A 144,179-nucleotide genomic window follows, 5' to 3' on the forward strand; every position below is an offset into this window, starting at 1 on the left:
ACTTGCTTGGAACATTTTCTTTGAACTCTTTGTCAGCTAAATCACTCATTTCTGTTTCATTAGGTTGCCTCCCTACCCTGGAGTTTCATTTTATTTCTTCTGGAACATATTCCTCTATCTCCTCATTTTGTCTTTCAATTTTCGTTCCTAAGAATTAGGCAAAACAGCTGCCTCTCCTGGTCCTGAAGGAGTGGCCTTGTAGAATGCCTGCAGCTGGTGGTATTGGGAGTGCTACACCCAAGCTGAGTTTGCAAGGTGGCTGAGGCTGGAGTGGGTGTGTGCCAGGGGCAGTGCCAGGGGACTCAAAACAATGGTGCTCACTGATGCCTCCAATACTGCAGAGGGTTCCAGCAGTTTCCTGTCCATTTGGCAGAAGCTCTCAGTTTAGTAAACAGATTTCCTTAGCGTATAGTCTATGCACCCTTTCAGTTGCTATTCACTGTATTCCAAAGAGGGTAAGTCTGCATTGGACCCCTCAACAATTTCACTCACTACTGCATTAGGGCTGGAATTCCCATGAATGTCATGTCTCTGCCTTTCCTACTGGTTTCTATGTGGTCCTTCTTTGTGCAGCAGTCACTCAATTAGCCCACTGGCACTACTCTAGGGACTTCACTGGTGGCCCAGTGGCTAAGACTCTGCACTCCCAATGTGCGGTGCCTGGGTTCAATCCCTAGTTAGGAAACTAGATCCCACATGCTGCAGCTAAAGATCCCACATGCCGCAACGAATGTCTAAGATCCCGAGTGCCACAGCAAAGACCCAGCACAGCCAACTAAATAAATAAATATGAAAACAAAATAAACAAAAAACACTCCTGTGTATATTTGCATGTTGTCTCAATGTGTCCATGAGAGGAGGTGACATAAGGATCTGTCTACATCACCACCTTCTCTTCTCCTTTGCTCTTAATAGAAAAGGAAAAATGACTGAATTAAGGAGGAATTTCTTTTCTAGGAGGCAAAATAAGAACACCTCTTTAATTCTTTTATGAAAAATCCGTAGACCACTTAAAATATTTTATATTGAATATTTCAGTTACGTTGGAAAGGCTCATAATTCCCAGTGAAAAGTCTTGCAATTAAAATATTTAATTGAAGAAAAAAGGTATCATTTTCCCCTACTGAAATTTAAAGTTAGTTAATTTTTGATTATATAATGTTACCTTGAACTCCCACAAAGACTTACCCTACATTTAAAATATTGTTTTGTACTAAAAATTCTTTTATTCCTAGCTCTCAAATTATAAATAATATATAAGCATTGTTGAAAGTGGTAAAATAAAAAAATGAGTCATTCTTTTTTAATAGTCTGCATGAATAATTATTGGACCAATGGTTCACAGTATATGACCTGCAATTAAATATATTCATTAATTCAATAAAATGGTTATATTTTATATTTGAAAGCCAAATATTAAAGTAATATTATAGCTCCTAATAGAAAATATTCTTCAGTTTTATATATATATTTTTAAATTTTCAAAAATAATTGATTCCTTAGTCCAATAAAAGTACCCTGAATTATTAAATAAATAAAAACATTTAACTCTTTTATGAACTATAATCAATTAACAAAATCATAATCCTCACATAGTCAAATGTTTAAGTACAAGCAAACACATTTCAGATTTTATCTCAGAAACACATCTTATCAAAATGTTAATTTAGAATCCAAAGCTAGATAGTTTCAAAGCAAAAGGCTTTGAAATCAGTTTCATAACTGGTTTATGTTAATTGATATCAATTACTTTTCAAACTTTTTAGGGTATGCTGTTGGCCTTAGAAGTCACCATATGCTTGTTCTCACAGACCCAGGCATGGGATGAATGTGCACTCAAAGAAACTCTTTCTTAAGTGAAGAGTTAACAATGTTGTGCTGGTGAGCCTGTCTATTCAAAGTGTGGCCTCTAAGACAGCAGCAGGAGGCCCATCTGAGACACAGGCACAAAGGGAGAATTCAGACGCTCCAGTCCTACTGAACCAGAATCTGCATTTTGAATGGAGTCCCATTGTTTGGAATGCGCAACATTGGAGAAGCATGCTGAAGCATAGGGCCTTACTTACTGGGAATCTGGATTCATTCTGCCTATTCCAAATCATGGGCTTCCTTTGTGGCTCAGATGATAAAGAATCTGCCTACAATGCAGGAGACCTGCGTTCAATCTCTGGTTGGGAAGATCCCCTGGAGAAGGAAATGGCAACCCACTCCAGGACTCTTGCCTGGAAAATTCCATGGACAGAGGAGTGGAACGAGCTACAGTCCATGGAATCACAAAGAGTCGGATACGACGGTGTGACTAACTTTCATTTTCACTTTGCATACGAAATAATGGTCCACCACTTTGAAATGACTTATAAAGTGCAAATGATGTATAAATATGAATTACTACTATTACCCAGGGTGAAGAGAAGTCATTTTATTGCTATGTCACAAGGCTGCCTTTGGTCTAGCAGAGAAGACTCTTGACTTTGAATCAGAAGACGTGAACTTAATTATTAGCTTTGTAACGTCCCACCTGTTTTATCTCAGTTGTGCTATTAAATTTCCATGACTTTCAAGTTCCCAGTCTGTATAAGTGGAATAATGACATTGCAGGGCTAATGTGAGAACCTACTGAGGCAATAATATGAGATTACTCTGTAAGCTTTACAGTTCTGGACATGTATGCAGTCACTGTGGTTTGGGACACAGGGGACATGGGTTCATTCTACTAAAGGAGGTGGTGACTCTGCACAGGTGTGTTGGCATTTCAGCAGGATCTCCAAGGGAGCTGAGTGTTGTCAAGGGGAGAACCAGAAGGAAACATGTGTTGCTATACAGTGCTAAGAATGTAAAATATGAAATTAAAAACAAATAAGAAAAAAAATTTGAATTTGGGTATTGTTTTTCAGTTGCCAAGTCATGTCTGACTCTTTGCAACCCATTGACTGTAGCACACTAGGCCTCTCTGTCCCTCACCATCTCCCAGAGTTTGCTCAAGATCATATTCAATGAATCAGTGATGCCATCCAACCATCTCATCCTCTGTTACCCACTTCTCCTCCTGCCCTCAATCTTTCCCAGCATCAGGGTCTTTTGTAATGAGTCAACTGTTCCTATCAGGTGGCCAAAGTATTAGAGCTTCAGCTTCAGTATCAGTTCTTCCAAGGAGCATTCAGGGTTGATTTCATTTAAGATTGATTGGTTTGCTCTCCCTGCAGTCCAGGGGATTCTCAGGAGTCTTCTCCAGCAACACAGTCTGAAAGTGTCAATTCTTTGGTGCTTTGCCTTCTCTGCTGTCCAGTTCTCATATCTGTTAAATTTGGGTAGACAGTAGATATCCCTCCAGTGATAATGCTGGATGTATTGTATATTTCATAACACATGTCTCTATGGAAAAGTATGTGTGTGTATCTGTTTGTATCTGTGCATGTGTGCATGAGTGTGTCTGTGTTATAGCATAGTGAATGCAAACTCCAACTATGGAGATAAATTGTTTAAATTCAAATTCTAGCTCTACCATTTATTAGCATGTAACTGTGGGCTGTTAACTTATCTTTTCTGTGTCTTAGTTTTCTTACCTTAAACCTTACATAATAAATAATATTTACTTATAGAGTTGTGGAAAGCATATGAGTTTATACACACAAACTGCTTTTAGTACTGTCTGACAGGGACCCTGGTGGGCCAGTGATTAAGACTCCATATTGCCAATGCAGGAGGCAAAGGGTTCAATCCCTGGTCAGGGAACTAAGATCCCACATCCCATATGATGTGATTAAAAAAAAGATAGCACTATTGAGAAAACAGTATCTGACTACAACCAGCTTAGGGGCTTCCCTAGTGGCTCAGTGGTGAAGAATCTGCCTGCAATGTAGGCGACATGGGTTTGATTCCTGGTTTGGGGAAGATCCCCTGAAGAAGGAAACTGGAACCCACTCCAGGATTCCTTCCTCAGAAATCTCATAAACGGAAGAGATTGACACACTGCAGTACACATGCTCACAGATTCAGACCTGAATTTAGTGACTAAACAACAAGAGCAACATGAACAGGGTAAACCCAAAGGGACTCCAGCTAGTATTACAATAACTATGATATTATTACTGCAATCTTTGCTATTATTATTGTGAATTTACTGCTCTGTAGAAACTCCTTTGCTCAGTGTGAGGCTTTCAGATTCAGAACCATCAAAAGTAACACCTTAAGTCCATCTAAATTGATGTAGCATTTTCGTTCTCCATAACTTGACACCCCCGTTAGCCAAGTTACTCTAGCCCACTGCAGCCTCCTGGCCCAGGCCAGCTGTGCTGGGCACCCCTCATGATACATGTGCCTAAATTCCATGAGAATTACTGCTGCTAACTTTCTTCTCTGGCTCTGCCAAGTCCTTATAAAGTGTGTTTGTCAAGCTTTCTTTGATGTACTTCTGTCAGTTTAGTGTATACACTTCCACGCAATGTTACACGGGAAAGGAAGCCGGGGTGGGGTGGGCAGTTTATTCTGCCCCTTCACTTTACACTTGGTGAATCAGAAGACCAGAGAGAGAGAGAAAGAGCCTTGTCCGAGGTCACAGAGCTAATTAATGGGAGGGATAAATACACTATACAAATGTGCTCAGTCCCAAACCAATGCTCTTTTATACCCCCTTGTCTTGCTTCTGAATTATCATGTGGGCAATAACAATTAAGCATGCCATAACACTAGAGAAGTGTCAGATTTACATCGTTGTGGTTTGTTATCTCTGCCTTGGCAAACACAGTTCTGTTACAAATGTTGGTTTTAAAACCTAGTTTTAACGGTCAGAGTGCGTGGATAGAGAGGATAATGGTACACACATTAGTAATGATAATGGTAGAACTGACTATTATATGGTACCTTAGAGTTCACAAAGGATTGTACATGTATTGATTCTATTGTTTTCTCTTCAGCATAAATAAAAACAAATTTTGGCAGGGAAGCAGGATTCTGGCATACTCCTGTTATCAATGTTGTACAGACCTTTCCTGTTCTTCATGCTCAAGTCATAGCATTTCACCTACATGAAGCTTGTGCTCCTGTCATTGCCTTAGCCAAACAGTTTTTACCTTCAGTTTCATAGCCTCCTTTTAACTAGATTGCTATATAATCCTCACCAGTGGGGGATGGTGTGTGTATTTCTGTGTGTGTGTGTGTGCGTGTGTTGATTTTTCCAACCACTAGGAGCTCCTTCGGAACAAATATCTTGTCTCAGAAATTAGCAGAGTAACATGATACTAAGCAAATAAAGCACTTGTATGCAAATAAATGAGTTTCCCGGGTGTCTCAGTGTTAAAAAAATCTGCCTACCAATGTAGGAGATTTGGGTTTGGTCCCTGGGTCAGGAAAATCCTCTGGAGAAGCCAATGACAACCCACTCCCATATTCTTGCCTGGAAAATCCCATGTCAGAGGAGCCTTGTGGGCTACAGTCCAGGGGCTGCAAAGAGTTGGACATGACTTAGCGACTGAACAACTGCAACAAAGCAAATAAATGCCTATAAATTCGTGGATAGGATAAGGCTCATATAGAATACCTAAGGAAGAAGTTACTATAATGTTGAGAGCCACCCTGGCACTTACAGTTTCGGGTGGTTATCAGAGAGAAATCAGGGATGAACAGAAATTCATGGATATAGTACATCAAATTCACTCTATTGTGAAGGAAAAAAAAAAGGAAATTCAGATAAAAGGTTGATTAATGATTTATATGTATGTGGTGCATTAAGAAACCAGGAACATCTCTGCTTAATGGGTTGTTTTAGGGTTGTAGTATATGCATGTTGATGGCAAGTGAGGCATCTAATTATTAATGGGTTCAAAATATAACTTTTGACTTCCTTTATCACCCTGTCTTCCAAAATTGTCCTTCCTTTAGTCTCCGTAAAGGAATGACTGAAATATCCTTTAGACTTGATTGATCCAGCCAAAACCTAGAAGTTACTGCTGCATGATTTTTTTTTTCCCTTAATCATGACATGATTTCAAAGACCATCATTTACATTTAGAAAATTCACCTGAAATCTGTTCCCTGCTCTCTATCTCCACTAGCCTAGCTCAAACTGTTGACTACCACAATTCTTTTCAAATTAGTGTCATAATTTCATCTTCATTCCTTAAATCTGATCTTTAACTCTTTATATGTGTTTATACCCGTAAAATACCTTTTTACAGCTCTATGAATTTTGGAAAATGCATACAAAATAGTTTCATTGTCCTCCAAAACTCCCTGTAATTTCTCCTTTCTAGTAAATCCTAACCTCTATTCACAGTTTCACTGATTTGCTTTCTGTTCCTCTAAGTTCACATTTTCTGTGCTGTGCTTAGTTGCTCAGTCATGTCCGACTCTGCAACCCCATGCACTATTCAGTCCATGTAATTCTCCAGGCCAGAATACTGGAGTGGGTACCCTTTCCCTTCTCCAGAGATCTTCCCAACATGGGAATTGAACCCAGGTCTCCCACATTGCAGGTGGATTCTTTACCATCTGAGCTACCAGGGAAGCCCTAACAGTTTCTAGGACACCTTATTTTGCTGTGACCCCATGGACTTCAGCACTCCAGGCTCCTCTGTCCTCCACTATCTCCTAGAGTTTGCTCAGATTCATGTTCATTGTGTCAGTGGTGCTATCTAACCATCTCATCCTCTGCTGCTTTCTTCTCCTTTTTTCTTTCTATCTTTCCCAGAACACCTTATGCCTGGCTGCCATGCTATGTCACTTCAGTTGTGTCTGATTCATTGTGACCCTATGGACAATAGCCTGCCAGGCTCCTCTGTCCATGGGGATTCTCCAGGCAAGAATATTGGAGTGGGTTGCCTTGCCTTCCTCCTGGGGATCTTCCCAACCCAGGGATCAAATCTGCGTCTCTTACATCTCCTGCTTTGGCAGGGGGTTCTTCACCACTAGTGCCACCTGGGAAACCCTGGACACCCTATAAGAAGCATCATATTCTCTCACTTAGGAAAATGCGTTTGAGATTCATCCATATTGTTGTGTGAGGTTTGCTCCTTTTGTTGTTGAGTTGTATTCCATTGTAGAGATATATTGTAGTTTGTTGACTCATTCACAAGGTGCAAGACATTTGGGTTGCTTCTGCTTTGGGATGATTATGAATAAAGTTACTATATATGTTCACATACAGGTTTTTGTGTGAACATAGCTTTCAGCTTGTCTTTGTTGATTTTCTAGACATCAGATTGCTTGATCATATGGCATGTATACCTGTGACTTTATAAAAAACTGACAAATTGCTTTCCAGAGTGGATTTAACATTTTTCATGTTTATGAGAACTGAACAACAACAACACAGAGTAATGTAAGAGAAAGCTCCAGTTACTATGCAACTTAACCAGCAAATGACTATTTGGAGATTATATATATGATAATAGTAATTGTTATTAAGCTGCTAAGTTGTGTCCAACACTCTGCAACCCCATGGACTGCAGCACATTGGGCTTCCTGTCCTTCACTATTTCCTGGAGTTTGTTCAAACCTATGCCCATTGAGCCAGTGATGCCATCCAACCATCTCATCCTCTGCTGTCCCCTGCTCCTCCTGCCTTCAGTTTTTCCCAGCATCAGAATCTTCACCAATGAGTTGGCTTTTCATGTTAAGTGCACAAAGTATTGGAGCTTCAGCCTCAGCATCAGTCCTTCCAATGAACATTCAGGGTTAACTTTCTCTAAGATTGACTGGTTTGATCTCCTTGCAGTCCAAGGGACTCTCAAGAGTTTTCTACAACACCACAGTTTGAAAGCCTCAGTTCTTTGGTGTTCGGCCCTCTTCATGGTTCACCTCTCACATCCATACATACCACTGGAAAAGCCATAGCTTCAACCACACAGACCCAGTATGAACTGATATTATGTTATATAAGAGCATATTTTATAATAGTATATGTATTATATACTGTTAAACATTTTTTCATGTACTTATTAATATTTGCCACCTGTATATGATTTTGGTGAAAATCTGTTATATATTCTTCATTGGATATGAGTTTTGCAAATATTATATCCCATTGTATGTCTAGTCTTTTATTCTCTTAGCTGGATCTTTCAAAGAGAAAACATTCTAAAATTTAAGTTAAATATATCTCTTTTTTCCCCTAGATCTGATTCCCATGTTATATCAAAGCTATCTTCACTTAGAGCAAGATCAGAAAGTTTTGTAGTTTTAGGTTTTATATTCAAATCCATAACCAATTTTGAGTTACATATTTGTAAAACATAAAAGATATGGGTCAAAGTATTTTTTGCTGCTGTTATTTTTTCTTTTCAGATGGATGCATATATATTTTTGTAATACTTCAGGCGCTGCATGTTAAAAAGCATGCTTTTTTTTTCTGTTGAACTAGCTCCTCATTTTTGACCAAGAATATCATATATGTGGAGCCTATTTCTGGACTCTACTTCATTGGTCTATTTATTTATCCTTTCCTAGATGTCATACTGTCTTGATTATTGTGTCTTAATAATAAGTATTGAAATTAGGGAGTATTAGTCCTTTAACTTTCTTAATTTTCAAAATCATTTTGATTATTTCAAGCCTTGGACTTCCCATAACTTTATAATAGCTCATTGATAACTTCCAAAAAATCCAGTTGGTATTTAAATTGAGCTTTTCATTAAACCTATGGGTCAGCTTGTGGAAAGATGATATCTTAATGTTGCATCTTCTAATTCATGAACACAATATATCTATGTCTACATTAATCCCTTTTGCCAATGTATTATAATTTTCAATGCACATACTTTGGACACATGTTGTTAGTTTTACCTAAATACTTCATGGTTTTTGATGCTATTTTTAAAATTCCAATTTCTAATATATTTTTCATTTATAAATATAAAATTGATTTCTATATTGACATTATATACTACAAATGTGTTAAATATATTCAGCTTGACAATCTTTTTAATGGAGTCTTTGAGCTTTTTTTCTTTTCAAGAAATAATAAGTAGAGAGAATTTATTTCTTTTTTCCAATTCATATCTTATCCATTTGTATATTTATCTATCAGCCAGCTATTCATCTGATTATCTAATTATTTAGTTATTAGCTTTTATGCAGTCTCAGACCTCCAGTTTGATAATGAATGAGAATGTTAGGAAAAAATATCTTTTCTTGATCTCAATCTTATGAAAGGAGTATTTTCTTTCACCATTGCCTATAAAGTTATTAATGTTCCCTTTTCCTTTTTTTCTTTTGCTAAGAATTTTCAATATAGATGTGGAATTTTGTCAAATGCTTTCTTTGTACTTATTGATTTGATCTTTTTTATTTGTCTGTTAATTTGGTGAATTATATTGCTTGATTTCCAAATGGTGAATCTACTCTTTCTCCTTAACATTAACTGATCATGTTGCTTTCCTTTTTATGATTTTTATCATTTCTCTTATTGATTTGCTAATACTCTGCTCACTGTTTTTACACCTACATTTATAAGAAGTATTGATATGTACTTTTCACGTTTGATTCTAGATCTTTCTGGATTCACAAGATAGATTCAAAATGCGCATATGTTTTATTTTCTGAAAGAGTTTGTATAGTATAGGTGCTATTTCTTTCTTAAATGTTTGGAAGGAACTACTGTTACAGGTGTCTAGGACTCAAGCTTTTTTCCTGAAAATTATTAAAATATGAATTAAAATCTGTTACTAGATATGAGATTATTCCTGTTTTCTCTTTTCAGTGAATTGTGTTTACGTCTTTGTAGAAATGAACTATTTAAAACAAAAAAATTATAGCTATGAAGCTGTATGAAATTATTTCTAAATTTTTATCAATTTAATTTTCAAAGCAACAGCTTTGCTTCCATTGTAATTGTTTCAATTTCTCTGACTTCAATGTAACTGAATTTTTATTATCTTTATCAGTTATCTTATTTTGTCTGGTTTTCATTTTAATTGGCTCATGTCTTTAGAATATATACATAATATTTATATTTTATTTTAGGGGAACTATAAGTACTAATTTAGACTTTTATTTTTATTCTAATAGAAGTATATAATGCTATTAATATAAATTTATCTGTAAGTACTTTAACAATATCTCACCTTATTTTTATTTAATCAAAATATTTTACAAATTCAGTTTTAGTTCCTCTTTTTTAGTATTTTAAAACTTTTTATTTTGTATTGGAGTATAGTCAATTAATAATGTTGTGATAGTTTCAGGTGAACAAATAAGCTTCTTGAGTTACGGGATTTTCAGAAGTATATTTAGTTTTCAAATATTTGTAGGTCTTTAAGGTATCTCTCTGCTAAACTGATTCCAATTTTAATTATTTTAAGATCGTAAGCTGTACTTTAAGAAGTATTTTAGCCTCTAAATTGCTGAGCTTTATTTTATGGCCAAGAAAATGTCCTACCTATCTTGACAAATGTTCTATGTGCACTTAAAAAAGAATGTATCCTGCTGCTGTTGAGTGGAGTACTCTATAAATATTAAATAGATTATATCTGCTATTAGTGTTATGCAGGTGTTCTAAGTCCTTACTGATTTTCTGTCTACTTTTTCTATAGATCATCAAACTGCAATGTTGAAGTCTTCAAGTAAAATTATTGGATTTGCTTATATCTACTTCAGTTCTTGGAGAAGGCAATGGCAACCCACTCCAGTACTCTTGCCTGGAAAATCAGGGTTTACGTCTAACTCTTTTTAGGTGCATACACATTTACAAGTTTTAAGTCTTCTTAGTTTTAAAACTAACTGTCATATCATTATGTAATTTTTTTTTCCTTGCCTGATACTTTTTCTGGTACTGAGTTTGCTTTCTCTGATATTCATATTGCCATCAAGCTTTCTTCTAACTCATGCCTTTTTTAATGGCATGCTCTCTATTGTTTTAAAAAATTCTATCTGTATCTTTAAAGGAAATTTTTATACAGAAAACACATGGTTAGATCTTTCTTTTCTGTACAACCTGTGACTTTCAATCACTGTGTTTGGACCATTAACATTTACTGTGATATTGAAATGATTGAACTTAGATCTGTTGTTTTACTTTTGGCTTTGTTTTTCATTTTTGAGTTTTCCTGCTTTGTTCTCCTTTTCCTGTTCTCCTCTTAATAAGTTGAATTTATATCCTCTGGCATTTTTGCAATACCTTGTTTTAGTTGTTTCTTTATGGATTAAGCTTTTACTGTTAACAGAAAGCTATTATTTTATCATTTCAAGAACAGAAGAGGCCACTAATAGATGGAGAAATATACCATGTTCATGGATTGGAAGAATCAATATAGTGAAAATGAGTATACTACCCAAAGCAATTTACAAATTCAGTGCAATCCCTATCAAGCTACCAGCCATATTTTTCACAAAACTAGAACAAATAATTTCAAGGTTTGTATGGAAATACAAAAAACCTCGAATAGCCAAAGCAATCTTGAGAAAGAAGAATGGAACTGGAGGAATCAACTTTCCTGACTTCAAGCTCTACTACAAAGCCACAGTCATCAAGACAGTATGGTACTGGCACAAAGACAGACATATAGATCAATGGAACAAAATAGAAAGCCCAGAGATAAATCCACACACATATGGACACCTCATCTTTGACAAAGGAGGCAAGAATATATAATGGAATAAAGACAATCTCTTTAACAAGTGGTGCTGGGAAAACTGGTCAACCACTTGTAAAAGAATGAAACTTGATCACTTTCTAACACCGCACACGAAAATAAACTCAAAATGGATTAAAGATCTAAATGTAAGACCAGAAACTATAAAACTCCTAGAGGAGAACATAGGCAAAACACTCTCAGACATAAATCACAGCAGGATCCTCTACGATTCACCTCCCAGAATTCTGGAAATAAAAGCAAAAATAAATAAATGGGATCTAATTAAAATTAAGAGCTTCTGCACAACAAAGGAAAATATAAGCAAGGTGAAAAGACAGCCTTCTGAATGGGAGAAAATAATAGCAAATGAAGCAACTGACAAACAACTAATCTCAAAAATATACAAGCAACTTATGAAACTCAATTCCAGAAAAATAAACGACCCAATCGAAAAATGGGCCAAAGAATTAAATAGACATTTCTCCAAAGAAGACATATGGATGGCTAACAAACACATGAAAAGATGCTTAACATCGCTCATTATTAGAGAAATGCAAATCAAAACCACAATGAGGTACCACTTCACACCAGTCAGAATGTCTGCGATCCAAAAATCTGCAAGCAATAAATGCTGGAGAGGGTGTGGAGAAAAGGGAACCCTCCTACACTGTTGGTGGGAATGCAAACTAGTACAACCACTATGGAAAACAGTGTGGAGATTCCTTAAAAAATTGCAAATAGAACTGCCATATGACCCAGCAATCCCACTGCTGGGCATACACACCGAGGAAACCAGAATTGAAAGAGACACATGTACCCCAATGTTCATCGCAGCACTGTTTACAATAGCCAGGACATGGAAACAACCTAGATGTCCATCAGCAGATGAATGGATAAGCAAGCTTTGGTACATATACACAATGGAGTATTACTCAGCTGTTAAAAAGAATACATTTGAATCAGTTCTGATGAGATGGATGAAACTGGAGCCTATTATATACAGTGAAGTAAGCCAGAAAGAAAAACACCTATACAGTATACAAATACATATATATGGAATTTAGAAAGATGGCAATGATGACCCTGTATGCAAGACAGCAAAAAAGACAGATGTGTATAGCAGACTTTTGGACTCAGAGGGAGAGGGAGAGGGTGGGATGATTTGGGAGAATGGTATTAAAACATGTATACTATCATGTAAGAATCGAATCACCAGTCTATGTCCCACGCAGGATACAGCATGCTTGGGGCTGGTGCACGGGGATGACCCAGAGGGGTGTTGTGGGGAGGGAGGTGGGAGGGGGGGTTCATGTTTGGGATTGCATGTACACCCATGGTGGATTCATGTCAATGTATGGCAAAACCAATACAGTATTGTAAAGCAAAATAAAGTAAAAATAAAAAGTTTAAAAAAAAAAAAAGAAGTTTTAAAACCATGTAAACATGGTTTACCCTCCTTCACTGACATTTATGTTACAATGTCAAGTCTATTGTATTTATATTTAATGCCCCACCAAGCAATATTACCCTTTTTTTCTTTTAACAGTCATGCATATGTTAAAGGATTTCAGAGGATAAAACTTGACTTTAAAATCTACCAGTATATTTACTGCTGACGTTTTTGCCTTTATTTCTGAAACTCCAAATTTCTCTCTGGTACTATTTCCCTTCAATCTAAATAAATTATTTTATTATTTCTTTTAGATCAAGTCTTCTGGAAATTAATTCCCTGAGTTGTCTTTGTCTAAGAATTTCTTTAATTTCTGATCATTTCTGTAGGGTATTTTCACTGAATATGGAATTCTGAGTGAGTGGTTCTTTCCTTTCAGCATTTTACAATGTTACTGCACTCTCTTTTGTCTTCCATAATTTCTGGTAAAATATCTATAGCTTTTGAACCATTGTTTCCTTTCAAGATGTAATGTGTTACAATCTCTAGTTTCTTTAAAAAGCTTAAATATTTTTAATTTTCAAAAGAGTGATTATGATGTATCTAGGCTTTATTTTCTTATAGTTTATTCTCTTCACTACTCACCAAGCCATTGAACCTGCAAATTTATGGCTTTCATGATATTTTGGCAATTTTTGGTTATTAAATATTCAAATAATTTCTGTGCCCTTCTTGTTCTTTCTGGGACTCCAATGACATGGATATACAGCAGTATGGACTGGGTCTGACCTTGGAATACAGCCACAAGAGTAAGAAGAAAGTAAAGGATTTCACCCCTGTACTGCCTACTTTCTAAATTCTCTTCTCCATACTCTTTCTGTTTTACTTTTTAGAATCTTAGAATAGTTGCCTTTTTTTTTTTTGTATTTTATACAGAGTTTTAGTGTAAATATTGGAAGAGATTAGCTATGGTGAATTCAGTCCTTCTTGTCTTGCAATAGAAGTTACAATTTTTCACACAACTGACAGTATCTTTTGAAAAATATATCTTCAGCCATTTCCTGGCTTAAAATATATATATTTAACCTGGAGTATACTGCCATCTTTTAAAAATAAGTCATCTTAGACTCTGAACATCTTTCCAGCTCCAATTTGTACCTAAATCACAACACTGGAATCATACTACCCACCACTTACAATTATTTTATTATTAATTATTTAACTAACTACAACATAATGTTTTCCTGTCTTTGAACTTACCATTCTATTCATATAAACTGCTTTCCTTCCCTTCTTTTCTTAGATTATTAATTTTCATTATTCAGATCTCAAACAAATGTTTCTGGCCACTTAGTCTAAAGTAACTCCTATTTTCCTACACTCCAGCCCAATACATTCTCTATACCATCATTCCTAGAATTCAGAACTCTTATCCCACACTGCATTTATTTAATTTTTTTTGAATATTCATTCCTTATTTTTGTTTCCCCTTAGAGTATAAGTTACCTTGAGACAGTAACTAGTTTTTGTTTTTGTTTTTTTTTCAAACTGCCCAGAGCTGGATGTTTCTCCCATACCTAAAATAGGGTCTGATTCATTGTTGGAACTCAGAAAACAGATACATGAGATAGAGATAGAGAAACTGTGTTCATTGAAAATTTGCTTACCATTTTGTTTGTTTAAGATAGGACTCTCTCATCAGGTACTCTAGGTTGTTTGTATGAAGCAGCAATATTAATTGTGGTTCTCCTGGCTTCCATAATAAAGAATTCTGAATTAAAGGTTTTGTGATTCAAAAGGCCTAAGGTTTGGACCCAAACATTAAGGCTTCTCACATGAAATGATTGATTTGTTGATCCTCATTTGAGAGAATCATTCTAAGTACCACCCAGTTCATGGTAGGGGAGTTCTCCTATATCATGTACAGAATATTTTTCCTATTTTTCCTATTTACCTCATAGCGTGTATATACATTGCATAAATGTTATAGGATTAATTATGTTCCCTCAAAATCTGTATGTTGCAGCTCTAACCTCCAGAAATTAGACAGTGACTGTACATGGAAACAGAGCTTTAAAAGAGGTATTTATGGTTTATAAAGATCATGTAGGGAGACTCTAATCTAGCTGGAGTCCTTATAAGATAAAATTTGAACACACAAAGGGAGACACCAGGGTTTTGTGTGCTCAGAGGGATGCCCATGTGAAAAGATAACACGAGGGTGGCCATTGGCAAGCCCAAGGAAAGAGGGCTCATCTCTGGCATCATGATCTTAAAGTACCTAAAACAGTGAAAAAAATACATTTCTGTCGGTTAATTCACTGTCTGCGGCACTTTGTTATGACAACCATAGCAAGCGAATACAGGTTTTGGTGCTTAGAAGTACAATGCTGTTGTAACGAATACCTAACAATGTGAAACTGGCTTCGGCACTGGGTAACAGTTGGACACCTCAACACTAGTTGAGGTGTATGCTAGAAAAAGTACAAAAGAGATCGTTGGCAGGAAAATGGATCTTAAAATTGATTCTGATGTATTCTCAGACATAAATAGAGAACATGCTATTGGAAACTGGAATAAAGGCAATCCTTGCTATAAAGTAGCAGAACTTGGACAAATTGTATTTGAGCATTTTATGGGAAGTAGGAATTGTAAGTGATATACTTGTATATTTATTTCTAAGCAAAATGTTGAAGGTCTATCCTGGTTTCTCCTTATTGTATCTAAGAATTATGAAATGAGAGAGATAATTGAGTAAAATGTTAAGTGAAACCGAACCATAACATGAAGTTTTGGAAACTTTCAGTCTATTCATATTGCAAGAAACGAAAATATATGTTCTGGAAAGAAGAACAAGAGTATGGCTGGGAAAAAAACTAATTTGTTGAAGAGATTATAGGTGTGACTCATGCATCTAATCAGGCATCTTGGCAGAAGATAATAATAAAGATTGACTTATACCAAAAGAAACCCTGCCAGCCTGAATTTCAGGGGACAGAGATGCTACAAAATGTAGGACAACTGTCAACCTTTTGTGATTCTACAATAGGAGCCAGTAGAGTGATCCACCTGCAAAAATGCTACACTTAAAAAACAACAAGAAGAATTACCCAAGATTTGAGACTATCTCCTTTAAATTTATAGAGGGTGGGATTGCCTGCCCTCTGAAAGCTTCAACTATCCAGAATTGTGAGATGTACATTTCTGTTGTTTAAGCCACCAAGTCTATTTTGCTATGGTATTTTGCTATGGTGATCCTAAAAAGATTAATAGTAATGATTTCAATTGTGTTCTCAAAAAAAAAAAAAAAAAAAGGTCCAAGTCCTAACCTTTCTTACCTGCAAATGTGACCTTGTATGGAAATAGGGCCTTTGCAGACATAATTAAAGCAAGGATCAAGATGAGACCATCCTTAGTCAGAGTGAGTCCTAAGTCAAATGAGAGTGTCTTAATAATAAAAAACAAAAAAAGAAAGAGAGGACACAGTATGATAGTTAATTGAATATGTTGGCTTAACTGAGTCATGGGATGCCCCAGTAACGGTTAGACATTATTCTGAGTATGTCTTGAGGGTGTTTCTGATGAGATTAATATGTGCATGGATAGAATGAGTAAAACAGATTGATTTCCTCTATGTGGATGACCTTCATCCAATCCACTGAAGGACTGACGAGAACAAAACAGAATTCACTCACTTTCCCTGACTGTCTTTGAACTAGGATATCAATCTTTCCCTGTCTTTGGACTCTGAGTCAGACTGGAACTTACACCATCCACTCCCCTGAGTCTCAAATCTTCAGTTTGGATGGAAACTATATCAGTGGCTCTTCTTGGTCTCTAGCTCACCTACTGTAGTTAAGATTTCTCATCTTAGCTAATTCCAGATAGATAGATATAGATAGTTATAATAGATATATAAAGATAGATAGACACATAGATAGATAGATAGACACATAGATAGATAGATATAACTCCTCTTGGATTTGTTTCTTTGGAAAATCAAGACTAATAAGCACAAAAACACATAATGTTTATGTAAAGACTGAGGTGGCAGCAGCAGAGTTTGGAAGTATGAGGCCAGGAGCCAAGGAATGTTGGAACAACCACAATCTGGAACATTAAGGAAGCATTATCACCTAGCACCTTTGGAGGGAGTGTGGCTCTGCTGATACATTGATTTCATACTTCTGGTCTCCAAAATAGCAAGAGAAAAAATAACTGTTGCTTTAAGCCATTCAGTTTCTTGTAATTTGTTATGGCAACCACAGAAAACTAACAGTTTGTCTGAAGTTACACAACTATCCGTGAACATTTCTAGTTTACAGCCTTAGTCTTCTGGACACCCAAAACCTTGCTCTTATCATTACATTATGGTACTTCTCCAGGTTTAGCTTTTGCAACACAAATTTGTGTGGTGATCATGTAGCTTTCTTTGAGACAAAGAGCGTGTACAAAATATTTTACCCTCCTCATCATGTTTACATATTCATTGATTTTTATTATGTATTGATTTATCTTTTATTGAATTATAGTTGATTTACAATGCTAGTTTGGGGTATACTACATAGTGATTCAATATATCTGTAGATTATACTCCATTTAGAGTTACTATAAATATTATTTATATTCCATGTGCTGTACACTGCATCCTCAAATCTTATTTATTTAATGTCTAGTTTGTTGACTTATGTGTGCTGAGAAGTGTGAGTTCCATAAACAAGAGAGGCATGGCCAATGCTCATGGAGTTGCCAATTTAGTAATGAGAACAGATCATAGATAAATGTTTTGATAAACATGTAATCACCAACAAAGATATATACCATAGAGTAAGGGAATAAGGCAGGAAGAACAGTAGAATGTGTGAGACTATGGATGACAAATTTAGACCTACAAGGGAATTTTTCCTGTATTGTCAAGGATTTTAGATTCATGCTTCAGTTCAGAATTAGCCTTTGAATAGAAGTCAGCTTAACCTAATAGTATAAATTGAGATTGGTTTGTGTAGAGGGAGTGCTGGAGGCACAGGTTAGGAGCCATTTATTTTTTATTTTATTGCAGACTAGAAAAAGGCAAGTCAAGTAGCCCACCATTAAAATATCTAGGCATTTCCAGCTGTGAGTTATTTAAATGTGCAGGAGAGCAGCTTAACGACATTTCAGCAGACAGTGTTTCAGGGTGAGAATTTGATATAAGGGAAACCAGAAACACACATTGTCAGAGGCCCTAAGATGCCCTTGGGCTATCCCTGAGGTAGGCAAGGTCTCTCACAGCTTTCAGATCTACCTTCCTCTTGGATGCCAGAGTGATCTTCCTAAAGCAGAAATGTCACCAGATTTCATTAAAATTTCATTAAATTTCATTAAATTTTGATTAAAATTTCTTTGTCCACCCACTGCCTTCCTTTGCCTGACTCAGAAGGAATTTGTGAGCCTATTTTCCTGTTTTCTCTAATTCCATCTCCTGCAGCCTCCCATATCATCATCTTCTCTACAGCAAAGCCAAGGTGTGTATAATCATTCCTTCTAAGTCTCTCCCCATATACACACATCAATCGGTTTCAAGTTTCCTTGTTTTCCTCGCATCCTCTCCACTATTTCTGGCTCCCTTGTCATTCCCAATATTTACTTCCATCATACCCAGTTTCATTATAATTATTTTCTCTGCTCAGACCACAAGATACTCAAGATTTGACTTCATATCTTATCAACTGCTTTTGATAGAAGTAGGGGGAGCAGAAGTGTGTGACTGCTGAAATTTGGGCTTAAGATGCTAAGATTCAGACTTAAGATGCTGAAATTTGAATTTAAATGCATCAAGCCAAGAGCCCCAGCTAACTGCCAGATACTTTTGAGGCCACCCTGAAGCAGTCACTGGAATTCAAGCTCCTGCGTGAGTGCTGCCACAAGAGTGACCCCGGGAATGTCATCAGGGGAACTGATCTTCTGAACCCCCCCTGAACTGCTGAGCCACAAAACTCTGAGAAGGAGCAAAATCATTGTTACTTTAAGCCACTACATTTGGGGCAGTTTATTATGTAGCAGTAATTAAGTGACACAGGACTCTAGGTATTTCAAGCAAAATGGATTCGTTAAAGGACTAGGAAGTTTGTAGGAATCTCCAGGAGGGGCAGAAAAACTGTTGGTATGTACCCAACAGGAAAATGAAGCCAGGGAGAAAGCCCATCATCTTGGAGGACCGAGGTGGCACAAGCTGTCATCATCACCTATTATTTGCCACTGACCACATTTGGAACATCTATTTCTGCTTTACTGAATATGCCAAAGCCTGTACACAAACTATGGAAAATTCAGAAAGAGATGGAATGCAAGACCACCTGACCTGCCTCTTGAGAAACCTGTATGCAGGTCAGGAAGCAACAGTTAGAACTGGGCATTGAACAACAGACTGGTTCCAAATAGGAAAAGAAGTACATCAAGGCTGTATATTGTCACCCTGCTTCTTTAACTTCTATGCAGAGTACATCATGAGAACTGCTGAGCTGGAGGAAGCACAAGCTGGAATCAAGATTGCTGGGAGAAATATTAATAACCTCAGATATGCAGATGACACCACCCTTATGCAGAAAGTGAAGAAGAATTAAAGAGTCTGTTGATGAAAGTAAAAGAGGGAAGTGAAAAAGTTGGCTTAAAGCCCAACTTCAGAAAACTTTAAGATCATGGCATCCAGTCCCATCACTTCATGGCAAATAGATGGGGAAACAGTGGAAACAGTGGCTGACTATTTTGGGGGCTCCAAAATCACCACAGATGGCGATTGCAGCCATGAAATTAGAAGACACTTACTCCTTGGAAGGAAAATTATGAACAACCTAGACAGCATATTAAAAAGCAGAGACATTACTTTGTCAACAAAGGTCAGTCTAGTCAAGGCTATGGATTTTCCTCATGTATGGATGTGAGAATTGGACTATGAAGAAAGCTAAGCCCTGAAAATTTGATGCTTTTGAACTGTGATGTTGAAGAATACTCTTGAGAGTACCTTGGACTGCAAGAGGATCCAACCAGTCGGTCCTAAAGGAGATTAGTCCTGGGTGGTCATTGGAGGAACTGATGTTGAAGCTGAAACTCCAATACTTTGGCCACCTGGTGCAAAGAGCTGACTCATTTGAAAAGACCCTGATGCTGGAAAAGATTGAGGGCAGGAGGAGAAGGGGATGACAGAGGATGAGATGGTTGGATGGCATCACTGACTCAATGGACATGGGTTTGTGTGGATCCTGGGGGTTGGTGATGGACAGGGAGGCCTGGCATGCTGCAGCTTATTGGGTTGCAGAGTCAGACATGACTGAGTGACTGAACTGCACTGAACTAAACATTTGGAAGAGGTGGCGCTAGTGGTCAAGAACTCGTCTGCTAATGCAGGAGGCATAGACATGCGAGTTCCATCTCTGGGTCGTGAAGATCCTCTGTTGGAGGGCATGGCAACCCACTCCAGTGTTCTTGCCTGGAAAATCCCGTATACAAAGGAGCCTGGTGGGCTACAGTCTATAGAATCACAAAGAGCTGGACACAATTCAAGGTACTTAGCATGCCCTCCCGTGAAGAGCTATAGTTACAACTGCCCCTCCAACACTCTGCCCAAAAGGACAGTTTTCCCACTAGTGGAAACTGATTCATGGTGCCCTCTTCCTCTTCATTCCCTTGCATGAGTCATCTGATTAGCTAAATCTACATCACAGTCTGGCATCCTCACAGCAAAGGGATCATGAAAACCCAGTAGTTTTTAGTGTTATTATTATTTTCATTGGCAGTAGTTTCTACTTATTGTAAAACACATCCAAATATCAAGAGGAATTTGTGAAGACTCAGTCAGCCAGCACAAAGTTTTTATTTTAAAGGTGGTTATTTATCATATCCATCTTCATGCTTACTTCGTATGTGGGCTTCAGACTAACTGCACTAGGTTGGAAGACTTCAGAATTTTGTATGCTCTACATTTATTCCTGTACTTTTGTGTGGGATTCCCATTCCTGGATCTGCAGGCCATGTTTGTTGTGTTACTGCCTTCCTGATCTCTGGCAAACTCTGAAAGCCAAAGATACAATAGTTCAACCTGTCACATTAGGACCAAAATTTCAATTTACCTTGCATCAACATGATAACTAATAAAATGTCAACATTTGTACATTTATCTGGGATCATACCAGCAGTGTGTTATTTTACTTCTAAGTGGAGTGACATCCTGAGTGTTCACTGGAAGGACTGATGTTGAAGCTGAAACTCTAATACTTTGGCCACCTGATGCAAAGAGCTGACTCATTTGAAAAGACCCCGATGCTGGGAAAGATTGAAGGCAGGAGGAGAATGGGACAACAGAGGATGAGATGGTTGGATGGCATCACCAACTCAAGGGGCATAAGTTTGGGTAAACTCTGGGAGTTGGTGATGGACAGGGAGGCCTGGTGTGCTGCAGTTCATGGGGTCACAAAGAGTCGGACACGACTGACTGAACTGAACTGAGCTGAACTGAACTGAACTGAAAGTCACTCAGTCATGTCCAGCTCTTTGTGATCCCATGGACTATACCGTCCTTGAAAGTCTCCAGGCCCCAGTACTGGAGTAGGTAGCGGTTCCCTTCCCCAGGGGATATTCCCAACCCAGGGATTGAACCCAGGTCCTCTGCATTGCAGGTGGATTTTTTACCAAATGAACCACAAGGGAAGTTTACTTTGAAGGGTAGTATTTCACAATGATGACTCTCAGACTCTCTAAAACAAGCATCCTGAGGTTTGAATACCAGCTCTTCTCACAGTGTTGTATGACCTGGGGTACGTTATTTAATCTCTCTGGGCTTTTCATTTGTGAATATAGGCTAGCATTAACATCTAATAACATGTTTAATTATATTATCTACATACATAATTACAGTTTACATTACAAATTATGTCATAAATTTACATAGAAAATTACATAAATACATACATTATTTATAAACACAAACACATATCTGAAACAGCATCATATATGCCTTGTAAATACTATGAAAATATTAACCATAAGTTATCCTCATTATTCTCAGTTATTCTCATCAGCCATGATTTTTTAAATTCCTTAGTTTTGAAAATGAGAAAATTAGTAGAGAATACTGATGCATCTATGACTCTGTAGACAAATTATTTACATTGAATCAGTAAGTCTCGCTAGTATGAGCTTTGTGACCAGTTCCCCTCCACATAAACCATACTTTGCTCATAAGAAATCTAATGAGACAAGTAAGTCATGAACTATCATTATTCGTCTAGATCATGATAATCATTCAGTATATTAGCATTAGTACTTATAATTATATTTATATGCATATAGTCTTATTTCTGCTTTATTGACTATGCCAAAGCCTTTGACTGTGTGGATCACAATAAACTGGAAAATTCTGAAAGAGATAAAAATACCAGACCACCTGATCCGCCTCTTGAGAAACCTATATGCAGGTCAGTAAGCAACAGTTAGAACTGGATATGGAACAACAGACTGGTTCCAAATAGGAAAAGGAGTACATCAAGGCTGTATATTGTCACCCTGTTTATTTAACTTCTATGCAGAGTACATCATGAGAAACGCTGGACTGGAAGGAAGAAACACAAGCTGGGATCAAGGATGCCGAGAGAAATATCAATAACCTCAGATATGCAGATGACACCACCCTTATGGCAGAAAGTGAAGAGGAACTAAGAAGCCTCTTGATGAAAATGAAAGAGGAGAGTGAAAAAGTTGGCTTAAAGCTCAACATTCAGAAAACGAAGATCATGGCATCTGGTCCCATCACTTCATGGGAAATAGATGGGGAAACAGTGGAAACAGTGTCAGACTTTATTTTTTGGGGCTCCAAAACCACTGCAGATGGTGACTGCAGCCATGAAATTAAAAGACAGTTACTCCTTGGAAGAAAAGTTATGACCTACCTAGACAGCATATTCAAAAGCAGAGACATTACTTTGCCAACAAAGGTCCATCTAGTCAAGGCTATGGTTTTTCCAGTGGTCATGTATGGGTGTGAAAGTTGGACTGTGAAGAAAGCTGAGTGCTGAAGAATTGATACTTTTGAACTATGGTGTTAGAAAAGACTTTGGATGTCCCTTGGATTACCAGTCCATTCTAAAGGAGAAGTACAACCCTGGGTGTACTTTGGAAGGAATGATGGTAAAGCTGAAGCTCCAGTACTTTGGCCACCTCATGCGAAGAGTTGACTCATTGGAAAAGACTCTGATGCTGGGAGGGATTGGGGGCAGGAAGAAAAGGGGACGACAGAGGATGAGATGGCTGGATGACATCACTGACTCGATGGTCGTGAGTCTGAGTGAACTCCGGGAGATGGTGATGGACAGGGAGGCCTGGCGTGCTGCGATTCATGGGGTCGCAAAGAGTCGGACACGACTGAGCGAGTGAACTGAACTGAGCCTTTTCTTTATTTATAGGGAGTACAAATTGCCAGATCCAATAACAAAGATATGCTGCTGCTGCTTATTAGCTCAGTCATGTCTGACTCTTTGCAATCCTATGGACTGTAGCCCACCAGGATCCTCTGTCCATGGGGATTCTCCAGGCAAGAATACTGGAGTGGGTTGCCATGCCCTCCTCCAGGGGATCTTCCCAACCCAGGGATCAAACCCAGGTGTCTTTTTTGCAGGCAGATTCTTTACCATCAGCCCCTAGGGAAGTCCATATGATGTATCATTTGAAATTAAAGTGAAAGTGTTAGTTGCTCAGTCATGTCTGACTCTTTGTGACCCCATGGACTGTAGCCCACCAGGCTTTTCTGTTCATGAGGTTCTGCAAGCAAGAATGCTGGAGTGGGTTGTCATTTCCTTCTTCAGGGGATCTTCCCCAACCAGGGATTGAACCTCACTCTCCTGCATTGCAGGCAAATTCTTTGCCACCAGGGAAGCCCCGCTGTATCATTTACTCAGCTACAATTTTGTAAAGTAGTCAGGGCATGAACATACATAAACCCATTACACAGATGAGAAAATTGCAATTGAGAAAGTTGAAATGACTTTTGAAAGGTCATGCACCATGTTAATTGTGGTGTTGGTATTATAAAATAATTACTCCTTTTACTCTAAAATTTATACCCCCTTTGTACCCACCAACCTGACTGCAATAAAGTCTTTACTGCAATGTCACAAAAAATTTAAAATCTTATGTCCAATGAATATACACAATCTCTTTTTATAATGTTTGGAACTCAAATGGCATGTGATCTGATCCTATTAAGACTCTGGAACAACCAGCTGAAGGACATGTATATGACAGTAACCCAATGCCAAGATGTTTAAGATCTGGAATAAATCTTACACCAACTGTCATCACACTTTATGGTGTGTCAGAATCACCTGGATGGCCTGTTAAACATACATTCTGGGTCTCCACCTCATGAGATTCTGGTTCAATAAGATTGTATTAATGCCAGAGAATTTGTACTTCTCTCGGGTTCCCAACTGACACCACTGCTGCGAGTTCAGGGGCTATATCATGACAAGCAGTATCTCATAAACACCTAAGCTAGCTCAGTCATTTCTCAAATAAGGCAAGGGGTTGAAACTGGGAAAGACTGTGAAGTTTATCTGGGAAGTGGACTCTGAAGGAGGAATTTGTTTGCAGGCAGCTTGTTAAAAAGTGTTGTCATGAACACCAGCCTTGAGGAGGTAAAAATAAGGGGACAAAACATGGAGAAGTTGAACTATAATGACATGGCAACCAGGTCTTAGCTCAGCCTAGGGAGGGTCTGGAACTGCAGCATAATCTTCATTTGAGGAAAAGGGGTTCATCTTTGCACAGCTCCTCCCTTCTCTATTGACTAGTATTTGGATGTCTTCTGCTTGCCCCACCCATCCTTCCCATCACCAGTGTTGGACTCCAGGCACCCGGGAGAATGGGCCCCTGGGTCCCAGAGCCCTGCTGTCTTTTTCCTGCAGGATACTAGGAATAACACAGGTGCTAGAGTTGGTAGTTCAGACAGGTTGCCTTGTTTGTCTGTATTGTTGTTCAGCCGCTAAGTCATATCTGACCCTTTGTGACCCCCACGGACTATAGTATGCCAGGCTGCCCTGTCCTCCACTATCTCCTAGAGTTTTCCCACACTCGTGTCCGTTGAGTTAGCGATGCCATCCAACCATCTCATCTTCTGTTGCCCCCTTCTCCTCCTGCCCTTAATCTTTCCCAGTGCAGTCTGTGTGTTGTCTATGTGTTAGCTGTTTGAATTGAACTTTGAACAGTAAATCTCTAAACATGATATGATAAAAAAAAAAATAGTCTTAGATTTCTCTAGACTTGAGTTTGAATTATCTCTCTACCATATAAAAGCCTTGTGCCATTGATTCCCTTAATGATTATCTCAGGCCTGTTTCCTGATTTTCCAATAGTGGGTAGTAATAGCAATCATATGCCCTTTCATTTTATTTTGTTATTGTTCAATCACCAAGTCGTGTCCAACTCTTTGCAACCCCATGGACTATAGCATGCCAGCCTTCTCTTCATTTTATTTACTCCCTTATTTATTTATTTGGCTCCATGTTTTGTGAGATCTTAGTTCCACAACCAGGGATTGAGCCTCAGTCCTTGCTAGTGAAAGTGCTGAGTCCTAACCACTGGACTACCAGGGAATTTCCTATTTACCCTTTTAAAAGGGAGCAGGCTTTAACATGTGTTTAATAATCAAAGATGCTATGTAAATGGTCATATTGGTTCTTTAATCATTATCTCTTGCTATGTAACTAATCATCTCAACTTTAACGGTTCCAGAGGTGAGCATTTATTACTTTGCAGTTTCTGGATATCGAGAAACCTGGAGAAGGTAAACTGATGATTTTCGACTCAGGGTCTCTGATGTGGTTGCAGTCAAGATGTTTACATGGTTTCCAGTCATCTGAAGACTGAACTGGGCTGGAGGTCCCAAGATGTCCCACTCACATGTCTGTTGTTAGGAGGCCTCAGTTCTCACCATATGAGCAACAGTGCTGTTCAAGTGTCCTCATGGCATGGTGCCTGGTTTTCCCAAGAGAGAGAGAAAAAAAGCACCATGTTTTTTTATGTCCTATCCTCAGAAGCCACGCTCCCTAATTTCCACAATATCTTATTCACTACCCAGGTCAGCCTTATTCGGTGCAGGAGATCACTAAGAAGAGGTGAGAATCATTATGGACTACTTTGAAGATTGGCTGCCAATAGCCCTTAATGCAGCTCTGCTTTAGTGGCTTGAGGACAGAGACATCTCTTTCTTTCTGCCTAAGAATATTTGCAACTTCCTCAAGATTATCTGTTTTGTTTTGGCTTGTTTTTTTGATGTGGGCCATTTTTAATGTCTCTGTTGACTTTCTTACAGCATTGCTTCTGTTTTACATTCTGGTTTTTTTGGCTGAAAGGCATGTGTGATCTTAGCTCTTCGACCAGGGATTGAACAGCACCCTCTACATTGTAAGGTGAAGACTTGACCATTGGACCACAAGAGACATTCCAAGATCATCTGTCTCTTAAAAAAAAAGCACAAATAAACTTATTTTAAAAAATAGAAATAGAGTTACAGATGTAGAAAACAAACTTATGGTTACCAAGGGGTAAGATGGGAGGGATACATTGGGAGACTGGGATTGACATATACATGCTACCATATATAAAATAGATAATAAAGACTTGCTACATAGCACAGGGAACTCTACTCAATATTCTTTATTGACTTATATGGGAAGATAACCTAAAAATGGGTGAATAAATGTACAAATGATTCACTTTTCTATACACCTAAAATTAACACATTGTAAATCAACTATACTCCAATAAAAATTAATATAAAAAAGCACAGAATTTGAATTGTTTAAAAGGATATCAATTCAGATCAAATCTGCTTTGCTTTTTGAGGTTTAAGTGAAAAAGGAAGATTTTTACTTCCTTCTATATTAACTGCTTCATTTCTTTGGCTGAACCCAGGTCATATGTATTTTTAGATATGTTTACCAGATGAAAAGCTATTTAGAGGAAAAGAGGCCCCATAGAGATTTAATTTTACCTACTGGGAAGTTAGTAAAGAAAGTTTCCCCAACAAAAATCTGTGATCGTATCAATATTTAATATCATCTCTTATTAAATTCACCTGCTCAGTCTTTGCTTTTGCACCAAAGACTGTCCCTTAATTTATGGCAAAGAGTGCATCTGAGTTTTCAGAAGAGACATAATTTCAGAAAGAGGAAAAATATTCTGTATATAAAAAGAAACCTATTTATCTCATTATTCTTTTTTATTAAGAGTTTCTCTCTACTAAAATGAATAGCCTGTTATGTGAGAAAAGGCTAAACATCTAAATCTTGCTGTAATGGTGATAAAACATATTATTCATATTAACAACCCCAAGGTTATTTTTATGTGCATATAATGGTTGTGCTGAGCTGCTTTCAGGACATAATAATCCAGATTTTCCGCTCAGCAAGGCATCTTATTCATTTAAATTTACTGCATACGTTTAGAAATATATATCAGCAATGAATACAACCTAAATTGCCAGGTACAATACTGCAAACAAGAACCTAAATTAGAAGGGAGACTAAATATAAAGTTGGCTGTAATAAAAGTGCTTGCCTGCCACGGCTGGAATATAAGGAAGAGCCCTGCAATCAAGTCAGAAGGCTTGGGTTCTCTTTTCCCTTTTCCTTTCAACAATTGTGAGACTGTGACCTTGGGAAAAATGTTTGACCTTGATAATTTTCTGATTCCTTCCCTCACAATAGAGTTGTTAGACCTACTAAACTCGCCTGTATTATCCATGGGAGGTTAAATTATTCTGATGGAGATAAATACATGAACAACTATATTTTATTCAAGTCTTCCCAGGTGGCTCAGTGGAAAACAATCCATCTGCCAATGAAGGAGCTGCAAGAGATGTGGGTTCAATCCTTGGGTCGAGAAAAGCCCTTGGAGTAGGAAGTGACACCCAACTCCAATATTCTTCCCTGGAGAATCCCATCGGCAGAGAAGCCTGGTGGGCTACAGTCCAGAGGGTCACAAAGAGTCAGACATGACTTATTTTATTCATGAAGTAAATAATTTATTCACAAAGTTGACAATTTATCACTGAAGTCTGGTGTCAGTTGGATATTACTGGGATTTGAGAACATAGGAGTACTAGACAGGTTGTGCTGCCACTCTTCTGGCATGTACAATGCCAGAAATTAGACAAATAATCCAGATTATGATGGATGTCATCACTCACAAGGCATGTCATCAGTGGAAGCCCATATAGAGCTTTAGGGGGATCTGACCATATTCAGGAGGACCAGAAAAGGCCCAGGATCTGTCCACAAAGAACAGCGAGAGAACTCAGGAGTAAATGGTACCTACCCTGAGTACTGCCTGACCTACGAAATAAAGCCTTATCAGACTGGGAAAAAATAGTTTTACCAACACACCTAGATGTGCAAAGTTTCTCAGATATAAATGGTGAGAAAATGACCCAAAATAGAACATATAATAGGCACCTTTGGATAAACAGGAAAGATGGGTGCTGTGACAGAGAACATGAACCTATAATTCATCAAGACAGCTGAGAGATGCAGACATCACTTTGCTGACAAATGTCCGTAGAGTCAAAGCTATGATTATTCCAGTAGTCATGTACAGACATGAGAGTTGAACCATAAAGAAGGTTGAGGGCCGAAGAATTGATGCTTTTCAACTGTGGTGTTGGAGAAGACTCTTGAGAGTCCCTTGGACTGCAAGGAGATAAAACCAGTTCATTCTGAAGGAAATCAGTCGTGAATAGTCATCAGAAGGACTGATGCTGAAGCTGAAGCTCCAATACTTTGGCCACCTCATATAAGAGTCGATTCATTGGGAAATAGCCTTATCCTTGGGAAAGACTGAAAGCCAAAGGAAAAGAGGGCAGCAGAGGATGAGATGGTTATATGGCCTCACCAACTCAATGCATATGAATTTGAGCAAACTCCGGTAGACAGCAGAGGACAGAGGAGCCTGTGTGCTGCGGTCCACAGGGTCACAAAGAGTCAGACTTGGTGAGTGAACAACAACAGCAACAGCAGCATAGCGATGGGTTACAGGAGGTCTAGGAAGAGATAAAGCACCCCTAAATACAACCTCTTGGGCTTCCCAGGTGGCAAAGTGCTAAAGTGTCCCCCTGCCAAGCAGGAGATGCAGGTTCAATTCCTGGGTCAAGAAAAATCCCTCGGAGAAGCAAATGGCCACCCACTCCAGTATTCTTGCCTGGGAAATCCCACGGACATAGTAGCCTGGAGGGCTACAGCCGATGGGTTCACAAGGACTCAGACACAACTGAGTGACTGAACGTGCACATGCGTGAAAGAGAAAGTAGGTGAAAGTGAAAGTCGCTCTTTGCAACCCTATGGGCTATACAGTCCATGATATTCTCCAGGCCAGAATACTGGAGTGGGTAGCCTTTCCCTTCTCCGGGGGATATTCCCCACCCAGGGATCGAACCCAGGTTTCCCGCATTGCAGGCAGATTCTTTACCAGCTGAAGCACAAGGAAAGGCCAAGAATACTGGAGTTGGTAGCCTATCCCTTCTCCAGGGGATCTTCCCCACCCAGGAACAGAATGAGGGTCGCCTGCATTGCAGGATGATTCTTTACAAGCTGAACACAGAAGCTCATATGCACGCCCATATGACCTAAGAAAGGACTGAGGCAAATGCGTCTGTTGCCTTCAATAGTCTGCATTTCTGGCTGTGCTCTCCTTAAACCTTTAGCAGTGACGCTGAAGGTGGGTATTTCCAAAGCAGACAGTTCAGCTCAAACTCTGTCAATTACTCTACTTCTTGTTTTGTAACAGGTAAAGCTGGGTCAATGTCACTATTTAAACACAGCATCTTCTCTTCATCCCCAGTGCCATTCAAAGTTGTTTACTGCCCATAAGGACACAACTATAATAAACAGTCTCCCAACTAAGCATGCTTTACTAATATGCCTGCTAGCAGTCGGCATATTGTAACAATGAGTTTCATGACAAATCTTTCTTGCATGCACATGATATATAAAGTTTCTGAAGTGTGATATTCCATTTAAATCCTAAATAGCAGAGCTATTACCAATTCTATTTAATATGTATATAAAACAAAGTTGTCTGTCTGAGATAGTGGGGCCATGGTTTGAATACATATCTATGGTGTATTTTATATAATGCAGGTGTCTTTTAAAGTTGGTTATTTATTTATTTTAGTTGTGCTGTATGGCATGTGGTATCTTAGCTCCCTGCTCAGAGATCGAACCCATACCCCGTGAAGTGGAAATATGGTGTCTTTACCACTGGACCACCAAGAAAGTCCCTCCGTTGGCTTTCATAGTGTACATATTTTAGGCGAATATCATGGAGGGTTTCAATTTTCTCCCAAATTTATTCATTTTAGTTATTATAATTGCCAAGGAGTTATGGCAGCCTACTCCAGTACTCTTGCTTGCAGAATCCCTTTGACAAAGGAGCCTGGCAGGCTACAGTCCATACGGTCACAAAGAGGTGAACATGACTGAAGCGACTTAGCATGCCTGCATGCATTATAATTGTATTTAGGATGCTAAGATTTTAAGATTGTTACATACCAGCTGGTAACCGTGGAAAATCATTTCTTTGCGAATCTCAGTTTATTCATTAAATGGTGAAAATAATACCAACTTCTAAATATGTTCTAAGGATCAAATAATAATAATATATATATAATGTCTGACATGGAGTTTCCCAGGTGGCTCACTGGCAAAGAATTTGTCTGCCACTGCAGAAGATTGCAGACATGCTGGTTTGATTCCAGGGTTGGGAGAATTCCCTGGAAGAGGAATTGGAAACCCACTCTAATATTCTTGCCTGGGAAATCTTACAGACAGAGGGGCCTAGTGAGCTACAGTCTATGGGGTCACAAAGAATCAGACACAACTCAGCACGAACATACACGTAAAAACAAAATTGCTTAAATCTTGGAACCAGCAATGAGAAGAGCCTGGATTCTAAAGCTGGTCCACTGACCGAAGATTAGGCTCTTTAACAACTCAGTTATCCTTTCTGATAGTTCTTGCCTCATCTGTACAAAAGAGTATTCTGTCAACCATCCTGTATCATGTACTTGTGTGTCTGCTCAGTCACTTCAGTTGTGTCTGACTCTTTTCCACCCTATGGACTGTAGCCCACAAGGCTCCTCTGTCCATGGGACTCTCTAGCAAGAATACTGGAGTGGGTTGCCATTCCCTTCTCCAGGGGATCATCCTGACCCAGGGGTTGAACTGGCATCGACTGCGTCTCCTGAATTGCAGGCAGATTTTTTACCCACTAAGCCATCTGGGAAGACCATCATGTATATGAATACTCTCTAAAAGAGTATTTCCTACCCTCAAGCATTTGTGAGTATCTATGGACTGCAAGGAGATCCAACCACTCCATTCTGAAGGAGATCAACGCTGGGATTTCTTTGGAAGGAATGATGCTAAAGCTGAAGCTCCAGTACTTTGGCCACCTCATGCGAAGAGTTTACTCATTGGAATAGGCTCTGATGGTGGGAGGGATTGGGGGCAGGAGGAGAAGGGGACGACCGAGGATGAGATGGCTGGATGGCATCACTGACTCGATGGATGCAAGTCTGAGTGAACACCGGGAGTTGGTGATGGACAGGGAGGCCTGGCGTGCTGCGATTCATGGGGTTGCAAAGAGTCGGACACAACTGAACGAATGAACTGAACTGAACTGATTCTCTACCAAGCATTGTGCCTGGAGCTTTGCATACAGAAGAGAATAAGACTAAATATCTATCCAGAGGATCAATCAGTCCAGTAGTGGGAAAACAGAAACAAACGGTTACAAAGTTTTGGTATGTGTCTTTTTAGGTTAAGTCATAGAAATTGCTGTATTTCTATGTTAAAACCAGCTGACCATCAGCAATTTCATATGTTTGAAATTGATGGGTCAGGTATATGCTGTGGTCTATGGGGCAGATTGTTATAAATTTTGACTAATATTATTGTTTTTCTGGCACATATTTCTATGAAAAAAAAAAACTATGGGGAACTTCAGAAGTGGGCTTGAGTTAAAATGTGGAGAAGGCAAGAAATGTTGAACTGAATTCTCTTCTAACTTTGAGATGTGGTTGCAAAGTCATTCATCAAGAAAAGGCTTACTTAGCCAATTTTAGACTGCCAGGCTCCTCTGTCCTTGGAATTCTATAGGCAAGAATACTGGAGTGGATTGCCATTTCATTTTCCAGGGGATCTTCCCCACCCAGGGATCGAACCCAAGACTGTCATATTGCAGGCAGATTCTTTACCCTTTTGAGTCACCAGCGAAGCCCACATAGAGAGACAAGAGAACATAAATAGGAGGGTGTGGATGTGGATGTGTGAGTGTGTGAGAGAGAAGGAGACAGAAAGAGAGAGACAGAGAAACAGAGAGAAACTGAGGTTACTGTCTGATGAGCTCATGAAGGCAGGGCTTCCTTGTGGTGGTGCTCGCAGTGAGAATTGCATGTCTGTTGATTAATTTACTTTCTATAAAAGAGCTATTTTTGAAAACTGCTTGAGGATTCAAAAGAAATGTAAATGAGAAGTTGGAAAAATTTAAGTGCCAGGGAAAGAAAATATGTGGAAGAACTTATTCTATTTTATGGGTGTTGATATGAATGCCAGGTGCCTCTTTATAACCAGATAGCCTACTGCCTTAAGGTGTTTTAAATAGCTTTAAAGGGATTTATTTTCACATCAATATGATATTGAGGAAGCTTTATTCATTAAATGCTTTTTCATTCAATATTGAAATCCTTGGGGGTACAATGTATATTCTTACATATGAGTATGTATCATAGAAATTTAGCTGTTTAGGCAGGAAAATAAATGTTTGTGTAAGGAATACAGTGTTTTGTATCTAGAGAAAACTGGGCAGGGAGCCAGGAAATGTGGACTTTAGATATTAACAGTAATAAAAGGACAGCAGACAACAGCAAGCACAGGTTACATGATGGGTTGGAAGACATCTTACCCATTAACTCATGTTAATTCTCTATAGCAAACACAAACACTAATTTTTCACGTAATAAGGCTCAGATTATGCCTATATTTCAAGCCCATGGCAGAGTGCTGAGTCCCTTGTGCATGTGTACATGTTAAGTCGCTTTAGTCGTGTCTGGCTGTTTGTGACCCATGGACTGTACCTGCCAGGCTTCTCTGTCCATGGGATTCTCCAGGCCAGAATCCTGGAGTGCGTTACCTTGCTTTCCTCTAGGGGATCCTCCCTACCCAGGGATTGAACCCATGTCTCCTGCATCTCCTGCATTGGAAGGTGGGTCTTTACCACTTGAGCCACCTGGGAAGCCCTAAGCCCCCTGTAGTTTTTCATTAAATATTGGTTGAGTCAATAACTGAGTCAGTGAGCAAATGCATGAAATTAAGTCTTAATTTTGGTAGCTCAAAAGCCAATACAGCCTGGATTGGGAAAAAAAAAAAAAAAAACCTGTTAAAAATTTAATACTACTTTAGAAGGAAAGGAATCATGAAGACTTAAATGTATTAGTGAGGTTATAGAACAGAAACGGCTGAGTTGCTTGCATTTTTATTGCTTTATGTTTTGCAAAGCAAGCCAGAAACATCACCCGTATGAATCCTCCCAAGAAACGCATGCGGATACAATTTTCTTTCCTTATCTTCATGAAAACAAAACACAAAAATTTGCATGACTTTCCCAAGGTCATGCAGTCAGTTTGCAATCATCTACTTTATTGCAGTACTCTAAAAATACACATTAAGTGATATGCCTAAATCAAACTAAAAGCTTTTGTTTTCTTATGTCAAATCGGTTTGTTTGTTCATAGTGTTGTTACGGGATTATGAAGGTAGAATTTAACAATCCAAGAAATGTGAGAAGCAAAATAATAAAAAGGCTCTACACTTGATTTGCTGGATGGGAGGGGAATGCAGAAAATATGGATTTTTTTGTAAATGGTAATCATGAAAATAGGAGTATTTTGGAAAGAGATTAATGACTCTCATTTGAGGCTTGTTGAGTTTGAGTTACTGATGGGTTATCTATGTGGAACTGTCGAGCAGGAAAATAGAAATGCATTCCAAGAGATCTGGAGAAGGCTCAGGGTTGAAAAAAAAGTATTTTATTCTAATCATTGCAATGACAAAATAAGGGATTTTGCAACAATTGCATGAGATTTCCAAGGGAGAATATATAGAAGAAGAAAATTTGATAATGTTATTGTATTTGATACCTGCTGCTATTATCTACTGGGGCTTCCCTGGAGGCTCAAATGGTGAAGAATCTGTCTGCAATGTAGGAGACCTCGGTTCGATCCCTGTGTTGTGAAGATTCCCTGGAGAAGGGAATGGTACCCCACTCCAGTATTCTTGCCTAGAGAATTCCGTGGACAGGAGAGCCTGATGGGCTACATTCCAAGGGATCGCAAAGAATCACACAGGACTGAGCAACTAACGCACACTATTATCTACTCTTTACACTCAGAACATTAATGTCAGGAAAAGACTGAAATTCATTGTGTCACACTGTTAAATCTTGGTATGAGTATGTGTTTATGCATGAATGTGTGTACATGCGTGTGCAACACCAAAAAGAACGTCACATTCAATCTAAGTGGCATTGTATTACACCTGCAGTGTTTCCCCTGAGAAGCTGAAATATGGCTTCACCAAACCCTGAGATAAAAGGCAGCCCACTAAATTTCATTCCAAGCTTTAAAAGTTGTCTCCTCTGGTGATAAAGTATACTTCAGACATCTACAGATAACAGTGATAACCCGCACTAACTTTTTCAGAGAAATTCTCAACAAAAGCTCATGGAGCAATAGACAACTCAGGATTTACAATTTGCTGGCCTCTTGTTGTGCTAACCCATCACCCTAATTCGCCCTTCGGTTGATTTATATAGAATGACTCTTTTTCATTACTCACCCTGTCCTTTTAAACAACACTAAATCCCCTGTGGACACGTATTGCTACAAGAAATACCTGAAGAGAAAGAATCATTGCCTCACAATGAAGTGTCGGATGGTTACTTACAAGGGTCTATTTTAAACATGTCTTTGCATCTAGAGGTCATTTGTGCTACTGGTGGGTTGACTCATGCTTTCTGGTGTTTTGGAAACTGTTCAGTTTTTCTCTATTAGGAGGAAGCTAACGTGATCAAGTGGAATGGCAAGAAGGGTGGGCAAAAATGACTTGGTCCATTATCTGCCCTCATAGAGAATGAAAGTGAAGAACAAATGACAAAAGGTGGGTTACCAAAAAGAGTACAAGTATTACTCAGTATTGTCATTGATGTTGTTCAGTCACTAAGTCTTGTCAGACTCTTTGCAACTCCATGTAATATACCATGTGAGGATTCCCTATCCACAACTTTCTCCTTGAGTTTGCTCAAACTCATGTCCATTGAGTAGGTAACGCCATCCAACCATCTCATCCTCCACTGCCCCTTTCTCTTTTTACCTTCAATCTTTCCCAGCATCAGGGTCTTTGCCAATGAGTTGACTCTTTGCATCAGGTAGCCAAAGTATTAGAGCTTCAGTTTCAGCATCAGTTCTTCCAGTGAATTTTCAGGGATAATTTCCTTTAGGATTGACTGGTTTGATCTCCTTGTAGTCCAAGGGACTCGCAAGAGTTTTCTCCAGTACCACAATTTAAAAGCATCAATTTTGTGGTGCTCAGCCTTCTTTATGGTCCAACTCTCACATCCATACATGACTACTGGAAAAACCATAGCCTTGACTAGACAGACCTTTGTTGGTAAAGTAATGTCTCTGCTTTTTAATATGCTATCTAGGTTGGTCATAATTTTTCTTCCAATGAGTAAGTGTTTTTTAATTTCATGGCTGCCATCACCAGCTGCAGTGATTTTGGACCCCCCCCCCCAAATCTATTAAAATAGATAGAAAGATTAGGCAATGGTTATCAGACCTACCTACCTCTCATCAAATTGAGATATAGATGTGATATTCTGCCAGATCAACAGGGCACTCCAGACAAAATTACCAGTTAGAAGAATCCTGAATGGGGCAGATAAGGGTAGATCTTGTCTACCCTTGGTCTACCTAACCCATGATCTCACTCTCTTTTTTCCCTTTTTGTAATAGCCATTCTACTAGTAGTCATATATGGATGTGAGAGTTGGACTATAAAGAAAGCTGAGCGCAGAAGAATTGATGTTTTTCAACTGTGGTGTTGGAGAAGACTCTTGAGAGTCCCTTGGACTGCAAGGAGATCCAGCCAATCCATCCTAAAGGAAATCAGTCCTGACTATTTATTGGACGGACTGATATTGAAGCTGAAACTCCAATACTTTGGTCACCTGATGTGAAGAGCTGACTTATTTGAAAAGACCCTAATGCTGGGAAAGATTGAAGTTGAGAGGATACTGGGATGACAGAGGATGAGGTGGTTGGATGGCATCACCCACTCAATGGACATGAGTAAGCTCTGGGAGTTGGTGATGGACAGGGAGGCCTGGCATGCTGCAGTCCATGGGGTCGCAAAGAGTTGGACATTGACAGCAACTGAACCAAACTGAACTGAGGTTTGCCATATCTCTTCTTCCAAGGTGCAAGCATCTTTTAATTTTGTGGCTGTGTTAACTGTTCCAGCAGTGTAACCTAACGGAAATTTCACATCCTATGGAACCGTGGCTCTAGGTGACACACACTTGCAAAAATTGTTCTAATATTTTGAAAAGCATGAAAATACTGATGATTGTCCTTCAAAGCACACTGGCATATAAATATTTCAGTAAGTCCTGCTTGGACTGCAACAGATCCAACCAGTCGATTCTAAAGGAGATTAGTCCTGGGTGTTCTTTGGAAGGAATGATGGTAAAGCTGAAACTCCAGTACTTTGGCCACCTCATGTGAAGAGTTGACTCATTGGAAGGAGGGATTGGGGGCAGGAGGAAAAGGGGATGACAGAGGATGAGATGGCTGGATGGCATCACCGACTCGATGGACGTGAGTTTGAGTGAACTCCAGGAGGTGGTGATGGACAGGGAGGCCTGGCGTGCTGCAGTTCATGGGGTCGCAAAGAGTCGGACATGACTGAGTGACTGAACTGAACTGAACTATGTATAATATATAGACTTTATCTAATCCAGTGATCCCCAAATCTATTTGACCATAGGATCCATTTCTATCTTCTCACTTATTAAGATGTGACATTTGTGGTGTGCAACAAGCCACAGTTTGAAAAACATCACTGGGCTGTAGAATCTAAGGCTTTTCAGGGCAGATATTATATACTATAGGTTCCATCTTGCATATAGTACTTTGTAGAGTATAGAGACTTTCAACAATTTACAATGATTGGAAAGTGATGAGCTTTATAGATTGATTAATTGTGCTTTAATATAATTGATTAATAGTAACTATGTGTAATTTAGTATTTAACAGAGATGCTCTCTAACAAGAGGCTCTTAAAATTTCCTCAAATTTAGCAAGTATTAGGAATCAGAAAAGTTAGCCCAGAAACTTAAATCATGAAGATAGTTGGAGCTGTACATTACAGTTGAATCAAGGATGGGACATAGGTAGTTAAAAAAACAAAAACAAGGTTGAGGATTATAATGAACAGTAGCTCATGGTGGCCAGATAAGTTATGATTTTAAATTAATTCAGAAGCATTCTGTCTGTATTATGTGGTTTCCTGGCAGATCTATGTATTTTATAAACAGTTTTGGTCCTGGTAACCACTTCTCAAGTGATATCTTTCAGACATATAAAACTCTCTTTATACAGTAATGGTGACTATTTATATAATGTGGGCTCAACAATCTCTATTAAAATACTTAACCTTTATAACAGTTCTCCTCAGTTTATAAGGGTCATCTTTGGTGTAATGGACATAAGAATTACAAAGTAACAAAGAGAAGGTGATGTACTCTTTGAACGCTAATATACCCAATGGCATTTAAGTCTATGATTTCTCTTGAAGTGTCTTGGAGAAGTGAGTTTTGATAAATAAATGAAAGGTACTTGGGGGCAAGGGATTTCATGGTAGCAAAAAATATAATTAAGGTAGCTCTGGCACTTGCCATTATTAACTGCATTCACACAACAATATATTTTCCCCCAGAGATTTAAATGCAGTTGTATCTATTCATGTATGTTCTCTGACATTTAAGTCACTGTGTTTAAGTAGGTTTTTCTACATTCATTCATCACCTTCCTCTACTTCTTCTATTTTCAATTAACTTTCTTTTAGGACATACTTATTTTAAATATGTATGACATTAAGAAATGTATACAGGAAATGTCTTAAGGAGATTACCATTTATTGAATATGTTATGTATCTTAGGCGCTTTATTTAGTGTCTCATTTTATTCTCACAAAAATCTTATGAAGAGTTTTAAAAGAGGATGAACACAGCACAATTTCAAATAGCGAGTACACGGCAACATCAGGATTGACCGTAGATCTGTCTCATTCTTTATTTAGTATATGCTGTTTCTTAAACACAGAGAGTTTTTAATTAAGAAAATATTCCTCTTTTATTCTTAATAACAACATCAATTCAGAGTACAAGTGGAGCTGATTCTAACCCACTTTAATCCAGAGGAACTTTTTAAGCCTCTTGGTGACAGTATATGGCTCAAGGTGACTTCAGTGCAGTGCAGTTCAGTTCAGTCACTCAGTTGTGTCTGAATCTTAGTTCCCTCCTGAACAACTAGGGAAAGAATGCCCTTGTTTTTCCTGGAGTTATAAGCTAAAAGCTTAAGGTGGGCTTGGAGCTAGAGAAAGGCTTTCTTAATATGATTCATTAAAGAAAGGTTTGAAAATAATATGGATAATTGAATCACTTTGCTTTATACCTGAAACTAACACAACGTTGCTAATCAACTATTCTGCAATACAAAATATTTTTTTAATGTGTGAAAATAAGTCAAAAGCAAATGGAATCTAGAGAAGGAGATATGATGGAGACTTCACGTCAGTGTTTGAAAACAGGAATACAACTCTGCCCAAAACATCCTTAACCTAAATGCTCCCCAATTATATAAGACAACATAGTCCTCTTTTGCTTAAACAAATTTGAGTGTGGGTTTCATCCCTTGGAAGTAAAGTATCCTGACTAGTATCGATGGCTAAGTTAGTCCCTTTTTCTTGCAGCCCACCATCTCTCTTACATAAATTTCAATGTCTGGGACTAGTAGCTTAATTTGACATGCATCATTGCTGCTGCTGCTGCTGCTGCTAAGTCACTTCAGTCATGTCCAACTCTTAGTGACCCCATGGACTGCAGCCCACCAGGCTCCTCCAACCATGGGATTTTCCAAGCAAGAGTACTGGAGTGGGATGCCATTGCCTTCTCCAAACATGCATCATTAGAGTCTTACAAAACAGAGTGAAATGTAGAAGTATCTGTGAGCTTTCAGAGGGGATGACTAGCATGATCCCTGGTGTCTGAGAACTTAAAAGTACTTTGTGAAAGTACATATACATACACACACACACACACACATGTGAAAAGGCATTCTACTTAGGTAGTCCATGTTTTAAAGAATGTTGTCTAAAAGGCCTAAGGTTCCCAAGTGGCTCAGTGGTAAATAACCGACCTTCAGTGGCAAAAGTCTACAGATGGCCTTCCCTAGCGGTACAGTGGATTTGATTCCTAGGTTGGAAAGATCCCTTGGAGGAGGAAATGGCAATCCACTCCATTATTCTTATCTGGAAAATCCTGTGGACAGAGGAGCCTACCACTGGGCCACCTGGGAGTCCTAGTCCTTTTAGAAAACATTCTTTAAAATATGGACTACCCAAGGAGAATGCCTTTTCATATATATATCTCCCAAGTATATTAAATTACTAGTACAGAACTTACTGTACTCTTTCTGCCTTATTTAATTCAAATAGACAAACATTGAAAACTGATATTTCTGACTGATGGGGAAATGTGAATATAAGCAGGCAGGGTTGACAGTGCAGAGCATGTTAAGAAAATATCTGGTGGATTAATATGAGTGAAATCTAAAAAATTATGTATATCACCATAAGAGCTTGGGGAAAACAGTTGATTTTTCCATATACTTCTTTATTTAATAAGTTATTTAACTTACATGCAGAGTACCATCATGAGAAATGCTGGGCTGGAAGAAGCACAAACTGGAATCAAGATTGCTGGGAGAAATATCAATAACCTCAGATATGAATATGACACCACCCTTATGGCAGAAAATGAAGAAGAACTAAAGAGCCTTTTGATGAAGGTGGAAAAGGAAAGTGGAAAAAGTTGGCTTAAAGCTCAACATTCAGAAAACTAAGATCATGATATCCGGTCCCATCACTTCATGGGAAATAGATGGGGAAACAGCGGAAACAGTGGCTGACTTTATTTTGGGGGCTCCAAAATGACTGAAGATGGTGATTGCAACCATGAAATTAAAAAATGCTTACTCTTTGGAAGGAAAGTTATGACTAACCTAGATAGCATATTAAAAAGCAGAGACATTACTTTGCCAAAAAAGGTCTGTCTAGTCAAGGCTATGGTTTTTCCAGTGGTCATGTATGGATGTGAGAGTTGGACTATAAAGAAAGCTGAGCGCTGAAGAATTGATGCTTTTTGAACTGTGGTGTTGGAGAAGACTCTTGAGAGTCCCTTGGACTGCAAGGAGATCCAACCAGTCCATCCTAAAGAAGATCAGTCCTGGGTGTACATTGGAGGGACTGATGTTGAAGCTGAAACTCTAATACTTTGGCCACCTGATGGGAAGAGTTGACTCATTTGAAAAGACCCTGATGCTGGGAAAGATTGAGGGCAGGAAGACAAGGGGACACAGAGGATGAGATACTGTGAATAACTGAGAATATGAAATCAAAGAATCTGACTTTTAATCAATTGCATTCATTTAGATAAACTAATACAAGGTAAGAATGTGGAGGTGAAAGATAAAATATAGATGAATGCAAGATTATATATAATTTTTTAAAAGTTATGATGAGGGTAATACTACTTCCCTACCCTGAGATTACCTTCGTGTTGTACAGACCTCCATCAGCATAGCTTTCCCAGCTCCCCTCTGTCTCTAAATTCCTTCAAAGTGGAGATAGAGAGACTCCTGTCATTGGTAATTTGAGAATAACTGACTAGACTAAGCACCTCTTGCCTTATTTTTGCAGGCAAGGCAGCCTCAGTGAAAGGACTGTTCATGTCCCCCCCTTATCTGAGCAGGTATCCTACCTATGGAGGTGTATCATGTGATATGTTGCTTTTGACTAGAAGAGTGAATCCAGATAATTCTGGAGTCTACTGAGTGTAATTTGACTTGTTTACAGGTGTGTCCACCATAAGCTGTGTTTTTCACTTAGATTTTATTAGTAGAATGATAATGGTGTTCAAAATGATAATGTTGTTGGTACTTTCCATTTCTTTGTTATGTTTATTCTGTGGGCAGAGAAAACAAGATGCTATTCACTGAGCAATCTAAAAATCCCTATATTGGTGAATAGTCCAGGAAGATCAGGAAATGAGATGGGGGAAAATTGTGGAGCAAATAGCCAAGGAGTGGTTGATTGATCTTGTGTGTGGCATCTTCTGTCTTGGGACTTCAGTGCATTCTAATCTTGGCGGTTTGTAGAGGCATATGTTAGACTGAGCAGGTTTTTATACTTGTGTGATGGCCTTTTTGAAACTTAGCCAAAATGACTTAGCTGGCCAGAGTGTATTTTAACTTTGGTGGATGACTGCAGCTTTAGGCTGCTCCAAAGGAAACTGACAAACCTGAATGTGGAGATGGCAAGACTCAGTGAAGTCCCTGAGCTTGCTTCATAACTGGACCAGCAGACACAGCTATATAAGAAATGTTGGCCCAGCAAAGATGTCAGTGATTCAGAAAAGATGATGTCAGAGGTCTTTCTACTGCAAATAAAAACTGCATTTAGCTTACATGGATAGGCAGGGAGGTCCTCAATAGGATAAGAGGTTAGCAAGATTGAAAGTGAAAGTGTTAGTGTTAATCACTCAGTCCTGCCTGACTCTTTGCCACCCCATGGACTGTAGCTCATTCTTCAGGCAAGAATACTGGAGTAGGTAGCCATTCCCTTTTCCAGGGGATCTTACCAACCCAAGGAATGAACAGGGATCTCTTGCATGGCAGGCAGATTCTTTACCCTCTGAGCAACCAGGGAAGCCCTAACAAGATTAGTGAAGTGAAGTTGCTCAGTCGTGTCCGACTCTGCGACCCCAAGGACTGTAGCCTACCAGGCTCCTCCTTCCATGGGATTTTCCAGGCAAGAATACTGGAGTGGGGTGCCATTTCCTTCTCCAGGGGATCTTCCCAAGCCAGGGATTGAACCTGGGTCTCCCGCACTGCAGGTAGGTACTTTAACCTCTGAGCCACCAAGGAAGCCCCAACAAGATTAGGAGGGACTCTATAATGCCTTACAGCCTCAAGGCATCAGTTCAGTTCAGTTCAGTCACTCAGTCGTGTCCGACTCTTTGCGACCCCATGAGTCGCGGCACGCCAGGCCTCCCTGTCCATCACCATCTCCCGGAGTTCACTCAAACTCACGTCCATCGAGTCAGTGATGCCATCCAGCCATCTCATCCTCCATCGTCCCCTTCTCCTCCTGCCCCCAATCCCTCCCAGCATCAGAGTCTTTTCCAATGAGTCAACTCTTCGCATGATGTGGCCAAAGTACTGGAGCTTCAGCTTTACCATCATTCCTTCCAAAGGAATCCCAGGGCTGATCTCCTTAAGAATGGACTGGTTGGATCTCCTTGCAGTCCAAGGGACTCTCAAGAGTCTTCTCCAACACCACAGTTCAAAAGTATCAATTCTTCAGCACTCAGCCTTCTTCACAGTCCAACTCTCACATCCATACATGACTATGGAAAAACTGTAGCCTTGACTAGATGGACCTTAGTCGGCAAAGTAATGTCTCTGCGTTTGAATATGCTATCTAGGTTGATCATAACTTTTCTTCCAAGGAGTAAGTGTCTTTTAATTTCATGGCTGCAGTCACCATCTGCAGTGATTTTGGAGCCCCCAAAAATAAAGTCTGACACTGTTTCCACTGTTTCCCCATCTATTTCCCATGAAGTGTTGGGACTGGATGCCATGATCTTCGTTTTCTGAATGTTGATCTTTAAGCCAACTTTTTCACTCTCCTCTTTCACTTTCATCAAGAGGCTTTTTAGTTCCCCTTCACTTTCTGCCATAAGGGTGGTGTCATCTGCATGTCTGAGGTTATTGGTATTTCTCCCAGCAATCTTGATTCCAGCTTGTGTTTCTTCCAGTCCAGCGTTTCTCATGATGTACTCTGCATAGAATTTAAATAAGCAGGGTGACAATATACAGCCTTGACATACTCCTTTTCCTATTTGGACGCCGTCTGTTGTTCCATGTTCAGTTCTAACTGTTGCTTCCTGACCTGCATATAGATTTCTCAAGAGGCAGGTCAGGTGGTCTGGTATTCCCATCTCTCTCAGAATTTTCCACAGTTTATTGTGATCCACACAGTCAAAGGCTTTGGCATAGTCAATAAAGGCATACAGTACTGAAAAAAACTCCTAAGCAAGAGAGAAAAGACAAAGATACACACATAAGGTAAGAATCTTTCTACGTATGGACATTGGTGTTTTAAACTTCTAGGCACCTGAGTCTTGGGTCCACAGTTTACACAGTCACTCAGTCATGTCCGACTCTTTGCAACTTTGTGGATTGCAGCACGCCAGACTTTCTTGTCCATCAGCAACTCCCAGAGCTTACTCTAACTCATGTCTATTGAATTGGTATGCCATTCAACCATCTTATCCTCCATCGTCCTGTTCTTCTCCTGCCTTCAATCTTTCCCAGCATCAGGGTCTTTTCAAATGAGTCAGTTCTTTGCACCAGGTAGCCAAAGTATTGGAGTTTTGGCTTCAACATCAGTCCTTCCAATGAACACCCAGGACTGATTTCCTTTAGGATTGACTGGTTTTGATCGCCTGGCAGTGCCAGGGACTCCCAAAAGTCTTCTCCAGCACTGCAGTTCAAAAGCATCAATTCTTCGGTGCTCAGCTTTCTTTATATAGACATTGGTGTTTTAAACTTCTAGGCACCTGAGTCTTGGGTCCACAACAATGAGCTAATAAAGTTATTAGCTTACAGTGTCTCTAGGCCAGGCTTAGGTAGGCAGTGAATGACAGTTCCATTAAGACTGGAAATGTCTGGACTGATTAAAGTGGCATGTTACATAATTACAAAGAGCTTGTACTCATTTTAGTGCTGAAATATTTACAAGAAACATGAGACTCAAAGGAGAAAATGAATGTAAAATATTATGTATGTGTGGACCCCTCCCTAAGAAATAGCTTTCCCAGAGAAACATGGTTAATGAATAGAACCAAAATGAATCACCAGTTAAGATTTATTTCAGCTCAGTTAAAGCATATTTGTTGCGGACTTTGGACAACTGATATAAACTAACAATACCATTTACTAGGACAAAAGCAAGACAACTTGTTTTGTTTTCTCTCTTCCTACATCTGTCTTCCTTTATTCAGATACCTCTGGACTCTGCTGTGATTAATGAAAATTCAACCACAGGGGTAAGACTCACTTCAAACACAAGCCTTACTTTTTTAAACTTCAGTCTTTGTCAAGGGTAAATACACAGTCTAGGAACACAGTTGTCTCTGGGTAATCTTTTTGAGTTGGGTGCTGCATACGTGCTAAGTCACTTCAGTCATGTCCAACTCTTCATGACCCTATGTACTGTAGCCCACCAGGCTCCTCTGTCCATGGGGATTCTCTAAGCAAGAATATTGGAGTGGGTTGCCATGCCCTCCTCCCAGAGATCTGTATTCACCTCTAAATTCAGTATATATTAAGTCAATACTTTGATACTCATGGGAGCCTATTTCATCTCTTCAGTTTGGTTCAGTCGCTCAGTCATGTCTGACTCTTTGCAATCCCACAAACCGCAGCACACAAGGCCTGCCTGTCCATCACCAAGTCCCAGAGTCCACCCAAACCCATGTCCATTGAGTCGGTGATGCCATCCAACCATCTCATCCTCTGTCATCCCCTTCTCCTCCTGCCCTCAATCTTTCCCAGCATCAAGGTCTTTTCAAATGAGTCAGCTCTTCCCATCAGATGGCCAAAGTATTGGAGTTTCAGCTTCAACATCAGTCCTTCCAATGAACACCCAGGACTGATCTCCTTTAGGGTGGACTGATTGGATCTCCTTGCAGCCTAAGGGACTCTCAAGAGTCTTCTTCAACACCACAGTTCAAAAGCATCAGTTCTTTGGTGCTCAGCTTTCTTTATATTCCAACTCTCACAACCATATATGGCCACTGGAAAAATCATAGCCTTGAATGGACAGACCTTTGTTGACAATGTCTCTGCTTTTTAATATGCTATCTAGGTTGGTCATAATTTTCCTTTCAAGGAGTAAGTGTCTTTTAATTTCATGGCTGCAATCACCATCTGCAGTGATTTTGGAGCCCCCAAAAATAAAGTCAGCCACTCTTTCCCCATCTATTTGCCATAAAGTGATAGGACTGGATGCCATGATCTTAGTTTCACCTCTTAGGGATTCTTTAAAGTGAGATTCCTGAGCCCTTGGTGTTAAATCAATACATTTATGGGACTATTATGTATGAAGAAGGATCAGAAGTAATAATTGCTAAAGGAACCCCAATATATCTAGACACTGACAACCCTCTAGCTGAGAATGAGAATAAAAAGTTAAAGTGAATTAATTTTAGACTTTAACTTCTTTACATTTTAACTTACAATGGCAAGACAATTTGATTTTGGATTTGAATACCTTCCAACTTTAACATCTTTGGACTTAAAGTATAATGAAAAGTAATCTTTAAACTTTAATTTCCCCTTGGAAATTTTACAATTAGAGGCAGTTTATATTCAAATTTGTGATATGTCCAATTTTTTGTCATTTTATTATCTGAGTAGTACTATGCATTTTTATTGTTGAGTCAATTAAAAAAAAATATCATGCAGAACTGTTGATATTCTGTGTTGTACAGTTTGACTGGATGCTTCCCTGGTGGCTCAGATGAGAAAGAGCCCACCTACAATGCAGGAGACCCAGGTTCGATCCCTGGGTTGGGAAGATCCCCTAGAGAATGGAATGGCTACCCACTCCAGTATTCTTGCCTGAAGAATCCCATGGACAGTTGAGCCTGGCGGGCTTCAGTCTGCGGGGTCCCAAAAACTCAGACACAACTGAGCAACTAACACTTTCACTCTCACTTTCAAGTTGGAATGGGATGGACTGTAGCTTACCAGGCTCCTCCATCCATGGGATTTTCCAGGCAAGAATACTGGACAGGGCTGCCATTTCCTTCTCCAGGAATGGGAAATAGAAAAAAGAATGAGTAAGGAATAAGGAACATAAAGTGACAGTGGGATTCCTGTAATTAGTATCCTAACCAACATAAATCAGGGATTTGGGGAGACAAAGTATAAACTACAGAGCAGGGATTCAGCAAAGGCGTCACAAAGGAGCAGTGGGTGCCATGCTTCTGTTAATCGCCCACTGATTAGAAGCCACCTCAAGCAGTCCAGGCTTTCTCAGTGATGAAGGGCATCGCCTGTCCTCTGGTCCTCTTTGTTATCCCTTTGCTTCATGTCTCCATTGCCCAGAATTTCAGAACAAAATTGTAGTGCCATTTACAGTGCAGCCTCAGTAGCTTTCAGAATCAAACTCAAGAAGACTAGATTTTAAAAAATATCCTTTAAAATTGACAAAAAAATATGTTAAGCATAAGATGTTGTTTTCCCAAAATGAATACAAAATGGCAGAATCTGGTAATAGTATTTTTAAAGTGAATTCGTACAATGACATTTAAAAAGTACACTGAGTTAGAGGCACCATAGCAACTTTTACAGGCTCTCTGATTTGAGGCCATTAGGTTAATCTATTGGAGACTCATTCATAAAATAGGAATAATAATATGCAACTGGGCTGAGGTCAGGAAAATGGGTCAGATAGTGTGCTAATTTGCCTTCAAGGCAAGAACCTGCAGATTTGATTTTGCAGATCGTGCACCCATTACCACCTATATCAGCACATATGTGTATATTTTTCATGTTATCTAGAAATATGAAGTAGGAAGAGAATATCTAATTTAAAGTTTTACAGAAGCTATAATAAAAGAGTAAAAGGAAACATAAAATTGATAGTGTATTTATCAAAACTTAAGGTTTTAATATGTAATTAAAGCAGAATATTCAGTGACATTTTAGGCAGTTTTTAAATGATTCTTTAAAACATAGTGTGTGGTCTTCCCTGGTGGTCCAGTGGCTAAGACTCTGTGTTCCCAATGCAGGGGGCCAAGGTTCAATTCCTGCTCAGGGAACTAGATCCCATTTGCCACATTTAAGATTTTGCACATAGCAACAAAGATCCCACATGTCCCAGCTAAGACCAGGAGCAGCCAAAACGAGTAAATAAATAAAGGTAAATATTAAAAAATACATAGTGCTTTTTACACTCACAGCATATCTCCAATTGGACCAGAGTCTTCAGTTGTTTTACAGCAACATGTTTTCACAGCATCAGAGTCTTTCCAAAGGAATCAGCTCTTCTCATCAGGTGGCTAAAGTATTGGAGTTTCAGCTTCAACACCAGTCCTTCCAATGAATTCGCATGTGGCTAGTGGAATATTTATTGGACAACCCAGATACAGAGTAATGAAAACAACTCCATGGGGAAATTAGGGCCACTTGGAACAAGACAGTTAATATTCTAGATTTTGTTTCATGGTTAAAATTCTCATAGGCAATTACAATATGCTTAGATCATAGAACACTTATAACGTTTTTTATCTGGGAGAAACGTGAGAGATCATTTGACCTAAAGCTTTCTTTTTTAGTTGCAGGAATTGTGCTCAAGAAAGGATACATGACCTACAATGGCTGTGCCAAGAACTGACAGGAGGACTGAAAGCAAAGCCAGTCCTCTTGGGTTCCAGCCTAGGACACCCTCTCCAACACAGCACTGTGATGCTCCCTTCCTTGAACCCTGTGAGAGCATTATATTAATACCTACTCTTCAGTGAGGAAGGAAGGGAAGAAATACTGCAGAGTTTCCATAGGGTGCTGGGCGCCTTATATCCATCCACTTTTCTTAGCATCTTGTACATATTTTCATGACCAGTTGCCATCTTAACAATGGAAAACTTGAGAAGTTTTTTCTCTTCTAAAATATATTTCTCTATAATATACATTTCATGGGCTTTCCAGGTGGTGCTAGTGGTAAAGAGCCCACCCACCGTGCAGGAGACATAAAAGATGTAGGTTCGATCCCTGGGTCAGGAAGATCCCCTGGAGGAGGGCCTGGCAACCCGCTACAGTCCATGGGGTCGCAAAGAGTTGGACAAGACTGAAGTGACTCAGCATGCATAGCCTGCATACATTCTGTTACAAAGACAACCCAACTTGCCCCTTAGAAAGTCAAACGCAAGTATGACACTTGTACATTTCAGTGGAAATGCCTTTTCATTCCCAGATTTTAAAATCTCACACTTGGCAACCTCAGTGTTCCATTACCATCAACTTTTGCATTTTATTTATCCTGCAGATTAGATTTGCAAATAAGAATTGTGGATTCTCTCTTCATTCTAAACTATGTTTTTCACAAGCTGCATTATGGTTTCATGGAGCCAGCTTTTCAAATGTGGAAATTAAATCTCAACCAGGGAAATCATAACCGCTGTCTTTATCCTCAAGGATTAGAGTGGTCTGTGACTCTGTGTGGGTCATTAACATTGACAGAAGGGCATGAAACAGACTATGGGGTGAAAGGCCTGAAGAAGCATTTGCTATGGGTTATATGCATATAATGAGTGATACTCAAGTAGAGATATGCAAGAGCTCTGAGTTGTAATGAAGATAGACTTCTGTGCCTGGGCCAGAGGGGTGATTAAAGCCTAAAATTATCAGGAGCATCTTCCAAACAGAACAACACCAGTCTGAGTGTGTGACCTTAGGCGAGTCACTTAGTCCCCTGGTACCCACTTTCTTAGCGTTAAAAGCAAACTCATAATCTATATTCAGCCAGGGAATGTTTACAGACAGCTTTGAGATGTTAGGATGACAGGCTCCATTTACATGTAAAATAGTGTTATTCATACACCCTGCACTGACTACTGTGCAGCGGATGTATTGAAAGAGGGCAAATAGGGAAAAAGTAAAGAAAAATTAGCTCCTGAATGATGGAAACCTGATTACCCCAAACCAGCTCATTCTGAAAGGGAGGAATCACGCTGCATTCATTAACTATTTCCAAACAGAGCTCCTTTAGAGTGAGAAAATAAGCTCAGTCAGACCAATCCATATTCTTTTCAATGAGAAACAAAATCTCAGATCAGAATAAAGCCACTTCAGTTCTGAGCATAATCTCCTTAAAAACTGTTTCATTCCATGCATCTGGCTTCCATCAGTCAGCAGTACTGGAAAAACTAGAAGCTTCTAAATGTACCACTTGTCTCAATTTATAATAGATTTATTCATATGTGGATATGTATATTCACAACAGAAATGATCATTAATATTATTGGGTTCTATTAACTAAACAGCAGTGGGTTCAATGATTACTTGACCAATTTTAAGTCCTATTGATTACTAATGATATCTAATTGTTTAATGAAAGTATCTGTGACATAAATTACAAAGCTTTCGAATGTGTTTTTATAATACCTAAGAGTAGGACTTCCCTAGGTCCAGCGGTTAAGACTTCATTTTCCAATGCAGGGGGTCCAGGTTGGATGCCTGGTCCAGGAACTAAGATCCCACATCTCTCTTGGCCAAAGAAAGAAACAAAAAAACCTAAAACAGAAACAATGTTGTTACAAACTCAATAAAGACTTCAAAAATGGTTCACGCTAAAAAAAAATACCCAAAAATGAAGAGAAAGAGATGGGTGGAGTGAGTAAACACTACCTTTGTTATCATAAGTCATGGACTATGCTTAAGGGCTTTTTCAGAAAAACTTGCTGGATAAAGCCCCAAGACTTTGAAAGAGTATCATGTTCAACCTTTTTATCTCCGCAATAATGGATTTCCACTCAACATCTAGAATCCATTCCAGGTCTTACATTTTTCAATTACTTGTTTTTTAGCATCTTCTTTGTCATTGCTGTGAATTTGTATCTCTTCTCTCTATTTTTCATCCTTATGCAGGCATATCTGAGTGTTAGTTTCAGGGACACCTGCAATAACCCTGGAAGGCGTGCTATCTCCTCCATTATTGCAGATGGCGGTGATAAGCAGGGCAAGGTTACACTGCCCAGTCAAGGTCACACTGGGCAAATGGCAGACTGGAGACTTTTAATGAGCTCTAAGTGACTGCAAGCATATAATTTGCCCCCCTATGCTAGACTACCTCTTAAAACCACATCACCCCTCATATTTACCTCCCCTATTTGGTATCACTCACTTTTCCACTTACCTTTAACTGTTTTGAAACAATGAAACACATGCCTCTAAAATTTGGTAGAATGGAAATGATTTCTTTGAGTATCTTTCTGAAAAGGTCTTGGCCTGCCTGAATAATTACTGGTGAAATTAATGTCATTCTGCTAACCCCTAAAAGTGTCTGACATTCTTTCTTTGTGACTAATTATTTTACAGACGGCGCTTTAATTGCAGGATGTAGGAGGTACTTTCTATAAACGTTTAACATTACAAGGGGACATGATCTGCAATCTTCAGATCATTAAACTTGCTACCAGGAATAAGCATGCTTTGGGGACCAATGACATTTGTCAAAAGAAGCCCGTGTGTTCTGTGGAGGGCAGGAGGCCAAGCTCGAGAAAGGCAGCCTGATAATTGTTCTATGCTGAGTGCCTTTAATTATTTACTAGAAGGAAGATATGGACGATCCAGGCCTTCTCCAGAGAGATGGCTATTCAAAGAACAGGATACATAAAATCACTGCCTGAACTGAAATCAATGCCTAAAATAAATTCCCCAGGACATTTTTTCGGGCAGTTTGCAGCCATCACAAAATAGAAGCTGAGGAAGCTGCTGCAGCTGTCCTGAACAGATCTTATGTATAGTTATTTATTACCTGCCCAGACTAATATGGCTTCCCTTGTGGCTCAGACAGGAAAGAATCTGCCTCCAATCTGGGAGACTCAGGTTTGATCCCTGGATTGGGAAGATCTCTTGGAGAAGGGAATGACACCCATTCTAGTATTCTCACCTGCAAAATTCCGTGGACAGAGGAGGCTGGCAGGTTACATTCCATGGTATCCCAAAGAGTCAGACAGAACTAAGCAATTCACACTTTCATTTTCTTTTCTCAGAAACTGTGTTCCCCTCACGTATTCCTACCTGTCAGCTGGTGCCTAGAGCATCTTCTGGAATGATGTATGTCATTAATGAATAAAGGTCATTGGACAGGAAGACTTAGACCTTGAATCCAAAGCTAGATCCCAACCTAACCTGATAGGTGGCTCTGTGTAGTTTTTGTGACCCCAAAACACAATTCAGTGATAGCATGGGCATTTTTTAAGCATATTCTGCATATTTCAGCACCTGAATAATGGGAGAAATATTGAAAATGCACATTTTAACATTCTACACTAGACTGACAGATTTAGGGATGGGGTTTTAGCCTTCACCTATGAATTTTTAAGCAAACTAGAGTGTTTATTTTCAGAAATAAACACTGAGTTCAGTGATCTGATTCATTTGTTCATTAGCCTGTTTTCTCAGCCAACACATTTGATTCATATTTACTAATACTGTCTATGTGCTGGGCACCCCTCTAGATGCTGAGCTGTCCAATCTACACCAAAGAAAAGTCTTGCTCATGTGGAACTTCCATTCCTTCTGGGAACACACACACACACACACACACACACACACACACACACACATCATGTAAATGTGTGGCACTGAGGATGTTGATGTGTTTGGAGGGAAGTGGACACCTGGAGAAGAGAGAGGTACTACTGATGCCTGGGAGCACATTGACTCTAGAGTGGTCTCTTTGATGAGACATTTGAGTAGAAGTTTAGCTTTGAGGGTATACAACCAAATGTTTCTGGTAGAGCAAATGAATACAAAGGCCCTTAACAGAAGCAAGTTCGTCTTGTTTGAGGAACAACCAAAAACAAAACAAAACAGCAATGACAACAAAAACTGGGGTAGCAAGAACAGAAGGAGGACGAGGGAGGGAGATGAAAAATGTGAGTGGAGAGGTAGGCAGATCAGAGTGAGGATCTGGATTTTACTCGACTGAGAAGGTGTGGGAGGCAGGAAAACATGCCCCATGTAACCGCTCCCCTAGGCTGTGAGCATGAGCACTGACTATGAGGAAGAGTCTCTACCCCGAATCACTGCACAGAGGTTTTGTGAAGGGAGACTAGGCTCAGCTGTTCTTACCTGAGGTTTGAAGTGAGCAAGGTGTCCCAGCTGGCCTGGAAGAAGATGGGGGCTGCTATGAGCTCTACAGATGGAAGGGGTGAACTCTGCCAATCATGTCAATGTGCTTGGAAGAAGACCCCAAGTCTCAAGAGGAAGCACAGTCCTAGCCAAGGTCTTCATCACAGCCTGAGAGCCTTCTCGTCTAGAGATCCCAAGTTCTCTCTTCCTGGACTTCTGACCTAAGTTGTCACTGTTGTTCAGTTTCCTCGGTCGTGTTTGACTCTGCACCCCCATGCACAGTAGCACTCCAGGCTTGTATGTCCTTCACTGTCCTCCGGATTTTATTCCAATTCATGCATTGAGGTGATGATGATATCTAACCATCTCCTCTTCTGCCACCCGCCTTCTGCTTTTGCCTTCAGTCTTTCCCAGCATCAGGTCTTTTCCAATGAGTTGGCTCCTCGAATCAGGTGGCCAGAATATTGGTGCTTTACTTATGAGTTAATAAGTAGAAGCTGTTTTCAGCTATGAGTTTGGTAATTTCATGGCTCAAAAGAACACTAATACACAACATTGTTTACAATAGCCAAAACATTCTTTCCCATCAACAGACGAATGGACAAAGAAGGGCAAAGTAAAAATGAAATTTATTCAACCATAAAGAAGAACAAAATTTTGCTATTGCAGCAATATGGAGGGAATTATGCAAAGTGAAAACATCAGTCAGAGAAAGATAAATAGTGTGGTACCCCTTATATGTGAATCTAAAAAATGCAACTAGCTAGTGAATATAACAACAAAAAAGCCAGACACAGCTAGTGGTCACCAGTGTAGGGATCCATTATAGGGGTTGGGAAGTGGCAGGTACAAACTATTGAGTGTAAGGTCAGCTCAAGGATGTATTGTACAACACTGGGAATATAGCCACTATTTTATAATAACTGGAAATGGAAAGTAAGGTAATCGCAGAGAGAAATGCTTTGCATAGGGGGTGGCATGGGTCTGCCTTTGTTTCAAAAGCTAGATCAGAAAACCTTGAAAGGAACAGACTGCAGTCATGCAGGCTAGCCATTGGGAGGTCATTGCAATAGTTCTGGTGAGAGATGGTCACTGGCCTTGACTGTAGCAGTATAGATTAAATGTGCAAGAATTAGTTGGATTATTTTAGAAGCTAGAAATGATTGGACTTTCTGATTGATTGATGAGATAGATAAAAACAAAAAGGAGGATGTATGTATCTCACTAGGGATGTTGTCTGGGGCAATTTTAAGAAAAGAGGGAGGTCTGGTGTCCCAGAGAGGGAGGCTAAGAGGGAGAGAGTGCAGACAATGAAGGGAATCAAGTGTTCATTTTGAGACATGTTAAGATTGAAATGCTCCAAGTCACATTCACAAAGAGATGGCAAATAAGACATTGGCCATAATAATTTAGAGTGCAGAGAGATGCTGGAGTTGGGAATATTAATTTACGAGTCATTGGCCTATACCTTGTGCTTCCCAGGTGGCGCTAGTTGTAAAGAACTCACCTGCCAGTGCAGGAGACAAAAGAAATGTGGGTCGATCTCTGGGTCGGGAAGATCTCCTGGAGAAGGGCATGGCAACCCACTCCAGTATTCTTGCTGGAGAATCCTGAATCCCTGAAAGTTTGAATTAACACAGAAGAGGAATGAAATCCTGACCACTGACTCTATGCCAGTAGCAACTAGCCCTTCTTTGCTTATCTTGCTGCTGCGGCTGCTAAGTCGCTTCAGTCGTGTCCGGCTCTGTGCGACCCCGTAGACAGCAGCCCACCAGGCTCCCCCGTCCCAGGGATTCTCCAGGTAAGAACACTGGAGTGGGCTGCCATTGCCTTCTCCAATGCATGAAAGTGAAAAGTGAAAGTGAAGGGGCTCACTAGTGTCCGACTCTTAGCGACCCCATGGACTACAGCCTACCAGGCTCCTCCGTCCATGGGATTTTCCAGGCAAGAGTGCTGGAGTGGGGTGCCAGTACCTTCTCCATCCTTGCTTATCTTAGATTCTGGCAATTCTGTTGGGAGTTCCCAAGCCAACTGAGAAGGCATTCTAGATAGGAAGGGGGAATCCAGGAAAACAATGCATTCAAAGATGGGATTATTTTAAAGAGATATGTTGAATACTGTACACAGTTTAATTTAGATTAATTGAAAATAGGCATAGTCTCACACAGGGCTTCCCAGGTGGTGTAGTGCTAAAGAATTCACTTGCTGATGCGGGAGGCACAAGAAATGTAGGTTCGATCCCTGAGTTGGGAAGATCCCCTGGAGGAGGAAATGGCAACCTACCCCAGGATTATTGCCTGGAGAATTCCATGGGCTAAGGAGCCTGGTGGACTACAATCCATAGGGTTGCAAAAAGTTCGACATGACTGAGCACAGTCTATTCTATTTCTCTAAGATTTACAAGCAAACATTTAATGAGATAAGTTTCATCCCCATGATGGATGTGGACATTGAAAAGCAATAGAGGACAGAACAAAAGAAATATGAAAACATATGCAACAATGTGGATGGATTTCAAGAAGTCTGACTATGAAAGAGAAAGAAGGGAGAATTTGATAATTTGAGAAAGATGTGAAAACAATGATTTAGTGTTGTGAAGATGTGAAAACAAAAATTTTAGTAATTTAAAAATAGATAATGCATCCATATGATGCTAAACCTAAAAGTATAGAAGCTAATTGAGTGAGAAGCCACTGTCTGTTGACCCCTCTACTCCAGTTCCCATCCTAGGCTCACCTCAGTATTCACTGATCCATTTCTTACATCCTCTCCTTAGTTTCCTTGAACATAAATAAGCAAATACAAAATAGGTTCTTCTTTGGCTGATTCATGTTGATGTTTATTAGAAATCAGGTTTTTCAATTAAAAATAATTTTTTTAAAAAACCTGAAAAAGCAGAGCAAATATAGCTTCTTATCTTCTCACTCTTATCTAAACAGAAGTTATTATTATACAGTTCAATTTCCTTGCATGCTTTTTTCATTTTACTATATATCTTGAGAATTTTCCAATGTCAGCTCCTAAAGAACTTCCTCATTCTTTTCGACGGCCTCATATTATTTCCCTGCATCATCGATTATTCAGCCAATTCTTTACTGAAGGGCCCTCAACTTCCTTGTATACTATTTCTATTGCCAATAAGGTTACAATGGATAACTTCATTCATGCATCATTTTGCACAAGTTAATGTGTACAATAAATCTCCAAAGTGGATTTCTAGAGCAAGAATGTGTTGTACTTGTTATAGCAGATGTTGTTGTTGTCTTGTTGGCTTGCTCTTTTGGTCATTTAAAAAATGAAGCAAACTGCATGATTTAATTATAGAAGTAAGGAGCAGGAGAAAGTCAGAGTGTAAAGACACAGAACTGATATGGATAGGAAAGACTCAGCTTTCCCAAAAGAAGGACATGGAAGAAAACTGGAGGGATGACTCCAATAAGGAATCTCTCCAATTCCTTATCAAGAGATGACAGAGTTTTTCTGTAGATTTGGAGGCTAGATCACCTGCTAAGAAGGAGAGGGTTGTGGCTGGGACTAGAAGCTTGAATGAAGTGAACTGGTGTTGAATTGGATTCCGTGAAGAAACTGAAAGAGAAGAAAAGGGAGACAGAAGAATCTCCAGGCAACACTGTGGGACCAGTTGACACTAGAAAGGGCTAGTGTTGCTGCCTACAGGAAAATATCATCAGAGTTTCAATGTGAGAAGACAAAGCAAAATGTAAGAAGACAATGGTTGAGTGGGATGGAATAAGCTGCAAAGAACAGGACACCAGCTCCATTTTCACTTTTCCATTAACGAGAAGAAGCTTGACCCTGAGGAAAGAACAGACACCTGCTGTTTCTCCTGGCTCTGCCACTTCAAATTCAGGTGATCACAGTGAAATCATGGCATCTCCACTGTTCCAGGTTTTTTATCAGAAACTTGGGGATTCTTTGTAAAAACTTTATCTATATAGATGATAAATGAAACATGGGTTAAAAGCATACTTGTTAGGGAGAACTAATGCAAGCTATACATGAAAGTCCTTTTATAGTATAACAAACTGACATCATTAGCTCAGTTTTGTTAATTCTTGTGTAAAGTTACATGAAATATTTGATGAACTTGTAAATAGTTTGTCCTCCTGAAAGTACAGATTATTTCTGATCATAACATAAATTATGATTACCAGACAAGAGTTTGAACATAATATAAGTTTATGTACTATATGTATTTATACTACATATATATAAAGCATATATATTAACTATATATATATTACATATATAAAGTGTATATAAAATATATATATATAAAAGGCATATTTAGGTAAGTAGAAAAAAGATAAATATCCTATATCTTATTTTTAAACATAATTCCAAACCCAATTCATAAAAAGAAAGATAATTTTCTAAGTTGTTATTACTGTAGTCAAACTTTTTATTTTTAAAGCAAGCACTTGACTAGTCTAATATGTTCCATTACTTTTCTCACATTGTGAAACAAGTTGCTGATTGAAGTATAATGGATATAAATGTGTTTTTGAGTGGATCAGTATATCATGTTCTACCCACATCAATGTTAGTAGAGCCAACTTTCCTACTGTAGTACTGAAAGTCCCAAGTCCAGGGACTCCTTCAGTCCCCAGCAAATTGGAGCAATAATGTTCACTTTGTCACAGTTATGCTATCTTTCAGTTCAGTTTAGTTCAGTTATGTCTGACTCTTTGCGACCCCATGAATTGCAGCATGCCAGGCCTCCCTGTCCATCACCAACTCCCAGAGTTCACCCAAACTCAAGTCCATTGAGTCAGTGATGCCATCCGGACATCTCATCTTCTGTCATCCCCTTCTCCTCCTGCCCCCAATCCCTCCCAGCATCACAGTCTTTTCCAATGAGTCAACTCTTCGCATGATGCGGCCAAAGTACAGGAGTTTCAGCTTCAGCATCAGTCCTTCCAAAGAACACCCAGGACTGATCTCCTTTAGAAAGGACTGGTTGGATCTCCTTGCATTTCAAGGGACTCTCAAGAGTCTTCTCCAACATCACAGTTCAAAAGCATCAATTCTTCAGTACTCAGCCTTCTTCACGGTCCAACTCTCACATCCATATATGATTGCTAGGAAAACCATAGTCTTGACTAGACAGACCTTTGTTGGTAAAGTAATGTCTCTGCTTTTGAATATGCCATCTAGGTTGGTCATAACTTTCCTTTCAAGGAGTAAGCATCTTTTAATTTCATGGTTGAATTACCATCTGCAGTGATTTTGGGGCCCCCCAAAACAAAGTCTGACACTGTTTCCACTGTTTTTCCATCTATTTGCCATGAAGTGATGGGACCAGATGCCATGATCTTAGTTTTCTGAATGTTAGTTTAATTCAGTAAACAAATATTTGACAAGAGCACACCATGTGCTGGTAACTGGGGAATTTATAAGCATAAATGAGGTGTGAGTGGAATGGTAAAAGTGTTTCATGAAAGAGCACAGGTTACTGAGTCATACCACTCAGGGCTTATAATTTTAGTTCCACCACTTATTAACTGTCAATGCTTAGACTCAGGGAAGCCTCTGGATCTATCTGAGCTCCATGTCCCCATATGAAATTGTTGTTGTTGAGTCATTTAAGTCATGTCTGACTCTTTGCGACCCCACAGACTGCAGCACAGGCTTCCCTGTCCTTCAAGGTATTCCAGAGTTTGCCCAAACTCATGTCCATTGAGACAGTGATGGCATCCAATCATCTCATCCTGTGTCACCCCCTTCTCTTTCTTCTTTCAATCTTTCCCATCATCACAATATTTTCCAATGAGTCATGTCTTAACATCAGGTGGCCAAAGTATTGGAGCTTCAGCTTCAGCATCGGTCCTTCTAATGAATATTCAGGATTGATTTCCTTTGGGATTGACTGGTTTGGTCTCCTTGCAGTCCAAGGGACTCTCAAGAGTCATTTCCAGTACCACAATTTGAAAGAATCAATTCTTCAGTGATGAGAACGTGAAGACACATAGCAAAGAGAGTATGAAAATGGTTGTTGAATAGTATTTATGTTGTTTGAAAAGAAATAATCATACTTTCCAAATTCAAACATACACCATCCACACCGGCAGATACAAGCACAAGTGCAAACTACACAAACAAATGAATATGTTCCATCAAAGCTACAGGGCTAGTTTAGTATATGCCTGATGTCACATAATCTCATTGAAAATTGCTCTTTGTCCTGATGCTTCTCAGCTGGGAAATTCAGAGTAGAGTGAAATAGGTATTAAAATGACACTGGAGAGAAGATGAAAGGAAGCCCCATCTGTAGACACATTCCCTCCCTTCTGATGTTGAGCCATTACAGATCCAAGAAGGTATGGATCAGAGCAGGACAAAGGGGCTCTGGCCTCATCATTCTGGCCCATTCTTACTCAAGAATGGTTCTGGAGTTGCATTTCCCAGTGTGAGAACACAACTCTGAGGACAGTGCAGGAGAAAATCTTTCAGGAGAGTGGAGAAAAAAGAAAGTGTGGAGGCAGGAGGTCTGTCAAGCAACCACATTTGTTTTTGAAAAGGGGATACTTTCAGAATCCTGAAAGTGAGCTTTAAGGGGATCACCAAATATTTTCATCAGCTTTTATTTAATACATGTTATGACTAGAGATTTTTTTCTTCCAATTTGGAAGGACTCATACAGTAGGTTGTTGCCTGGAGAAGTAGAGCTAATCCTTAGGGAGATGTGCCAGTGATGCAATCTGGAAATGTCATTGATTTCCAGAGAAAAGTTATTAACTATGTAGGCTAAAAATGTCAGTAGTTTATGTGGAAATGAATGGGCTTCAGAGGAAGAATTTATTTTAATTTCTTATAAGGCACTTGTATATAAACCAAAATGTCAATTTGCCAAATTATATTGAGAAATAGAATGTATCAGGTGCATTATCAAATACTGTTTACTGGTCAATGCATTTGTTCTCTGTTGAGAAATCCATACCGGAAATAAATTTATAATCAGAAAGCTTTTTTTTTTTTTTTAAATGAGACTTGAGCCAGGGCAGAGTCAATTAGTTGACTAAAAACTATAGACGTTATTGAATTGTGCTAGATTACGGATGTTACTAAAATGCAATAGATTACTGCTTTCATTTCTACATGGATAGACTTGTTCCCATAAAGGGACTACTTATTTTCATAGGATATGATGTTTTTTATCCTGGACAGTGTTGAAAACAAATAGGGATATTTGTGTCAGTAACTGCCCCTTCAATAGGGTTTCTTCTATTATAGTCAATATTATCTCTTAGTTTGGGGGTCAAAGTTATGTAGATATTAACACAGCTTTATTATTTACAAGTCATAAAACCTTTTAGATAAGCACTTTGGAAGCAAATGCAGACTTTGGCAGATATTTTAAATTCAGAGATAAAAATGATACTTAATATAGGATATGTTAAATATAGCGCTAAGTTGTGTAGCCTCCCAGGTTCCTCTATTCATAGGTAGAGTACAATTTCTTTACATTTACTTTTATTTTATTCATTTTAAAAAATAACTTTGATGTGGACCATTTGAAAAGTCTTCATTACATTTGTTACAATATTGCTTGTTTCATGGTCTGTTTTTTCAGCATAGATGCCTGTGGGGTCTTAGCTCCCGACCAGGGTTAGAATGGGCACTCCTTGCATTGAAAGGCAACATCATAACCCCTGCACCTCCAGGGAAGTCCTATCCCTTTTTAAATTCTTATTTATTCTTATAGTAACATGAGAATTAGTTACTATAATGATCCTTTTTGCAGATGAGGAAACTAATGCTAGCAAATGTAGTAAATTTTCCTCTTGTTTAGGGATGGAGACTATCTTTGAACCCAAACTAACTTAACTCTGAATTTCCAAGATAGATTGATTTTCTTTCCTCTGTGGCTGGTGTCATGCTATGGTTCTTTGTGCTGCTATAACAAATCAGACCAGGAGAATAAAGCAGTGGCCTTTGTAAGTTAAAAATTGGGAATCCATGTTGAAATTATTTGTTCATTAATGGGCTTCCCTGGTGGCCCACAGTTCATGCTTTTGAACTGTGGTGTTGGAGAAGACTCTTGAGAGTCCCTTGGACTGCAAGGCGATCCAACCAGTCCATTCTAAAGGAGATCAGTCCTGGGTGTCCTTTGGAAGGAATGATGATAAAGCTGAAACTCCAATATTTTGGCCACCTCATGCGAAGAGTGCACTCATTGGAAAAGACTGATGCTGGGAGGGATTGGGGACAGGAGGAGAAGGGGACGACAGAGGATGAGATGGCTGGATGGCATCACCAACTCAATGGACGTGAGTCTGAGTGAACTCCGGGAGTTAGTAATGGACAGGGAGGCTTGGCGTGCTGCAATCCATGGGGTTGCAAAGAGTCAGACACGCTTGAGCAAATGAACTGAACTGAACTGGTGGCCTAGCTGGTAAACAATACACCTGCAATGTGGGAGATCTGGGTTTGATCCCTGGGTTGGGAAGATCCCCTGGAGAAGGGAAAGGCTACCCACTCCAGTATTCTGGCATGGAGAATTCCATGGACTGTATAGACCATGGGGTTGCAGAGTCCAACACAACTGAGTGGCTTTCATTTCATTATGTCATTAATACATACTGTTTGTGATCAGTATCACCCAGCTCCTTAGCAAGTTGGAAGTGCTGCCTCTCCTCTAGTCTCCTCAATGCAGCTCTACTATTATGTAACCTTCACACTCAGGAAGAGATCACTTCAGCCTCCTGCAAAGTCAGGACGGATTGCATTCATTAGTACATTCTCCTGGAGTCAGCGCCTAACTTCCTCAGAGACTGCAGTCAGGTGGGTGGTAGCTGACCTACCTTCTTTGAAGTCCTCTCTTGATTGGCAGGTCTGGATGATTCCTGGTGTGCCTCATCAGGTTCCCAGAATAGCTGTCTTCAGGAGGGAGTTATTTTCTCCCTCTTCTTTTTTGGATTCTCATGGCTTCCTTCCATTTCAGAATCAGAACAAAGCAAGGCTATTGCATTAGCGCCACAAGTAACTGTCTGTTTAACCCTTTTATAGTTTCCTTGGGGGAATGTACTCAACACAAACCTGTAACTCACTTCTATTTTACAAAGGAACACACCTGGAAACACAGAATAAAGTCCTTGCATCTATTCTAACTCTGAACTGTAGCAGTAGTACATTGTAAACTTTACTGTTGGGAAAAAATAATTTACCTTAACTCCTTTTCATTTATATATGAAAAGAGGTCTCTAGGTACAGTGATTTATCCAAAAATCTCTAAATAAGGGAGTGACAGATTCATACTTAAAAAGAAGGAGTAGTAAAAGTTCATCTGAAAATGTTTAATGGATTATTTGTCTAAACTTTCCTGATGAGAAAAGTTTATTTATTTTTTTCACTGGCTTTTACTTATAAGCTTTCTTTAGGAGGTTAAAATCCTTCATATCATATTATAGCTTCTTGCAAAAAAAATAGGCTCTTTCTTTTGAAGAAACAAAATAAAATAATATTACTTATCAAAAATTTACAGAAGTTTGAGATTTGAGAGGCCTGACTTGTGTTAGTCCTAAACTCTGATTTTTCTGATTAAGTTCAAAATTGCTTTTTTTTCACAGTGGCCATCGTGTGAAGGACCATTCCCAGATGGATTAGAAACAAAAGGAAATCCTCAAGATCACAGAAGAATTGTGAGGAGAAACTGTAACTTGAAAAGAGTGATGGAGATAAAATATTCTGACATCTGTGATTCATGTATGTTCAGTTCCAACAAACTTGTCAGATAAATGGCAAGAAGGCATCTGGGGGGAAAAAAATTCTAAGAGTCAAAAAGGCACAAAGCCAGACCCAGAGAAGAAAGGAGCCATGGATGTCTGGGACCATTTCTTCTATGGATCCTTTTTTTCTCACTTCTATCCTTGCCTCTAAGTATCTTATACTGTTGTCCACACCCTACGTTTCCTTTCTCCTGGTTTCCCTTTTCACTTCCCCTCTCAATAGGACTTAGCTTCTACCTTCCCTACTTCACCTCCATTGTCAAGATCCGTGATAATCCCCAGGCCACAAATCTGAGAACCCTCATTGCTTCCAGGTGACCTTGGGTTCTTGGTGATTTTAAGCATGTGGCAGATAATCCTTCATGAACTCATTCTCTAGCTTTGAAAACAAATTGTTTCTCTCCTGTGTTTACCAATTATTCTTCACACTTCTTTACTGGTTTATTCTTCATTTCATATTAGATGGAGAACTTCCTTAGTATTGATACTAGACCCATTTCTTAAGACATAGTCTTTATTTGAACATATTCTTGCCCTAAAGGATTTAATTTGCAATGTTTTGCTGTGATGATTCCCAAATGTACATTATCAGTCCAAACTTTTCACCTAAACTTTGTATATCCAAAGTTTTACTTTGAATTATCCACTTGGATGAAAGATTCTTCAGAGTCGAGATGTCTATAATTGAACTTAGTACTCCCCAAAACATATTCTTCCTCCAGCATTTTCCTACTTCAGAATAAAACTCCACTAGATCAAGAAGCTAAGATTCATACTTCTTAGCTTACTCTCTCATGCTTAATTATGTAGTCATAGTAATTAGCCATCTAAATATTTTCTAAATCTATTCATTTTTTAGTATTCCAGTCTAACTCCATTTCTTACATTCCAGAGCTCTAGCCAAAATCTTCTTCCCTACTCTTGACATTTCCTCCCTTGCTCTTGTCTAAAGAAACTTCTCTTCATTATTTTATGACTCACTTCAAATATCATTTCATTTAAGAATTCTCCCTTGACATTCCAAAAGAGTTGATGATTCTCCTTCTCTAATTCTATAGCAACTGTATATACCTCTATTGTCTCACAGTGTATAGTTAGGTATTTTCATTAACTAAATGCCCAGCCCCTATACTAGGAAGCAATCATACTTATACCCTTCAAAACCTACCACAGTGACTGGCAGGCAACAGAAGGTTAATATGTGTTTAGGGGTTGAATTAATAAATTAATTAATGAAAAGCAAGGTAAATACAAGAAGATTTGAAGGCATAAATTTTCAATAAAGTAAAAAAAATATAGTGCTTGATGACAGAATAAGATAAGAATGTTGGTCTGTTTTGATTTGTTTTCAGGTTGTATTTTCAGTGTAATATTGTAGGGTGAGTAGCGTGACCCAGGGAAAAAGAAATGCCAAAAAGGGAGATAGTAACCCCTGAATCAAGGAGCCTAAGGAAAAAAAAAATTGAATCAAGAGCAAAGTAAGTGAAAATATCCATGAAAAAGAGATTGGAAATAAAGGTTTCACAGAATAAAATACTTTCTCTGTGATTCACGCTTTCTCAGTAAGCATACATTCTAAAATTTTGCTCTTGTAGTTATTATTTTCTTCATTTTATTGGTTTAGAATCTGAAAATGAAGATAAAAATCTTCAAACCATGCAGCTGATATTCAGAGCTATGTCTAAGTGATTATAAAGCTCACACTTCATATGTGAACCTAAGTCACATCTTTGGGAGATGGGATCTGAAGTAGATGAAGGTGATAAGAAGGGATTAGTTCCCTTGGTCCTTGAAGTAAGTCAGGATAAAGCATTCTGAGTGTACAACTGGGAGAGGGAATTTTAGGGACTTTACCTCAAGCAGATTCTTATCTTTTCTAAAGAAATGGTCAGGCCATTGTGTGAGAGGAGTGGTCAGTTTTGAACTTGGGTTTTAATCCATAAAGCAGGGCTTGTCTTAGCCCTTGTGACCATTGAGAATGAGAATTGGAAATGGCTAGTGTACAGATTTTTCAGGCAGCCCTCTTATCTTGAAGGAGTTTCAAATCCCTGGCTCTGGAACACTGCCTATGTAGGATGCTCTCCAACAGAACTAATCTGCCAGAGCAAGGGCGAAGGGATTGTGGATTAGAAGGGCAGAGGCAGAAAAACCTACCACAAATTGATCCTTATACTTCAAGGTCCAGTTTAAATTTTTCCTGCTCCATTTGGATGTTGTCTTTTTCATAGCATTTATTATTTTTGCCAAATTTTTCTATGTTTATGTCCCTATGTCCATCATCATTATTGAAGTAAAAGATGGTTTGGAAGGAAAATATGTTTTATTAACACTTTTCTGCCTAGAACGATTCTTGAGACCTGAAATATGACCAGTATCACTTGTAAATTGAATGGGTGATGAATATCAATAGAATAGGTGGTCATCCTGCCTAGTAGGCTAGGATGCAAGCAAGGGAATTCCTGAAATAGAAAACAGGCAAATGTCTCTTCCTGGACAACTTAACTCTAAACTAAAATGTAATGGACTCCTACATTTCCCAAGTACTTATGTGCATTTTATCTCTATTTTGTAAAGGCTTAGAAAGATCAACTGACTTAAACTGGTTTTAATTCTGGTAGCTCTTGAGCCCATGTTCCTTCCATTTTGCACTGAGTTACTCCTCACAATTGGCTAGGCTTCTGCTAGAATAACTAACTGAACACAGAAAAGCTTACATTTCACTCACGGTAAATCCACTATAGTGGCAGCTGCTAGCTCTGTGACAGCTACGTTCTATGTGATGACTCACAGGTGCAGGCAGCTTCCATCTTGCATGACCACCATCTTGGTGCACAGCCTTCTATCAAAGCCCAAAGTGAAGAAAAAGAAAGGAGAATGGTAAGGAACTTCTCCCTGCCTTAACCCAATTTGATGCAGGTCATTCCCACTTGCATTGCATTAACCAGATCACTAAGATCTGATTGTATTTTTTATTTGGGGTGGCCAGATGGGGAAAAAAAATCAAATGATATTGGGTGAACTCATGTTGCCTTGGGTCTCCCTTGTTAAATACTGAAATAAAAGATATGACTTTATGAGAAGAAGGCATTTGAACAGTCAGGAGGCTAAACAGTGAATTCAAAACTTAAAACTTATATTGAGTATCTACTATGTTCCACACTCTGTTTTACATACTGGAGATTTGGTGGTGAATAAAACACAGAAGTTTGCCGCAGTGATGGAATTTGTATTCCAAAATGAGAGGTGAATACACACACATACACAAGCTATGATGTAATGATTTTTAAAATTTAAGAAATACAGCTAAATGCTTGCAGAAAATTATAGCATTATGTGACAGAGAATTTCTTGGTAGCTAAATTAGATTAGGTGGTCTGAAGGAGGAGGCAATACCTAAACAGAAATCTGAATGGTATGAAGGAACAACTGTCAGGAGGAGAAACATTCTAAACAGAGAAAAGCTAGCTCCAAATCTTCGCTGCAGAAATAAGCTTGGGTGGCAACAGGATAGAAAGTGGGTCATTGACTCACTTCCCAAAGTAATGGAAATAAAAGCAAAAGTAAACAAATGGGACCTAATTAAACTTAAAAGCTTTTGCACAATGAAGGAAACTATAAGCAAGGTAAAAAGACAGCCTTCAGAATGAGAGAAAAATAATAGCAAGGGAAGCAACTGACAAAAAATTAATCTCAAAAATATGCAAGCAGCTCATGCAGCTCAATACCAGAAAAATAAATGACCCCATCAAAAAATGGGCCAAAGAACTAAACAGACATTTCTCCAAGGAAGATATACAGACGGTTAACAAACACATGAAAATTCATCCAACATCCCTCATTGTTAGAGAAATGCAAATCAAAACCACAATGAGGTACCATCTCACGCTGGTCAGAATGGCTGCTATCAAAAAATCTACAAATAATAAATGCTGGAGATGGTGTGGGGAAAAGGGAACCCTCTTACACTGTGGGTGGGTATGCAAGCTAGTATAGCCACTATGGAGAACAGTGTGGAGATTCCTTAAAAACCCGGAAATAGAACTGCCATACGACCCAGCAATCCCATTGCTGGGCATACACACCAAGGAAAACAGAATTGAAAGAGACACGTGTACCCCAGTGTTCATCGAAGTACTGTTTACAATAGCTAGGACATGGAAACAACCTAGATGTCCGTTGACAGATGAATGGATAAGAAAGCTGTGGTACATATACACAATGGAATATTACTCAGCTATTAAAAACAACACATTTAAATCAGTTCTAATGAGGTGAATGAAACTGGAGCTTATTATACAGAGTGAAGTAAGTCAGAAAGAAAGACACCAATACAATATATTGATGCATATATATGAAATTTAGAAAGACGGTAACAATGATCCTATATGCGAGACAGCAAAAGAGACACAGATATAAAGAACAGTCTTTTGAGCTCTGTGGAAGAAGGAGAGAGAGGGATGATTTGAGAGAATAGCATTGAAACATGTATATTACCATATGTGAAACGGATGACCAGTCCAAGTTCAGGGCATGAAACAGGGCACTCAAAGCTGGTGCACTGGGACAACCTAGAGGGATGGATGGTGGGAAGGGAGGTGGGAGGGGGCGTTCGGGGTTGGGGACACATATACACCCACGGCTGATTCATGTCAATGTATGGCAAAAAAACACCGCAATATTGCAAACAATTAGCCTCCAATGACAATAAATAAATACAATTAAAAAAATAAAGTGCGTCATTGAGAATGTGGCAGGGTAAGAGAGGAGAACCATATTATTAGGTATTGTAGAATTTAGGAGTGATCAGCTTAGGCAGATGTTTTAAGGCAGGATGAAGAGTTTTGAGTATGATGGGGTGCCACTGGGGAGAGTAGTAAACAGCAGAGTGGCATGATCTGATTTATGTAGATGACTGGCACAGTGTAGTCTTCCAAACCTTGTACATTTCCTGAACCCCCAACACAGAAGCTACAATGACAGACATCTGTGTAAGAGCCAAAGGGAATATCAGAGTTGAAAGGTGCTAAGCTCCATTTGCTTTCTATGGGACTGTCAGAGAAATACATTGTTACTGAAAAATGCCAGGGTTGGCAAAAATTCTCGACTTGTCTAAAAACCTACAGGAACACTGCAGATGTGTGAAATGCAAACCTAGTGTTAGCAAATTCAAGTAAATCAAGCTGTCATTTAAACTGTTGGCATGCATCTTGGCCATCCATCTGACTTATAAAGGGTCTCAGAGGGTTCCCATGTGAATGAGAGATTTACTCAAGGTAAGTCAAGGTCGCAGTGATGTGTACTCTACTGGCCCAGCCTCGAAATGAGATAGAGAGGAAAGACAAGTAGGAGGCATTGTAGGGGGATGTTTTCATAATGCTCGGAAGTGGCAAAGTCAGCCAACAGAGGCAGATGGAAAATTCTCCACTTGGGCTGTTAGAACTGCTTCGTGCAAAAAAACTACTGCTGCAGATGATTTCTTATGTAGATATATGCAGTGATGTAAGAAGCAAGATGGTTTTAGGGCATTTATTTCAAACCTTATTTCCTGGGGCCCTAATGTTTAAAGAAAGTGCCTTAGGAGCTGCTGTACTTATAAAAAATAAGGGAAAGAAGTGATATTCTAATACACGAGGGCCCTCCACTCTATTTCATCCAACACTATTCTTCATGTGCCATATATTAATATTATTGGGGTTCCACAGGAAATTCTATTGCCAACAAATATTCCCACTACTAAACAGTATGTTTTGAATGCACAGAAAGGAAATTTACAGATGTAAGTTTGATACCAAATAAATCACATATATGTGATATTTTATGCAAGTTTATTCAATCCTTACAAATTTTAGACAGCTACTATCAACCCCAATCAACAGATATTTAAGGTCATATAATCAGTAGAGGTCAAGATGGGATTTCAAAGTGAATCTCTGACCCCCAAAGACTATCCATCCTTTTTATTTTTCATTTTTCTGTCATGTCATGCATAATGACCTCATATACTTCATTCACTGATTTTGTGAGGTCAGTAGATACCACCTTCTTTGAACTGCTGTTTTATCATCTATTGAAGAAAAATATAAGTAGAACTTAATGAAATCAATCTCATTGTTTTGGGGGTCAAGTTGTATGATATGTTCAGGAGTGGAAACAACCATAAATCAAGTGTTATGCTGGACATTTTTACATTCATTGACTCACATAATCAGCACTGAAAACTTGTGATGTGACTGATGACTGATGCTCAGCTGTGAAGATAAGAAAATTGAATATAGAAGATAGATTTAATCATTTGAGCCCAAATAGGAACACATGTAGCCCATTCATGTGAGAACACCTTTACTCACTCACCATATATTTAAAATGTTCAGCATCATAAATCAAATTTAACAAACATATATGTTGTTGTTGTTTAGCTGCTCAGTCATATCTGACTCTTGTGATCCCATGGATTGTAGCCTGCCAGGCTCCTCTGTCCATGGGATTCTCCAGGCAAGAATACTGGAGTGGATTGTCATTTCCTTTTCCAAGTGATCTTCTCACCCAGGGATCAAACCAATGTCTCATGAATTTCAGGCAGATTCTTAACCTACTGAATTACTAGGGAAGCCATAAAAACACACATGTTATGCGCTTCTGTATTGACAACTATACCTTCATAAACACATGTGTATTGTTTTTATATAATTGGAAGTCAGTAAAAGTTCAAAAATATTTATATAATTGGAAGTCAGCAAAAGTCCAAAAATATCAAAAGAAGAGCAAATTTAATTACTAATTTTTATGTCTGGGTGTTGTATTTGATGGAATGATAATGTTTGGATGATTTGATTAAATGGATCAAAATAATTAACAAATTTTTATATTTTTATTCCATAATTTATTTAATCACCTTTAGTCCAGTAATGTCATCATGCTTTATATCAAGATTTTTACACATTGTTTGATTTTGATAGTAATTTTTATTTTACTAAAAATATAATGTAAGTTTATTCAAAGGCTAGTAAATGGTAGTAAAATTTTATCTGAAATATAAATTTCAACATATGTAAAACATAAACATTAAATTATTTTGTATGCATTATCAAATATTGTTTTTTGTTTTTAAATATTCAAACTGACCAACAAAACTAAAAAAAATGCATGCATAATGAATATTATTCTTATATCAAGAATTTCTAATAAAGTTAGTATTTTTTCCTTCTCAGCTATTAACTAATTTTTGTTCCCTTCTTCAGTTCAGTTCAGTTCAGTCACTCAGTAGTGTCCGACTCTTTGCGACCCCATGAATCACAGTATGCCAGGCCTCCCTGTCCATCACCGACTCCCAGAGTTCAGTCAGACTCGCATCCATCGAGTCAGTGATGACATCCAGCCATCTCGTCCTCTGTGGTCCCCTTCCCCTCCTGTCCCCAACCCCCCCAGCATCAGAGTCTTTTCCAATGAGTCAACTCTGTGCATGAGGTGGCCAAAGTACTGGAGTTTCAGCTTCAGCATCAGTCCTTCCAATGAACACCCAGGGCTGATCTCCTTCAGAATGGACTGGTTGGATCTCCTTGCAGTCCAAGGGACTCTCAAGAGTCTTCTCCAACACCACAGTTCAAAAGCATCAATTCTTTGGCTCTCAGCTTCTTACTGAGATATAATTGACAAATAGCATTGTCAGTTTAAGGTGCACATAAAAATATTTTATCTTCCATGCATAATTAAATTATCATAATATGTTTATTGAATATCCATTTTCTCATATAGATACAGCATTAAAGAAATAGAAACAATAGATTTGGAATGAGAAATCTTAGTGGCTTACTCTCTTAACAGCTTTCATATATAATGTATAGCAGTGTTCATCTGTTTATCATGTTGTACATTACATCCATCATATAGTGAAGTTGCTCAGTCGTGTCCAACTCTTTGAGAACTCCTGGACTGTCGCCTGCCAGGCTCCTCCATCCATAGGATTTTCCAGGCAAGAATACTGGAGTGGGCTGCCATTTCTGTCTCCATATTACATCCATAGTACTTACTTATCTGATAGCTAGCAGTTTTAACTTTTGACTACCTTCATGCAGTTCCCCATCTACCCAGCCCCTTCCTCTGGAAATCACAGATCTGATCACTTTTTTTCTAAGAATTTGTTTTTGAAGTGTAATTGACTTCAATTCATAGATGTTTGATATTTCTGTACATCTCGAAATGGTTGCCATGATAGGCCTACCTGTCATCTATCACTATACAAGATATTGCATAATCACCGAATACATTCCCTACACTGTACATTTCATAATTATGATGTATTTCTTTTGTAGCCGAACGTGTCTGCCTCTTCTCCCTCATCTTTTTCTCTCCTCCCACAGCCTCTTCTCTTCCGTCAATCACCTGCTTCTTCTCTGGATCTATGACTGTGTTTAGTTGTTTGTTCATTGTCTTCGTTTTTAGATTCCACATGTAAGTGAAATTAGACAGTATTTTTCTTTGTCTGACTTACTTCACTTAGCACAATAACCTCTATTTCCACCCATACTATGACAAATGACGAGACTTAATTCCTTTTAAACATACATATACACACCTTATCTCACATCTTCTTAATCCCCATGGACAGAGGAGCCTGGAGGGCTACAGTCTATTGGACTGCAAAGAGTTGGACAAGACTGTACAACTAAGCACATGATGACCTTTAATAGTGACCTTATTTTCATGTCCCTCTTGGCCATCAGTATGTCCTCTTTGTAAAAACACTTATTCAGGTCCTCTGCCCATTTTAAAATAAGGTTGTTTGCTTTATTTTTTAAGTCTAATGGTATCGATTATTTGTATTGTTTGGTTATTAACATATTGCTGGATATAGCATTTGCAAATACCTTCTCTCATTCAGTGCACAGCCTGATTTTTTTGATGAGTTTCCTTCACTGTACAAAAGCTTCTCAGTTTGCTACAGTCTTATATGCTTATTTTCACTTTTTTTCTGTTTCCTGAACTAATGTTCAAAAAGTCCTCTTAAGATCAGTGTCAAAGAGCATAATACCTATGCTTCCTTCTAGAAATTTTATGATTTCAGGTCTTACATTTAAATCTTTATTCCATTTTGAGTTTATTTGTGTGTATGATGTGAAAAACTAGTTCAGCTTGATTCTTTGGCCTGTAACTATCTAGTTTTCTTATCACCATTTATTGAAGAGGCTGTTTTTTCCCTTATTTTATGTTTTATATATATGAGTGAGCATCTAACTCAAGAGCTAGTAATTTTTTTTCTATAACGTATCAAATAGTAAATATTAGGTGACCAAATGTTCTCAAACTCTGTTATGGTGGGCCTCCTGCTTGAATGCACTTTCACTCATTTGTATTTGGTTTCATTTTTGATATTGGGAACAAGAAAAACTTCTGACTTTGGTTCATACTTGCTTATCTCAGGACAAGAATAATAACATCAAAATCACCATGAAGGATGAGTTCAGTAACAATGAGTGATCTTGAAGAACTCAAGATCAGACTTGCCTGTGATAATTCATGTAGTCAGAGAAAGATCAATCTCTAACCCTCCACTGAAAATTTATAACTAACAGCATTCTCAGGAGCCCACTCTGGGAAAGATGGGGTACAATGGAGATGAAAGACCAGGGCCCAATCACCCAGTTGATATTTATTAACCATACAGACCTTTTGTTTACTTACCTGATGACCCTGAGGGATGGGATAGGGAGGGAGGTGGGAGCTGGGTTCAAGATGTGGAACACATGTACACCCATGGCTGATTCATGTCAATGTAAGGCAAAAACCACTGCAATATTGTGAAGTAATTAGCCTCCAATTAAAATAAATAAATTAACTTTTAAAAAAGAATGGGATCATAAGAACAATTCTAATATTAGCAGTTAAGTTGCTCAGTCATGTCCAACACTTTGCAAACCCATGGACTGCAGCATGCCAGGCTTCCCTGTCCATCACCAACTTCCAGAGCTTGCTCAAACTCATGTCCATCAACTCGGTGAAGCCATCCAACCATCTCATCCTCTTTTATCCCCTTCTCCTCCTGCCTTCAATCTTTCCCAGCATCAAGTTCTTTTCCAATGGGTCAGTTCTTCACATCAAGTGGCCAAAGTATTGGAGTTTCAGCTTCAGTATCAGTCTTTCCAATGAATATTCATGACTGATTTCCTTTAGTATTGGCTAGTTTAATATTGTAGTAAGTACAAAATGAGCCAAGGTTTATGAAATACATTGTTAGAAAAGTATAGGTGTGACATATACTTTTTGAGGTGATATCTCGTTATGTGTGTTTCTTTTTGTTGCAGTATGGTTGATTGGTAGTATTGTGCTAATTTCAGGTATATACCAAAGTGATTCTTATATATATGTATATATACATATATATATACACACACACACACTATATGTAAAAATAATATTTCAGATTTTTTTCCTTAGGTTATTCCTATATTTATATACACATAAAGTGTATATAAATTAATCCCAAACTTCTAATTTATCCTTTATCTCCTTGCCCTTTTGGTAACCATAAGGTTGTTTTGTATGTCTGTGGGCCTATTTCTGTCTTGTAAATAAGCCAATTGTGTCAATTTTTTTTAGATTCTACATATGAGTATTATCATATTACATTTGCCTTTGTTTAACTTATTTCATTTAGTATGGTAATCTCTGAATCCTTCCATGTTGCTGTGGATTGCTTTATTTCATCCTTTCTATTTTGAAAACTCAGCAGTGGCCACAGGACTGGAAAAGCTCAGTTTTCATTCCAGTCCCAAAGAAAGCCAATGCCAGAGAATACTCAAACTACCGAACAAATGCACTCATCTCACACGCTAGTAAAGTCATACTCAAAATTCTCCAAGCCAGGCTTCAACGATATGTGAACCATGAACATCCTGATGTTCAAGTTGGTTTTAGAAAAGGCAGAGGAACCAGAGATCAAATTGCCAACATCTGCTGGATCATGGAAAAAGCAAGAGAGTTTCAGAAAAACATCTATTTCTGCTTTATTGACAATGCCAAAGCCTTTGACTGTGTGGATCACAATAAACTGTGGAAAGTTCTGAAAGAGATGGGAATACCAGACCACCTGACCTGCCTCTTGAGAAATCTGTATGCAGGTCAGGAAGCAACAGTTAGAACTAGACATGGAACAACAGACTGGTTCCAAATAGGAAAAGGAGTACGTCAAGGCTGTATGTTGTCATCCTGCTTATTTAACTTATATGCAGAGTACATCATGAGAAACACTGGACTGGAAGAAGCACAAGCTGGAATCAAGATTGCCGGGGGACATATCAATAACTTCAGATATGCAGACACCACCCTTATGGCAGAAAGTGAAGAGGAGCTAAAAAGCCTCTTGATGAAAGTGAAAGAGGAGAGTGAAAAAGTTGGCTTAAAGCTCAACATTCAGAAAACGAAGATCATGGCATCTGGTCCCATCACTTCATGGGAAATAGATGGGGAAACAGTGGAAACACTGTCAGACTTTATTTTTGGGGGGGTCCAAAATCACTGCAGATGGTGACTGCAGCCATGAAATTAAAAGACGCTTACTCCTTGCAAGAAAAGTTATGACCAACCTAGATAGCATATTCAAAAGCAGAGACAGTACTTTGCCGACTAAGGTCCGTCTAGTCAAGGCTATGGTTTTTCCTGTGGTCATGTATGGATGTGAGAGTTGGACTGTGAAGAGGCTGAGGGCTGAAGAATTGATGCTTTTGAACTGTGGTGTTGGAGAAGACTCTTGAGAGTCCTTTGGACTGCAAGGAGATCCAACCAGTCCATTCTGAAGGAGATCAGCCCAGGGATTTCTTTGGAAGGAATGATGCTAAAGCTGAAACTCCAGTACTTTGGCCACCTCATGCGAAGAGTTGACTCATTGGAATAGACTCGGATGGTGGGAGGGATTGGGGGCAGGCGGAGAAGGGGACGACGGAGGATGAGATGGCTGGATGGCATCACGGACTCGATGGACGTGAGTCTGAGTGAACTCCAGGAGTTGGTGATGGATGGGGAGGCCTGGCGTGCTGCGATTCATTGGGTCCCAAAGAGTCGGACACGACTGAGTGACTGAGCTGAACTGAGCTGAACATTCTTTACCCATTCATCTCTCAGTGGACATTTAGGCAATATTTTCACCCTATATCATGTTTCAGCAGGCCAGGAATTGTATCTTTAGTCATTTTCTAAACATGTGCATATTTCTCTCAGCCCTTTCTCACACTGAGAATCAAAAAGGCAGTGGTTGTGAGAAAAATACATGTATACAACACATCCAGGATGTTTGTGATCATAGAATCCAACCTATCTTATTCAAGGATTCAGCAACAGACTTCGATTTTTTTTAAGTGCAATTATTTTTCTGTATTTTTTTAATGTAGCCTTTTGAGATATTTTGGCATTAGTTTGCAACACATTCGTACACTAGAAGTTAATGTATATTAAGTCAGTTCCAGGTTTGGAACCAATCCCTGTTGATGTGAAGGTAATATATGGTGCTTGTCATCGGAAATGTGTGTGCAGGTGCAATGTATGCCGACAATGTGCAATTGGAATTAACATTAATCACAGGTTTGAATTTAGCAGATGCTAGATTTTATAATATGTATAATCTAGTATTACTGCAAATGGCAGGTATAAACCTTCTCTTTTTTTCTGAGAGACAAATTAGAAGGTAATTACAGTCACAGGCATGAGGATGTGTGTATGTTTGATTTAACTTTTCTCCTTGCCTCCTTATAGTACAACCATCAGTCAGTATCAGCACCTTAAATGTGCACTTCCTTTCCATGTCCAGACTCAAAATATATTTTCCATCCCTAGATTGCCTCAATTTCCAAAATACTGGAAGCTACTTGATGCCAAAAATTGCTTTGCTCATTTCTTCATTTCTGTGTCTTCAGCAGCTAATTCCTTCTCCTCAAGAAAAAAACATGCCTTCCTGTAATTGAAATCTCTTATGGACTTTTCTCATGAATTGATAATGTAGATGCTGTGTGATTTTACAAAGATATTTCTTGACATAATGGCCCAAATAAATAATATCAAAATTTAATAACTGTTTCTGATGATATCAAAGAAGGATGATAAATGGCATATCAAATGACAGAATCAGTTATCCACACAAAATCAATCTAGTTAACAAATATTTATTGAATACCTACCTTAAGAATTTTGAAGAATGAAACAGTGAACAAATAGAAGATCTGTACAATCAATGTAAGAGTTTTAAAATGAGCTAAGATAAGAATTTAAATGTAAAAATTTAAATACAAGCAACCAAACATATGGAACTTTGTATGTGTTAGGAATTACTGGAAGTGTTTTACATTTGCTAATTTAATTTTTAAAACAAACCTATTAGGATTTTACAAAAGTTGAAACCCATGTATGGAGAAGTTAAGTAACTTATTCACATGGAGTGTAAGTGATTTAGCTCCAGAGCCCACATTCTGACACTTTATTTTACTTTTTTAAATTCATTTTTATGGAATATCATTGCTTTACAATGTGGCAATAGTTCTTATTGTACAACAAAATGAATCAGCAAATACATATAAATATCATCCCCTGCCTTTGGTCACCACAGTGCATTAAGTAGAGTCTCCTGTGCTATATAGTATGTTATCATTAGTTATCTGTTTTATGTGTCCTTTGTGCTCAGAAGCTCTTTCGTGTCTGACTCTTTGCAGCCCCATGGGCTGTAGCTTGCCAGGCTCCTCTGTCCCTGTGATTCTCCAGCTGACAATACTGGAGTAGAATGCCATTTCTTACTCCAGGGGATCTTCCCTGACCCAAGGATCAAACTGGTGTCTCTTGGGTCTCCTACACTGGCAGGCAGAGTCTTTACAACCGTACCACTTGTACATAGTGTCAGTAGTATATATGTGTCCATCACAGTCCCTCAACTTGAACTCTAAATGGTGTCACTCATGCTGTTGTTTAGTCACTAAGTTGTGTCTGACTCTTCTGTGACACCGTGGACTGTAGCCTGCCAGTCTTCTCTCCCCATGGGATTTCTCAGGCAATAATACTGGAGGGTATTTTCATTTTCTCCTCCAGAGGATCCAGGGATTGAAACCATGTCTTCTGTATTGTAACTGGGTTCTTTACCACTGAGGTACCATAGAAGCACTCATAGTCTAACTTGTTTCCAAAATAAAAGGTGAATTTTTAGATAAATGACTTGGGTATCTGTTTTTATGATGATTATTTCTCATCACAAAAGTTTTGGTGTGTGATGGCAGCAAAGAGTTCAATGTAATAGTACCTGTCAAGAATGTGAAGTCAGAATATTCTTCTACTCTGCTGATGTAATCCAGAGCCATGTGCTTTGGCAATCAACTGGGTGAAGGACAGGGACAACACACTCATACAAACTGATAAACATGAATTTTGTGCCAAAACAACAGTCATCACACATTTTTCCTGAGGGTGAGCGTAAGGTCAGCAGGTCCAGATGATCTCTCAGGAATTAGCTGTGGGTCAGCTCTAAGACAAGAACAGATATTCCAATGAAGAATGCCCAAATTAAATATTAAATAAGGTCAGCAGGTTAGTGAACAAACAAGAAATAGTACAAAATACATCAAATACCTTACCTGAAGTCTCAGAATATTATCATCATTTTAAAAAGCAAAAATCTTGTTGCAAAGTATTCTGGAAGAGAACCAGTGAGTTGACCAGTTGTTCAGGTGGTAAGAATTTGGCTGCAACTTGTGAGTTTTATCAGAGAAGATAATTACCAAATATGCATCCTAAATATCTGTAGCAAATCTACTGGATCTCTTCCTCATTTAAGATGAAAAATCATATATTGGTATAAAGGGTATGCTTTATTAGTGGTAGAAATGATTTTATCTGCTGTTGATATTCTTTGCAGGAGGAAAAGAAAGTTATTTGATTGTTGTATTTGTGCTAGATATCTGTGTACATCTAACCGAGCTCCACTTTGTGGGGAAGAAATGGAGGAAGCCTTCTGCTAAACAAACACGGAACTATGATTTTTTTTTTTCTGTTTCCAGCATGAAATAAGCTTAAGTGGAAAATTTTTGCTACTGCAAAAGTGGAGGCAGTTAAGAGAGAGATTTTCTGAGGTCATTCTCTTTCTTTATCTTCTTATCAGTTCAGTTCAGTTCAGTTCAGTTCAGTTCAGTCGTTCAGCGTGTCTGACTCTTTGCGACCCAATGAATAGCAGCACGCCAGGCCTCCCTGTTCATCACCATCTCCAGGAGTTCACTCAGACTCACATTCATCGAGTCCGTGATGCCATCCAGCCATCTCATCCTCGGTCGTCCCCTTCTCCTCCTGCCCCCAATCCCTCCCACCATCAGAGTCTATTCCAATGAGTCAACTCTTCGCATGAAGTGTCCAAAGTACTGGAGTTTCAGCTTTAGCATCATTCCTTCCAAAGAAATCCCAGGGCTGATCTCCTTCAGAATGGACTGGTTGGATCTCCTTGCGGTCCAAGGGACCCTCAAGAGTCTTCTCCAACACCACAGTTCAAAAGCATCAATTCTTTGGTGCTCAGCCTTCTTCACAGTCCAACTCTCACATCCATACATGACCACAGGAAAAACCATAGCCTTGACTAGACAGACCTTAGTCGGCAAAGTAATGTCTCTACCTTTGAATATACTATCTAGGTTGGTCATAACTTTCCTTCCAAGGAGTAAGCATCTTTTAATTTCATGGCTGCAGTCACCATCTGCAGTGATTTTGGAGCCCCCCAAAATAAAGTCTGACACTGTTTCCCCATCTATTTCCCATGAAGTGTTGGGACTGGATGCCATGATCTTCGTTTTCTGAATGTTGAGCTTTAAGCCAACTTTTTCACTCTCCTCTTTCACTTTCATCAAGAGGCTTTTTAGCTCCTCTTCACTTTCTGCCATAAGGGTGGTGTCATCTGCGTATCTGAGGTTATTGATATTTCTCCCGGCAATCTTGATTCCAGCTTGTGTTTCTTCCAGTCCAGCGTTTTTCTTGATGTACTCTGCATGTAAGTTAAATAAGCAGGGTGACAATATACAGCCTTGATGTACTCCTTTTCCTATTTGGAACCAGTCTGTTGTTCCATGTCTAGTTCTAACTGTTGCTTCCTGACCTGCATACAGATTTCTCAAGGGGCAGGTTAGGTGTTCTGGTATTCCCATCTCTTTCAGAATTTTCCACAGTTTATTGTGATCCACACAGTCAAAGGCTTTAGCATAGTCAATAATGCAGAAATAGATGTTTTTCTGAGTGTCAAATAGACAGAATTCTAGGTTGTTATTTGGTATTACATTATTGACAACAACTGGTAATGATGTGGGTCATAGCCACTCTCTTACAGTGAAGAACAAGAATATTTTCACAGAATTTGTGCTAAGATTAGTTTGGAACCACTACCAGAAATATCAACACCATCAGGAAGTGTGGGGCCAGAGTCTGGGAAGGAAGCAAGCATATTTAGCTTTGCTTTTCCAGTTGAGTTATTGCTGATTTCTAAAGGAGAGTAAGCAAAGGTTTTGAGAGGTCTCACAAAACTGGAAGAAAAGAAAGTAGAATTCAGGCTTCACCATGGAGGAGAGTCTTAGTGAAATATCAGGTCTGGGTTGAAACTCAGTAGAGCTAGCCTCGAAGGGTAAAATGAGCCAGAAATGCATCAGCCCTCACAGAAATAAAAGCCCAGTATGAATGATCTCAGTTTATGACATGATTAATATGATCTAAAGCTGTCTATTCATTTTCCTCTTTTACCTTCAGAAGCTAAAATCTTTCTAGAGGAAGAGAGTATCATGCAAAGGTTATCAAAATAACTGGGATTACAGGGTGAATGATGTAACTGAATACTAATACAGAAAGTGGCAATAATGAGAACAAAGGATCAATTTTCAGATTTCAATTTTAAATGCCAATGATTTATATACTAAACTAATTAATAGAAATTGAGATGACCTATACAGAATTATAAACAATAAATGAATCTTAGTTTACTAAAAAAAAAAGTCAAAATACTATAATCAATTTTATTCCTATATATTAGCAATCTTAGACAATGTATTAAAAAACAGAGACATAATTTTGCCAACAAAGCTGTGTATAGTCATAGCTATGGTTTTTCCAGCAGTCATGTACAGATGTGAGTTGGACCATAAAGAAGATTGAATACTGAAGAATTGATGCTTTTGAACTGTGGTGTTGGAGAAAACTGCTAACAGTCCCTCAGACAGCAAAGAGATCAAATCCATCAATCCTAAAGGAAATCAACCCTGAATATTCATTGAAAGGACTGATTCTGAAGCTGAAGATCCAATACTTTGGCCAGCTGATTCGAAGAGCAGACTCATTGGAAAAAGTCCTGATGCTGGGAAAGTTTAAAGGTGAAAAGAGAGGAAGGGGATGGCAGAGGATGTGATGGTAAGATAGTATCACTGACTCAGTGGACATGATTTTGAGCAAACTTTGGGAGATGGTGAAGGACAGGGAAGCCTGGCATGCTGCAGTCCATGGGAATACAAAGAGTCAAGTTGGAAGAGACTTAGTGACTGCTCAACAAATACTAGAAATAAACACTTAGAAAACAAAAATTAAAGAACAACGGTGACGAAAAGGAAGAGGAACAAAGTAAGCTTAGAAAATTGGTGAAAAAAGGAAGTTTTGATTTTTAAAATACACTGTAAGAAGACTATAAAAAAAAAAAAAGCCTCAGAGAGGGGAAATTACTTTCCAGCAAAAGTTACTGGCACAGTTCTTAATTGCAGATTATATAAAGATTTCCATCAATGACTTGTAAAGGGAAAACAAGATGGACACAAGAGACAAGATGGACGTAATATTTGATCAGGCTCTTCACCAAAGAAAGTATCTAACTAAAACACTTGAAAAATATTCAACTTCATTAACCACGCAAGTTAAAACCAAAAACCAATAATGAAATTCAATATCACCTCACAATACCTGAATTGCCAATTTTAAAATTTGATTAGTAAATACTGACAAAGATATGGATGAAGTAGAATTCTTAAACTTTGCAAGAGGATATAGATATGAGTATTTTTGAAAACTGTCTGGCAGAATTTCCAAAGCTAAACCTATATATCAGCATATAGTACAATATATACTGTACAATACAGTAATGGCATTCTGAGATATATATCCAGGAGGTGTGTTTATACATATGTGCCAAATAATAGTCTATGCATGGTCTATAATACATGGTCTATAATATTCATAACAACCAAATTCTGGAAACAGCCTAGGATCCCATCAACAGTTGAATGGATAAGCAAATTCATGATTATTCATAGAATAGGATACTGAACATCACTGAAGATAAATTAATTACAAATAAACACAGCTCCATGAATTAATCCCATAAACATAATTTGAACTAAAAGAAGCTGAAATTTATATTGCACTGTATGATTCTAATTATAGAAATTTAGAAATGGAAAGAGCGATCTATGTAGCGAAAAATCAGAATCATAGTTACATTTGGGAAGGGGATGGAGTTAGTAATTGGGAGTGAGCAAAAGGAATTTTCCAGAGGTGTTAATAACACACTATTTTTTGACTTGCGTAATGTTTTATGCACGTGTTCCTTTCTTGATAATTTATGGAATTGTTATGTCTCTGATTTGTGAATGTTTCTCAAAGTATGCTATTCTCAAAAAAAATTTCAAAAGGTTTAAAAAGTTTTAATATTCAAATTAACACAAAAAGAAAGCCACTCATTACATATTCCTGTTTCATCGTTTGCCATTATTTTCTAGACTACCTGAAAACTTACTCTGCCAACCCTCAATTTCAAGGTGGTATTACGATTCTTGGTGGTATTACATGTATTATGGTTCAAGGTGGTAGTATGTGTATTATGGCTCATGCAAACATCAGTAAACTTGGGATTTATATTAAATTCACACAGCTTAACCCCAATCAAATCTTGTCCATGGAATCTTCAGTTAAGGAAGAATTATTAAATTAGTAGTATTATCTTGGCTTTCAGTGATTTTATTATACAATGACAAAGGATGTGATGATATTAAACACTGGAATAGCAGCATTCTAAATATACTTCAATGGACATGAATTTGAGCAAACTTCAAGAGATAATGAACAGGGGAACCTGGTGTGCTGCAGTTCATGGGGTCACAAAGAGTTCAAAACAACTCGGCAACTGAACAACAACAACAACTTGGTCCTCAAGAATACTGTTGACTAAACATATGTATTAATTTTAATTGAACAGCTAGCGAGTAAGAAGTTTGATCTAGAATTTGAGAGATGTAGCAAGTTACTTTTTGGCTGGTGTAGAAAGACCATAACGTGGGGAGCACAGCTATGACTCTGTTTGAACACATGAAGATGAAATATATTGCAAAGATGAGCAGTCATCTTATGGAGGACACAGTGCTCTGTAAGATGACACATATCTTCATGATTTGTAAAATATAAAGTGTTACACAGGAAGGTGTCATTGGACCTCTTCTGCCAATGTACAACACTCTGTAAAACTCAGGGCATTTGACTTTGATTTAAAAATCTTCTTTCAATATCCATATCATGGAGGCCATGCTTTGTTTCCTGGAACCTCACCATTTAGGACAGTGGCACTTACTCCCCTCCTACTGGGAGTGTAGCCGCTAACAGATCGCAGCTGAGTCGGTCCTGGAAATTATCCATTGCACAAGGAAACTGCTTTGCTTATGCCTAGATTCCTCCCCATGATGTAGCCTGTCCTCAATAATGGGTGTCAAAATATATTACACCAGACAAATTGAATAGGCTTTGGCTTCCCTGGTGGCTCACATGGTAAAGAATTGGCCTGCAACTGGGAGACCAGAGTTCAGTTCCTGGATTGGGAAGATCCCCTAGAGAAGGGAATGGCAACCCACTTCAGTATTCTTGCCTGGAGAATCCCATGGACAGAGGAGTCTGGCAGGCTACAGTCCATAGGGTCACAAAGAGTCAGATACGAGTGAGTGACTGACACTTATTCAAGACTGTGTTCAACATTTTATTCACTACTATAGTATAAAAGACTCTATTGAAAACTATTGCAATAGGGGAGAGAAATTAAACTCAGTCCCCCTGAAACAAACAATAGGAGATTGTTTAATCTCTGGATCAGTTCAGTTCAATTCAGTCGCTCAGTCGTGTCCGACGCTTTGCGACCCCATGAATTGCAGCACGCCAGGCCTCGCTGTCCATCACCAACTCCCGGAGTTCACTCAGACTCACGTCCATCGACTCAGTGATGCTGACATGATGCAAAAGCACTGGAGAATGTTAGGCTGGTCACTGTGTTTGGGCCATCTGTGTTTACTGATTGTCCCTCACCAGAGATAGGTTCCTATGCTCTCACAGAGTCTGGGAGAGAGGGGTGCTGCATTTCTTAATGATTATGTTTTAAAGGGATGGATCCCAGATCCCTGCAGAAGACTTTCCTAGGCTGCAAAACTGGAACTGCTAGCTTCAGAGGCCCTGTGGAATCAGCCAAGCTCTCTGGTAAACTTTCTCTGCCCAATTCCTTTCTCTGCCCAATTCTGCTTCCTAATCCCTCCCTCCCTGACAGGTGTAGATCCTGGGAGGACTCAGTAACAGACCTCCTTCAGGAAAATGCCCTCACAGTTGGCTTCTCAGAGGACCTGCCTGAGCACAAGCCATCTCTATTTTCACTAGAAAAATACTACGTTTTTTAAAGCTATGTGTTTAATAACTTACCAAAAAAAAAAGCCCTCCCCTTTTTCTCTACTCCCGCCTCAGAGGAATTTGAAAGTCAGTTGACTCTTCAGTATTTCCATGGCTCCCCTGAATGATGAACATTATTTACTGGTTTGTTTTTCTTTCTTCCCCACTAGCATGAACGTCTTTCAGGAAGTAAAGGAGTCATGTTTGACTTATCTTTACATTTTGGTAATTTGTTGTTGTTGTTCAGTCTCCCAGTCATGTCTGACTCTTTGCGATTTGTGAAGTCATGAACTGCAGCATGCCAGGCCTCTCTGTCCTTCACTGTCTCCCAAAGTTTGCCCAAGCTCACATGCATTGCATCAGTGATGCCATCCAGCCATCTCGTCATCTGACACTCCCTTCTCCTTCTGCCTTCAATCTTTCCCAGCATAAGGGACCTTCCCAATGAGTCGCCTGTTCAGATCAGATGACCAAAATACCAGAGCTTCAGCTTTAGCATCAGTTCTTCCAATGAGTACTCAGGGTTGATTTCCCTGAAGATTGACTGGTGAGATCTTGCTGTCCAAGGGACTTTCAGAAGTCTTCTCCAGTACCACACTTTGAAGGCATCAGGTTTTAGCATTCTGCCTTCTTCATGGTCCAGCTCTCACAACCATATGTGACTGCTGGGAAGACCATTGTAATTCTAGTAATTACAATACCTGAATTAGGAATATTGCAAACATTAAATAACTCAGAATCATAATTCTATTGAGCAATAATTCTACTTACCAACATCATCATGCAGCTAGCTAAATCATTTTGTTTAATTTTTGATTGAAATGTGTGTGTATCAATAAGGATTTTCATTGAATATCCAACAAGGATCACATCCTTTATGTATATGAGTTCGTGTTTTAAGTTAGGCATTGGAATAATTGCCTTAAAAAAAGCGCTTATTTTTAAAAGATTCTATTCTACTTATTTTTTTTTTCAATTCTTTTTTAAAATCTTACAACCCTAAATTAGATTGTTTTACCACTCCTAAGTGAAAGTGAAGATGTTAGTCGTTCAATCGTGTCTGACTCTTTGTGACCCCATGGACTTTAACCTAAGAGGCTCCTCCATCCAAGGGAGTATTTACACTCTTAATACTCTTCAAATTAAATATCAAAGTTATTTTTTACATTAAATAGTCAACTTAATTCATTGGTAACTGTCAAAGAGTGAGGGCGGTAGGAATTTTCAGAGATACTCAAGTTGCAAATATAGAATTTGAATTTTTAGTATCATTCTTTCAACTTCCTAAATTTAACTAAACATTCAAATTATTTTGAAGTAACCATGATGAAGGTAAAATGGAAGAAAAGAATTTTACAGAAAATACTTTACATATTTTACAGAAAGTACTTAACAAAGAAGGCTTAACTGCAATAAAATCTAAAAACCTAGCTTATAGATTAGAAAGGTAACAGGAGTAAATTATATTGATGAATGAAACATCTAAAAAGATTTTGTGGCATGGAGAACAGAGGCACTGATAATGCTGATGTTATTCTAAACTAGACTAAACTGAACAAACTTGAAAAAAATGTATTTACTTCCTTGAGGGTAGTCCTGCCAAATAGAATGAGTTCACTCAAAATAAATTCACAAATTGGTAAGTTTAGAAATTTAAAACAAATATTAGAAGAACATAACTTTAAAAGAATTACATGTGAAATAATACATTGCCATAAATTAGACTGTTTAGAAATAAGAAGCAGTGAACACACTGCATATGTAATTTGTGGGATGCAATAAAAATATTACTTAGTTGGAAATTTGTAGTCCTAAAGCAAATTCTAGAAAAGAGAAAAGGTTGAAAATTAATGATTTAAGAAATCCACTTGAAATATTAATAGCATAACAGTTGAAAAAAAGATGGATATTTTAAGGAAAGAAATAATATATATGAACAAAATTTAGTGGACAAAATGCTTAAATAATAAGAAAGAATTAACAAGACATTATAATAAACTCATTCCATAGCAGGCTTAATAATCCAAAATGAAAAGTCATCAATAATACACATAAACACAAAGTTGAGATATTACAAAATATTTATTAAATTATGAATAACTGTATGGTGGTTTGGAGAATTTAGATCCAAAGGACCTAGAAAAGCATCTCATCAAACTTGACTCAAACATACCAGACTGATATACATTATAAGCTAATATCAGTAAATAAAGTTATTCATCAAAATCAAATCAAATCGAAACCAAGTTTAAAAATAAATGTACTTTAACACAGATAAATATTGCAGAAATTTTCATGTCAAAATCATGAAACAGATCTGTGGAATAAAGTGATAAGCCCAACAACAGACCAAGGCAGAATAAATAATAAATAAAAACAAATGGAATCACATCTATGAGAGGAGCTACAAAATGACAGAAATGACAAGATGAATTATCCAGGAAACATACACCATTACATAAATGGCACTAGAAAAACAGATTTTCCCTAAGGAAAAAATTGTAATTAGATCTCTCATTATTCTATACGCGAGTTAATCTCAGTTTGATTAAAAACATAAATGTGAAAAGAAAACTATAAACAATTTAGCATAAAACATATTTTTTAACCTATGTGTAGGGAATAATTTCTTAACAGAACATGAAAAGCAAAATGCATAACCAGTATTAATACATTAAATACACTGCTATGGTTTTTCCAATAGTCGTATATGGATGTGGAAGCTGGACCATGAAGAAAGGTGAGTGCCAAGAATTGCTGCTCTTAAACTGTGGTGTTGGAAAAGACTCTTGAGAATACATTGGATTGCAAGGAAATCAAACCAGCCAATCCTAAAGGAAATCAGTTGTGAATATTCATTGAAAGGACTGATTCATTGAAAGGACTGATGAAGCTGAAGTTCCAAAACTCTGGCCACCTGATGTGAAGGGCTGAATAATTAGAAAGGACCTTGATGCTCGGAAAAATTGAAGGCAGGAGGAGAAGGGGGCAACAGAGAATGAGATAGTTGAACAGCATAAGAAACTCAATGGACCTGAGTTTAAGCACACTCCAGGAACTGGTAACGGACAGGGAAGCCTGGTGTGCTGCAGTCCATGGGGTTGCAAAGAGTTGGACAGACTGGGTGACTGAACTGAACTGACATAAAATTTTAAAAATTTTATATAACAAAAGATGCAATAAATACAAAGGAAAGTCACACCCTAGATGTGAAATGTGACCCACAAAAGATAAACATGCATATAAAAATAAGAAATAAATATCTTATTAGAAAACTGTCAGGGGTAGGCAATTTATAGAGGAGGAATGAAAATTTTAGAAAATAAAATGATGCTTATTTTCACTTGCAATCAGCAAAATTCAAGTTTTTAATAAATAAGGTACCATCTCACAGAGGTAGCTTTGCAAAAAATTAATGTGTTAATATTTTTAGTAAGATGTTTTGGCAGGATGTAGAGAAATGAGAACTCATGTTATTGATGGGAATGAAAATTGCTAAAAGCACTTAAAGAACAATTGGAAACTAGCTAGTAACTTGTAACATCATATAAATTATCAATGATGCCTGTTATGGAAAAACACTCACATATATGCAAAAAAAAAAGAATGTTTCTTTGAAACAGTGATTTTAATGACCACAGTGGAGTAAACTGTTTCTTTGTAGGGAAATAAATTAATAAATCATGGTTTATTCTTAGAATCATACTCTGTATGTCAGTTAAGATTGATTATATTTATATGTACAAATATGGGTATATCTCAAAAACATAAAAGTTCATTACACAGTATGATTCCATCTATGTAAATATTAAATATCACAAAACAATAAATAAAATTATGATTTATTTGAATTGAGTTTTCTGGAAGCTCCAAGATGGAGCTTTCCCACTGTATGGGAAAGAAGGAAAGATTGCCTTGCTGTATCCATGTTAGTCGCTCAGTCGATTCTGAGTCCATTGTGAACTCACAGACTGTAGCCTGCCAGGCTCTTCCATCCATGCAATTCTTCTGGAAAGAATACTGAATTGGGTAGGCATTCCCTTCTCCAGAGGATTTTTCTGACCCAGGGATCAAACTCAGGTCTCCTGCATTGGAAGATTTTTTACCATCTGACCCATCAGAGAAGCCTGAAGATTCACTTAGGAAGATTTACAGAAGTGACAAAATGACTCTCAAAAAGTGGCCCCCAAAACGGTGCCTAAAATATAGAAAAATGTCTACATTTAAATAAGCTGTTGGAAACTTTGGTCATAAAGTGATGACTTCAAATTACAGTTGAGATTATAAGTCATTTAGGTTCAGTTCACTTCAGTTCAGTCGCTCAGTCATGTCCGACTCTTTGCGACCCCATGAATCACAGCACAGCAGGACTCCCTGTCCATCACCAACTCCCGGAGTTCACTCAGACTCACATCCATTGAGTCCGTGATGCCATCCAGCGATCCCATCCTCAGTCTTCCCCTTCTCCTCCTGCCCCCAATCCCTCCCACCATTAGAGTCTTTTCCAATGAGTCAACTCTTCGCATGAGGTGGCCAAAGTACTGGAGCTTCAGCTTTAGCATCATTCCTTGCAAAGAAATCCCAGGGCTGATCTCCTTCAGAATGGACTGGTTGGATCTCCTTGCAGTCCAAGGGACTCTCAAGAGTCTTCTCCAACACCACAGTTCAAAAACATCAGTTCTTCGGTGCTTAGCCTTCTTCACAGTCCAACTCTCACATCGTACATGACCACAGGAAAAACCATAGCCTTGACTAGACGGACCTTAGTCGGCAAAGTAATGTCTCTGCCTTTGAATATGCTATCTAGGTGGGTCATAACTTTTCTTCCAAGGAGTAAGCATCTTTTAATTTCATGGCTGCAGTCACCATCTGCAGTGATTTTGGAGCCCCCCAAAAATAAAGTCTGACACTGTTTCCACTGTTTCCCCATCTATTTTCCATGAAGTAATGGGACCGGATGCCATGATCTTCATTTTCTGAATGTTGAGCTTTAAGCCAACTTTTTCATTCTCCTCTTTCACTTTCATCATTTAGCTTACATACATATTAAACATTTTTTAAATAAAAAAGACACAAATATCTAGTTATTTATCAATCTTTTTATTTAAGGAAATGGCTTTTACTTTGAGTACATGTCTACAGATTGTGTGTGTGTGCTGAGTCATTTTGGACTCTTTGCCATCCATGGACTGTAGCCTGCCAAGTTCCTCTATCCATGGGACTCTCCCAGCAGGAATACTGGAGTGGGTTGCCATTTCCTCCTCAGGAGGATCTTCCACAACCCAGGGACTGAATCCACATCTCCTGTGTCTCCTGCATTGCAGGCTGATTCTTTCCCACTGAGCCACGTGAGAAGCCCCTACATATTGGAATTCCATATAATATTGTGCTTTAGTTTTGCTTACCAGCTATAGAATGAATTGTGCCCCACACCCTGACGCCCACCCAAATTCATACGCTGAAGCTCTAATCCCCCCAGTGTGACGGTATTTGGGGGCAGAGTCTGGCAGATAATTAGGTTAAAAGTGGTCATGAGGTCTGAACCATGATGATAAGCTTTGTGGCTTTATAAGGGGGAAAAGAGATCAGAACTCTCTGCTTTGTAAGAACAAAGAGAGAAGGTGGCCATCTGCAAGACAGAAAGAGAGTGCTTCTCAGAAACCAACACTACTGGTGCCCTGACTCAAGCTTCAGAACTATAAGAAAATAAGACTTCAGAACTATAAGAAAATAAATTCTGGGTACAGTTGAGAAGGTGGTCCTAAGATGGCAGAGGAATAGGACAGGGAGACCACTTTCTCCCCCATAAATTCCCAGGATGGATCTCCATCCCTACCTCTTTTTATCTGCTATATTTTTTCCTACCTTCTTTTGATGAATTTGTGGGGGAGAACGGCATTGAAACATGTATAATATCATATATGAAATGAATCGCCAGTCCAGGTTCAATGCATGATACATGATGCTTGGGACTGGTGCACTGGGATGACCCAGAGGGATGGTATGGGGAGGGAGGTGGGAGGGGGGGTTCAGGATGGGGAACATGCATGCACCCATGGCAGATTCATGTCAATGTATGGCAAAACCAATACAATATTGTAAAGTAATTAGCCTCCAATTAAAATAAATAAATTTATATTAAAAATAAAAATAATTTTTTAAAGGAGAGGAAAAAAAAGGAAAGAAAATAAATTCTGCTGTTTGCTGTTTAAGCCCTGAAACCGGTAGCATTTTGTTATGGCAGTTGAGCTGGCAAAGACACCATAAGGAGCCAAGGTAGAGACAACAGTTTGAATATATGTCATTTGTTGAGAAGTGATTTCAGGAAATAGTGGCAGGAATAAAGGCAAGAGACAGTAAGAGAAGGCAACCAGAAAAGGGTTAGTAAAGGGACATGTCAGAACTGTGGAATTTGACGAACTTAGGGAAATTTAGGCATCAATATAGCAGATGACACCACCCTTATGGCAGAAAGTGAAGAGGAACTAAAAAGCTTCTTGATGAAAGTGGAAAAGAAGAGTGAAAAAGTTGGCTTAAAGCTCAACATTCAGAAAACAAAGATCATGGCATCCGGTCCCATCACTTCATGGGAAATAGATGGGAAAACAGTGGAAACAGTGTCAGACTTTATTTTTTGGGGGATCCAAAATAACTGCAGATGGTTACTGCAGCCATGAAATTAAAAGACACTTACTCCTTGGAAGAAAAGTTATAACCAACCTAGACAGCATATTGAAAAGCAGAGACATTACTTTGCCAACAAAGGTCTGTCTAGTTAAGGATATGGTTTTTCCTGTGGTCATGTATGGATGTGAGAGTTAGACTGTGAAGAAGGCTGAGCACCAAAGAATTGATGCTTTTGAACTGTGGTGTTGGAGAAGACTCTTGAGAGTCCCTTGGACTGCAAGGAGATCCAACCAGACCATCCTAAAGGAGATCAGTCCTGGATGTTCTTTGGAGGGAATGATGCTAAAGCTGAAACTCCAGTACTTTGGCCACTTCATGCGAAGAGTTGACTCATTGGAAAAAACTCTGATGGTGGGAGGGATTGGGGGCAGGCAGAGAAGGGGACGACAGGATGAAATGGCTGGATGGCATCACTGACTCGATGGACGTGAGTCTGAGTGAACTCTGGGAGTTGGTGATGGACAGGGAGTCCTGCTGTGCTGTGATTCATGGGGTCTCAAAGAGTTGGACACGACTGAGTGACTGAACTGAAGTGAACTGAGAGAACAAGTCTGTCAGAGATGTTCCTCCCATGGGACTGTGGACTGGAATATTTATATACCTATGTCTATCAATCATTTATTTAGGATTGTTCCTGGTGATGTTGATTCTAAGCAGTTTCTGGCCTCTTAAACTGGTGGACAGGAAGGGCTCTGGGAGCCAAAAGCTTTATACCAAGAAGTGCAATTGCTGCACCAGAAAGTTTGTCTGATATAGAGACAGCAAGTATCCAGGGACTCTGGGTATGGGACCATGGGGCTTGGCTCCATGTCTTTTATATAGCTACATCACTCTTGACTGTTGATTTATTTCCCTTAAGAGGAACAAGAGCTTAGAGAAATGCCTCTCTTTTAAAGCTATCTCACACATGCATAGTTTACCATTTCTTGGTAGTAACTCATCTTCAATTAGTCTTTCCAAACAATTCAACTCTATTTCTACCTGTTTTTGGATACTAGCTAATAATTACATAATTACAACAGGAAATACACCTAGTGTCAACAAGTTACAAAATAAAAGCTCTTGGCTCTTGATAGGATCAAAACTCGAATGATGACATTAGAAGTACATGGGCAAAATGCAAGGAGCAGTCAGCATGCAGTAAGCATGTAAATTCCAGCAGCCAGTAAGTTCCAGAAGGAGGGAAGATCATTAGCTAATCCAGGGAGTCTGTTGCTGCTGCTGCTAAGTCTCTTCAGTCGTGTCCGATTCTGTGCAACCCCATAAACGGCAGCCCACCAGGCTCCGCTGTCCCTGGGATTCTCCAGGCAAGAACACTGGAGTTGGTTGCCATTTCTTCTCCAATGCGTGAGAGTGAGTCTGTTAAGTGGAGACAAATAAAAATAACTCCTAATCTATCAGAATAATTGTTATATGGGAAAGAAATGTTATTTACCCAAGGGATAGAAATTTGAGATGGAGTTGGGGAAAGCACATCAACTTTGTTTAGTATATTTTTTAAATCAATATTGCATATTCCACAAAATTGGAAAAAATAGACTGGGAAAAATATAACTTACTTGAAGTAGAGTATTCAAACACAATGTCCCTGACAACTCAGTGTCATTTGAGGGTTAATGCAGTTTCAGTATCATATGTTAGTTTGGGTCAACTGACCTCTTTGAACTCCTCATACATTTTGGTTCTCTTTGTAAACATACATCACTACTAGGATTTCCCTGGGGGTCCAATGGTTATAACTTCTGCTCTTTGATGCAGGAGATGCAGGTTCATCTCTAGTCAGGGAACTAAGATCTCACATTACTAGTGTCCAAAAACTCAACACATGAGATAGTGCAATATTGTAACTACTAAATTCAATGATGACTTTAAAAATGCTCCACATTAAAAAAAAATTATACCAAAAAATCAAAGTATATATCACCATTTTTATTTGTTCTCAAAGCATTATTTGGCTCCACCAAATGTTTTTAGAAAACTGTTTACACATCATGCTTCTTAGGGGTAAACATTTGGGAAAATTAAGTGTTTGTGGTGGCGAGGCTAGGTTAGCATTACAAATTGTTCTACTTTTCTACCAAAGTTAAAACCTTAAAAATCATCACATATTCCTGGCGAGAAGCTTTGTATAAGCCTCAAAAGAAACTGGCTTTGGTGATTCAAAGACAGGTTGTTGAATTCTATACCCCTTGTGCCTGTGATTAATTTTATCTTCAAGGAGGGAATGGCTATTTATTCATGTCAAGGTAACTGCAAAAAATTTTCTTATCCCTCCTTTTTGTTAGGAACACTTCTGTAAATCTTTGTGTGAAATATATAGTGAGGATTTAGAAACTTTTAGTCTGTTACTGGTTTTGCCCAATCAGTGTTTATTCAAGTCTTGTTATTCTATGGGTCTCATAATCTGGCCCTTATATCTTTTCAGCAGTATTTTCTTCCTCTTCTTCTTCTGAATAAACTGATGCTGTTCCCCACTTGGGCTTCCCAGGTGGTTCAGCAGTAAAGAATTTACCTACCAATGCAAGACAGGTTTGGTGGGCTCCAGTTGGACTCAACTTACAGGCTGAACAACAACAACAATAATCTCCCACCTGACTTTGACCACATTGCTCCCTCAGCTGGTGGTTCTTTCTCAACCTGTTTCTCTGATTCATTTTGAACATCATGATTGTGTTTTTGTCCCACTATTTGCCTTTCTCTAGCCTGAGTCAGCTCCCCTTTTGATGCTAGAGTTACAGGCTCCTATCATGATCCATCTCTAGAGATTATTTGTGGGCCACCACCCTTTTACTATTTGAAGAAATATGCACAACGGCATTAGTCATTTTGAGAGAGATTTAATGCCACAGGAAGAGGAAATTCACATAGCTTGCCTTCTAATCTTATTGAGGCTCCAACATCTCTGAGAAGCTTGAATGATTCATGCACAAATAGTATTCGTGACGTGTATGAGTCTTGGAGAAGCTCATTGTGTGTGCCAAGACTTATCCTGCTAGCTCATGAACCAATACACAGAGCTAAACAGCTTTAGCACTTTAACAGTTTAACAGAGTTAAACAGATTTAGCTTTGTCTTTTTAAGCTATAGTCCAGCATGTAGAAAAAGATTGTCCTAGTTTTAATAGAATTTTCACTCAATCTCAACATTTTTCTCTGTTAAAGTAAAATAATATTTTTAAAAGCAATTTCTTTGACTGGCAACTTTTCTACTATCAACTTTATTTCTTTCTACCTTTTCTATTTTACTGTTTTTTTTTTTTTCTTTATTTTCCCAAAGAAACACAAAAGAAAGAACATAATTTTTTTTTAAAATAGATGCTCCCAGGGAAGCAAATTCAGATACCAGTTTTCTCAAGGATTGCTAAGAATAAGGGACATTTGCAACAACTTAGCTCATCTGGTTAAAAATACGGTGCTTGGAAGGCAAAAGAGTAGATGTAGTTCATGAATACATCTGTCTGGCTTTCTTAATATAAGGAGTCCAAAAGGGCAAGGTGTGGCAGACGAATTGAACTGTAGGAAAAAATCAAATGTGAAAGGCCTATTGACTAATGTCAAGAAACTCGATATAAAACATATAGGATGACACAATATGATTAAAGAACATCCAGGATCGTTGATAATTGCACACATAATATGTTTTACTTGAAATTTTTAATTTTTAGACAATCTTTTACAAAGACATTACCTGGTCTGAAACCCTAGATGGTATAATTTATACCTATCTTTCAACTCTCCTAAATCATCAAGTCTTTCAAGAAAGTAACGTGCATGAATTTGTTAAATATTACTGCATTTTATGTTGAAAGAGTTTATAATAAATGCAGTAAAGTTAGAATGAAAGTCCCGAAATTCTCTAATCTTAGAAGCCCCTGTATTATAGCCGTCAAATCTTACAATATAAGAACATGAATGTGTGTCATGCAAATATCCTACCTTTCTGGCATTCAAGATGTTCAACAATGAAAATTACTATTTAGTATGATCTCTTTTGAGAACTGGAATGCACCGGAATGCACAAATACAACAATACTTGTTGGTATAATCTGCCGTCTGAAAATGAAAGGGAAAAAAAAAGACATTGAAAATTTGTAACAAGCCCCGTGGCATCCACTTAACTCACTCCTTTCTTTAGATGTTTGCCCTTAGAGGAAACACCTCAGTAAACTTGAAAGTGAAAGTCACTCACTCATGACCAACTCTTTGCGACCCCATGGACTACAGGCTGCCAGGCTCCTCTGTCCATGAGGCAAGAATACCGGGGTGGGTAGTGATTTCCTTCTCCAGGGGATCTTCCCAATCCAGGGATCAAACCCAGGTCTCCCACATTGCAGGCAGATTCTTTATCAGCTGAACTACCAGGCAAGCCCTCCGTAAACTTAGGTTTTCCATGCCGTAGATAGTTACACATCAGTAAACTTCTGTGTAGCTATCTACAGCATGGAAAATAAAATGATTTATTCCATCAAGTACAAGGATAAGAATCAAATATAAAACTCATAGCACAGCAACAAACAATTAGTAAAGAACTAACAATGGTTATTTATTACTACTATTATTGGGGTTTCTCAGGTGGCACTAGTGGTAAAGAATCCACCTGCCAGTGCAGGAGATGCAGGAGACTTGGGTTCAGCCCTTGGATTGGAAAGATTCCCTGGAGGAGGGCATGACAACCTACCCCAGTATTCTTGCCTGGAGAATCCCATGGACAGAGGAGCCTGGTGGGCTACAGTCTAAAGGGTTGCAAAGAATCAGACATGACTGAACTATTTAGCATGCATACACTCTAGGTTTGTCATAGCACACACGTATCCCAATTATTACTTCACTGACACATTCATTCAGCTATGACTCCTTAATGCACACCTCCTGGACTTACAGTGAGCATGCAAGTTTCAGTGAAAATATAAAAGAGTAGTAAAATAAGCAGTTTGTTTTCCTAGGCTCCCAATTCAGCGTAATGGACAGCTGTGCTTAAACCCAACTGTACTGGTGTCATGGTAGCGAGTGCCATGGGGGCACAGAGGAAGAAGCATTTATTTCCTGTAATATGTGATCAGAAAGGCTCTTCTAAGGACACACATTTCCACTAGGTCTTTGAGAGATGAGCGGAGGAAGACAGCTTGAAAACAGACATGGAGAGGTGAGCTATTTTGAAATGATCATGTGATCCAGCAATCCTACTCCTGTGTATATATCTGGGGAAAGATATGGTTTGAAAAGACATATGCACCCTAACATTCATTGCAGTGTTGCTTGCAATAACCAAGACATGGAAGCAATCTAAATGTCCATCAACAGATGAACAGTTAAAGAAGTAGTACGTATATGCAGTAAGTCAGACAGAGAAAGACAAATTTCATATGAGATTCCTTATATATTGAATCTAAAAAGATGATGTAAACAAGCATATTTACAAAAAGAAGCAGACTCACAGACTTAGAGAAGGAACTTATTGTTACCAACGGGGGAGAGGAAGGGGGAGGGACCAATTGGGAGTTTGGGATTAACCTGGACACACTGCTATAGTTGAAACAGATAAACAAAAAGGATCTACTATATAGCCAGGGAATTCTGCTCAATACTCTGTAATAACCTAAATGGGATATGAGTTTGAAAAATAATAGATACATGTATAAGTATAACTGAACCACTTTTGCTAACTTACATAACATCATTCGTCAACAATGGAACTTTGAAATTAACACAACATTGTTCATCAACTCTACTGCAATATAAAATAAAAACTAGAAAGAAATTATCAGTGGACATCTGTTACTTGAACATAGGGTGCAGTAGATTTTAAATCTGGCAAAGATATGATGTCATCTTTCACCTTGTGTGGGATGCTAAGGGATTGTACTAATTAATCAGCCCCATAGAAAATGAGGAACTAGAGAAAAATGGGGATTTGGTTTGAGGAAGAGAGATTCACCTATATCAATATAAGTGGGAGAGATAGCTCTGGTATCAGTGTAAAAGAAAAATTGGGAAAATAAAAAATGGAGGAAGTGAGGCTGCTTAAATAATTCAGCTAAAATTATTTTGAACAGAAGATATTAAAAAGAAGTGGTGATAAAGAGAATAGGATAGCTTTAAGGAGGCACTGTGGAGAATAATAGAAGCACTCATTTATTCCAGTGATTTCTGATGTGAGGAGAAAGAGCAAAGGGATTTATTCAGTACAGATGAGGAAATTGAAGCTCAGATGGGTTAAAATGTGTTTTTTTCAAGGTCAAATGTCATATAATAATTATAACTTATTTCCGTTAAGCTTTCTTACACCCATAGCTACAGGGTCTTTTCCCCACGTTGTCTGTTGTTTCTCTCTTGACCATGAAAATCACATGTGTAAGCAAATCCAGTTATGTGAGTGTGACCCTCCTTGGTTGACAGAATATATTGTTAATATGTAAAATGAACAGCTGGGGTATAATGAAGCTAGTCTCACTCTACTTCTGGTTTACAGCATGTACCACCAAAGGAACAAGAGCACTGGTAAGCTCTGCTCTTCCCAACTCCAATATGTCATGCACATTTAATTAGCAGCAAAAATAGAAATGCATATTTAGCTCCTTATTCAGCAAGAACTGGAAAGCCACTAGATTATAGGCACAGCAGAAAACAAAGATTGACATTTTGACAAAGCCTCCTTTCAGAAATGAACACTCAAGAATGATGACTCAGGCAAAGTACCCATTAATTGCTGACCAGTTTTAAACTGGGTCAGTCCCAAATAAGGACATAAATTGAACTGGATGTAACAAATGCTTGTTACTTGTTCTGGTTCCGATGGACTTGACAGAATTGGGGTTAGATGACAAGAAACATTTTTAGCTGGATAGTGACACAAGTTTAATGACTCAAGTTATTAAAGAAAGAAACATTTATCACATAAGGTATTATTTTAGGAAAACTAAGCATTATTCTCTGTTATTGTTTCTCCCTAGTAATTTCCATGAACTTTGCTGCTTAAAACAACACAGTTTTTCCCAGTTTCCATAGTCAAGTTTCTGGGCTCCTGTTAGCTGGGTTTTCTGCTCAGAGTCTCACCAAGATGAAATGAGCATCTTGCTGGGGTTCTTCTGGATTCACTGCGTATTGGCAAGATTCAGTTCCTTTCGACTGTATGACTGAGGACCTTAGCTTGAAGAAGCCTGTTGCCATTCCCTGCTATAAGTCTTTCTCCACAGTATGACCTTCTTCGCTACAACCTACAAGAGAACATGTACCTTGTTTTAAGTTCCTCTTTATCTATCTCTGACCTCCTGATTCTCCTTTATAGGATAACATCCCCTTTGTCCTGTAGACTTTAAAACATCTTTACTTTTGCCATGTAAAGTATCTTAATCACAAGACAACAGTCATCAAACTCATAGGTTCTTTCCCCACTCAAGGGAGTATTCAAAGCTATAATACCAGTGAAAATTTTGGGATCCATTTAGAATCCTGCCTACCACAATGCTTTTTTTTTGGTATATGTCTCTTAAAGGTCTAAAGGTAATGGTAAAAAGATGCAAATGTGAAATTGTCAAGAGAATGTTCTAAATACTGAAGAGTCTGTTAGTAAGACAGAAGTAGCAGTCTTCTGTAATATAATAATCACCAGTGTGATATCCCATCATCTTGCTGAACCTTGCTGGATTTTAATCCTTGCCATACTATTGAGAATCTAAGCTCCCAAGCTTTTCCTCTAAGAATGAATTTATTAACAATAGCAATATCTTAGTACCATGGGCTCTTAATGACAAGTTTAAAAACAAAAATTGAGAAAAATCGCTGACTACAGTACAAGCTTAAAAGAGTAGATGGATATATTACCCAACTGTAATCTCTGGCTAGAATTTCAGCCAGGAAGGCAGAAATGAGATGCCTGTGGAGTATTCCTATATATACTTAAAATTATATATATATATATATATATATAAATTTATATGTATCCCTATATATACTTAAAATCAATTTAAGTAAGATCTTAAGGATATTCCATAATAAATATGAAACTGATAACTGTTAATATTAATTGAGGCTATACTCTACAGCACCTGGGTTTCCCAGGTGGTGCTAGTGTTAAAAAACCCACTTACTAATGCAGGAGATGCAAGAGACACAGGTTCTATCCCAGGGTTGGGGAGATCCCCTGGAGCAGGGGATGGCAATCCATGCTAGGATTTTTGCCTGGAAAATTCCATGGACAGAGGGGCCTGGCAAGCTACAGTCCACAGGGCCACAAAGAGTTGGACACAACTGAGCACATGTTTTAATTTATATAATTATCTGTACTATTAATTCACATCATTGCTATACTAATTTGTCAATGAAGAAACAGGAGGAGAAGGTAAATGATAGAAAAAAGACCCAGAACTTGACCTATTTGGTTTCAAAATCCATGAACTTTCCACTCTATCAAAGTATCTCTGAATATGATTTAATCAAGATGTTTTAAATAGTACAGACTTCGTCAAATCTAAAGAAAAAAATCAAAGGTCCAGAAAACAGGCAAAAAGTTAGCATCTTGGTAGCTTTTCAAGATGTTTCCAAAGCCTAAACTACTAGATGGGATTTTTTCTTTTTTTTCTCATACACAGAAAGAACAGGCAAGAGGAAGGAAGACCCTATACCCCAAGCCTTATATCCAGAGAAGAACCTAGCCACAGAAAATAAAGTAGACCCTGATATGTATAGCCAATGTACTAGTTATCTACTGCTGTTTAACAAATTAACATAAACAGTGGCTTAAAACAACATAGTTTCTGTGGATCAGGAAAACGCATGTGAAAACGGAATCATCTGCTTAAGGGTTTCTCATAGACCTAAAATTTAAGATGTTGCTCAGAATTGGGGTTTCATCTAAAAATCGGAATGCGAAAGGATCTGCTTCCAAACTTACATGATTTTAGGTAGCTTTCATTTGCTCATGGGCTATAAGATTGAAGTTCTTCATAAACTGAAGAGCTGAAAGCTGAAATTATTCATTGGCTGTCAGCTGGAGATCACCCTCAGTTCCTTGCCACTCAAGCTTCTCCAACCTGACAGTTTGCTTCATCCAAGCTTGCAAATTAAGGCAGTAGAGAGAGTCTGTTAGTAAGACAGAAGTTGCAGTCTTCAGTAATGTAGTGGACTGTCAAATAAATATCTAGACTGTATCATAGAAGCAAAATAAATTAAAATACAAGAAATATAGAAAATGTGGGACATTAGTAAAGTATGTGATATGTCTCAGAAGGACTAGCAAGACAGAATGAGGAAAAGAAGCACTTAAATAATTTATGACTGGAAATTTCTACTTTTTGATGATCTCCTATTTCATCCACACTTCCTCCCCCTATCTCTTACAACCACCAATCTAATCTCTATGTCTTTGAGTTCTGTTTTTACGTTTTATCACTTTTTATAATATTGAGGGTGTGGGTAGATTCCACATATAAATGAGATCATATGATATTTGTCTCTTTCTGTCTGACTTATTTCGCTTAACATATAAGATCAAACTCATGTCCATTGAGTTGGTGATGCCATCCCACCATCTCATCCTCTGTCATCCCCTTCTCCTCCTGCCCTCGATCTTACCCAGCATCAGGGTCTTTTTTAATGAGTCAGCTCTTTGCTTATATTGTTACAAATGGCAAGATTTATTTTTATGGCTGAAAAATATTCCATATGTATGAAGCAAATATGATATATGAATATCCATGCCATATTTATTTTATCTCTTCATCCATCAATGGACATTTGGGTTGCTGCCATGTCTTGACTGTTGTAATAAAAATTATATTTATGCGTGGTGATGAATGTTAACTAGACATGGCCTTCTGCTTCACTGACTACACTAAAGCCTTTGACTGTGTGTGTGGATCACAACAAACTGTGGAAAATTCTTCAAGAGATGGGAATATCAGACCACCTTATCTGCCTCCTGAGAAACCTGTAGGTAGAACAAGAAGCAGCAATTAAAACCAGACATGGAAAAATGCACTGGTTTGAAACTGGAAAAGGAGTGTGTCAAGGTTGTATCTTGTCACCCTCCTTATTTAACTTATATGCAGAGTTCATCATGTGAAATTCCTGGTTGGATAAAGCACAAACTGAAATCAAGATTGCCAGGAAAAATATCAATGACCTCAGATATGCAGATAACACCACACTTATGGCAGAAAGGAAAGAAAAACTAAAGAGCCTCTTGATGAAAGTGAAAGAGGAAAGTGAAAAATGTTGGCTTAAAACTCAACATTCAGAACGCTAAGATCATGGCATCCAGCCTCATCACTTTATGGCAAATAGATGGGGAAGCAATGGAAACTGTGAAAGACATTGTTTTCTTGGGCTCCAAAAAAACTGCAGATGGTAACTGTAGCCATGAAATTAAAAGACACTAGCTCCTTAGAAGAAAAACTATGACCAACCTATACAGCATATTAAAAAACAGAGACATTACTTTGGCAACAAAAGTCCACATAGTCAAAGCTATGGTTTTTCCAGGGGTCATGTACGGATGTGAAAGTTGAATTATAAAGAAAGCTGAGAGCTGAAGAATTGATGCTTTTGAACTGTGGTGTTGGAGAAGACTCTTGAGAGTCCCTCAGACTTCAAAGAAATCAAACTAGTCAATCCTAAAGTAAATCAACCCTGAATATTCATTGGAAGAACTCATGCTGAAGCTGAAACTCCAATATTTTGACCTCCTGAAGCAAAGAGCTGACTCATTAAAAAAGACCCTGATGCTGGGTAAGATCGAGGGCAGGAGGAGAAGGGGATGACAGAGGATGAGATGGTGGGATGGCATTATCGACTCAATGAACATGAGTTTGAGCATGCTCTGGGAGATGGCGGAGGACAGGGAAGCCTGGCGTGCTTCAGTCCATGTGGTAGCAAAAAGTCAGTGACTGAACAACAGCCTCTTGCTTACATTAAAATAAAAAAAATTGAAGACTCTCATTAAATAAGAATAGTTTAATTCAGATCACACTCCCCCACCCAGAGGAGTAAAAGACATTCAGTATAAGAATATAGAAAGCTTGAAACAAATGCAGCGCACATATTTGTTATATCACAAAATGACCTTATGATGATTTTTTCAGACAATTAATGTCTGAAATGACCTAATTAATAATTTTTCAGAAACATTTAATGATCATAGACATCAGAGAATTTTAAGAAAACACTAGTAGCTTTGTTACTTGTGGCTCATGTCACCATGGGTAGGTGAGAAGACTTATGCTATTTAAAAATACATCCTGACTACATCGGGTAGAAGATACAGGGTCTAGAATTTACTGTTTTTAAAACAAAACAAGAGATAAAAAGAGTAAGTCAGCAAAATAATGCAAAACCTTGATAATAATTGAATCTGGGTAATGAAAGTGTTGGAATTTACTGTACTTTTATTTTATTATTATGTATGTTAACTTTTCATATTAATTTTTAAAAGGTAAGCCATAATCAAACCACAAAAGAAAAAGATGATCTTAGAACAGGTACCTAATCAACTTCCAATTATTAAAAAAAAGTATTAGACACGAGTTCTAAATAGAATCTATGAATGTAATAAATCTGGGAAATGCTAGAACTTTGTAGTTCCTCTCACATTCTCATGGAGGTAGCATTTAAAGGAAATGCCTAAAGAAAAGGGCAACTGAATCCAAAAAGAAAAACAAAATTCAAAAAGGAAGGATAGCCACGTATGGTAGTAAATTCAACAAGCGAAAAACATAAAAGTATTAAAAATGTAAAAAAATAATAAAAAAAGTATAAGAAAGTACACAGTAAAATAAAATAGATATCAATTAAATGGAAAAAATATAATATAGATCAACAAGGTTAAAGCTGTTTCTTTTAATAAATATTTTAACTGAGAATTTATGCATAATCTATATATAAATTTATATATGAAAAATTACTTCTCATTCCTATTCCTCTATTCCAGGAACATACAGGCAAATACACATGTGTATATTTTTAATACAAAGATTAGAGTTTGGTTTTTTTTTTTTCATTGTTTGTTCTGTGTTTTTCTTGTGTGAGACAGGACCTTGAAAGATTTTTCTTACCTAAACTTAAAAGAAAGTACCAACTTTAAGTTGTCTTTTACTGCATTTCAGGCTTGTGCCTTATTTTATTTAACTGAAGCTGAAGCTACAATACTTTGGCCACCTGATGTGAAGAACTGACACACTGGAAAAGACCTTGATGCTGGGAAAGATTGAAGGCAGGAGGAGAAGGAGATGACAGAGGATGAGATGGTTGAATAGCATCACTGACTCAATGGACATGAACTTGAGCAAGATCTGGGAGTTGGTGATGGTCAGGGAGGCCTGGCGTGCTGCAGTCCATGGGGTTACAAAGTGTTGGACATGACTGAGTGACTGAAATGACTGAATGACTTATTCGATGTTGTTCCTCCTTCTAACTGGTTGCTCTTACATGCAGGTAGATATATATAGGATGCATTCCTGGAGTACAATTCAGGCTAAAGACATTGACACTTAGCATCTTTGATTTTTAGAATGATTTTCTTCACAATTTATGATGCCATCAAAACTGTATTTCTGCACCCCTCTGCCCTGGCACATTCATTTCAAATATTTTGAGACTGCTAACCTGATCACAAACTTTACATCTCATAGTTTTTCCTTATCGATGATGAAAATGAAAATATTTTATATGTTTAAAAAAATCATTTGTTTTCTGTTCACTGTTTATGTTTGTTACTCCCTTTTTTTTTCCTTTTTTTCCTACTGAGTGTTGAAGTTGGTCTGATTTCCTTGTGAGTCTTCATTGAACGCTGAGGACTGAAGAGATGCTTTCAAATTGTGGTCTTGGAGAAGACTCTTGACAGTCCCTTGGACAGCAAGGAGATCAAACCAGTCAATCCTAAAGGAAATCCTGAATATTCATTGGAAGGACTCATGCTGAAGCTGAAGCTCCAATATTTGGCCATCTGATAGGAAGATGATATGAAGAGCTAACTCACTGGTAAAGAACCTGATGCTGGGAAAGATTGAAGGTTGGAAGAGAAGGGGACGACAGAGAATGAGATTGTTGGATAGCATCACTGACTCAATGGACATGAGTTTGAGCGAATTTAGGGAGATAGTGAAGGACAGGGAAGCCTGGCGTGCTGTAGTCCTTTGGTCTCAAAGGATCAGACATGACTTAGGAACTGTACAATAGCAAAGAATAGTCATCAGCCAATTCCCTTTATGTGTTGATATTTAAGTATCCCAGTTTCTTACTCCATTCAGTTCAGTTAAGTTCAGTCACTCAGTCGTGCCCGACTCTTTGCGATCCCATGAATCGCAGCACGTCAGGCCTCCCTGTCCATCACCATCTCCCGGAGTTCACTCAGACTCAGGTCCATCCAGTCAGTGATGCCATCCACCCATCTCATCCTGGGTCGTCCCCTTCTCCTCCTGCCCTTAATCTCTCCCAGCATCAGAGTCTTTTCCAATGAGTCAACCCTTCGCATGAGGTGGCCAAAGTACTGGAGCTTCAGCTTTAGCATCATTCCTTCCAAAGAAATCCCAGGGTTGATCTCCTTCAGAATGGACTGGTTGGATCTCCTTGCAGTCCAAGGGACTCTCAAGAGTCTTCTCCAACACCACAGTTCAAAAGCACCAATTCTTTGGCGCTCAGCCTTCTTCACAGACCAACTCTCACATCCATACATGACCACTGGAGAAACCATAGCCTTGACTAGGCAGACCTCAGTCAGCAAAGTAATGTCTCTGCTTTTGAATATACTATCTAGGTTGGTCATAACTTTCCTTCCAAGGAGTAAGCGTCTTTTAATTTCATGGCTACAGTCACCATCTGCAGTGATTTTAGAGCCCCCCCCAAAAAAGTCTGACACTGTTTCCACTGTCTCCCCATCTATTTCCCATGAAGTGATGAGACCAGATGCCATGATCTTCGTTTTCTGAATGTTGAGCTTTAAGCCAACTCTTTCATTCTCCTCTTTCACTTTCATCAAGAGGCTTTTTAGCTCCTCTTCACTTTCTGCCATAAGGGGGCTGTCATCTGCATATCTGAGGTTGTTAATATTTCTCCCGTTAGAAGGAAATAAATCTTAGGTACACTTATTCTCAAAGTTTCCCAGCAATATCATGCTTTGGTTGCCCATTGAGATAATTGAATGAATGATGAAACCTTTATTGGTCAGCTCAGGTTGCCATCACAAATTAGCACACGTGAGGTGACTTAAACAACTGACATCTATTTTCTTACTGTTCTGGAGGCAAGCAGTTCAAGATCAAGGTGCCAGGTGATTTGATTTCTGGTGAGAGCTCATTCCTTGTCTTACAGAGAATTTCATTCTTTCTATGTCCTTGAATGACTTTTCCTCTGTACTTTCACAGAGAGAGAGTGGAAGGGAAAGAGAGAAAGGTCTAATGCTTCTTCCTTTTCTTATCAGATTAGGGTTTCACTTTTATGACTTTGTTTCACCTTAATTATATTCTTAAGGCTCTATCTTTACATATGGCTACATTGGTGTTAGAGGCTTGACCTGTGAATTTGGGGCTAGTTAATTCAGGCTGAAAGGAAAGGAAAGTAAAAGTCGCTCAGTTGTGTCTGACACTTTGCAACCCCACGGATTATAGAGTCCATGGAATTCTCCAAGCCAGAATACTGGAGTGAGTAGCCTTTCCCTTCTCCTGGGGATCTTCCCAATGCAGGGATCAAACCCAGGTCTCCCACGTTGCAAGTGAATTCTTTAGCAGCTGAGTCACAAGGGAAATACTCAAAGTGTAATAGGTGTCTTCCTTACCCTATATCACACTCTGAACCTCAAGGTCTTATCACAAACAAAACAAATGAAAAACTACTTTCACTAAAAACACTGTATAAAGATGTTTATGGAAAAACTAAGCTTTTGGCCATAAATGATTAAAACAATTACTAGGGTAAGGGTATCATTATAGGAAAAATATAAATATTGAAAGCTTAAGTATGACTTACTGGACACAGGATTTCTTACTTTAATTTGTCTTATTTTTTATCTGAAGATATATGCATCTATTTTTCTATCTATCTTCTTTCTATCTTTATAGGGTTGCTTTTGCAAACATCAAAGTGGCACAGAATTCTCCAAGATAGTTCCCTTCAAAAAGATTCTTTGTAAATAAATTATAGGTAGGAGGTTGAAGTTCCCAACTGTTATTACGAGTCCATTCAGAGTAAAATTTGATTTTTTTTTTTCCTGTTTTGATGGCAGCACCTCAGCAGGGTTCTGATGCACTGGTTTTTGCAGAGCCCAATCATTATTCAGGAGTCAGATTTATTTCTAAGGTACACCAAGAATTCTTAACTTTGAACAGTGGCATACCTCATTCCAATTAGGGGAAGTCAGAAGTAGTCATTTCCCTCATGGCTACGCAGAGATGAGATTCCTCCAGGAGTGGAGGAAGAAAGGGGATGGAAGGCCAGTGTACCCTTTCAGATGAATATCGGAGGAAACATTCTTCATGAATCTTACATAGGAATCTGAAAAGTGACATGTCTAATTAGGACCCTGTGACTAGAAATGAAAGGTAACGTGGAGTTCACATGAATGTTTTCAAGACACCCTAAGGTCATGAGGCTTCTAAGTGTTCACAGTGAACTTGGTTGGGAAATCTGTGTGCTGAGGCTCTGAAGACAAAAATTTAAGGCATACATCATCTAATAATTAGCTGCAGGACTATTAAATTATACCTTCTTCTTGGGCTTTAATTTCCTGATGTGTGTGTGTTTGGTCACTCAGCCATGTCTGATTCTTTGCACCTCCATCGACTGTAGTCCACCAGACTCCTCTGTCCATGGGATTTTCCAAGAAAGACTGGAGTGGGTTTTTTTTTTCCTACAACAGAGGATTTTCCTGACTCAGAGATTAAACGTGAGTCTCCTGGATTGGCAGGTGGATTCTTAACTGCTAGCGCCACCTGGGAAGCCATATTTCCTAGTGTGTGACAACCCACTCCAGTATTATTGCCTGGAGAAACTCCATAGACAGAGGAGCCTGAGGGGCTACAGTCCAAGGGTTCACAAAGAATCAGACACGAATGAGCTACTAAGCACAGCACAATTACAAATAACCTCTTCAAGCAACTGAAAGAGATAGTGTACCAGGTTACTAAGAAAACTGTAAAGAATGATGGACCTGAACTCTTCAAATGGACACTGCAAGAAATCATGATGTTAACATGGCTAATGATGGTGCTTGTATGTATCGTGATTCAATGGTTTTGAAAACTACTCTTTTCTGAAAAGACGCATCATCACAGTAGTATCATACCCAATAATATATAATCTCAATTTACCCATGAGAAAAGTTTGGGCAAATCCCTATTGAGGGGTATTCTCTAAAATAACTGACCAGTAGTTTTCAAAGCATCTCAAGGTCAAAAAAGATAAGGAAAGACTGAGAAACTGTCCCTGATAGAGGGTGTTGGGGAGACATAACAAGTAAATGCAATTAGGGTTCTAGACTAGATGCTGGAATAGAAAAGCTAATGTTAAAGAAAAAACTGGTGAAATCAAAATAAAGTTGATGTATGGCAAAACCAACACAATATTGTAAAGTAATTAGCCTCCAATTAAAATTACTAAATTTATATTTAAAAAAATAAAAAAATGAAGTCTGCAGTTTAGTTTTATTTATTTTTTAAAACAAATACCTGTACAACAGTAAACTAACAGCTTTGACCATCAAAAGGGATCAAATAGGAGCAAGAAAGTTGTTGTTTACAATATAGGAACAAGAAAATAATTTGTGCTCTGCATAATTGTCTTGATATGCATCATCTATTAAGCAGATGCTAGATGAATAAGTACACCAAACAGAATAATCCACTTGGGTATTCTTCATTGGTTATCCTGGATTGAATTCACGTGGCCATCCTATTAGCATCATTCCTCACCCTGAACATCATGAGAACTCTAAAGTTACAAAAATTGAAGGTGTCATATGAAAATCCATTTTCCATCTATGGTCTCCAGTTTCTGCATTTGCAAAATTAAAGAGTTTCATTCAAGTTGTCTGAGTGTCGTTTCTAACATTATAAAATTACTTAGTGCTAAAGAATGATTAGGACTGCCATGTATGGGAAGAGAGCTGTATTAATTTGAGCTACTGCTTTAAAGTATCCATAAAACATGTCAGATGGAAGAGAAAGAAGGGCAGCAAGAAATGGATCACCTGGGAAATATTGATGATTCTTTTCAAAAGTCTTAATTTTAATTGGAATGTCCTGTTTCCATCTATAATAAATTTTAAAACCTCTGAAATTCAGTGTTCCAAGCATTCTCACTTAAGATGGTCCTATTCAAGACTGAATCAAGATGAAAATCTCAGATGATTTAAGATTCTTTGGTAGGAATATAAATCAGAAAAAAAGATAGGAAAAATAAAAATGATCAAGTGAAAATAACTTCTCACTGTTTTTATATTTTTTAAAATAGTGAGCTTAAAAGTTTTATTTTTAAATTCCTTACATTTTCCATAACCCATCACTGCCTTTCCACTGACTGTCTAACAACTGAAGATGGGAAAAGTTTGAATGGATTTGTCAAGGCCCACTTTTAAAGCAGTTATGCTTCAGTTCTATATTAGGCACACAGCTGCCTTTTTTCTCATGGAAATGAGATTTTTTCATGTTGTAAAAAAATTCTGGCAACGTTAAAGGAGAAAACATAGAATGATTTTAAGTAAATGGGGCTTTTTGAATAGAAATACTTTTATTAGAGGAAAACAAACTTTTCAATATCTGTTCTAAAAATAAATATTCTGATTTTCAAATCACAAAGATGCATCTTAACGTGCTTACCACAGTCATAGTGAGAAATAACAGTTTCCTTCTATCTACTCTGTATGTGTGAACCATGTAAACATGATCATAAAACACTGACTTTGCATTTTCACATGGGTTATGCATAATTTTGAATATTCATTTTATGCATGTATGTGTTCATTCTAAGTTGCTTCAGTCCTGTGCAACTCTTTGTGACTCTATGGACTGTAGCCCACCAGGCTCCTCTGTCTATGGGAATCTTCAGGCAAGAATCTGGAGTGGGTTGCCATTTCCTACTCCAGGGGATCTTCCCTACTCAGGGGTTGAACCCATGTCTCTATGTCTCCTGCACTGGCCGAGAGGTCCTTTTCCCTCTAACGCCAACTGGGAAGCCCTTATGTCTGGCACAATATTAAACTTATTTTTGCTGAGTGGGTGTTTATCAAGATAATTCTGTTCAACTGGAGAGATTTTCCATGAAGATGAAAACTTATCATTTAAAATAACATTGAAAAAGCTAGGGGATATGCCAAAGGATAAAAATAAACAAACCAAATACTGATCAAAAGAAAGGGAGAAAACAAAGTGAGAAAGAGAATGTTTCCCTGCAAGTTGTATTCATGCAGATCCCCAGAATACAATGAAAAGCTAATGGTTGATGCACATTTTATTTATTTATTTTTAATATATTGTTACTGATTTGAATTGGTTGGGCAGAGTAGGAGAAACACACATTTAAATCAGGAGATCGTGTTTTGAATCAAATTATATTGTTAATTATTTCAGCACTTTGAGATTAATCAGAAGATCAATCAATCTGATGCCCTCTCATCCCCTAAGAAACCTGAAATCCTCTACATTTTTGTGGCTTAAGGTCTGACCCAGACAGGACAAAACAAAATTTTGTCTTCAAATTGCTGACATGTGTTGATTTACAGTGACAATGCCAAAAGAGCTATTGACTTATAAAATAGTGATATCGCTTCTTCCAAAGCATAGTAATTGATCATCTATTCTGTTCAAATCACTGTCCTAAATGGAAATATAGCAGTGTACACAACAGGCTCTGCTCTCAGATAGTGCCCATTATGGACTGCGGGAGACGAACAATAAATACATTAATAAACGCACGTGCCATTTTATAAATATTGTGAAGAAAAGTCAAACAGAACAAAGTAAAATACCAAGGTCAGAGAATGGCCCAACATGAAGACACTTCATACAGGTTTTTTCCTAATGCAAGTTATTGCAAACATTAACATCATTTGCATTTTATAGAAGATGAAAATGAGACACATACATTTTTAACTTTTCAAAGCTTCCTGGTACCAAAATGCAAAGTGGGAATTCACACTGGTATTCTGGCCAGAGTTTTTTTCTGCAGCACACAGTCTCATTGACCTCTCAGTACCAGGAATAGTTTTTCTTCATAGAAAACAAGCCTTTTATCCTTAGCCTCATTTGGTTTACAATGGCCGTAGGTATTCCAGCAGATACATGCCAGGAAGTCAAGATGTTCTGAAAAACACATTTGTAAATCAGTACTTCTCTATAAGAAAAACAGCGCATGTCCAGAATGGTAAAGCAATGCTACATTTAACCAATATTTAGAAATCCCCTAAGGGGCTCTCTGGTGGCTCCAGTGGTAAAGAATCTGCCTGCAATGCAGGAGACCTGGGTTCAATCCCTAGGTCAGAAAGATCCCCTGGAGGAAGGAATGCAATCCACTCTGGCATTCTTGCCCAGAGAATTTCATGGAGAGGAGCCTGGTAAGCTACAGTCCATGGGGTCACAAAATGTCAGACAAGACTGAGCGACTAACACTTTTTCACTTTCACTCCAGTACCAGACACTGCTCCAGACAACTGAGGTGCCACCACATACAAAGTAACTATGGTTACTGTTCTTACTGCATGTGGCACCCGGAAATGGGTAACAGGCAGGAAAAAATGGCTTGATGGAAACTCTAATAATGGGATATTATTGAGGAATACAGAGAAGGCAATGGCACCTCACTCTAGTACTCTTGCCTGGAAAACCCCTGGATGGAGGAGCCTGGAAGGCTGCAGTCCATGAGGTCACTGAGGGTCAGACACGACTGAGCGACTTCACTTTCACTTTTCACTTTCATGCATTGGAGAAGGAAATGGCAACCCACTCCAGTACTCTTGCCTGGAGAATCCCAGGGATGGGAGAGCCTGGTGGGCTGCCTTCTATGGGATCGCACAGAGTCGGACACGACTGAAGTGACTTAGCAGCATGGAGGAATATGGGAGGTGTACCTAGTCTGAATTTAGTGATCAAGATCATAGAGGTTAAAGTTAATTGACTCTGTTTGTGTTTAAAAATGTAAACATTTTTATATTTCTTGTTCAACAACTATTGATTAGCTATCTGGGACAGTTATAGCTGTCTTCCAAAAGTGTAAAATAATTTAAAGAACAATGAATCGAATCTAACAACTCCTAACTGGCTGTGCTCTTTAGTAATTTTTTTTTTTTCTCAGACTCATAGATTTTTTCATCTGTTTTGTGAGACTCTCAATATACAATCATATTTCCTTTAAGCATTGCTGGAAGGAATGTAATGGGCTGTAATGAGATAATGAATGTAAAAAGAACCTTGTAAGTCATGATGTTTATATATAATTATTCACTCTAAAGACTATCATGTCCCACTTGGTAAATTTATTATATCTATGCGTGAATGTGTGCTCAGTCATATCTGACTCTTCATGACCTCATGGACTACAGCTGGCCAGGCTCCTCTGTCCATGGAATTCTCCAGGCAAGAATACTGGAGTGAGTTGTCATTTCCTTCTCCAGGGGGTCTTCCTGACCCAGGGATCAGACCTGTGTCTCCTGCATCTCTTGCTTTGACAGGTGGATTCTTTAGCTCTGTAACACCTGGGAAGCCCTAATGTACCTATGAATATTGTGAAAACTCATATGTAAGTCATTACATTATTTATATCAAGTACATGGTCTTCAGAGAGAAAGCCTTACAAGAGATGTTATTCTGGAGGAGTCACTCAGTTGATGCATTCAGTTGTTTGGGCTTCCAGTTAGGATAAACAGATGGCTCCAGCTGAGAATGACAAGAAAAGTTTCTGAGGATGGACTAGTTTAGTCTGTGTCATGGGACGTGGGCATTTTGTTTTGTTTTTTGTATGTAATTCTCCAGGTCTTTTCTACTTTGCCTCAAATCGATTTTGACAGTTTCATTAATGACAAAGTCATAGATAGTTAAAAATGTAAGCTTTTGCCTTTCCCCATTTGATGCAGCATTTATTAAATTTCCAGACTTTCTTATGAGGAATGGATGCTGAATCATCGTGAAAAATACAGTGCAAATTATTAATATAAATATTGTAGAAGCACCAATCCTGCAACTTAACATTTACTATATTATTATTTTGTGTCGTACTTTTTTAGTCAACTCTGAGTCAGAAAGATCCTCTGAAGAACACAATGGCAACCCACTCTAGTATTCTTGCCTGGACAATCCCATGGAGAGAGGAGCCTGGCCCACTACAGTCCATGGGGTCACAAGGAGTTGGGCATGACTGAGCACACACACACAAGTTAACAAAGGAAAATAAATTAGTGACTTAAACAACAGATATTTATTTATCACAATTTTAGAGGCTGGAAGTCTAAGATCAAAGTATAGCAGATTATGTGTCTAATAAGCACCAGTTTCCTGATTTATAGACAACCATCTTTTTATGGATGTTTTCATATGTGGAAAGGAATAAAAGCTCTCTGAAGTCTCTTTTAGAAGAGCATTAATACCATTTATGAGCCCGCCACCCTTGTGATGTAACCACATACCAAAGGCCCCACCTTCTAAGACCATCACATTGGGGGTTAGGATTTCAATACCAAAACCTCAGGGAGACAAACATTCAGACCATAATACACGCACTCTGCTGTTTTAGCATGGGTAACCCAGCTGCAGACCCTGAGATAAGCTTTTGAATGTAAGCGACTTAATTGGGAGTTGATTCTAGAGAGTGTACATATGGGAATGGAAAATGGGACAGGGGAAAAGAACTTATAAGGTTCACTGTCAGCAAATCACCACTGTGGTCCCTGGGGGAACCTGGAAGGGATACTAAACATAAACATGAGAGATATCCTACCATGGAAACGGTACTTAAAAACCAGCTCCCAGGAGTCATACTTGAGTCCTGCAGTTAAGGAGGGCAATGCACACCCTGCCCATTTTCAGGGAGAAAATGCTTGGTGGCCATTTAGACCATCAGGCAAGAAACAACAGCTACTCTTAGTTGGATGTTAGATAATCATTCCAAGAAATGACAATGGGTGTGGATTCATCATTGACATCAATTACACTTACATTACATATAAATTTCCATAACCCCATGCAGTCTGATCTTCCCTCGTGGCTCAGATGGTAAAGAATCTGCCTGTATTTCAGGAGATCTGAATTCGACCCCTGGGTTGGGAAGATCCCCAGGAAGAGGAATTGGCAACCCACTCTAATATTCTTGCCTGGAGAATTCCATGGACAGAGGAGTCTGGTGGGCTACAGTCCATGGGACCACAAAGAGTCCGACATGACAGAGACAGTTGCACTTTCACTTTCCATGCAGTCAGTAACTTTATCACCCTTACTTTGTAAATAAAGAAACAAAGGTTTCGTTATTTTGCTCAGAGTTATACAATAGTAAGCAGAGATGCTAAGTTTCAAACTCTGAGTGTTGTCCTACTTCAAAGCTTTGATTCCTGAATTTTCACATACATTGCTTACTTGCTAACTAAGGGGTTGGAAAATGTAACTCTCTCTGGAGAATGTCCATGGGCTATTTGGAAGACCTGTAAATGACAATATTTTAATAACTTTTAAAAGTTGTTGTTATTGTTTTTCTAATGGCAATAGAAACAAATAGTTGCCTAAAGTGAAATAGTATTCACTTCAGTTGCTCAGTCATGTCTGACTCTTTGCAACCCCCTGAACTGTAGCAGGCAAGACTTCCTTGTCCATCACGAACTTCAGGAGCTTGCTCAAACTCATGTCCATCTAGTCGGTGATGCCATCCAAACATCTTGTCCTCTGTCATCCCCTTCTCCTCCTGCCTTCAATCTTTCCCAGCATCAGGGTCTTTTCCAATGAGTCAGTTCTACTTTTTTTTTTTTTTTCTTTGTTTTTAATATTCTTAAGTATCTTTCACAGTGTTGATATTATAGTCATATTTTTGTGTCTGCAAGTGTTTGGGATATTGATATAGGGCATTTCTAGTGTAAATACATTTTGGAAAACTTTTGCTCTTTTAACTTAAGACATCCCAATTTCTATTTCTAAGGCTAGTGAACATTTAAGTTCAATAAATTTTCTTTATATTTGACAAGCTGAGTTTGAAGTGGATTTCAGAGAAGTCATGATTTTTAAGGAGAAGTGAGAATTCAAATAATGATAGAATATAGGGCTAAAAAAAGATAGAGAAAAATAAAAGTCAGTCCAGGTAGTAAAATTTGATAGGAGGGTATTTGTGGGAGCAGGACATTGCAAAGTGCTCTCCAAGAAAATGAGCAAAACAGTTTTATAGAAAGGAATTTATGAGAGACATGGGATCTAAGGTCAAAATGCTATATTGAAGCCAGATTGTGGGGCCTTCTGAATGCCAGACTTAGAAGTTTGAATTTTACCTCATCCCATAAGACCTAGAGAAGACCTTTGCTTCCATAAATAAAAGGACAGCATTTACTTCTTGGTAGTCATTATAGCAGAATTATTGATTTTCTTTCGCCAGCCTTTTAGGCTTGTTTGTTTTTATAAAATAATCCAATTCATTGAAAACAAGTTTAAAACACATAAATAAGAAAATTAGAAAATAAAAGCCTTACATAAGTTGCAAACAGTTTGATATACCTTCCAGATAAATATACCCATGTACATGTCATATACACACATACATGCAGAGTCTTAGTAAACAAGCACATTCTTTGTCACTCTAAATTTCTTCAATTAACATCACAAGAATATATTTATGTACAATAATAACATAATATTTACAAATTATAGAGATGTTGGTTAAAAAAAACCGCTTAAAATCCACTAAAATTCACAATCCAACAATGGTTAGATGCATAATATTTATATTTGTGATACAAACTAATGTTTTCCTAAAATCTATCTATCCCACCATCCAAAAGTTAATCCTGATATGCACCTTGAAAAACTGATATGCATCTTTCTTTTTTAAGAAAATATATGATATACAAAAATATTATGCAATATATATATACCCATTAGAAACACATGCATATGTGTGCATATATACATTTTTAGATGCACACACACACACACACACACACACACACACACACCTATGCATTTTAATGAAATTGTAACTATTTCATACTTCCAGGACTGACACTTGCATTTTTCAATGAACACAGCATAGAAAAGGGGTGCCTCACTCTTTTAATGAATTCGTAGTATAGATGAACTCAACTACTGTTCTTACTGTTGAAAATGAAAGTTTTTTCTTACTGTGGTTTTAAGTTAGGTTTATTCTATAAATTTATAGCATCTTTTGGCTATGAATAGAATGTAATACACTTGTTAGCTCAAAGGTCTGTTCCAAAGTGTGCCTTCCATTTGACCAAATCTCCAAACAATTTCTTTAGCTCAATAGTCATGTTGATTAACCACACTGAAAAAAAAGAAAATCAAATATCTAGAATGGGCCACAAACTGTTCATGCTGTTAAGAATTCAAACTTTTTTAAGGTCTAATCCCTGCTCTCAAGCAGTAGCAGTATACTGAAAAATTTTAAATGGATTTTAGAGACTTAGTTTTGTCCCTGATACAACCTAGTCTCATTCATCCCTATGATTCACATATGCTTCAGATTGTTGGAGGACTACTAGTGATCACACACATCATATGCTCTTTATATGGTTAGCAGAGGTGGCAGTTTTTTTTGTGAAAAAATTTACCCTAAAACAGAGATATCAAGAAGCATAATTTTTGATTTGTGCAAGTAAGAGATGTGATCATAGCGTAAATTTAAAGACAGAGGGAAAGTGAAAACATTGTGTTTAGTGTCAAAACTCTGATGTCTCAAAACTCTTGCTTAAAATTCCAGCTCCACTACTTTTCAGTTGTGAAACTTTGACAGCATATTTGACTTCCCTTTCCCTTATTTTCTCCATCTATAAATTCATGATTTTAAAGTTACATGGAATTGCTGTAAGGATTAAATGAGAAAATTCACGTGTGTGCATGCTGTGTGCATGTTGACTCCCTTCAGCCATGTCTGACTCTTTGCAATCTATTGGCCTGTAGCTGGCCAGGCTCCTGTCTGTGGGATTCTCCAGGCAAGAAAACTAGAATGGGTTGCCATGTCCTCCTCCAGAGGATCTTCTCAACTTAGGGATTAAACCTCAGCCATTCATGTCTCCTGCATTGGCAGGCAGGTTCTTTACCAACAGTGCCATCTGGGAAGCCCAGTACTAATCATAGTGCCTCACTAAAATGAAGAATAAATGTATCAGTTCAGTTCAGTCGCCAGGACTCCATGTCCATCACCAACTCCTGGAGTTCACTCAAACTCATGTCCATCGAGTTGGTAATGCCATCCAGCCATCTCATCCTCTGTTGTCACCCTTTTCCTCCTGCCCCTAATCTCTCCCAGCATCAGAGTCTTCTCCAATGAGTCAACTCTTCGCATGAGGTGGCCACAGTACTGGAGTTTCAGCTTCAGCATCATTCCCTCCAAGGAAATCCCAGGGTTGATCTCCTTCAGAATGGACTGGTTGGATCTCCTTGCAGTCCAAGGGACTCTCAAGAGTCTTCTCCAACACCACAGTTCAAACGCATCAATTCTTCAGCGCTCAGCCTTCTTCACAGTCCAACTCTCACATCCATACATGACCACAGGAAAAACCATAGCCTTGACTAGACGGACCTTAGTCGGCAAAGTAATGTCCCTGCTTTTGAATATACTATCTAGGTTGGTCATAACTTTTCTTCCAAGGAGTAAGTATCTTTTAATTTCATGGCTGCAGTCACCATGTACGGTGATTTTAGAGCCCCCCAAAATAAAGTCTGACACTGTTTCCGCTGTTTCCCCATCTATTTATTTCCCATGAAGTGATGGGACCAGATGCCATGATCTTCGTTTTCTGAATGTTGAGCTTTAAGCCAACTTTTTCACTCTCCTCTTTCACTTTCATAAAGAGGCTTTTGAGTTCCTCTTCACTTTCTGCCATAAGTGTGATGTCATCTGCATATCTGAGGTTATTGATATTTCTCCCAGCAATCTTGATTCCAGCTTGTGTTTCTTCCAGCCCAGCATTTCTCATGATGTACTCTGCATAGAAGTTAAATAAGCAGGGTGACAATATACAGCCTTGATGTACTCCTTTCCCTATTTGGAACCAGTCTGTTATTTCATGTCCATTTCTAACTGTTGCTTCCTGACCTGCATACAGATTTCTCAAGAGGCAGGTCAGGTGTTCTGGTATTCCCATCTCTTTCAGAATTTTCCACAGTTTATTGTGATCCACACAGTCAAAGGCTTTGGCATAGTCAATAAAGCAGAAATAATCATAGTGCCTCACTAAAATGAAGAATAAATGTATCAGTTCAGTTCAGTCACTCAGTCGTGTCTTACTCTTTGCGACCCCATGAATTGCAGCATGCCAGGACTCCATGTCCATCACCACCTCCCAGAGTTCACTCAGACTCATGTCCATCGAGTTGGTAATGCCATCCAGCCATCTCATCCTCTGTTGTCCCCTTTTCCTCCTGCCTCTAATCCCTCCCAGCATCAGAGTCTTTTCCAATGAGTCAACTCTTTGCATGAGGTGGCCAAAGTACTGGAGCTTCAGCTTTAGCATCATTCCTTCCAAAGAACAGCCAGGACTGATCTCCTTTAGTATGGACTGGTTGGATCTCCTTGCAGTCCAAGGGACTCTCAAGGGTCTTCTCCAACACCACAGTTCAAAAGCATCAATTCTTTCGGCACTCAGCTTTCTTCATAGTCCAACTTTCACATCCATACATGTCCACTGGAAAAACCATAGGCTTAACTAGATGGACCTTTGTTGGCAGAGTAATGTCTCTGTTTTTCAATATACTATCTAGGTTGGTCATAACTTTCTTTCCAAGGAGTAAGTGTCTTTTAATTTCATGGCTGCAGTCACCATCTGCAGTGATTTTGAATAAATATATACATGACCTCAATAAATTAAATCAATAAGGTCATTAAATGTTAGCTACTATTTTGTTGGTATTGATGTAATTCATATTATGGGATTTTGATCAAAAATAATTTTTTAACTTGATTTTTAATTCAAATGGGCAATACGTAAATAAATACCAAATGCAGTGGTACTGAATCTGAATTATGTTAATCTCCAGGGATCTGTAGGGTCAGTCAGAATCTAACGGTTTATGTGGTCAACAATTATGTCAGGAGTCCCCAAGAACACCTCCAGATACAGTGATTTGCTAGGGAAGTCACAGGAAATCAGTATAATTATGCTCATGTCTATAATCGATTATTGAAAAAAGGACAAAAAGCTAGCAAATTTCGGATACAAAGTTAACAGATGGGGAAAGCACGTGGAAAAATGTTCAGAGGAAGTCAGCTTCAAGCTTCTCGTGGTGGAGCTATATCAGACACACAATTTCTCAAGCAATGAGTTATGATCACATGTGCAAAATATTATCTACCAAGGAGGCTCATTACAGGCTCATCACCAGGGTTTTGATTTTAGGGGCTGGGCATGTAGTCATCCTCTGACCCAGGGAAAGGTAGGTATGGAAAATAAATCATAATGCTTCTACGAAGAGTTTAGGCACGGTGAGAGACATGTATTAGTTCTGGGAATGGTAAGAAACCGAAGTCCCTAGAGCCAGCTCAGAGCCAACTCTACACGGGAGCCTTTCTGGGGACAGCAGTCTTGGGCATGCTCAGTTAACTTTCTGCATAGCAATGAAAAAAGGGAACATTAGCAGTGAAGATACAAGTGCATATAACAACAAAGCCACAATGAAGGTAAAAATTTTTGCCACAGGAATAGTGATGTATGACATGTAATATCACATTTACAATAAACTTTTCCCCCTAAACTTTTATTCCACTGCCAGGAGGTAACTACCACATTGGGAAAATAGCTCTCAGGACAAATTTTAGTGTTCTCAGTCTTGAGCATTTTAAAACCCCACAGCAAAAGTTTTTTCATGGATGTTGGCAGCTATATCTTTCTTTCCTTTTTTTTCTTTTCTTTCTTTTTTTTTTTTTTTTTGCCTTTGGAACTGACAGATGACAGCACCCTTATGGCAGAAAGCAAAGAAGAACAAAAAAGCCTCTTGATGAAAATGAAAGAGAAGAGTGAAAAGGTTGGCTTAAAACTCAACATTCAGAAAACGAAGATCATGGCATCTGGTCCCATCACTTCATGACAAATAGATGGGGAAACAATGGAAAGTGTGACAGACTTTATTTTGGGGGGGCTCCAAAATCACTGCAGATGGTGACTGCAACCATGAAATTATAAGACGATTCCTCCTTGGAAGAAGATCTATGATAAACCTAGACAGCATATTAAAAAGCAGAGACCTTTGCCACCAAAGGTCCATCTAGTCAAAGCTATGGTGTTTCCAGTAGTCATGTATGGATGTGACTCTTGAACTATAAATAAAGCTGAGTGCTGAAGAATTGATGCTTTTAATCTGTGGTGTTGGGAAGACTCTTGAGTCCCTTGGACTGCAAGGAGATCCAACCAGTCAATCCTAAAGGAAATCAGACCTGAATATTCATTGGAAAGACTGAGGCTGAAGCTGAAACTCCAATACTTTCTCCACAAAGAACTGACTCATTAGAAAATATCCTGATTCTGGGAAAGATCGGAAGGCAGGAGGAGAAGGGGATGACAGAGGATGAGATGGTTGGATGGCATCACCGACTCAAAGGACATGAGTTTGAGTAAGCTCCAGGAGTTGGTGATGGAGAGGGAGGCCTGGTGTGCTGTGAGTCATGGGGTTGCAAAGAGTTGGACACGACTGAGTGACTGAACTGAACTGAACTGAACAGAGCAACTGAACTGAACTGAACTGGAACTGACAGTTTCAACCTAGGAATCATCAATAGAAATGGCAAGTGGGTACCAATGCAGTGGTGCCTTTGATAAGCATTTCCTCGGACAAAGTCACAGCTGGAAGAATAGGGAAAAAGGAACATGGGGAAAAGAGAACAGCCAAGAATCGATTGGGGATTAACCTGAGCCAACTCACTGGCAACTCTAAAACCAAGTGAAAGACCCCAAAGGAGGACTGGAGTTCCTGAGAAACTGGTGAAACTCATTTTTTCATAATCCTTTATCCCTGGCTTTGTGTATCATTTGATAAAATTATATTGAGCATGTGCTTCAAGGAAACATAAGTTGACAATAAAATTGAATCAGACAGTAAAACTCCCTGGCTTCACAGAGTTTACATTCTGATAAATATAAATTTTAAATGTATTCTGAATTTGCTAAATAGATTTTTATATTTATATTCAAATCATATAAAATTCTCGAGGGAACAAAGCTAAGAATGGTAACAATTCTTTCCCTAGAAAACTCTTGCCTACTTATGATTAAAGGGTTTTCAAATCACCTTCAAACAAAATAAAAATAGTACCCTATTTCTATTTCACCATGTTAGCTTCATGGTAAAATACTTACTTACTCTATCGAAACAAGGCACTGGAGTTTGGCAAGATTTGCTCTTAAATGGTCCATTCAGTCCTTCAATGATTCACTAATTCCGTTTAATTCAGTTACTGGATATTTATCAAGTATTTAATTATAGGCACTGCATATTCAAATACATTTATTTAATCACCTACTCTAGCCAGCGCCCCAAATCTGTAAGTTCTGATATGAATTCTGTTCTTCTCTTTAAAAATTTGGGACAGTTTCTCACCTTTATAGCTCCTGGCACTTCTCCCTTCCTTCAGGATTTCTCAATATGCAATGACAGCTGCTCAGATATCACCTTGGCAGGTTCCTTCAGTGTCCAGAGATATGACTCCTGACTCTGCCGTATAAATGAACGTAAAAGTACAGACTTCCGGTAACTGTGGCCTTCAGAATCATCACACCCAATGACACTCCCTGTCATTGGCTACCAATGAATTTAATCAGCAATATCTCCATAATAATTTTGACTCATCCAAGAGTGATTTTGTATCACTCATGATACATCTCTAATTCACCATCATGGCCTTCTAGATTGCTTCAACCAATATCTGTTGCTGGGGAGGGAGGGTGAGGCAAAGCAAGTGAAATTCACATGTGACAAGCTGAAATAGGTTGTCAACAGATTTTTACAAGGACACTGTCAAACATAATTGGAAGCAATGTGGCAGGGCTGTTGATTCTTGGGAACTGACATCTGCAAAGTGGCTAGTTGTCAATCTCCAGCCACGTGCCTCTGCTAGAGAAGAAAGGACAAAACTTCCTGTAAGAAAAGAAAGGAAAAAAAAAAAAAAAAAACAGCTTTGGGAAGGAAGGGGACTGGGAAGCCATAGTTGTTTTCTGTTACTTACTAAATTTACACAAAACAAAAAGGCCACAAGGTCACATGCTTGTTAAATCAATGATGTAACACACATTTTGTTACTAACATTGCCATTTCTAGATGGGAAAAATGCAAATTAGGTAACTGAAATGGCATACACACACACACACACATTTTTGGTGTATGATTTTGGATTATAGTTGGAAAAGCCCTAAAATACACTGAACATTCCTGAACAGGACAGAGCCCCTGAGTGTTTTTACTGTTATTTCTACCTACAATGGGATATTGGATAGGTGGATTCACCTCTTTACATCTCTATTTTTTCACCTGTAAAATGACAAAATTGGTTGCAATATATATTAGTATTTTCCCCAACAATTTTTTCTAGTCCTAATGTTTATTTAATTAATACTCCCAAGCTAAACATGTAGATAAATACAGATTTACAGGTAGACACAGATATCTAAATTATGGGCTATCACTTAAGTCTTACTTGTCTTATCACATAAGTTTTACTTACTGCATGGGTGCAGGAGGGCCGAGAGGAGCTACTCCACGTTCAAGGTCAGGAGGGGCGGCAGTGAGGAGATACCCCTCGCCCAAGGTAAGGAGCAGCAGTTGTGCTTTGCTGGAGCAGCCGTGAAGAAATACCCCACATAAGAGAAACCCAAATAAGATGGTATGTGTTGCGAAAGGGCATGAGAGGGCAGACACATTGAAACCATAATCACAGAAAACTAGTCAATCTAATCACACGGACCACAGCCTTGTCTAACTCAATGAAACTAAGCCATGCCCTGTGGGGCCACCCAAGACAGTTGGGTCATGTGGAGAGGTCTGAAGGAATGTGGTCCACTGGAGAAGGGAATGGAAACCACTTCAGTATTTTTCCTTGAGAACCCCATGAACAGTATGAAAAGGCAAATGATAGGATACTGAAGGAGGAACTCCCCATGTCGGTTGGTGCCCAATATGCTACTGGAAATCAGTGGAGAAATAACTCCAGAAAGAATAAAGGGATGGAGCCAAAGCAAAAACAATACCCAGTTGTGGATGTGACTGGTGATAGAAGCAAGGTCAGATGCTGTAAAGAGAAATATTGCATAGGAACCTGGAATGTCAGGTCCATGAATCAAGGCAAATTGGAAGGAGTCAAACAGGAGATGGCAAGAGTGAACGTCAACATTCTAGGAATCAGCAAACTAAAATGGACTGGAATGGGTGAATTTAACTCAGATGACCATTACATCTACTCCTGTGGGCAGGAATCCCTTAGAAGAAATGGAGTAACTATCATGGTTAACAAAAGAGTCCGAAATGCAGTACTTGGATGCAATCTCAAAAATGACAGAATGATCTCTGTTCGTTTCCAAGGCAAACCATTCAATATCACAGTAATCCAAGTCTATGCCCCAACCAGTAATGCTGAAGAAGCTGAAGTTGAATGGTTCTATGAAGACCTATAAGACCTTTTAGAACTAACACCCAAAAAAGATATCCTTTTCATTATAGGGGACTGGAATGCAAAAATAAGTCAAGAAGCACCTGGAGTAACTGGCAAATTTGACCTTGGAATACAGAATGAAGCAGGGCAAAGGCAAATAGAGTTTTGCTAAGAGAATGCACTGGTCATAGCAAACAGCTTCTTCCAACAACATAAGAGAAGACTCCACACATGGACATCACCAGATGGTCAACACCGAAATCAGATTGATTAAATTCTTTGCAGCCAAAGATGGAGAAACTGTATACAGTCAGCAACCAAGATGGACAAACTGTATACAGTCAGCAAAAACAAGACTGAGAGCTGACTGTGGCTCAGATCATGAACTCCTTATTGCCAAATTCTGACTTAAATTGAAGAAAGTAGGGAAAACCACTAGACCATTCAGGGATGACCTAAATCAAATCCCTTATGATTATACTTGTGTTTATAGTGCTTGTGAAATAAGACATAATCATGAACACTTGTGTGATTGGGAAAGGAAAAGAAGTTAGTTACTGTTAATCTCTTAGTCATGTTCAACTCTTTGTAACCTAATTGACTGTAGCCCACCAGGCTCCTCTGTCCATAGAATTCTCCAGGCAAAAGGAAAAGAAAGAGAGAAATAAACAAAAGAGTGGAAAAAATGCAACGAGCAAAACCAAAAAGAAACACATGAAAGTTTGAAAATTCCTGGCGGCTCAGATGGTAAAGAATCTGCCTGCAATGCGGGAGACTCAGGTTTGATCCTGGGGTTGGGAAGATCCCCTGAAAAAGGGAATAGTTACCCCTCCAGTATTCTTGCCTGGAGAATTCCATGGACAGAGGAGCCTGATGGGCTACAGTCTATGGAATCACAGAGTCAGACACGACTGACCAGCTAAACACTAAACACTATGAAATTACCTGACTGCCAGTAAGAACTTCATAAATATTTAATACATATTTGCTGATTTTAGATGATCTTGAGATTAATAGCAGGCGTTAAATGTTAGAACCTAACAACAAGTTTGGAAGTTCATGAACATGGCTTGTGTTAAAAACAGACTCTAACCTGCTTTTATAGTGGATTCATTACTAGTGTTAAAAGAAAGCTGAGGCTCCTAAAAGTACAATTAGCAAATAATGCCATCACAACATATGACACTCTCTGTGGATGAATAATCACTGATGGAATGATAATGGGCCGACTGAACCCATTTCTTTACTATTCAACAAACAGCAGTCAAAACGTAAGCATGTTTTAATGCATAATAATAGTAATAATAATACAGGCATAGCTTGCTATATTTTGCTTAGCTTTATTGCACTTCACAGATGTTACATTTTTTACTGATTGAAAGTTTGTGTCAACCCTCACTGAGCACATTTCTCAGCACCATTTTTCCAAAATTTGCTTACTTCATGTTTCCATGTCATCTTTTAATATTTCTCCCAATATTTCAAATTCTTTCACTATTGTTACATGTGTTACATGTGGGAACCTATGATTGGTGGTCTTTGATATCACAACTGCAATTGTTTTGGAGCACCATATGCCGTTCTCATGTAAGACGGCAAACTAAATAAATATTATCTATGTTTGACTGCTCCACCAACCAGACATTTCCCCATCTTTTCTCTTCTCTTCATGGCTCACTATACCCTGAGACATGACAGTATTGACATTAGACCAATTAATAATTTGACATGACCTCTAAGTATTCAGCTGAAAGGAAGAGTCACATGTCTCTCACTTTCAATCAGAAGATAGAAGTGGTTAAATTTAGTGAAGAAGGCATTTTAGAAGCAAAGGCCAAAAGCTAGGCCTCTTGCATGACACCATTTACCAATTTTTGAACACAAATGCAAAGTTCTTCAGTTTGAGAGGGTAACAGGCAGGAAGGCCAGGGGTCTCCAAACGGAGGAAATAGCCTGCAAGGGTCAGACATTATTATCTCTCTTGAAGGGCAGGAGGAACAAACTAGTGATATCTTTTTCCTTCTCTATACAATTTTAAAAAGAGGTTTCTCTTAAAATACTGTGTTGCCATAATGACACCTGGTTTCACCTGAAGTTAACTATTCTCAAACCTTGAGATAACCAATGCATTTTTCTTATGGAAATGTTTGTCTTAAGCTATGCTAATGTGCTATGCATTTACCCCAAACTCTGTCTTCAAATCAGTTCTGCCTCATGGCTCAGAACCTACTTGACAAACCAGTATGTTATACTCAGACATTGTTGCCCTAATCTATGTAAATGAAACTATTTGTATGGTAACCTGTCCTTCTACAAGATTTAAGTTAATCATTTTATGGCCCAGGATGAACCATTTGGTGCCAAGATTATCCCAAAATGCATCTTGTGGGTGAGGGGCGTGGTGCCATTCTGAGTTTTAAGACACTCCTTTAGGTTTCATTAGCAGACTTCTAGTGACTATATAACATCCAGCTGAAGACTAGCAGGGGGGTACTCTTTCTGCTCCCTTCTGATGCCTATGTCAGAAGCTGTCTCTATCTCCTTTATACTTTAATCAAACTTTATTACACAAAACTCTGAGCGATCAGGCCTCGTCTCTGGCCCCGGTTTGAATTCTTCTCTTCCGGAGGCCAAGAATCCCGGCCGTCTTTTCTCATTCAACAACAACCTCTCAAGTTCAGTTCAATCGCTCAGTCGTGTCCAACTCTTTGTGACCCCACGAACTGCAGAACACCAGACATACCTGTCCTTCACAATTCCCGGAGTTTACCCAAACTCTTGCGCATTCAGTCAGTGATGCCATCCAACCTTCTCATCCTCTGTCATCCCCTTCTCTTCCTGCCTTCAATCTTTCCCAGTATCAAGATCTTTTCAAATGAGTCAGCTCTTCACATCAGGTGGCCAAAGTATTGAAGTTTCAGCTTCAACATTCCAAAGAACTCTCGAGACTGATCTCCTTTAGGATGGACACATTGGATCTCCTTGTAGTCCAAAGGACTCTCAAGAGTCTTCTCCAACACCACAGTTTAAAAGCATCAATTCTTCGGCACTCAGCTTTCTTTATAGTCCAACTCTCACATCCATACATGAGTACTGGAGAAACCATAGCCTTGGCTAGACGGACCTTTGTTGGCAAAGTAATGTCTAAAAATGAAATTCTTAAAGGAAATTAAAAGTGCTGCTGCTGTGAACATACAAATGATAAAAAAACAAGACAGCACTATTGCTGATAAGGAAAAAGTTTTAATGGTGTAGATAGGAGATCAAATCAGACACAATGCTTCCTTAAGCCAAAGATTAATGCAGACAAGTCTCTAACTCTCTTTAATTTCATGAAGGCTCAGGGAAGAAAAGTTTGAAACTGGCAGAGGTTTTTTCATGACATGTAGGAAAGAAGCCATCTTCATAACATGAAAGTGCAAGGTGAAGCAGCAAGTGCCAGCACAAGAGCTGCAGCAGGTAAATCAGAAGATATAGCTAACGTATGAAGGTGGCTACCCTAAACAACAGATTTCAAGTGCAGACAAAAGTGTCTCACATTGGAAGAAGATGCCATCTATGACTTCATAGCTAGAGAGGAGAAGCCAATGCCTGGCTTCAATACTTCGAAGGACTGTCAGACTCTTGTTAGGGGCTAAGGCAGCTGGTGACAATTTGAAGCCAATTCTCATTCACTTTACTGAAATCTTAGGGCCCTTAAGAATTACATTAAGTGTCTTCACCTGTTTTCCATAAATGGGACAACAAGGCATGGAGATTGACTATCTGTCCACAATATAGCTTATTAAATATTTTTAAGACCCCCATTGAGACCTACTATTCAGAAAGAAAAAAGAAAAACTCCTTTTCTAAATATAATTGCTCATAGATGTTCAAGCTGGATTTAGAAGAGGCAGAGGAACCAGAGATCAAATTGCCAACATCCTTTGAATAATCAAAAATGCAAGAGAGCTCCAGAAAAACATCTACTCCTGCTTTATTGACTACACCAACAGCTTTGAACATGTGAAGCACAACACACAGTGGAAAATTCTGAAAGAGATGGGCATACCAGACCACCTGACCTGCCTCCTGAGAAATCTGTATGCAGGTCAAGAAGCAAGAGTTAGAGCTGGACATGGAACAACAAACTGGTTCCAAATTGGGAAAGGAGTACATAAAGGTTGTATATTGTCATCCTGCTTATTTAACTTATATGCAGAGTACATCATGAGAAATGCTGGGCTGGATGAAGTACAAACTGGAATCAAGATTACCAGCAGAAATATCAATAATCTTCGATATGCAGATGACACCACCCTTATGGCAGAAAGTGAAGAAAAGCTAAAGAGGCTCTTGATGAAAGTGAAAGAGGAGAGTGAAAAAGTAAGCTTAAAACTCAACATTCAGAAAACTAAGATCATGGCATCACTTCATGGCAAACTGATGGGGGAACAATGGAAACAGTGACAGACTTTATTTTTGGGGGGTGGGGGGCCAAAATCACTGCAGATGGTGACTGCAGCCATGAAATTAAAAGACGTTTGCTCCTTGGAAGAAAAGTTATGACCAACCTACACAGCATATTAAAAAGCAGAAACTTACTTTGCCAATAAAATACTGTCTAGTCAAAGCTACTGTTTTTCTGGTAGTCATGTATGGATGTGTGAGTCGGACTATAAAGAAAGCTGAGCACTGAAAATTTTATGTTTTTGAACTGTGATGTTGTAAAAGACTCTTGAAAGTCCCTTGGACTGCAAGGAGATCCAACCAGTCCATTCTAAAGGAAATAGGTTCTGAATATTCATTGGAAAGGATGATGTTGAAGCTGAATCTCCAATACTTTGGCCACCTGATGTGAAGAACTGACTCATTGGAAAAGACCCTGATGCTGGGAAATACTGAAGGCTGGAAGAGAAAGGGACTACAGAGGATGAGAGGGTCGGATGGCATCACCAACTCAATGGACATGAGTTTGAGTAAACTCCAGGAGTTGGTGATGGATAGGGAGGCCTGGCTTACTGCAGTCTATGGGGTCACAAAGAGTCAGACATGACTGAGTGACTGAACTAAACTGATTATTTCAAAGATATATTTTGTGAGACTATCACTGCTATAGATAGTGATTCCTCTAAGGGAGCTGGGGAAAACAAACTGAAAACTTTCTGGAAACAGTCACCATTATAGATGTCATGAATTCATGATTCGTAGGAAGCCATCAAAATATCATTGTTAACAGAAGTTTGGAAGAAATTAATTCCAACCCTTATGGATGACCTTGTGGGATTCAAAATGTCAGTGGAGGATACTATTTCATTTGTGGTGGAAAGTGCAACAGAACTAGAATTAGAAATGGAGACTGAAGATGTGACTGAATTGCTGCAATCTAAGGATAAAGCTTTAACATATGTGAAGTTGCTTCTTATGGATGAGCAAAAAATTTTTTTCAGATATAATCTATTCCTGGTGAAGATGCTGTGAAAATTGCTGAGATAACAACAATTTAGAATATTACATCAGTTTAGTTGATAAAGCATTGGCAGGTTATGAGTAAATTAATTTCTATTTTTGGAAGAATATTCATGTGGGTAAAATTCTATCAAAGAGCATTGCATGCTATAGACAAATCATTTACGGAAGAGTTAACTGATACAACAAACATCTTAACTGCTTAGTTTCAGATTTTCTGTCCCTAGTGGTTACTTTCCAGCCATACATAATCTTAAATAATAATATGGTGAAGATTCTTCCAAAGTAAGTTTGACTGCCTAATTTGTTAATTGTCCCTGGTTTAAGAATCTAAGATGGCATAGTTCGCCATTTGCTTCAAATTATCTACACTCAACTCTCACATCCGTACATGACAACTGAGAAAGAGAGTTGGATCATAAAGAAGGCTGAGCAGAAAGAATTGATGGTTTCCAGTTGTGGTGTTGGGTCTTGACAGTTCCTTGGACAGCAAGGAGATCAAACCAGTCAGTCATATAGGAAATCAACTCTAAATATTCATTGGAAGGACTGATGCTGTAGCTGAAGCTCCAGGACTTTGGCCACCTGCTGTGAAGAGCGAACTCATCAGAAAAGACCCTAATGCTTGGAAAGATTAAAGGCAGAAGGAGAAGGGGACAACAGAGGATGGGATGGTTGGATGGTATCACTGACTCAATGGATTAAAATTTGAACAAACTCCGGGAGATAGTGAAGGATAGAGGAGCCTGGTCTGCAGTCCCTGGGATCACAAAGCGTCAGACATGACTAAGCAACTGAATGACAATAACATCTACACTCAATGCCATTAGTCCTGGTCCTACATTAACCATATCTTGAGCAGCTGTGACAACTTAACCTCAGTCATCAGGTGGCGTTCTGCCCCCTCCTGAATGGGTAGGAATGAAAGAGGAAAGAGGAGTGAAGAGATGGGGAAAATAAACAAGAGGTGTAGGTTTAAAAGTGGAATGTAAGCCTGTCTCCTTTTATGAATTTATGATCAAATTAGTGATGAGATTAAAGATGAGTAAGGTTTACATAAAGGAATTTTCAACTCAACACTCCACTGCTTAGTACTCATTTCAATTTAATTTTATCTGTTCATATATTTTAAAACACACACAAAACTAGTCTCTTGGTTATTGCTCTTTATTGGATATCTGTTAATTTGTGCAATATCTGTTTTTTCTTTCCTTTTCTTTTTTTTTAAATGTTTGTTAGATTTTCGAGTTTCCCAGTGTATAAAAGGGTACCTGATAACATTCTTTCTGGTGTGTGAATCAGTAGAAAGTACAGGCTCACATACTCTACCCAGCTTTCTAATTACTTTATGAAAGGTCTATTTGTCCTAAATGCCCTCTTTTAGAGGCACAGAGTTATTGATTTCTAATTTGAATGCATCCTTCAGGCCTAAACAGTAACACAGGAAACATGTTATCCTTTCCTTAAAGAAAGAAGCATATAAGCACTGGCATTTGAGGGAAACCACCTGAGGAAAATACATATCAATAGGCCTAAAGAGGAGAGAGAGAGTACAATCATGACCATTGTACCTTCATTTCAATAGTGAAAACTGTTTACATTGCAGAAGCATCTTAGAAATTCTTCAATTGAAAGATGGTTAAATAAATTGTGACTATTCATAATATGAGACTTTATTCATTCAGAGTCAAGTTCTTCATTAGGCTTAGTAGGCATGATGCCCAGAGACCTCACAAATGCTTTAATTTTAATTTCTTTGAAAATAAGAGCAAATTAATATAATAATAATTATATAATAACTATTCTATCCTGGATTATATTCATTTATATACCAATATAGTCAAAAGGATCACTTATAGCATTACTTTTTATTACAGAAGGGGCCCATGAGGACCAATTTTGGTAGAGCCCATGAATGTCACACGTAAGCATGGCTTTCAGCTGTTAAAAGCAATGATGTATATTTATATATGGTGCAATGCTAATATTTCCAAGGTAATTTAATAAGCTCAACCAGCAATATTTTGAACAATAGGAATATTATTTTATGAAATAATTAAAGGCAGCATAATTCTATAAGTAAAGTATATATATATACAAAAGCCATCTGAAAGAAAGCATGAAGGTGAAGGTGAAGGTGAAGTTGCTCAGACGTGTCCAACTCTTTGCAACCCCGTGGACTGTAACCTACTAAGCTTCTCTGTCCATAGGGTTCTCCAGGCAAGAATACTGGAGTGGATTGCCATTTCCTTCTCCAGGGGATCTTCCCGACCCAGAGATCAAACCCGGGTCTCCCGCATTGGAGGCAGACACTTTAACCTCTGAGCCATCAGGGAAGCCGAAAGAAAGCATACTGAGCTTAAAAATAAGAGATAGGTAACAGGCGAGTGGTTTGAGTATGGGTATGAAAGGACCGTTTAATTTTGTCCTTATATTCTTAAATATTTGTTCAGTTATCTCACATCAGGTCATGGTTTGGAGTGCTAATAAAAATTCTCTAAAATATACTATTCTGCTTACTTTTTTGCATAGCAAATTGAATTAAAACTTAGCACTTAAAGTGACATTTCTTCTGATGTTCTCAAATTCTGAAGTTCAACAACTTGGACAGAGTACAGCAGAGATGTCTTGTCTCTGCTCTGTCATGCCTGGGGCCTCGGCTTGAGCAGATTAAAGACTGAATATAGCATAATGGCTGGGGACTAGAATTATCCAACGTGTTTGGTGTTGGGCTGGAAGAATTGAGAACTAGGTCTGCCGACAGCAGTGCCTGCATGTGGTCTCACTCTGTCACTTGGCTTTCTCACTCAAGGCAAACTCAGGGCAGCTGCACTGTCTAAATAACTGCTGGAGCTTCAAGCAGTAATATTCCAACAGCTAAGGCAAAAGCTCCATCACCTTTACAATCATATTTTGGAAAAAGTAATGCCACTTTTGCTATACTCAAAGCAATCATCTGCCTCCACTCCCAAATCTGGGTGCTTACACTAAAAAGAATATGATAGTACTGTCATGGGATCTTTTGTAGATACAACTAGCCATGATCTACCCTCTGATCATGAAAATGTAAATCCCCCTAAAATACAAAAATATTCATGCCCTCTGCTAAGATTCCTGAATTGTGCTCCATAATTGGAGTTTCAGCTTTAGCATCATTCCAGCCAAAAAAATCTCAGGGCTGATCTCCTTCAGTTGGATCTCCTTGCAGTCCAAGGGACTCTCAAGAGTCTTCTCCAACACCACAGTTCAAAAGCATCAATTCTTCAGCACTCAGCCTTCTTCACAGTCCAACTCTCACATCCATACATGACCACAGGAAAAACCATAGTCTTGACTAGATGGACCTTAGTCAGCAAAGTAATGTCTCTGCTTTTGAATATATTATGTAGGTTGGTCATAACTTTTTTTCCAAGGAGTAAGCATCTTTTAATTTCATGGCTGCAATCACCATCTGCAATGATTTCGGAGCCCAAAAAGATAAAGTCTGACACTGTTTCCACTGTTTCCCCATCTATTTCCCATGAAGTGATGGGACCGGATGCCATGATCTTTGTTTTCTGAATGTTGAGCTTTAAGCCAACTTTTCCACTCTCTTCGTTCACTTTCATCAAGAAAGCTCCTCTTCACTTTCTGCCATAAGGGTGGTGTCATCTGCATATCTGAGGTTATTGATATTTCTCCTGGCAATCTTGATTCCAGCTTGTGTTTCTTCCAGTCCAACATTTCTCATGATGTACTCTGCATATAAGTTAAATAAGCAGGGTGACAATATATAGCCTTGACGTACTCCTTTTTCTATTTGGAACCAGTCTGTTGTTCCATGTCCAGTTCTAACTGTTTCTTCCTGACCTGCATACAGATTTCTCAAGAGGCAGATCAGGTGGTCTGGTATTCCCATCTCTTTCAGAATTTTCCACAGTTTATTGTGATCCACACAGTCAAAGGCTATGGCATAGTCAATAAAGCAGAAATAGATGTTTTTCTAGAACTCTCTTACTTTTTCCATGATCCAGCGGATATTGGCAATTTGATCTCCGGTTCCTCTGCCTTTTCTAAAACCAGCTTGAACATCTGGAAGTTCACGGTTCATGTATTGCTGAAGCCTGACTTGGAGAATTTTGAGCATTACTTTACTAGCATGTGAGATGAGTGCAATTGTACAGTAATTTGAGCATTCTTTAGCATTGCCTTTCTTTGGGATTGAAATGAAAACTGACCTTTTCCAGTCCTGTGGCCAGTGCTGAGTTTTCCAAATTTGCTGGCATATTGAGGGCAGCTCTTTCACAGCATCATCTTTCAGGATTTGAAATAGCTCAACTGGAATTCCATCACCTCCACTAGCTTTGTTCATAGCAATGCTTTCCAAGGCCCACTTGACTTCACATTCCAGGCTCATGCGAAGAATTGACTCATTGGAAAAGACTCTGATACTGGGAGAGATTGGGGGGCAGGAGGAGAAGGGGATGACAGAGGATGAGATGGCTGGATGGCATCACTGACTCGATGGACATGAGTCTGAGTGAACTCCAGGAGTTGGTGATGGACAGGGAGGCCTGGTGTGCTGTGATTAATGGGGTTGCAAAGAGTCAGACATGACTGAGCAACTGAACTGAACTGATGACATCAGCTGTAAGTCTAGGATCCCAGCATGAAAATCAGGTCCATATCCAGGTGACACTCCTTCTGAGTGACAGATCTAATATAGTTTCTGTTGCTCAGTCCCTCAGTCATATCTGAACCTTTGTGACCACATGGACTGCAGCATGCCAGTCTTCCCTGACCTTCACCATCTTGCAGAGTTGCTCAAACACATGTACGTGGAATCATTGATGCCGTCCAATCATCTTGTCCTCTGTCATCCCCTTCTCCTCCTGCCTTCAATCATGCCCAGCATCACGGTCTTTTTTAATGAGTTGGCTCTTTGCATCTGGTGGCCGAAGTATTGGAATTTCAGCTTCAGCATCAGTCCTTCTAATGAATATTTATGATTGATTTCTTTTAGGATTGACTGGTTGGATCTCCTTGCAATCCAAGGGACTCTCAAGAGTCTTCTCCAATGCCACAGTTCAAAAAACATCAATTCTTTGGCACTCAGCTTTTTTTATAGTCCAACTCACATCCATACATGAGTACTGAAAAAACCATAACTTTGACTAAATGGACTTTTGTTGCCATTTAATGTCTCTGATTTTAATATGCTGTCTTGGTTTTCCATAGCTTTTCTTCCAAGGAGCAAGTATCTTTTCATTTCATGGCTCCATTCACCATCTGCAGTGAGTTTGGAGCCCAAGCAAATAAAGTCTGTCACTGTATCCATAGTTTCCCCATCCATTTGCCATGAAGTGATGGGATCATATTCCATGACCTTCGTTTTTTTAATGTGTTTTAATCCAGCTTTTTCACTCTCCTCTTTCACTTTCATCGAGGCCCTTTAGTTTTTCTTCACTTTCTGCCATAAGGGTGATGTCATCTGTGTATCTGAGGTTATTGATATTTCTCCTGGCAAACTTATTTCCAGCTTGTGCTTCATCCAGCCCATCGTTTGGCATGATGTACTCTGATTTTAATAGGCAAATTTGGCCTTGGAATATGAAATGAAGCAGGGCAAAGATTAATAGAGTTTTTCCAAGAGAACGCGCTGGTCATAACAAACACCCTTTCCAACAACACAAGAGAAGATTCTACACATGGAAATCACCAGATGATCAAAACCAAAATCAGAATGATTATATTCTTTGCAGCCAAAGATGGAGAAGCTCTATACAATCAGCAGAAACAAGACCGGGAGCTGACTGTGGCTCACATCATGAACTTCTTATTGCCAAATTCAGACTTAAATTGAAGAAAGTAGGGAAAACCACTAGACCATTCAGGGATGACCTAAATCAAATCCATTATGATTCTAGTGAAAGTGAGAAATAGATTTAAGGGCCTAGATCTGATAGACAGAGTACCTGATGAACTATGGACAGAGGTTCATGACATTGTACCTCAGACAAGTATCAAGACCATCCCCATGGAAAAGGAAATGCAAAAAAGCAAAATGGCTGTCTGAGGAGGACTTACAAATACCTGTGAAAAGAAGAGAAGTGAAAAGCTAAAGAGAAAAGGAAACATATAAGCATCTGAATACAGAGTTCCAAAGAATAGCAAGAAGAGATAAGAAAGCCTTCCTCAGCAATCAATGCAAAGAAATAGAGGAAAACAACAGAATGGGAAAGACTAGAGATCTCTTCAAGAAAATTAGAGATACCAAGGGAACATTTCAAGCAAAGAAAGGCTCAATAAAGGACAGAAATGGTCTGGACCTAACAGAACCAGAAGATATTAAGAAGAGGTGGTAAGAATACACAGAAAAACTATACAAAAAAGATCTTTACGACCCAGATAATTACGATGGTGTGATCACTCATCTAGAGCCAGGTATCCTGGAATGTAAGGTCAAGTTGGCCTTAGAAAGCTTCACTACGAACAAAGCTAGTGGAGGTGATGGAATTCCAGTTGAGCTCTTTCAAATCCTGAAAGATGATGCTGGGAAAGTGCTGCCCTCAATATGCCAGCAAACTTGGAAAACTCAGCACTGGCCACAGGACTGGAAAAGGTCAGTTTTCATTCCAATCCCAAAGAAAGGCAATGCCAAAGAATGCTCAAACTACTGCACAATTGCACTCATCTCACATGCTAGTAAAGTAATGCTCAAAATTCTCCAAGCCAGGCTTCAACAATACATGAACCGTGAACTTCCAGATGTTCAAGCTGGTTTTAGAAAAGGCAGAGGAACCAGAGATCAAATTGCCAACATTTGCTGGATCATGGAAAAAGCAAGAGAGTTCTAGAAAAACATCTATTTCTGCTTTATTGACTATGCCATAGCCTTTGACTGTGTGGATCACAATAAACTGTGGAAAATTCTTCAAGAGATGGAATACAAGAACACCTGACCTGCCTCTTGAGAAACCTATATGCAGGTCAGGAAGAAACAGTTAGAACTGGACATGGAACAACAGACTGGTTCCAAATAGGAAAAGGAGTACATAGAGGCTGTATATTGTCACCATACTTATCATAAGAAACGCTTGGCTGGAAGAAACACAAGCTGGAATCAAGATTGCCCAGAGAAATATCAATAACCTCAGATATGCAGATGACACCACCGTTATGGCAGAAAGTGAAGAGGAACTAAAAAGCCTCTTGATGAAAGTGAAAGAGGAGAGTGAAAAAGTTGGCTTAAAGTTTAACATTCAAAAAACGAAGATCATGGCATCTGGTCCCATCACTTCATTGGGAATAGATGGGGAAACATTGGAAACAATGTCAAACTTTATTTTGGGAGGGCTCCAAACTCACTGCAGATGGTGACTGCAGCCATGATATTAAAAGACACTTACTCCTTGGAAGGAAAGTTATGACCAACCTAGGTAGCATATTCAAAAGCAGAGACATTACTTTGCCATGAAGGTCTGTCTAGTCAAGGCTATGGTTTTTCCAGTGGTCATGAATGGATGTGAAAGTTGGACTGTGAAGAAATCTGAGGGCTGAAGAATTGATGCTTTTGAACTGTGGTGTTGGAGAAGACTCTTGAGAATCCCTTGGACTGCAAGGAGATCCAACCTGTCCATTCTAAAGGAGATCAGTCCTGGGTGTTCTTTGGAAGGACTGATGCTAAAGCTAAAACTCCAATACTTTGGCCACCACTTGCGAAGAGTTGACTCATTGGAAAAGACTCTGATGCTTGGAGGGATTGTGGGCAGGAAGAGAAGGGGATGACAGAGGATGAGATGGCTGGATAGCATCACTGACTCGATGGACATGAGTTTCAGTGAACTCCGGAAGTTGATGTTGGACAGGGAGGCCTGTCGTGCTACAGTTCATGGGTCACAAAGAGTCGGACACGACTGAGCAACTGAAGTAAACTGAACTCTCATTATAAGTTAAATAAGCAGGGTGACATATACAGCCTTGACATACCCTTTCCTAATTTGAAACCAGTGCATTGTTCTTTGTCTGGTTCTAACTGCTGCTTTTTGACCTACATACAAGTTTCACAGGAGGCAGGTAAAGTGGTCTGGATTTCCCATCTCTTCAAGAATTTTCCACAGTTTATTGTGATCCACACAATCAAAGGCTTTAGAGTAGTCAAGAAAGCATAAGTAGATATTTTTCTAGAATTATCTTGCTTTTTCTGTGATCCAACAGATGTTAGCAATTAGATCTCTTGTTCTTTTGCCTTTTCTAAGTCTAGCTTGAACATCTGTAAGTTCTAGGTTCATGTACTGTTGAACCCTCACTTGGAGAATTTGGAGCATTCCTTTGCTAGCATGTGAAATGAGTGCAACTGTGCAGTAGTGTGAGCATTCTTTGGCATTGCCTTTCTTTGGGATTGGAACGAAAACTGACCTTTTCCAGTTCTGTGGCCACTGCTGAGTTTTCCAAATGTGCTGGCATATTGAGTGCAGCACTTTCACAGCACCATCTTTTATGATTTGAATTAGCTCAACTGGAATTCCATCATATTCACTAACTTTGTTTGTAGTGATGCTTCCTAAGGCATACTTGACTTCACACTTCAGGATATCTGGCTCTAGATGAGTGATCACACCATCGTGGTTATCTGGTTCATAAATATCTTTTTTTGTATAGTTCTTCTGTGTATTCTTGCCACCTCTTCTTAATATTTTCAGCTTCTGTTAGATCCTTACCCTTTCTATTTGTTATTGTGCCCATCTTTGCATGAAATGTTCTCTTGGTATCTCTAATTTTCTTGAAAAGATGTATAGTCTTTCTCATTCTGTTGTTTTCCTCTATTTCTTTACAATGACCACTGAGGAAGGCTTTTTTGTCTCTCCTGTTATTCTTTGGAACTTTGCATTTAGATGGGTATATCTATCCTTTTCTCCTTTGCCTTTCACTTCTCTCTCTCTCTCTTTTTTCTTCCTCAGCTATTTTTAAGCCCTCTTCAGACAGCCATTTTGCCTTTTTGCATTCTTTTTCTTGGTGATGGTTTGTACTACTTAAAAAAAAAATACATACGCTAAACAGCAAAGGAAAGTCAAGAAAATGAAATGGCAATCCATCTCATGGGAGTAAATACATGCTAACCATATACCAGATGAGGGGTTTATCTCCAAAAGTTATAAAAACTTCTAAAATTCATTCATAAAATGCAAATAAATAATTTAAAATGGGAAAAGAACTTAAACAGCATCTCTCCAAAGAAAACATGCAAATAGCTAATAATATATAAAATGTTCCTAAATGTCATTAATCATCAGGGAAAGGCAAGTTAAAACCACAATGAAATACCACTTTATGTTAACCTGTTAGCTTGTCTGTTCTCAAAAAAGAAGAAAAAAAGATATAGCAAGTGTTGGTGAAAGGAAAGTGGAAACCATATGCACAGTTGGTGGGAATGTAACATGGTGCCATCACTACGGATAACTATATAAAAGCTGCCTTAAAATTTAAATGCAAAACTATCATTTTTTTGTTCAGTTGCTCAAGCTTGTCTGACTCTTTGTGACCTCATGGACTTCAGCACACCAGGCTTCTCTATCCTTCCTTATCTTCCAGAGTTTGCTCAGACTCATGTCCATTGAGTCAATGATGCCATCTGACATCAAATTCTGTTGGCCCTTTCTCCTCCTTCCTTCAACCTTTCCCAACCCCAAGGCCTTTTCCAGTGAGTTGGCTCTTCACATCATGTAACCAAATTATTGGAACTTCAGCTTCAGCATCAGTCCTTACAATGAAGATTTAGGACTGATTTCTTTTAGGATGGACTGGTTGGATCATGCAGTCCAAGGGACTCTCAAGAGTCTTCTCGAGCACCACAATTTGAAAGCATCAATTTTTTGGTGTTCAGTCTTCTTTATGGTCCAACCCTCACATCCGTATATGACTACTGGAAAAAACATAGCTTTGACTAGATATCTTTGTTGCCAAAGTGATATCTCTGCTTTTTAACAGGCTGTCTAGGTTTGTAATCACTTTTCTTCCAAGGAACAAGCGTCCTTTAATTTTATGTCTACACTCAGTGTCAGCAGTGATTCTGAAGCCCAATACATTAAAGACTCTCACTGTTTCCATTTTTTCTCCATCTATTTGCCATGATGCAATGGGACTGGATGCCATGATCTTTATTTTTTGAATGTTGTTTCCTTAAATATTAGAGCTGAATTCAAAAGATTCCAATCATAAAATTGAAAATCAGATTATTATACATTCCAAATAAATAATTTTTCTTATACCACTCTTCAAATATCTAAAGTTTCATGCTAAACTATACACGTTTAAAATTGATACATAAATCTCCCAAATACTTTATCTAAATTAATGTTCACTTATTTCTAAGTTCCATTTCTTTTTCAATCTCTTGAAAGATTAAATGAATGTTTTCATGTATGTCAGTGTTTGCTCAATATTTCACTTGAGTATTAGAAATTTAGAAGTTAAAGGAATCATAATATGGATTTATTCTTTATTTTCCTTCCCCTTTCTAGATTTGTCCTCCTTAAATGTTAATCAGTAAAGCAAAGTGGATGTGGAGAGGAGGAAAACTGTGTACTTCTTTTCCTGATTCAATTTTTCTCTTTTGTTTTCAGTTGTTTCAATACAGCAGCTTTTTGATCTTGCAGAACTTACATTTTTCTCTTGTGGAAACTGGGCTAAAAAGACCTAGCATTTCAATTTTTAATGAATGATTAATGTGAATTGAATTTTGACCTCTCCCTGCCCCCTCAAAAAAAAAAAAAAAAGCTGATTACTTCTCCCTCAGTATTTTATTATGTGACAGCATTTAGGGATAGGATATTAAAGAGGTGATTAAGGTTAAATGAAGCCACTAGGGTTGGTCCTAATCCAATATAGAAAGTGTAAAAAGTGAAAATGGCTCAGTCCTGTCTGACTCTTTATGACCCCATGTACTATACAGTCCATGGAATTCTCCAGGCCAGAATACTGGAGTGGGTAGCTGTTTCCTTCTCCAGGGGACCTTCCCAACCCAGGGATCAAGCCCAGGTATCCCAAATTGCAGGCAGATTCTTTACCATTTGAACCACTAGGGAAGTCCAATATGGCTGATGCCTTTATAAGAAGTGGAGGTCAGGGCACAGATGTACACAGAGAAAAGACCAAAACACAAGAGAGACAGCCATCAACAAGCCAACAAAAGAGGCCTCAGAAAGAACCAATCCTGCTCACACTTTGACATCAGACACTAGGACTGTGTAATAGCACATTTATGTTGTTTAAGCCTTCTGGTCTGTAGTGTGTGACCAGGCAGCTGTACTAAATGAATTCAGCAAGGATGCATGCCTGCTAAGTCACCTCTGACTCTTTACAACCCTATGAACTGTGGCCAGCCAGGCTCCTCTCTCCATGGGATTCCCCAGGCAAGAATACTTGAATGGGTTGCCATTTCCTTCTCCAGGGGATCTTCCTGACCCATGGGTTGAACCCATGTCTCTTATGTCTCCTGCATTGCCAGGTGGATTTTTTAACCACTAGTGCCACCTGGGAAACCAACAAAGATGACTTATCCTAAATTTAGGTTTAGATAACAGCACATCCAATAGTATCAAAGGTAAGTTTTCTTCCATTTCTTCTCTTCCTGGAACCTCGTCCTTGATATCTCATGAACTGAAAAGCCGTAAGCAGTTTTGTCAGATTTGCAAAGCTGTAGGCATTTTTTTCTTTTTTCAGATTTTCTGCCTCTTTTTAAAACCATGATAACTTTTTAATTTTTTCTTATAATGTTTCTTAAATTAAAATCTATCAATTTCAGGTCCCACTAGGATCTTTTCAGCCTAACAACATTAGTGGTTGCCTGTGTGAGATTGCCAATGAAATTGATACATGCTTCCTACTCTAATAGTTGTATTTACCTCTTGGTGAGTGTGCATTTATCTTCCAAATGTTAATGGGTCTTATGCATCTCCCTTTCCAGGGAGACTGTAATCTCACACACTGTATACAGATGCTCAAGGAAGGAAAACCACCTTTCATGCTGGTCACTGCACTTGATTTTCTCATTTCTAGTGTATCTGAACAGGCATTTCCAGAAGCCAGGTGGCTTGTGCTGTCCCACAACAGAAGTGATTACTTTCCACTGTCTCACTTGAGTAATGTGCTAATAGAAAACCAAGTTATGGATCTCTAGATCCAGGACAATAATAAAATCATAATGATACTGTTAGCAATCTGGCCCCAGCGCTGGTTCCTTCTCCCAGAGAAACACTGTCACGGAAATAGAAAAACTCATCAATCACAAAAATCACACAAGAATCAAGCCAACTAGCTTAAATTCATACACTACTTTGCAGATGAGGCTGAACTTCACTGCTGGGCAGTGGTTTTTTTTAGAAAAATCCAATTAATGCACTAATTTATATGACTGCCCCTTTCTGAACAGATTCTGGGAAGTATGAGTTTATGTGATTTTACAAGGTCACACAGATAATAAGAGATAGGATCAACATCAGAGCAGAATTCAGTGCTGCCTCTCTGACAATTGTGTCTTATGGTTTAGGAGTTCAATGTGTGGCTCAATCTAAGGTTTTTCCATCTCAGATATCGTAAACAAGCAGGAAAAACAAACAAGTGCCTATAGAGAGAGCAGTGAAATAAGCCAGTTAGCCAGCTAGAGTTAACTGGTAAGCCCTTGATTCTTAAATAACATCTCACCCCTTTTAACTATGTAATTGATACCCATAGAAAATCATGATTCTGCAGCTTGAAGAATAAGAGAAAGGCAGAAGTCCAAGTTAATAACTTCTGTGGAGTATATACCCTTATAAAGTGCAAACTCTATCACTAATAGTGTTGTTGCTATATTTTTTTAAATAGTTATAAATAATCCCTTGGACTAGTAGTTTAGAATTCCATAGACAGCGGGCTCACAACTGAAGTACTTGAAAAATGAATACGTCAAGTGGAGCCTCTTTTAACATGACTACCAGTAAAAACTGAGTGACTGAGAGACTAGGCACACACCAATAAAACAAATCATAATGACAGTGTTTGGCTTTCTCAAAATATGGCCAGTTTTTGAAAAAAGAAAAATCACTGATACATCTGTTGTTCAGTTGCTAAGTCGTGTCCAACTTTTTGTGACCCATGGACTGTAGCACTCTAGGCTTCCCTGTCCTTGATTCTCTCCCAGAGTTTGCTCAAACTCATGTCCATTGAATTGATGATGCCATTCAACCATCTCATCCTCTGTAGTAATTTTTGAAAGCAATTTATAGTTCATGCATATGTACGCAGCTGCTTCAATCATGTCCAACTCTTTGTGACTGTATGGACTGTAGTCCACCAGCTTCTCTGTGCATGGGGTTCTCCAGGCAAGAATACGGAAGTGAGTTGCTCTGTCCTCCAGGGGATCTTTTCTGACCCAGTAATTGAACTTGTGTCTCCTGCAGCTCCTGCAGGCAGCTTCTTTACTGCTAAACCACTGGTGAGTTCTCTATAGCTCATGCAGTTACCTCACATATGAGAATTTTATACAACGTATATTTGTTGAATGCTTATTCCATGCCAGACCATGTTCTATCTGCTGAGGAAACAGCTATGAACAGAAAACCTTTGTTCTCATGGTCCAGTAAAAAATATATATATATACACAATACTTTCAAATATCTTTTGATATTGATTTCTAACATAATTCTACAACAATAAGAGAATAGACTCTGTATGATAGCAATAATTTTAGACTATCAAATGTTTGCACCTTGCCTTATTCCCCTGGATACTTGCCAGTGTCTCCTAGTTTATAGTCTATGGGAATTTGAATAGAATTCGTATCTTGCTGTTGCATAAAACTGTATAAATCTTAATTATCTTTAATTGGTTCATAGTGTTCTCAGGTCTACTATATCCTTCTATTTTTCTGACCATTCTATAAATTGTTGAGAGCTTGGTATTGAAATTCCAACTAAAATCTTAATTTATCTACTTAAGAAATATTTAATATATAGTGGAACTATATACAACTTGGTTCTGTATTTTCCAAGTCTCCTGTAAGTATGCTATCATACTTTCATAATTTAAAAAATTTAAAAAATAAGAAAGAAAGAAAAAGTGTAAAATATTGTAGTTAAAATGAGTCAGAGTAGGGGACAGCTACTGAACAGCTACTGGGACAAGCATGCTATTGGTGAAGGGACCTTATTCTTGTGACTTTAATTAGATTAGTCAGAGAAAAGCTCACCAGTAAAGTGATGTGCAGGCAGAGACCTTGAAAGTACGAAATCAAGCTACATTGATATCTGAGCCAAGAGTGTTCCAGATAATGTACAGACCATGTACTAAAGCCCTGAAGTGATGTGCTTGGTGTGCTCAAGAAATTGAAAAGAAGTCGGTGTGGTTGAAGGGTAAGGGAAAGAAGAGAATAAGAGGCAATGGATTCGATTTGAGCAGGGGATTTTATGAGATTGTTTAAGTCCTTGTAAGCTGATTGTTAGGCCTCTGAATGCCACTCTGGATAGAAAAGTAACATGATTTACTTGTTAGAAGGGTTACTCTGCTTCTGTGTTAAGAATCAACTATATGGAACAAAATTGGCAGGAAGGAGACAGTTAAAGCACCACTATCATCCAGGCAAGGGCTGCTGATGGCTTGAACAAAGACAACAGTGATGTTGGCAAGAAGTGGTTGGATTTTGGATACCTTCTGAAGACAGAACCAACAAGTTTTCCTGACAGATTGAACATAAAGTATAAAAGTAAGAGAAGAAATAAAAATGATGTCAAGTTTATGATCAGCTAGAAGAAAGAAATTTCCATTTATTGAGAGAAGAAAGATTGGGGAGGTAAATTCACTGAGGGAGGTTAGTGATAAGGAAAAGCATGTTCTCACAAAGTATTTTGAAGGAATGGGTCTAAGTTTATGAACAGCTTGGGTGGAAATAAGAGAAGATGAATCTAAGAAAAGCTGACTTGGCATATATTGATGTTCTGACAGAAGCTTCTTGGAATGAAATGTGCTTACACTAAGGTATACAGGATCGGTAGGATTTATGGATGTGAAGAGGACCCCAGGGTGAAGGATCTACAGAGAAGCCTAATGGGTCTTTGTCCAGAATCAGGATGAACCATGGTGCATCAAACACAGTTTGCCATAGCCCTGGCTTTGAAAAGGTGAGTTTATTACAATGCAATTAACGTACTAGGGAACATTTTGAGCATGAGTGAATTTTGCATTTGCTTTCAGTTCAGTTCAGTCACTCAGTCGTGTCCAACTCTTTGCCACCCCATGAATCGCAGCATGCCAGGCCTCCCTGTCCATCACAAACTCCCGGAGTTCACTCAAACTCATGTCCATTGAGTTGGTGATGCCATCCAGCCATCTCATCCTCTGTCTTCCCCTTCTCCTCCTGCCCCCAATCCCTCTCACCATCAGAGTCTTTTCCAATGAGTCAACTCTTCACACAAGGTGGGCCTAGGTATTGGAGTTTCAGCTTTAGTGTCAGTCCTTCCAAAGAACACCCAGGACTGATCTCCTTTAGAATCGACTAGTTGGATCTCCTTGCAGTCCAAGGGACTCTCAAGAGTCTTCTCCAACACCACAGTTTGAAAGCATCAATTCTTCAGTGCTCATCTTTCTTCACAGGCCAGCTCTTGCATCCATACATGACCACTGGAAAAACCATAGCCTTGACAAAACGGACCTTTGTTGCCAAAGTAATGTCTCTGCTTTTGAATATACTATCTAGGTTGGTCATAACTTTTCTTCCAAGGAGTAAGCGTCTTTTAATTTCATGGCTGCAGTCACCATCTGCAGTGATTTTGGAGCCCCAAAAAATGAAGTCAGCCACTGGTTCCACTGTTTCCCCCATCTATTTCCCATGAAGTGATGGGACCGGATGCCATGATCTTAGTTTTCTGAACATTGACCTTTAAGCCAACTTTTTCACTCTCCTCTTTCACTTTCATCAAGAAGCTTTTTAGTTCCTCTTCACTTTCTGTCATAAGGGTGGTGTCATCTACATATCTGAGGTTATTGATATTTCTCCCGGCAGTCTTGATTCCAGCTTGTGCTTCCTCCAGCCCAGCTTTTCTCATGATGTAAACTGCATAGAAGTTAAATAAGCAGGGTGACAATATAGAGCCTTGATGAACTCCTTTTCCTATTTGGAACCAGTCTGTTGTTCCATGTCCAGTTCTAACTGTTTCTTCCTGACTTGCATACAGATTTCTCAAGAGGCAGGTCAGGTGGTCTGGTATTCCCATCTCTTTCAGAATTTTCCACAGTTTATTGTGATCCACAGTCAAAGGCTTTGGCATAGTCAGTAAAGTACTTAGGTGTGATTTTTCTGTGAGAAACACAGAATGTAGAATGTACACCTGAATGCAGAAAAAGCACACCTTGCTGCACCAAGCTGTGTAGGAATACACAACATGCATACATACAACATCTCAAGCATCCATCAGCCCCCCAGTCCAACCTGAGTGCCTTGGGCCACACTCACCCTCCCACATCTGGCGTGACATCTTTCCCTTCCATTCTAGATGACTCGCCTTCCTTCTCTTGACAACTGTTCACAATCAGTACCCTTCTCATCCTCACGTCTGCAAACACACTGCAGGTCTTTGTCAAGGTCAAGTTTCATTTTTTTGTAGCATTTATACATTTCTTAACCATTTGGCAGATATAAAACTATATTCCCATTCTTACTAGATTTCTGTCTTCTATTTATGCTTATCCCGAATGCAATGTTGGTGTTTGCTGTGCGCCTAGCTCCATCTTGGTAAATAATCCACCTGCAATGCAGAAGATGCCGGTTTGATTCCTGGGTCAGGAAGACCCCTTGGAAAAGGGATAGGCTCCCCACTCCAGTATTCTTGGGCTTCCCTGGTGGCTTAGCTTATAAAGGATCCACTTGCAATGTGGGAGACCCAGATTTGATCCCTGGGTTGGGAAGATCCCCTGGAGAAGGGAATGGCCCACTCCAGTTATCAAGGGTCTTGTTAAACACCATACGTTGTTTCGATTTTGCCATAAGATCAATTATCCACCATGAAGGATAGTTTGCTTATAATTTAGAAAGATCACAAGCAGTGTGGAGATTAGCTAAGAGGAGAAGGAGATTGTAGTCAAGAAACTCAGTGAGAAGTTTGTTTCTTCAACACAGGCTGGAGGAGATGATGGTTAAATAGGTGGCAGCATTGCTGGACAGAAGTGGACTGAATGGAATCAAGTTCTGATTATTTTTGCACTCATAGACTGTGTATCTGGTTTATATCCACAGATCAAGGAAAACAGTCAAATCGAAGAATATGAGCCTGAATAGTATCTACTTACATCTACACATTTCAATATCTCCCCTTTGTTCCACCTGCTTTTTGCACTTAATTCTGCTGAGAAGTAATGCAATTATTCAGGAAACAAGTCCCTGACAATAATAACATACACTGACTTTACAGTTTTCAAACTCTTTTGGTGCCAATTAATACATCCACATAATACAGATGATAATAATATTCAGGTGTGTGTTCATTGTGTGTGAAACCATCTTTAAATGCTCATGAAAGACTGCCATGTGATAAATACTGTAAGAGATATATGTAT

Source organism: Capricornis sumatraensis, chromosome 7 (genome assembly GCF_032405125.1).
Source record: "Capricornis sumatraensis isolate serow.1 chromosome 7, serow.2, whole genome shotgun sequence".
Classification (NCBI taxonomy): Eukaryota; Metazoa; Chordata; class Mammalia; order Artiodactyla; family Bovidae; genus Capricornis; species Capricornis sumatraensis.